The sequence below is a fragment of the Homo sapiens genome, chromosome 11 (assembly GCF_000001405.40).
Source record: "Homo sapiens chromosome 11, GRCh38.p14 Primary Assembly".
Classification (NCBI taxonomy): Eukaryota; Metazoa; Chordata; class Mammalia; order Primates; family Hominidae; genus Homo; species Homo sapiens.
The window spans coordinates 45,463,889-45,607,374 of NC_000011.10; the positions used below are offsets into that span (position 1 = coordinate 45,463,889).

The window sequence follows — 143,486 nt, forward strand, 5'->3', positions numbered from 1 at the left end:
CTGATACACAGATCTAAAGCTGAAGCAGAGGAAGGGGCCAAGAGCTGGTGTTGGAAAGAAGTAGGCTCTCCATATCCCTCCCACTGCCACAGCCCTGCAAGGGAAGGATAGATGGAGAAGATGCTGTGGGTGTTCTCAGTTAGCTCTAAGAGGCCACACAAGTGTGGGGAGGGCCCAGTGCCTCACTGCATGTCTGTAAGGGAGTTATCATCATCTCCATCTGAGGAACTCCAAGAACTGAGGCTCTCCAAGAACTCTCTAAGGTTGCTGAGGTAGAAGATGGCAAAGCTGAGACTAGAACTTGGTCTCTTGGCTCCAGTTTCCAATCCGCCAGGTAGCCCAACCCTGAGCCAGTTGAACAGTGAGACCAATGAGGATTGGAACCATGGCCTGGCCCAGCCACAGGAGCCAGAGAGAGGACAAGGCACAGTGCTGTGGAAGCGTCAGAGCTGTCTCTGCTCCCAAGGAGCTTCCGCCCAGCTAAGAAGATGAGGTTCACACTGGGAATCTGCAGGATCCCAGGCGATGCCCCCTGTGCCAACCTGGAATAAAGCTTTCACTCATCCCCACTCAGGACAAAAGGTCTGGCTGGGCTGGCTGGATCATCTTGGGTCATGGGGCCAGGTATGCGACAGCCCCTCTCCCTGGCAGTCAATGTCAGGCAGTGTTCCAGGCATGGGCTCTGGAGTCTGACAGAACAGCATTCAGCAACCCACTCTGCACCTTTCTGGCTGTGTGACCTTGGTCAGGGTGCTGTATGCCTTTGGGCCCTAATTCCATCATCGGCACAAGGGGGCTCACTGCCCCAGTTCACTGTGGGGGACAATGTGAGATACATGGAACACAGAACGAAGACCCTGGCACAAAACAGGCTCCCGATACCTGGCAGCAGCTGCTGTTTTACTATGATGAGGTGACTCAGAATGGCTTCAAACGCAGGTTTCAGTTTGCAGCAGCCAGGGTCTCCACTGGGAGACATCTGGCTCTTCCAGTATCCATGCTTGGAAAGGAAGTAGGTCAGAAGAGTTTTCCTATCACAATAGAGAGCTGCCCTTCACTTTGTGCCCCCAGATGAGAGCTTTGAGGGTCCCAGGAAAACAAGGCCCAGATGGCTTCTACTAAAACACCATGGTGAGCGGTTTAAAGATAGGGCTTTGAGCTGTCACTTGGTGGTTCACAGCCAGGCTTCATGGTCTGAGTAAGATCAGGCCTCAGTGAGGCCAGATATAGCCTGGAGAAGTGCAGGTTGAGTGGCTGGGAATGGAGTGCCCTGCTGGGACCTGGAGAAGTTTCCCAGCTCTACTCCCACCTCCCTGCAAGGCACATACACTTTCTTCTTGAGGATGATTCTCCAAGAGAACCTCCCTTGGGAACAGATCTTTGGAGAGGATGGAAGCCTCCTAAGAAGATGCCTCGTCTTCCGAATCTTCCTTACCTCCCTCCCTCTGAGACTCCCTTAGGGGTCCCACTGCTTACTCTGCCCTTCCAGTTTCACTGCACACTGGCCTTCTCATTCAGTAAGTCATTTTGAAGATATCTATTGAGTCTCTACTGTATGCCACGTTCTGTGCTGGGCCCTAGGGATGCAGCAAAGAAGACACCATGGTCGCCTGCCATTATGGAGTTTACCATCCTAGGAACAGGCAGGTTTGCTTGAGCCATCACCTGCACTCTCTCCTTGTTACTCTGTAGTCCAGACCAGGCAAAGCTGAGGCGTCTTGTCAATGTTAAGGTCATAAGGAGTGACCAGGGGTCCTGAAGCTCTGGTCACCATTGTGGGGTCACAATGTTAAGGAAACAGAGTTAGGCTGGCAAAACAAGGGAAAAGAAAAAAGAAAAAGAAAATAAGCTACACACCTGCCTTTCTTCACAATCCAGGACACATAGCCCTCCTGTGCAAATAACTCACAGTCTTCCTGTACCCAACTTACCACCAGACTCTCAGCTGATTAAAAAATGCAAGTTAGCTCACTGCAACCTTGGCATTATCAATACTACACATAGCCCTCTCCAGCACAAGCACCATCCTATGAACTCCCCAGAAAGCTTTTGTCTCCTTGCAGTCAGCTCCTCTCCTGCTAATCTACCCGTTGCTTTCTTACATCTTTTCATATCTTCTGTAATAAATCTGCCTTTCTATACCTATGACTGTCTTGATAAATTCCTTTACCACCCATGCCACCACCCCCATATAGTTGCTACCCATGACAGCCATCAGTCTGCTGTGCAACCTTGCATAAGTCGCTCCCCTGTTCTGGGCCTGGATTTCTTCCTATTTGAAGGGAGGGATACTGGACCAGATGACCCCTCAGGCCCCTCTTCTTTTGGTGGGTCCAGGAATTGACTCTCACACATGGGTTCACTCCCAGGATGTGATTATTCATGCAGCAGATCCTTGCAGAGGTCACTCTGGCCATGAAGCATGGCAGGGAGCCACCATGACCAGGCCTGGCCTTCCTTTCTCCAAGGAGACCCCAATTTAGGTTTTTTTAAAAACAAACAATGAGAAAAATCATTTGGGATACCAGCAAACTTAGGCCAAACAATTTTTCGCCTGCTCCATAATTCTCCTTCCTGAACAATATTGAGAGATCACCACCTTGGTTTCTGCCTATTTAGCCCTTATCTCCTGGGAAAAGAGCACACAGATCTTAGCATAACAGGCTTCATAGTCACTGTGTGTCTATTTCACTCCCAAGAGATAAGATAATCATCATTAATTATATGGTGAATAGTTGGGGGTGATTGTTGGCTTCAAGCCCATACAGAAAAGCCGTACCTCTTCCACTCAGGTTCTCACATTCTGGAAAGGAGAGGCAGCTGATGAAGCGAGGTGGCTAAGACCACAGACTTTGAAGCCAAGCTGCCCCTGTTCCAAGTCTGTTTGAGCTTGGGCAAGTTTCTGCACCTCTCTATGCCTCAGTTTGCTCATCTGTAAATTGGGAATGATTAGAATAGTCCCTACATATCTCAGAGGGTGATTGTGAGGATTAAATGAGCTATTGTTGAGTGTCTGGGTCCAACCAATGCCCCAGTAGTGTTTGCTGAATAAACACTAAGTAGGCCCACCCACTGCACGCCTCCAAGGCAAGGCTCAGGAATCAGACTCAGGAAACCCAATGCCATTGATCTTGTGGCCCATGCTAATCCAGTGACCTGAAAACAGCTAATTTTAATTCGTAGAGAACTCACTCTATGTCAGACACTCTTCCAAATGTTTTGTGGGTATATGTGTACATTTACCAAGTTAATCCTCACAATAATCCTAGAAGATATGTAAGCACTACTTTACCACTCCCATTTTATAGAAGGAAAAACTGAAACATGGAGAGGTTGCATAGCTGGTTGTGGGCATCAGATTTTAGTGCTACAGCTGGGCAGAAAGCAGAGCTGCAGGGGTCTCGAATCCCAGCTCTGTTAGCTCTGAGCAGCTGTGTGATGTAGGATTAGGCATTAACCTCTCTGTTTCTCATTAATTTTGAAATGGGGAAAACAGCACCTAGCCCACAAGGCCTGAGATAATGTGGGTGGCATGCCCAGCATGGTTTCTGGCATATGATGGGGCTCAGGAAATGGGAAAAGTTATAAAAAGGAAAAAGGGGGACTGAGCAGATGTCCTAACCCCAGGACAGCCCCACAGAAGCCGGGACCTGGGACCGTCTTTCAACTGCACTGAAGGTAATTGGAGTGGGGGCCCTCTCTCTTCCCACCCCCACTCAGAGCCCCACAGAATGGTCCTAGGAGTAAGGATGGAGGATGCAGACCTGGGAATCCGCCCACCCTGGCTTCCACTTCGGCTCCTCTACTTAACAAGCTACAGGTCCTTGGGCAATCACTCCCATCCGTAGCCTCACTTTTCCCATCTGTGCAAGGGGGCAGCAACCACCACTTCACAGGTGTGGTGAGGAGCAGATGAGACCATTTAGCTCACATTTATAAAGCCCTTGCCAAGTGTCAGCCACTCTTCTCTAAATGTCACACGCATCTAATCTTCCTAACATCCCTGCGGAATAGGTACTGTCATTGTCCCCTTTTACAGAAGGAGAAACTAAGGCTCACTGAGGTCAAGGGAGCGGGGTGAGGTCACGTAGGGGTAAATAAGCACCATCAGCCCAGGTAGGGCCACAGAACCCATGGCCCATGCATGACCAGAGTCAATTGCTCCTAGAGGTCCCTCCCCAGCTCCCTGGATTTGAAAGCAGGAAAACATGGGCTGTGTCCTGATTCATGCTCCAAGCTGAGATGTCCCTGGCAATTTGTAATGGGTCCCTAACTAAGTGTGGGGCTCCAGAGCACTCCAGAGTGGCCGATGGCATTCCCTGCCTCTTCTTACATTGCGGTCATCCCAGGCTGCTGGCAACACGTAGGGAGGAGCAGCCAGGCCTTCCTGCCTCCTGCCTCAGCTTTCTTCCCAGCATGGAGGTGAACATGATTTCCCCATGGCCAAGTCCTTTTCCCCAGAGCGCCTTCTTTCTGTTGTTCCAGTTTTGTGTCTCTCCTCGAGCTAAGAACAAATCGCTGTCTCGGCTCTGCTTGCAGGCGGAAGCGGAAACACGCTGCTGCAGGAAACTCTTTTGCCCCCAAGTGGCCCCTTGTTCACATTCCTGTGGCTCCAGAGGAGGACTGGCCTGGCCTGAAGTCATCTATCATGGCTGGTCAGGCTGGAGGGGCTGTTGGAATCAGCTTGTCCCACCTTCTCCTTTTCACAGACCCAGAAATGGAGGTGCAGACAGGGACAGGGCTCTGCTCAAATACACAGGAGCTCAAAGGAGGGGCAGGACAGCTACCATGGAAGAGCCTTATGACATGCAAAGAGTTTGGCTTCCATCCAATACTCAGTCCAGTCCCACAAGGTAGGTGTTATGGTTCCATTTTATAGATGAGGAAACAGCCACAGAGAGGTTAAGTTGCTAACTTAAGGTCACATAGAAAACTATGGTCAGGGGCTTTAAGCTAAGGTCTGTCTTGACTACTAAGTCAATGTTATTTTCTTACTCTCACACCATTAGTAACTATATATTGAGGTTGGGGGCCCAGGCAGGGCCTACCCACCAAAATGGCTGGATTCCTCTCACCACTGCCATCACCCAGAAAAGCTGGCAGGTAGGAGCCAGGATTTTCTTTTTTTCTTTTTTTTTTTTTTTTTTTCAGACAGAGTCTCATTCTGTCGCCCAGGCTGGAGTGCAGTAGCGTGATCTTGGCTCACTGCAACCTCCAACTCCAGGGTTCAAGTGATTCTTCTGCCTCAGCCTCCCAAGTAGTTGAGATTACAGGTGCATGCCACCACACCCAGCTAATTTTTTTGTTTTTAGTAAAGACAAGGTTTCACCATGTTGGCAAGGCTGGTCTTGAACTCCTGACCTCAGGTGATCCACCCGCCTAGGCCTCCCAAAGTGCTGGGATTACAGGAGTGAGCCTTGTGCCCAGCCAGGATTTTCTTTTTAACCTGTCAATCTGGGTTTTCTCTCCCAGCCTCCACCCCTCACCTTGTCTTTTTCCAGAAGAGTCTGCGACCATTTCAAGCTGGCAGTGATGCTGAGAGAAAGGCACCCTCCATTAAGCCCAGACCCCTTCCTCATTTTCTCCCTCTCCCCACTTGCTGTTTCTAATGGGTGCCACACTGGTCCCTCTATCCCCTTGCTGTGTCTCTGAGCCAGATGCTGCACCTGTTCCCACGTGTCAGAACCCTGCCTATTTGCAGGTAGATACAGGTTCAAATTCTTCCACATTCTCTATTGGCTGTGTGACCTTGAGCAAGTTACCCATGCTTACTCCTTTGCAAATGGAGTGATAATACCAGCTTTGGAGGGCTATTTGGAGGATTGGATGAGCTCTTGTAGGTCAAACAGTCTAGTGCCTGCACTGCAGTAGGCCCCAGGGATGGAAACTGCGGTGTGATGGTGATTTGGGTGGCATGGGTGGAACAGGGGTTGATTGCTAATAAGACAGAGGGGAGCATGGGGCCAGAGCAGTGCAGAATCAGGAAGCTGTGACTTAAATGCTAGGGAGAGGCTCCTGTGGTGACCAGGACCACGTCTAAGTGATACCAAACAGCAGGACATTCCAGCCAGCAGTAGGAGTCCCAGAGGAAGTGGCCAGGTGCCGCTCCGGGTGTATGGGGCCCATGGCAGGTAGGCAGTGGGCACCATGCCGGGCCTGGCCATCAAGCTGAAGTTCGAGGAAAAGACTCAGAACAGCCCTCTGAGGAGCATATCTGTATCCTTACTTTACAGATGAAGAAAGCAAGGCACAGACAGGGTAAGTAACTTTCCCAAGATCACCCAGAGAGTCGGTAACCAAGCCAGGATTAGAACCTATGCAGCCTGGCTCCAAATTCTGACCTGTTAACCAAATATTCTCTATGCCAGCTCACCATGGGTTTGAACTGAAATGCTGCCACATCATCATTTGCCCTGCCTTGGACCCCAGCAGAGCCAGAATGTGGACAGATTCCCAAGGGAGGCAGGAAAGCTAGGCCAAGTGCCAAGCCAGGCTTGCTTCATCCCAGGCAGACGAATTCTTCCTCCCTCTTCCCCTGACCCAACGCTACCAGAAAAAAAGTCTGGGCCCCAAAGACAATTTTTAACAGTTAAAAATTAAATGAGAGGAAACCATTTAATGAGAGCTGGAGGAGGCCGTGTTCCCTTGAACTTGCGGAGGTGGGGCTGGCTGCTGGCCCCAACTGCCCCCGTGCTCAAGCTCCCTTATGAAAAAATAGACTGTGCTGTGGCGGGCCTTGGGTGGTCTCTAAAGAGATTTGGGGCCAAATCAGCACCATCAGCCAAGAATATGCGGCAGGAGGTCCCAGAGCCCTGCCCAGGACAGTGACTCTGGACACAGTGACCTTCACTGGCTGGTGGGAGCAGCCCTGCCATAGAAGGGAAAAGGAGGGGGCACAGGAACCAAAAGGCCTCTCAGACCCCAGAGACTTCTTGGGGGCTGGCCGGATGCCTTCTCCTCCCACTCTTTGCACAACAGACCACAGCCTTCCTCTCACCCCCTGCTGGTCTTGGTAATTCTGCTCACTCTGCCATCCTCACAAGAGACCTTGAGGCTTCCCATGCCTCCTCCTAGGGTAGCTTCTAAGCCTCTTCCTCTTTGAATTACTCATTAAGCCCCCAGCTCCAGGCTCCCTTCTCAAGAGGAACAACCCTGCTGCCTCCAAAGTGAGCCTGAGGACCCATGGTGAGACAATCTCATGGGGGTGGCTTCCTCACTACCATGTGGCATCACGCAGGCCGCTTACCCCCTCTCCAGCCCTGCACACATTGTCTGATTCACATTCTGCAGGATAGGAATGATGTCCCCTGCAGTTGTGCAAGGCAGTGGTCCTGCCTCCTGAGAGCTAGAGGCCTGAATTGTCCAAAAGAGCATGGGAAGAATGGAAAGGTCAACAGGGGCAGGAAGGATGGCTCCAGGTGCCACCAGACACACTTAGGCAGCCCTTGGATGAAGGCCTTTCATTCTCTTGGGCTGGAGCAGGGCAGGGGGTGACCACCTTCCCCTCTTCCCTCCACCAGGCATTGGCGTCCATGGGTTCTAGGCTTTGCCAAGGGAACCAAGCAGCCCTGCTTCCTGGTAACCCTTTCCCCGTCTGCTGGCATGGCTGCTTGGCTGGATCGAGCCCCTCAGGTGGCAAGCATGAATCCCTCAGAGGCAGCCCCAGGGATGCCTGGGGAGGACTTTGCTTCAGAGCTGGGCCCCATCTCGACTTCAGCCCTTACAGGCCTTGTGGCCTAAGGCAAGGTGATTGGACCTCTGGCTCCAGTTTGTCTATCTGTAAATGGGGGTCACAGCTGCTATGGAAAACAGTATGGAGGTTCTTCAAAATGTTAAAAATAGAACTACCATATGATCCCGCAATCCCATGTCTGGGTATATATCCAGAAGAATTGAAACCAGGATCTCTAAGAGATACCTGTACCCCATGTTCACAGCAGCACTATTCACAGTAGACAAGACTGAAACAGCCTCAATGCCTTATGACAGATGAATGGATAAAGATAATGTGCTGGGGCCGGGCGCGGTGGCTTATGCCTGTAATCCTAGCACTTTTGGAGGCTGAGACGGGTGGATCACTTGAGGTCAGGAGTTCAAGACAAGCCTGGCCAACATGGTGAAACCCTGTCTCTACTAAAAATACAAAAATTAGCCAGACATGGTGGCAGGCACCTGTAATCCCAGCTACTCAGGAGGCTGAGGCAGGAGAATTGCTTGAACCCAGGAGGTGGAGGTTGCAGTGAGCTGATATCACGCCACTGCACTCCAGCCTGGTCAACAGGGTGACACTCTGTCTCAAAAAAAAAAAAAAAAAAAAAAAAAAAAGATAACGTGACATGTATACACAACAGAATATTATTCAGCCTTAAAAAAGAAGGGAATCCTGCCATATGCAACAGCATGGATGAGCCCGAGGAACATTATGTTCAGTGAAATCAGCCAGTCCCAGAAGGACAACTACAGCAGTTCCATTTGTGTGAAGGATACAGAAGTCAGACGCATAGAGGAGGTGTAGAATGATGGCTGCCAGAAGCTGGGAGAGGGGAAAATGGAGGGTTACTCAATGTATAACTTGAGTGTCAGTGATGCAAGATGAACCATTCCTAAAGATCTGTGCTCTAGTGCCTGGAGTTAACAGTGCCATAGTGTGTACTTAAAAACCTGTTCAGAGGGTAGACCTCATGTTAAGTATTCTCACCACAAAAACAAATCAAAAGCAGGGGGCACAAGGAAACTTCTAGACATGATGGATACGTGTGTTACCTTGATCGTGGTGATTTCTGGCATGTCTGCCTATGTCTAAACTCATCAAATTGTGTACATTAACTGTGCTGTTTAGTGGTATATCAATTATCCCTCAATAAAGCTGTAAAAAACAAAAAGAGGTGGGGAAGTTGGGACTGGCTAAAAATTGCTGAGAGGAAAGAGTTCGGTGCTGGCAGGAGGAACAAAAGCTGCATTTAACGGGCACCTTCTTAGCGCCACCCCTTGTAAGCGCCGCATGTGCATGATCTCATTTCTCATTTCATTGTCACACACACCTGTAGTGGGGGAATAATTTTCTCCACTCCACACATACCTCTGACTCTTGCCTCTCACTGATCAAGGCTGATGGGCTCTCACTCTTCCCAGGCACTACGCTGGCCAATGTGGAGAGAGACAGTTGAACTAACGCGGCTTCCACCCCTCCACCCAACCCGTGCCGGCCACCAACGGTCTCCCTCTGTGGCCCAGCCTAACACTCTGGGAACAGGAAGGCATGGCCAGTGGGGTCTGTTGCCCCCAGGGAAGCAAGCCTCTGCGCAGGGGAGGGAGAGGACGATCCATGTCCTTGGCCTCTCCACCCACTTTTGTGCCTCACCCCCCAGCCCATCCCTTCAAAGGAAGCTCTGTCTGCCCCGTCTGTGTTCCTTTTGGCCCCTTTCTCCCCTCTCCCTTGGAGGATTTATGGTTTTAATAATGCTGTCTTTCTCCACCAGCCTCACTTACTGTTTAGTCCCCTCTAAAGATCCTTAAAATTAAAACACTAATCAGGAATTTATTTTCTCATCAATTCTGCCCTTCAGGTTATGAGGCCCAGGTGTTTTCATAGCCTGCTGGTGGGCCATGGGGAGGGCCCTGCAGAGGAGAGATGATGGGCGCTGGGAATGGAGGGTTCTGGCTCCAGTCTCTTGAGAGAGAAGGGAGAGGAGATGGGGAGAGACTACAAGAGACAGAGACAGTCAGGCCTGAGGTCAGGGAGAAACAGCAACAAGCGGAGACAGTGTAAACAGTAACCAAGGGAAACAGAGAGAGCACAGCCTGCTGTTCGGGGGAGGAGAGAGAGACAGAAGGAGGGCTGGGGACAGAGACCAAGGCAGAGAGACACACAGATGGCAGGAGGTGCAGCCAACAGGGATAGAAACCAGAGAGATGCAGAGATGGAGTGGAGGAAAGGGGCAGGGAGTGGAAGAGAGAGAACAGAGAAATGGCAAGCAGAAGAGCCTGGGAAGATGGGGCAAGAGAGGCAGCAGAGAGCCAACAAGCCAAGTGCACACACTGGGGTAAGGAGAAACTCGCCCCTCTCCTCGGAGGGGCTGTACTCCTGCAAGTTGACATCTTTAGTGGGGATTGTGCAGCACATCTGCCAGACCACAAGCTCCATGAGTGCAAGGTCTCTAGGTTTTTCCCCTTTTGTGTCTGCAGCAATCAACGGGGCAGGCTGATTTCTGGCCCTGGGCTCCTTTTAGCTCTGAGATTCTACAAGGTACCTAGTGAAGCCCCTGGGAGGCCTTCTCTTTCCCCTCCCTCTAAGCCACGAAAAAGCTTGTTGGATCCTAGGCCTGCCTCCCCTGCCACCCCCTACCTTCTTTCAATACAGGCAGCTCTGAGAAGGCATCATCTCTTTCCACCAGCCTCCTGCCTACCCAGAGGGGTTGTTTGCAAAGTGCATTTCTCTTGACCCAACATTTCTGTTCCCTACATGGGAAACATTTGAGATCCATTAGGTCACTCTGAGCACTGAATGAGGAGTCTAGGCTGTGTGATCACGGGCAGGTCACTGGCCCTCCATCCCCTTCATGTGTAGAATGAGGGGCTGGGTTTCTCTCTGACAGGCCCTTCTGGCCCTGATCATCTAACCGTCTTTGACTTGACCATTTCAGAAGACCCAAACTAAATAGAGGAATGGAAAAATCTATCCTCGTTCATTTATTCCCTTGACAAAAGGTCTTAAAGAACTGCTAACATGGAAGACGCTAGGCCAGGCACTGAAGTCACCCTAAGGAGCCTGACCTGACCTTAGGTCATTATAAAGTCACAACCTCCATTTGCTCCTCTGTAAAATAGGAGGGTGTGGTGTTGAGGGCGTTTTGGTTCAGGAAAGGGCTTTGTAAACAGAAGTCAGGTATCAGAAGGGGTGGTCTAATATCAGAAGTGTGGAGAAACCTCATTAGAATAACTCATGCTGACACCTCCGAGGTCTCCCAGGACCTATATGGGCTTTCACTCTGGCTCAGGTTCTGCTGGTGCCAGGTCAGGCCTTAATCTCATGAATATTCCCATCCTGGAAGGCCTGAAAAACATCTGAGTTTGAGTCTCAGCTCCGGCACTTGCAAGGTCAATAGCCTTGGGTAAGTCACTTCCCCTCTGGTGGCTTCAGTGTCTTTCATAGGAAGATAAATAATCCTGTCTCAGCTGAAGGGAGACGTAAGGCTTAAACTGAGGTCAAAATACCAGGCACACAGTAGGTGTCTGAAAAAATGCTTGCTTGAGGCATGATTTAAGCCAAAAGAACAGCGGTAGGTAAGAGTACCAGTGTGTCATGTTACCCAAACAAGGATGTCCTGGGATTGTGGCACAGCCAACAACAGAGAGGCAGGGAGGTCCAGCCTCCCTGCTCAATATGGCCTTTGCTGGGCCAGCATTAGCATTTTGCAAGATGATTCAGCATCTTGCAAAACCAGGGGGCTTAGCCGGCCCCCACTTCGTGCTGAGAGGCTTGTTCCTGCCACAGCCCAGCTTGTCTACCTGATAGGTAATCAATGCATTTATGATCCAAGACCACTTGCACAACAGGAGGAGGGAAGAATTGCCCTTCCCAGGTCTGAATAGCAGCAGGCCCAGCCTGATTTAACTCACTGGGCACCTTTCTAACCTCAAATCTTTTCTCTCTTCAAGTCAGAGTATCTAAGAGCTATAGAACCCAGGATCATAATCAAAGGACTTTTCATACCCCTATCCCAAGGGATAGATGAGTCGTCCTGTGGGGTCCCTCTCATTGGGAATCAGTACCTGTCAAATTACATAAACTGGAAAGGAATTTGGCTGTATCCTCAAGAGGTTTGGAATCCTGAAATAATAGAGTCATGGTCTCTAACTTAGACTCGTATGAGAGAATATATGGCTTATGGGAAAAGGTAGATTTTGTTGAGAGGGACAAAATAATTGCACTATAATTATGTTTCATTTATGCTGTAACCACAGATCTAGAGTTGCACATGATGCTGCTGGTGGTATACTCCAGGATTCAGAGGCAAATTTAATACTGTGGAAGCTAATAGAATTTATTATGATGCTGATACTTACGATCAAATGTATTGGGAGAGCAAATCAATACCCCTTTTGAATGTTCTACCTGTGAAGGAGAATTGGCCTGAAGAAGATTTAGATTTGATTCATAATAGATTGATTATGGTTCTATCACTCAACAAATGTATACAATTAAGTGCAGAGAGCTATAGATCAAGGTAGCAAAAGAATTGTGCAGTTAGTACAAAAATATGAGAAAGTTTGTGCTGGTATTATTGGATGGTTCAGCTGTCTGTTTAAATCAGGACCAAGCTATTATAAAATGCGTGGAATCTGTGTGAGCATCTTAATTACAGATGGTCCCTGACTAAGGATGGTTCAACTTATGATTTTTTGACTCTGTGATGGTGTGAAAGCAATATGCATGCAGTGAAAACTGTACTTCAAATTTTGAAGTTTGATCTTTTGCCAGGGTGGAGATATGCAGTATGATACTCTCTGCCAATGCTGGGCAGCAGCGGTGAGCCTTTCTGTTTTTCACTTTCACTACAGTATTCAATAAACTCCATGAGATATTCAACACTTTATTATGCAATAGGTTTTGTGTAAGATGACATTATTCAACTATAGGCTACTGCAAGTGTTCTGAGCATGTTTAACGTAGGCTAGGCTAAGCTATGACATTTGGGAGGTTAGGTGTATTAAATGCGCTTTCAACATAAATGCATTTTCAACTTAGGGAGGGTTTATCGGGATGCAGCTCTGTCGTCAGTTGAGGAGTATCTGTACTGTTCAAGTAAGCATGATGGTTTTGTTATAAAAAGGCCTTGCCCATGGGACATGGGATGTGGATGATGCCTTGAGCTGCCTTGCTAACATGGCACAGACACGTAAGCATTTCCCTACTCAGCACTGACCCCTGGTCAGGTCAAGAAACATACTGGATCATAGTGTTGCTCTGTAATCAGGGGTCGGAGAAGTTTTGGGGCAGCTTGGACCAGCTTGTCAGCATTGTTTTTGGATAACAGTGAGATTGATGGTTTGCACTTGGTCTTGGTGAGACCCTTGAAAGGCATTGTTTAAGCTGGTTATGTAGCAGGTATCTTCCTACGTGACCAGCAAAATATGAATATGCTGAAGCTGAGAGTCTACCCTAGTTCCGAGGTGTTCCATTTGATGACAGGAGCTTGTACCTGTCTTCTCCAGCCTCCTGGCTGCAAGGTGTATCCTTACCCCAACACTGCTGCTACCTGTATCCTTTTCCTGTAATCAACTCTAGATGTGTAAGCATTGTCATTTTGGGTCCAGTGAATTTTCTTTAGTGATTGAGTCTATCTCAACCACTACTATTAAAGTTAAGCATCTATCTTCCATGTTTTATAGGTGAGCAATGAAAACCCAGAGAGGTTTTCATTGACTTATCCACAGCCACAAGCATGTTAGTGGTAGAGCCCAGACTGAAACCAAAGGCTCAATTTTCAGCCCAGAGCTATGATTCTGTTTCTTCCTCCTTACCTTGTTGTTTGGAGGTGAGTGGACACTTCCCAGGATGCCTAGAAGAACCAGGAAAGAGCATCGACCACTAGGTAGGCATCAGAGTAACCGGAGAATTAACCCAAGATGAGGTGAGTTTGGAAACCAGAAAAGAGATGGTAAAACCCAAGACTCAGTGAGAACAGATTGGGAAAGAGGCTCAGGACTGCATCTGTGAATGGTGAGTGTATCATTCAGGGTAGGATAAGTGCTGTAACAAACAACCCCCAAACCTCAGGCACTGAATACAAGGAAAGTCTTTCTTGTTCATATCATAAGTCCAAGGCAGGTCAGTGGGAGAGGGCAGTGCTGCTCCACGCAGTCACTCAGGGGACCCAGGCTCCTTCCATCTCATGGTTCTGCTCCCCTCTGGGTCCCTTTAGGCCTGCTTCATCCAGAGAAAATGTGGGGCAAGAGAGAACACTGATGTTCCAGCAGGCCAACCCAGGGAGCACCTCTGTTATGAACACCCTTGGTCTACATGTGAGTGTTAAGGGGTCAGGGAAGAGGAGGCTGACTTCCTTTCTTGCTGTTGGGTGGTGGAGAAGGGGCCTGAGCCAGTTCACAGCTTTGTGCTTCTATGTCCCCAGGAGCTCTTCAGACATCTTGACTCCAGCACATAAGCTTTGACATGAGCTGTCTCAAATCCCAAACATGCATTCAACCCAGGGTGTCCAGGCCCCTCTGGGCTCCTCCAGTGTCTGAACCCCACATCCCAAGCTCATCTAATTATACCCTTGGAGGAGCGCTTCACTGGTCTTGCAGATCACTTGTCATCCATCATAGCCTCGGGACAAATCACAGTCGGATATGAATTATGAGTTGTTCTTCCCCAGGATGGGCTGTTCTCCTACTTCAAAACACGTGTATTAATGGAAAAGACCCTGTTGGAAGTTGATTCCAGTAGCTTAAAAGCAGCAAGAAATGGACATTTGTATATAACTCAAGAGAGAACCTTTGCTGGAATTTTCCACCAGGGCTGGCAGTGGGACTCAGTGGGGCAGAGAGTAAAGGCTCAGAGTCAGCCTGGGAAGAGTTCCTGGATGAGACATCTCAGAACACAGTATCTCTGGTATGGGAGGAACACAAGCCTTGGGGCGAGACATCTCTGGCTTCTACTTCATGTGACAATGCTGTGTGACATTGGGCAAGTCAACCCACCTCTCATCTGTAAAATGGGTCTAATCACAGTACCTTTCTCAGGAATGTTGTGAGCTTTCGTCACATAACGCACTAAGGCACCATGCCTGGCACCCATGAGGCATCAGTAACTGGTCCCTCCCCTGCCCTCCCTCCCCTGCCCTTGAACCCTTTGTGATAAGGGGAGCCCAGAGCCCTTAAATCATTAAAAGGAGTCCTGCAGGAACGTGCTACTCTTCTGGGAGCTGAGGTTGTTATGTGTCTATACAAGAGTGTGAGATGAAGCTTCCACACCTTGTTCTGGAGATCTGAGGCCAGGAAGTGGGCAAGGTTTGGAAGCTTGATTTTGCAATGAGCTCCTCCATTTCTTAACTATTTTTTCACCCAGCCTGGGAAAGCTTGGGCTTGTAAAATGCACTTATTAGTCGAAATGATCTAAATCTAATCTAATTCTCCCAAGGAAACGATGTAATGATGTTCCTCACTAAAGACCTGATGCTCAACATTTTATAAAATGACCACAAACATCTTTGTTAATCACCTTTAAACGGCATACCTGTGCTTTGGGCAGCAGCAAGCTTTCAGAAGTGCTTCTAAATCAATTGAACAGGGCGACGTTAGTAAGCACTCACATAAAATACTGTTTAATATGAAACAGAGTACAAAAAGGTCCTCATCAAAGTTCTTGTTAATTTTCGCCTCATTTTCTCTGCAGTGACTAATAACACCTAACATTTATTGCGTGCTCACCATGTGCCAGGCACTGCTCCAAGCTCTTTACAGACATCATGTCATTAAGCCCAGCCCAACCACACAATGAAGACTGGGGCCCAGAGAGGTAAAGGGTCCTTCCTATAGTCACACAGGTAGGAAGTGACAGAGCCAGGCTTTGAACTCAGATGATAACAGTATAGAATATATCAGAAGGGTCATCTTTCAGAAAGACTTCTCTGGCCAGATTTGGCAGATGACTTGAGGGGATATTTGGGGACAAGGGCTCCCTAGCTGGTTGGCTTTGAAAAATATCATTCAATTATATTTGCTTAATGCCTTTCTGTTCATTTCTACATTTGATCAGCCCCATCCTAGGCACCAAGGGCATTTGAGAGCTTATCCCTTTCCCGTAGGGGAGATAGATGAATGATCCATTCCAAACCAGGAGAAAATCACAGTAGAAATACACCCCATGTTTGACATGGTATGGGGAGGAAATGATTGGTCTCGGGAAGTCTGAGAAAAAAAGTGATTTCTGGGAAGGATTTTGGAAAATCTAAGAGGAATTTTCCAGGCAAAGAGAAAAATGCATCCTAGCCAGAGGTATTCATGGAGGCACAAGAACTAGGTGGAATGAGTGTAGACCCACAAGAGGTTTGGTGTGGCTGAAGCACAAAGCGTGAATTGTCAGGGGTGGAGAAGGGGTGTACCAAGAAGTTGTCCTGAAACCCGCAGAGTTTTGCAGACCATTCAAAGACATTGGGACTCTGTCTCCCAGGGGAGGAATACTGTATCAGTCAGGACTCTTATAGTTACCAATAACAGAAATCCAATTCAAATGGTCTTGGTCTTGAAAAGTTTTGACTCATGTAACTAAAACCATCAATGTGAACTGCATTCAGGCGTGGCTGGCTCCAGGTGTTCAAATGATATCATCCGAAGTCTATCTCCCTTTATCCCTTAACTATGGTTCCTCTGGCTTAATCCTCAGGCAGTCTCTTTCAAGTGGTGACAAAGATGAGCTCCAGCAGCTCTAGGGTTACATCCAACCAACTGGGCAATCCCAGAGAAAGAAAGTGCATTGTTCTTGGTAGTTCCAACTAAAGCCCTGGGGCAGATGTCACTTAGATCTAACTGCCTACCTAAGTGGCTTATACTGCCACTGAGGAACAAACTCCAGATGTCCAGAGACCCTGGGGTCCTGGTCTACCCCTGACACAACTGAGTGGCCTTGGGTGAGTTCTTCTACTCTGTGGGTCTCGCTCTCCTCTTCTGGGGACAGGTAGACTTGAGGATCTCTAAGGCTCTTTCTGGGTCTAACCTTCCAGTCTGCCTGGAGCCTGCCAGCTCCAACTGCTGTCTGTGGGGCATGATGGTGTCTGCATAAGCATCTGAAAACCCACAGCTGTCCCCAGGGAAGGTGGTGGGCTTACCTGGCACCCTCCACACCTCCTTGCTCTTTCTCTTTGTGACCCAGTAACACAGGATGATGGGAAGGTGGTGGGCTTACCTGACACCCTCCACACCTCCTTGCTCTTTCTCTTTGTGACCCAGTAACACAGGATGATTGGAGGGTGCCTTGACTGGTTTGGGGAGGGGAAGCAGGTATAGCCACTCCTTCCCCAAGGCCCTCAGAGAATGGGCTTTAAGACCAACAGCACCATGTGTCAGCCCACTATGCTACCAGCTGCCAGCTTGGGGGTGTGCAGGTGAGACAGCCTGCCCCAATGCAGGGCAATTTAATAATCACAGGAAGATGGTTTCACCAGGAAGTATGACTGTTTAATCCTTAAATTGAATTTTATGTGATTTTTTTCTCTCCTTGAATTCCCATGGTACTTAATTCTAGTGCTAATCTCCAACCCTGACTCTAATTTATGATCTGGGTCACAGTTGCATTTTATCAGACAGCGGAAAGGCTGCTCACACATGACTTCATGGTTGTGGGCAGCCATTCTCTGCCCCAACAGGCATGTCCTTACTGGAGGCGGCTCTGTCCCTGGCTCACTAGGCCTCCTCTCTTCCCTGACTCTAATCTTTCTTGTTCTCCATTCCACCTCTGGTCAGGACAACGTCTGATGCTCATTTGTATTATCTGGCCCTTCCCAGTGCCCTTTACCTCCAGGGGGTACTGTCCTCATTTGTCACCCTTGTTCTCAGGGCAGGGAGCAGAGAGAGGCTCTCAGTTGGAGAACAACTGCTAACGAAGGGCCTCCCCCAGATGCCGCATTTGGAGAGTAAAGAAAGATATCTATCCCTCACGGTCCTCCCCGTCTCCTCTCGTACACACCTTGTGCTAGGGACAAGATGCTTGCCCATTGTCAAGGGCAGTCTGGCACCATCAAGACCTTTCTTGTGCCAAGAACTAGGCACTCTCTTGTTTTTCCTTTCTTCCCTCCCTCTCCTCCCTTCCTTCCTTCCTCCCTCCTTCCTTCCTCCCCTCCTCTCTCTTCCTTCCTTCCTCCCTTCCTCTTTCCTCTCTTCCTCTCTTCCTTCATTCCTTCCTTTCTCTGGCTCTCTTTTTCTACCCCACTTCCTTGTATTTACCCAAATATTTACTGAGCGTCTACTTTGTGCTGGTCCTTGTGTCAGGTGCTGGGGATCCCACAAGCAAGACTAGCAAGGCCTCTGCCCTCCTACAGCTGGAACGCAGGAGAGATGGGCAACAAACTTGTGAACCAGCCCTCACCTCCATGAAGGTGCCAATGGGGGACTTGTTACCCCTGAAATAGTGACATTTGAGCCATGACCTGAAGGACAGAAAGGCTCAAGAGCAGAGGGAGGGATTCTAGGCAGAGGAGTGGCCGGTGCAGGAGCTCTAAGCCAGGACAGGACTTGGCTTGTGTGAGGAGTAGAGGGAAGTCAGTGCAGCTCAGGCAGAGTGGGCAAGGGGGAAGGTGACCTGAGCAGAAGTCAGAGTAGTGGGCAGGAGACAGAGAAGAAGGAGGTCAGAGTTCACAACAAGTCAGATGACATCTATGCTGCCCTCCTTGTCCTTTCTCCTTTCTCCCAAGTGTCATCATCTGAGACCCTACGAAGTGCCCCCACCCTGGCACTTTGGGAAACTGGAAACCACGTTGGGGCTAAGGCTGGATTTCTCTCTGGAAAGCCCAGGTGAGGGCTCCACACCTAGCCTGGTGAGCAGAGAAACATTCTGCCCTTGAGCTTCCTCTCTAGAAGGACAGGGCAGAGTTCCAGAGTGGGCTGTGGGAGGCCTTACACACAGACAGAGGGAACAGCGCATGTGAAGGCCTCGAGGCGTGGGGCCTGTAAGGAGAAACTCCAGTCACTCATTCTGCTCTGGGGTGGTGCCACCAAGAAAAGCTGCTTTCTGGGTCTTTCCATTAGATGACGGCGGCAGCAGAGGGAGGAGGAGTGAGAGAAAGGTGGGGAGAAAGGGGGAAGTATTGGCAGGGTGGCTGGAGCTAGAGGTCGGGCAATGAGCCCAAGCTACTGAGAACCAAGGAGGAAACTGCCCCAGAAGCTGCCACCTGGCCCTGACCCTAAGAATACACTTGGGGCTCATTGGACCAGGGTGAAGAAGGCTGGATCACTCCTGCTCTGAGCCTCTCACCCATAGCATCACTGGTTGGTCCTGGGACTGCAGATCCAAGCTGGGTCCTGCCATGGCTGCATACAGGCTGAGTGACCTTGGACATGCCACTGGACCATGCCGTGCCTCAGTTTCTCCATATGAACACATAGGGGCATCTCTCTACTTCAGGGGACTATTGAATCCATGAGCAAATTCAGGCAAAGGGCTTAGCAAATGCTACTACCATTAGGCTGGCAGGTGAATAAGGTAACTACGGCCCCTCAGGCAAGAACGCAAAGCAATATGTGCCTGGATGGGCGGGATGAACAGAGTGGTGTAGGAGACCAGTAGCCCCTAGCTAACCTGAAGACCCCAGAGTGGGAGTTGGGAGTTAAGGGAGGCTTCTTGGAGGAAGTAATGTGGAGTAGGCCTTGAAGGCTGAGCAGAATTTCATTTGCAGAAGGTAGCAGTATGGGCCAGCCAGAGGAACAGGCACAGCTTTGTGTTTGGGGAAGAGCAAATGGTCCCACAGAATGGACAAGACAGGCTGGCAGGCAGGGTAGGACAGAGGGACAGGATGAGGTGGGATAGGTAGGTGGGGACCACATAGCGCCAGCCCAGAGTGTCATCCTAAGGAGGCTGACTTTATGCTTAGACTAGGAATAATGTTCTTTCCTCTCAAAGCTGGGAAGTGAGTGACATAATGAGATCAGATGTAAATTTGCAAGGCTCTCTTTGGCAAATGACTTGGGGGTGGGAATGAAGCTGCCGGGAGGAGGCTGGGGCTGCGGGAAGGAGGCTGGGGCTGCCTTGGGACCACAAAGAAGGGAAACCCGGAAACCCCAGTGTTCAGGCCTTGGTGAGGAGCAGATGCTTCCCTGAGAGTTGACATCCTGGTGCTAGTCCCTTATGTGCAGTTAACTTTCTGGGTGACCTTGGGCAAGTCACTTTCCCTCTCTGGGTCTCCACGCACCCTCATCTGTATAATGAGCACACTGGACTAAGTCCATGCTGCCAGTTCCTGCAGCAGCATGGGGCTCTCAAATTCAGATGGCCCCCAGGGAACCAGCAGGAAATGTAACTAAGAAAAGAGAGGCATTGGGAAAGGTGGGAGGTGTGGGTCCCTGGAGAAAACTCCAAAGAGGGGGCTATTGCCGTGGAGCAGGGTAGGATGAGTATTAGAGTTGCTGACAATTCTTCAAATATTTTTAAAGAGAAGCTGAAAAGTCAATTTTTTTCCTTAAGACATATCTGACTTTTAAACATTAGCTCAATTCTTTAAAAGAAAAAAGTCACCACTTGGGTCATCCCAGACTCATCTACTGGCCGGGGGCTACTCACAGCCTACCAGTTTGAGACCCTGTGTTGTAACGTTTCTGGAAAGGTGAGACAGCAGATAAAGAGGAGGGGGCTCTTGCAGGGGAGTCGTGGGCACCCAAGATTAAGGACAGGCTGGTGCCTCCTTGCAGCAACCGTCTCTGCCTGCTCTCAGCCCACAGTCTCTTCTGAGCTCACTCAGGAACCGGGAGTCTGTTTTCATTAGAAGCAGAACACTGAACCGGCCCTGAAGGCATGTAAACCAGCTCCCCTGTCCAGGAGGCTTTTAGATATACCTTGTAAACTTGCCTTTCAGACCTGACAAGAGGCAGCCTTGTCAGGAGAGAGGATGGCGAGCAGAAGGCTTCGGTCCTGCCTTTATCAATCAGGTGCCAGCGGCGGGAGGAAGTGGAGGGAAAGAGGAAGATTCCAGGAGGCAGGATTCAGCAGCCCCGAGGTGGTGTCAAGGGCAGAGACCTGAGATCGTAGTCACTTTTCTGGCCACTGCTGGCTGTGTCACTCTGAGTAAGTCACTTAACCCTCTGAACCTCTGCTGCTTCCATCGAAATGCAAGGATAATAAAACCACCTCGCATGGCTGGTTACACAATCACCTAGGGCTGGGTACTACCATTATTTCCACTCTATACAGGAGGGGGCTGGATTCCGGAACTTGCTCAGGGTCAATACAGTCAGTAAAGGCAGAGGTGAGACTTCAACCCAGGCACTCTGGCTCCAGGGCCCACACCTTCAACCAATACACTGAGAGGCTAGAGGAGAAATGAGAAGGAGCTTTGGACCAGGAACCACGGCTGCCTAGGAACCTGCTGGGTGGCCTTGAACAGCCCTTTCCGCTCTCTAGGCTTCAAAATGGAGGTGGCTGTTCAACCTCTGGAATCCTCCAGCTCTGAGGATCTTACTCAACACATACTCATTTATCACTTTCTCTGCATTAAGGCCTTGGAGAGAGAGACAGCAGAAAACAAGACAGACAGACAGACGAGGTCCCTGAGCTCTTGGAGTTTACATTCTGGGTCTCGATGCAGGGGTGAGGAGACAAGTGCAAAGATGAAGGATGCTTCCCAGGCAGTGATGTGTTTTGAAGCAAACAAAGCAGGGTGGTATCGGAGTGATGGGAGGTGGGCATGGCAGAGCAGGCAACTTTAGATTGGGGGGTCATAGGAAGCGTGTTCGGAAGGGGGCAGTTAAACCCCTATGTGGATGGTGAGGATGACTCAGCCTCTTACAGACTGGAATCAAGGGAATCATTCCAGACAGGGGAACAGCAGGGGCAAGCTCAGTGTTTTCAAGGACGGGAGAGAAGCTGATGCAATGTTAGGAGTCTGTGAACCCTTCCTGTCCTCCCCTGCCCCCTGCTCTGGAGGCCAAGGGGCAGGCAGCCCAAGGAAGAGAGAGATGGTGCCAGCCTTGAGTTCTCCCATAAACTTGGAGGACTGGCCCTTTAATAATCCCAGGTGGGCACTCAGCGCAATTGCAGTTTGAAGATCCCAGCTTGCTTAGCACAAGTGGAAAATTACCTTAGCATCTATTCTGTATTGCCTTTTGATCCCGATTTCATCATTCAGATGTACAGCAGTGCGTTTTCAATGGGTACAATTTAATTAGGCTCAATTTGTATAACTAAATTATTAAAGACTCATTTAGAAAGAGTTTCAAGTCCAAGGTTCACTGGGCTCCACCGTTTGCTTGAAAACACCATTTGGAATAGAGCCGCTGATGACTCTGGATTCTGGAGTGTTCCCCTCCTCCACCTCCAGCAGCCTGGGCCTGGCTTGTCATTTAATTTCCATCTCATTTAATAGGATGTCTTTTGCATATCTCTGGGTCCTGGAGCCTCTGACAGGTGTCTCCTGTAATTACATAGAGGTTCCTTTTATACTCCTTTAGTCAGTCATCAAACATTCATGGGAGGCTTGGCATGGTGGCTCAAGCCTGTAATCCCAGCACTTTGGGAGGCCAAGGTGGGTGGATCCCTGGAGGTCAGGAGTTTGAGACCAGCTTGGCCAACATGGTGAAACCCTGTCTGTAATAAAAATACACAAATTAGCTGGGTGTGGTGGCATGTGCCTGTAACCTCAGCTACTTGGGAGGCTGAGGCAGGAGAATCACTTGATCCTGGGAGGCAGAGGTCACAGTGAGCCAAGATCGTGCCACTGCACTCTAGCCTGGATGACAGACTGAGAATCTGTCTCAAAAAAAAGAAAAAAAATTCACGGGAGCAGTAGGATAGTAAGGTCCTGTGCCAGGAGCTTGGGATGGGAATTAAAAGGTAGCCAAGATGCAGGCCCTGAAGGCACACACCTTATATCCTAGAAGGGAGTGGAGAGGGAGCAAATTCAGGATCCCATTTTCATCCTCATTAAATCCTGTGAGGTGGACAAGGAATGGCCCTCAGCCCCATTAGCAGATGAGGACTGCAAGGGTTTGAACTCAGAATTCTGGGCTAGCTCTGCTTCATCGCGATCTTTCTTCCTTTGTGGATGGGATGCGAGCATACTTGCCAAGGCAGAAGTCGAGGCCAGAAAGGATTGGGTGGGGCCGGGGTCCTGAGAAAAACAGCTGGGAATAGACTGCTTGCAGATATCAGACCTGGAGGCCCAAATCCTCCGAATGATGAACTGGGGGTAGGGGATGTATTAGTCAGGGTTCTCCAGAGAAACTGAATGAAGAGCCAACACACATATACACACATTTGGAGAGAGAGAGAAAATTTTATTATAAGGAATCAGCTCACACAATTATGGAGGCTGAGAAGTCCCAAGATTCGCCGCAGTCAGCAAGCTGAAGACCTAATAGAGCCGATGGTGTAGTTCAAAGCCAGTAGGCTGAAGACCAAAGAAGAGCTGATGTTTCTGTTCAAGTCCAAAGGCAAGAAAAGACAGATGTCCCCATTCAAGGCCATCAGGCAGCAGGAGTTCCCTCTTATTCAGCCCTTTTGTTCTACTCAGGTCTTCAATTGATTGGATGAGGCCCATTCGCATTGGGGAGGACAATCTTCTCTATTCAGTCTACCCATTCAAATATTAATCTCCTCCTGAACCACCCTCGCAGACGTATCCAGAATAATGTCTGACCAAATGCCTGGGCACCCTGTGGTCCAGTCAAGTTGACACATAAAATTAACCATCACGAGGAGAGAAAGAGAGAGGCAGAGGGAGAGGAAGAGAAAGAGAAAGAGAAAGGCATTGCTAGCTATAGACCAAATGGTGGCTGGGGAGAGAAGGAAGCTCACGTTTCATTTCATTTCAGAGCCACACCATGAAATATGGGTCAGTATCCCCATTTTAGAGTTGGGGAAACTGAGGCTAAGTGATTTACCCAGGGGGGACCCACAGCTGGTGACCCCATGCCATCTTGTCCCTGGGTAAGATTTGCATCGGTGGAGAAAGGGTGAGGATGCTGCCCACGGGCCTATCCCCTAGGTTCTAACTCTTATTTTTGGTAGTATCTTATGTACTTCCAGGGCAGATCAGAATCTGACCGAATGGCTGCTAGCCTGCCTGGTACTGCAGGTGTTGAGGGAAGGTGACATTGCTGTCAGCACCACGCATAATGGAGTCTTCAAGGCCTCCCATAGTCCTCTGCTTCAAAGCTGCTGAGAGCCTTGGAGTAAGGTGCAGGACACCAGCTCTGCCTCTGAGTCCCTGTGTGGACTTGAATAACATCCCTTCCCTTCTCTGGACTCAAGTTCCTCATCATTAGAGCAGGAAGGGAGGACCAGAAGATGCCTAAGATCCAGCAGAACCTTTGGAGAGGCTCCATGACTCCAAGCTGGGTCTGTTGTTTGCCAGGGCTCCCTTTAGCCTCTGGGATCCCCAAGTCTATCAGGGCTGCTCTGACAAGGCCTCCAACCAGAAGGTTCCACTCGCCTCTCTGAAGGAAATGGACATTGGAGTCCCTGGGCCACACCAGGGCCACAGCAGAGCCATGGACAAGGAGGTATTGGCTCAGATGCTGGTGAGGAGGTGACTCACCCATGCCCTGCTCCGCTTCGCATGCCACCATCAGCCTGGGGGATGTGCCTGGTCATGGCAGCACCCATTCAAACATAAAGGCTTCTCCTCTCTTGCCTCCCACCTGAAGAACATTCCCCAGTGACCCACATCCAAGTCAGTGCCTTCAGTGCTGAGGGTTGAGGGAGAGAAGTCAGATATATCACTTGTGATCCAAGAAAGAAATTGGGAGAAGTTTGGAACTGGTAGGCCTGATGGAACCAGAGAAAGAGCTAGAAGACAGGGAATGGCCCCCAGGATCAATCCCAGTCCAGTTCCTCATTCTCTGTGTGACCTTGAACAAGTCACTGTCCTCAGATTTTTCATCTATAAAGTAGGAGGCCGGGCACGGTGGCTCATGCCTGTAATCCCAGCACTTTGGGAGGCCGAGGTGGGTGGATCACGAGGTCAGGAGATCGAGACCATCCTGGCTAACATGGTGAAACCCTGTCTCTGCTAAAAATACAAAAAATTAGCCGGGCGCAGTGGTGGGTGCCTGTAGTCCCAGCTACTTGGGAGGCTGAGGCAGGAGAATGGTGTGAACCTGGGAGGCAGAGCTTGCAGTGAGCTGAGATCACGCCACTGCACTCCAGCCTAGGCGAAAGAGCGAGACTCGTCTCAAAAAAAAAAAAAAGTAGGAAAGACAGTAGGTCAAGACAATCTTTGAGATCTCCCCAGGTTTGCCTTCCTGCCACTGGGCCTCTGCACAGTCCTTTCAGCCTGGAACCCTCACCTCCCCATCTCACATCTCATCTGGCCAGTTCCTGCTCACATTTCCAGTCTCAATGTAAATGTCACCTCCATCAGGAAGCTTTCTCAAAATCCCCAGACTAGATTAGGTTCTCTTATAAAATCTTCCCTCTGCTCCCTAATTTCTCTTCCCTTGCCCTTGTCTTGAGTGAAGGTAGGACGGCACATGTCAGGGTATTTGTTTCATCTCCACTTCTAACTGTAAACTCAGCGGGAGCAGGAGCCACCTCTGATCTCTTCACCTCTGAGTCCCCAGTGCCTAGCATACGGAAAAGACTGGGTGCACAAATACTTGAATGGTATGGGACATTGGAGATAAAAAAGAAAAGAATAAATGATGCAGAAACCACCCATGTTCTCTGAGTGTTATAAGTGCCTGGCCATTGTGCAGACTGCATCACAAAAACATTCAATCCCGATACTGAGAAAAGGGGAGAAACAGTGGGGTTGTTGCCCAGAACATCAAGGCACACACCCTTCCTGCCTCCCTCCCACCTGGCTCCCGATGCAGGGGGAGCTGGGGAAGGGCTCACACTGAGGAGGGCTCCTGTCCTCCTGATCTCCACTGTTCCCTCCCCCATACCATGCCATCCCTCGTGGTTGCTCTGGAAACCATCGTGGCATCATTGATGGGGGATGGGAATTTCAGGTGGGCTTTCAGCCCTGGGAATTGGCTTGCAGAGGTAAAAGCCTCTGCGTCATTCCTGTGTAAATACTCTTAGTGTAGAGAGTGGAAGATAAGACAATTAGTCCACACTGTCAGGAAATCCACATAAGCAGCTTCACTCCTGAAGAGGGCCTCTTTTTCCTGAGATCTCCCCTGGCTGTGGCACATCTCACACACTGTGGGAAGCTGTCAGCTCTGTGGAGCAACTGGAAGAATTAAAAATAAAAATCGACTTTCAGAGAACAAAATCAGACCTGACAACTCAAGTCATTCAAACCAGGCATGGTTAGCGGATTGCAAATGTGTTTGTCAAAAGCAGGTGGCAGGGATGGTGGAGGGGACATTGTCTCAGAAAGGAGATTTGGGAAAGCATTCCACTTGGCCAGGTCTTCCTCTGGGCCTGAGGTCTGACCTTGCCTCCTTTAGAGATGAGGTTTCCAGCCGCAGCCCCACCCCACCCTGTCTATTGCATCTCTCTTTCAACTTTTATGCTGCTCTGGGATCATGCCCAGTAAATTGCAGATGCCCCATTAAATAGAGTTGATCCTCATTACAGTAGGTTGAATATTCCTTATCCAAAATGCTTGGGACCAGACGTGTCTCGGATTTCAAATTTTTTAAGATTTGGGAGTATTTGCATTACATTTACTGTTTGAGCATCCCAAATCCAAAAATCTGAAATCGGAAATGCTCCAATCAGCATTTCCTTCAAGCATCATGTTGGCACTCAAAAACTTTCCAATTTTGGAGCATTTTGGATTTCAGATATTTGGATTAGGGATACTCAACCTGTATTAGCAATTCCACATTTATGAATTCATCTGCTCACTAAAACTTATTTGTAACCCCCACATCAATACTCAGGTCATTCACAAACGTGCAAAAAATTTGAGTCATTCCATGCACACTTTATCAGCTGAGGTTCCACAAGGCGCTCTGTCTTCTTGCTTCTGCCTCATACTGCAAACAATTATCCTTCCATGGTCCACTTAGTGCCATGGTTTTTCACATTTTTGTGCATTTTGTTGATTTTGCTGCTTAAAATGACCCCCAAGCACAGTGAAGTGCCGACCAGTATCCCCAAGCATAAGAAGAGGCGCCCTATGGAGAAAAATAACATGTGTTGGGTAAGTTTCATTCAGACATGAATTATAATACAGTGCTGTTGGCTGTGAGTTCAATGTTAGTAAATCAACGATATATGTCAAGTATGTTGTTTTTAAACAGAAACACCCATAAAACAAGGTCACATATTGATTGGCTGATGAAAATACTATGACCAAAGAGCTGCAGGAACCTAACCTTGTATTTTCAGTAGGAGCAATGGTTCAATATTTGTTAATTCAGTGTTTGCAGTGACCTTACAGAATATAATACCTCAAATAATGAAAATCGGCTAAGTCTGACCCACTGAGTTGAATTGTTTCTGTATCTGAGTCTCCCCCTCACCTCCTTCCCCTAATGTGCTGCAGGGCAGAGATGGAGCCTGACTCATTTGTGCATTTCCAGCACCCCTAGGAATATAGCAAGTTCTTAGCGTTTGCTGAATATCTTCCTTCCTATGAAGGACATTGAGACATTCCTTCATTCAGCTAATATTTAGTATCAATGCCAGGCACTGTTCCAGATCCAGGAGCTACAGAGGGCAGAAAGGGCAAAAACAGACAAAAACCCCTGCCCCCATGGTTCTTTTGCTCTCATTAGAGAAGACATGCAATAAGCAAAAGAAATACATTAAATGTATAGTATATTAGGTGGTAGTAAAGGCTAAGGATAAAAAATGAATGAGTAAAAGGGGCTAGAAAGTATCAGGAGTGGGAGAGGGATAGGAATTTTAGGCAGAGTAAGTAGGAAAGCTGCATTGAGAAGGTGGATTTGAGAAAAGGAAGTGAAGGTGCTAAATATGTAGTTGTCTAGGAGAAAGGTGATCCAGGCAGAGGAATAGCAAGTGTGATGGCTCTGAGGCAGGATCTCACCTGGGGTGTTTGCAGAACAGCAGGAGGCCTTGTGGCTGCAGTAGGGCGAACCAGTGGGGAGTGGTAGGACTTGGGGTCAGAGATGTGATAAGAGAACCTGTGGGCTGTGTAGAATTGGCCTTTCTCTAAGTTCGGGTTGATTCTAGGAATGCAAGTTTGGTTTCACATTTGCTCTTTATGGTGTGTAACATTAACAGGAAAAGAAGAAAACTACATGATCATTTTAAAGATGCATTCCAGGAATAAACCCATGTGGTTGTGATATATTATCCATTTTATGTATCGCTGGATTCAATTTTCAATGTTCTTTTGGGTTTGGGTATCAAAGTTATGCTGGCATCATAACACAAGCTGAGAAGTGCTCTCTTTTTTTCTATTCGCTGGAAGAGTTTATGAAAGACTGGTGTCACTTCTTGCTTAAATGTTTGGAAGAATTTACCAGCAAAGCCATCTGGGCCTGTAGTTTTCTTGATGAAAAGCTTTAAAATTATGGATTCAATTTTTAATAGATATGCTACTATTCAGAATTTCTGTTTCTTCTTGTGCCCATTTTGTTAAGTTATATTTTTATGGAATTGTTCATTTCTTTGAAGCTTTTACATTTATTGACATAAAATTGCTCATAATATCCTCTTATTATTTATTTTTAAGTCTGTGAGATGCGTAGTGCTGTCCCTTTTTCATTTTAGATAGTGCTAATTTGTGCCTTCTTTCTTACTGTTATTCAGTGTTGCTAGGGGCTTATCAATTTCAATAATCTTTTCAAAGAACTAACTTTTGTTGGACATTGTGTTAGGCACTGGGGATAAAAGTTGAATAACATTTGGTGTCACTGTTTCCAGAGATTTTACATTTTAGAGGAGGAAGAGAGGCAATAAACCAGCCAATATAATATTTGGTAAATAATTTCAACAAACAATAAGTTCCATGAAGAAAATAGACAGAGTGAGTGGGAGCCACTTTGAATTGTCTGCTTTCTCTAAAGTGGTAATATTTAAACAGAGACTTGTAAGGCAAGAGTTACCCATGCAGAAGTCACACGAAAGAGATCTCTAGGCAGAGAGAATAGCATGTACAAAGGCATGAGGTGGGGGTAGTATCCAATAGTATGTGAAGAGCGAAACAGAACACTGCAGTGGCTGAAACATCATGTGTAAGAAGGAGACAGTGACACGAGTTGAGATCAAAGGAGAGATGAGCAAGGTAGAGCCAGATAAGGTAGGGTCTTATAGTCCACAGTATAGAGTTTGGATTTTATTTTAAATACCACAGCAAGTGTATTAGTCAGCTATCGCTATGATAATGCTCCATAACAAACAACTCCCAAATCTCAGTGGCTCCCAATAGCAGTTAATTTTCTGTCTCGCCAGTTGCAGGCCAGCTGGGGTGGCTACGAATCACACTAATAGTTGATCTTAGATCTTCTCCATATGTTTCTCATTCTGGAACCAGTGTTTATCAAGGCATGCTCTCTTCATGGAACATGATAGATATGTAAAAGACCAAGCTAAACCACACAAATTCATTTAATGCCACTGCTTGCATCGAGTCCATTAAAATGCTCTTGACCAAAGCAAGGCACATGACCAAGACCCCGATCAACAAGACTGGAGAATACACTGTCTGCACTGGTGGGAGGCACTGAAAATTCATATTGCAAAGGGCATACAATTATTACAGGGAGGAAATGAAAGATTAGGAATAATAATCCAATTTGCCACAGTAAAATCACTCTGGCTGTTGTGTGGAGGATGAATGGGAGGGAAGAGGTGAGAGTGGAGAAGAGACTGGTTCAGGTCAGCAAGGACGGTGATTGGAATTCAGTTGATAGCACTATGGGTAGAGTGAAATGGACAGATTCTAGGTGTGTTTTAGAAGCACACCACAGAGGAACTGATGATGTATTAGACAGGGCGTAATTACTATTACATTCCCTTTACTCACTTCATTCCAGCCTCACTGGCCTTCTTGCTACTCCTCAAACATTCGAGTCACGCTGTGATTTCAGGGTCTTTGCAATTGCTGTTCCCTCTGTCAGAATGCTGTTCCCTTAGACACTGGCTTGGTCCACTTCCTCAATAAATTCAGGCCCTGCTCAAATATCAGTTCCTGAGTGAGACCATGTTGGATTGTCCTATTTACAGCAAGAATAATCTCCCTTATTCTGATCTATTTTTTCCATGGCTTTTATTGCCAACTGACAGATGCAGATTTGCTTATGAATTATTTTCTCCCACTGCAATGGAAGCTCCATGCATGCAGGGATTTTTGTCTGTTCTGCTCACTGCTGTCTACACAGCATCTTGAATGCTGCCTGGCACATAGTAGGCACTCAGTAAATCTCTGATGATTTAATAAATGGATTCCCACAGGACAGCCCCATTGGGCAGGCATATGACAACTCCGGGAGACAATTCATCCTTGATCTGGTCTTCAGTCCTCAGAGACCTGGCCCACCTGTCATTAAGAAGGCCACCCTCTCTCCAGGCAGCTAACACATAGGGAGGGGTAAGGGGCTGTTTGATGCCTGGGACTGTGGTGAGGCCGGCTTGCCTGTTGTGAGTCATTAGAATGCCCACCTGGGGAAATTCTGGAAAATCGGTTTTCATGGTTCCAATGAGCATCTGCCCAGAGGCTTGCAGTCATGTGCTTTATCTCTTCACTGCAGCTCATGTAGTGTGGGAATTCCAAGAGCTGGGCTTCCATCCCTCCCAAGCCCCAGGATCTTGAATTCAGAATCAGGGTGAGAGTGAGTGCTCCTGGGGCCTCCCACAGCCCCAAGATTAAGCTCCAAGAACAGAAGCTGACATCTGTGGGCAGATATGAGAGAAGGGGATAGAAAGGGACTCCTAGGACATTTGTTCAAGTGCAAGCCAAGGCGCTGGTTCCTTTTTCAAAAGAATAAATAGCCTCTGATTGAAATGGGAAACTAATTGATTGTACACACTGGCTTTTCAAAAGACAATGTCTGCCATGAAGGGAGTTTGTAGGGAAAACTATAGCCTATGTATGTCCATGGGGAGGTGGATGTATATAATAGGATGAACGCTCTGATGAACATGTGGGGGAAGAGGCTAGGGTACATGTCTAGGAATGTTGCTGTGTACACAGAGGGATGGATAGTAGCTAAGTGCTGTGCTGGAGGAGCCTACAAGAGACTCTTGCAGGGGAGGGCTCTGTAGAGTTCATACAATGCTGTATATTTGCCAGAAATACTGTAACCTTACCTTCATGTGCACTAGGGAAGACTGCTTGGGATGGGAACAGCTGAAGAGCTGGGAACAACCCAGGGGCTCAGCTAACCCACACCCCAGGGGATGGATAGCAGCTGGGTATATGGAGATGGAGGGCAATGGAAACCCGCTTTCACCAATGAATGATGCTCGCCCAGATAACACCACCTGGGGTTCAGGCAGGCCTGCCTCATAGCTGTGCACTGCAGGGGGACATTTGGCAGAGAGGTTATGAATGGGGGTAAAATCTGCTCCCCAGTCTGTGCATTCTGGCACCTTTTACTGATTGGCTCACACACAGGGGGCCTATTTTCCAGCTGGTCAACCCAGAGGAGATGACTTTTTCTAATCTACACAAAGGTGCCTGAAGTGCTTACAGCACCCAGTGTCTTGGACCTCTTTCTCCTCCCTGTGGGACCTACCTGGTCTCCCAGTCCCCTTCACATCTCACCCCCCAGTGCCACAGCCACACAGACCCACTTGTTGTCCTCCCTACATGCCAGCATCCCTGACACTCTTCCTGCCCCATTCATATCCCTGGCTACTTTCATTTCCTCCAAAATGAGGGTGTCAGACTATATAACTTCCAAGATCTCTGCCAGAGTCATCATCATGGGATTTTTCAAAATCAGTTTTGTTGAGGTATAGTGAGTAAATAATGAAATTCATCAATGTTGTGTCCAATTCAATGAATTTTCACAAATGTGGAGAGTCACATAACTATTAGCACCACAGCAGAGATACAGAACATTTCTATCTCCTCCAATGTCACCTCTTACTCCTCCGCAGGTCATCCCCTATCCCCACTCTAACCATAGCAATCACTGATCTAGCTCAACAGTTTTGCCTTTTTCTGAATATCATATAAATGGAATCACACAGTCTATACCCTTTTGTGATGGCTTATTTCATTTAGCATAATGCTTTTGAGATTTGTTTAAGTTGTGTGTATCAATAATTCATTCCTTTATATTGTGGAGTGGTACCTCATTTTATGGATATACCACAATTTATTTATCAATTAACAACTATTGATGGATATCTGGATTGTTCCCAGTTTAGGGACAATATGCAAATGCTGTTACATTTGCATACAAGTGTTTTTAGGAACATATGTTTTCATTTTTCTCTGGTAAATACCTAGGAGTGAGATAACTGGATCATATGGTAAGTATCTATTTAACTTTATGAAAAAAACTGCCAGCCTATTCTAAAGTGGCTGTACCATTTTTTATTCCCACCAGCAATGAATGGGTACTCTCATTGTTCCACATCTTGCCAACATTAGGTATCCTCATTATTTTTTTTCAAAACTTTTTTTAAATTAAATTTTTTATTTTGTGATAATTGTAGATGCACATGCAGTTGTAAGACATAATACAGGAGACCCCGTGTACCTTCTACCTAGTTTTTCCCAGTGATAACATCTATAGTACAATTTCACAACCAGGATATTAGCATTGATACATTCAAGATACACAACATTTTCATCACCATGGAGATCCCTCATGTTGCCCATTTATAGCCATATCTATATCCCTCCCATTCTTGCCCTCTCCTTAACCCTGGCAACCAATAAGCTATTTTCCAATTATATAATTTTGTTATTTCAAGAATGCTATATAAATGGAACATACAATATGCAATTTTGGGGGATTGTTGTGGTTTCTTAATGATATATTATCTTTTTAATGTATTTCTGGCCACAATATGATAGAATTACATATTACATATTTTTGCATCTAATTTCATGAGACATATTAGTTTGTACTTTTCATTTTTTATAACATCTTCATCCGGTTTTAGCATCAGGATAATGTCGACTTCATAAAATGACTGGGAAGGCTTCCCTCTTACTTAATTTTCTGGGAGAGTTTCTATAGAACTGATATTATCTCTTCCTTAAATGTATGGTACAATTTACCAATGAAGGCATCTAAGCCTTGATTTCTTTGTGAGAAAGTCTTTAACAACAAATTCAGTTTCTCTAATAGATTTAGGGCTGTTCCAGTTATTTACTTATTCTTGAGTGAACTTTGGTAGTTTATGCCTTTCAAGGAATTTGTCCATTTCATCTAGGTTGTCAAATATTGTTCATAATATCCTTTATTATCTTTCTAATGCCTATGTGACCTGTAGTAATACCCTAAAAAAAATTCCTAATGTTGGTACATTTTTTTTTCTTGGTCTGGCTAGCTAAAAGTTTGTTAATTTTATTGATCATCCAGCCTCAATGATTTTCTCTGTTGTCGTCTTCAATCTCATTGATTTCTGTTCATATCTTCATTATTTTATAGCATCTACCTACTTAGGCTTAGTTTGTTCTTCTTTTTCTATTTTTTCAATTGGAAGCTTATATCTTTCATTTAAGACCTTTCTTATTTTGTAATAGAAGGATTTATTACTACAAATTTTACTCTAAGCACTGCTTTAGCCAAATTCCACAATTATTGACATAATGTTTTCATTTTCATTCAATTTTAAATATTTTTAAGCTTTGCTTCTGATTTATTCTTTGATCTATGAAGTATTTTGAAGTATGCTTTATAAATTCCTAAACACTTGAGGATTCTTTCTTATATCTTTCTGTTATTGATTTCTAATTTAAATCTGTTGTAGTTGTGCTCAGGGAGAATACTTTGTACAATCTAAATACTCTTAATTTTATTGAGCTTGTTTTATGGCCCAAAATATAGTCATTCTTGGTGAATGTTCCATGGACACTTCAAAGAAATGTGTACTCTGCTGTTGTTGAGTAGAGTATTCTAGGAATGTCAATTAATTCAAGTTAGTTAATAAGTGTGATTCAGGTCTTCTATATCCTTACTATTTACTTGTTCTATCAATTACTGAGAGACAAGTATTGAAATTTCCAGGTGTAAGTGAATACTTTATTTTTTCCTCTTTCAATTCTACCAGTTTTCATTCATGTATTTTGAGGCTCTCTTATTACATACATACACAGGATCATTATGTCGTCTTAATGAATTGATCTGTTAATGTTCCTTGTTCTGAAGTCTATTTTGTCTAATATTAATATATTTGCCCCAGCTTTTTTTGATGTGTTTGCATAGTATATCTTTTTTCATTATTTTACTTTTAATCTGAGTGTTTATGCTCAAAGTGAGATTTTTGTAGACAGCATACAACTAAGTCTTGATTTTTTTAGTCAAAATGATCATCTGTTCACTTAATTGGGGTATTTAGCTCATTTACATTTAATGCAATTATCAGTATGTTTGGATTTAAATCTACCATCTTGCTAGACCACTTAATATTGTCCCATAGGTCACTACTTTTTTCATCCTCCCTCTCTCTCCCACTCTCTCTTTTTCTCTCGCTGTCCTTTAAAAATCTATGCTATATTTTGGATGGTTTGTATTGGCTTGTCTTCAAGTTCACTAATCTTTTCTTCTACAGTCGCTAATCTCCTTTTAATACCCCCAATGTATTTTTCAAATTATATACATTTTTGAAAATTTTATTTCAGTCTTTTTGTATTTTTCATGTATCTCCTTATCATAATTGTGTTTTTCTCTACCTCCTTGAACATATGAAGGATATTTGTGATAACTGTTTTAACACCATCATCTGCTAGTTTCATAATATCTGTCTTTTAGGGGTCTTGTTTCAATGGATTGGTTTTTCTCTTGGGCTGTGGATCATATTGGATGTTGAACACAGCGAATTTTATGTTCTAGGTGCTGAATTTTGTTGTATTCCTTTAAAGAATGTATTGGCATGCAGTTAAGTCATTTGAGATCAATTTGATTCTCTGAATGTTGCTATATAAGCTTTATTAGGGCAAATCCAAAGCAGCATTTAGTCTGAGGCTATTTAGCTCCATTACTAAGGACTCTGAAGGACTCTTTCTTATGCCTCACATATTTTGAGGTCTAGCCAATCTGGATAGGGGGAACATAAACCATTCCCAGACCCCTCTGAGCTCTGGGAATTACTCAGCCTACTGGTTTCCAGTGGTACTTAGGTGCTTATCCCAGCCTCATGAAGTTTCACCCCACGCATTCTTAAACCAGTATTCAGCTATTCAGCCAAATATTTGAGAGCCTCCCTCTGCAGAAAGCTGGCTCTAGCTCTTGCTCTCAATCTCTCTCTCTCTCTCTCTCTCTCTCTCTCTCTCTCTCTATCTCTGTCTCACACACACACACACACAGACACACACCTCTCTCCTCTCTGTTATGTCCTACAAGTTCCAGCTGCCCTCAGCTTCCACAAATTCCAGCCTCTGCCTCCTCAAGTCAATTAGACTGCTGTGCTCTGTTAGATTTCCCCTTTTTGCCAAGTATCACAGGGCTCACCTCATTTTTTCCCTTCTCGAGCTCACAGTCTTGCATTGCCTGGTAACCAAATTTGTAAATATATGAAACAAAGTTGTTTCATATATTTTATTGTGGCTTTTTGATGTTTTTAGCCTGAGCATAATTCTGCACTCTCTTACTCCCTCAGCTAGAAGTGGAAGTTCCCCCACCATCCCAGGTATGGTGTTATGGTATCTATTGGTTTTTGTTCATAGTTCCTGGTTCATAACTCCCATATCCCTTGTGATGGTCTTTTGTTATCATGTTGCGTATGTTAGGCCTCAGAAAACAGAATCTCTGTCCTGCGCTCCATTCGCCTGCCCCAAGGCAGGACTCTAATCTTCCCATGCCTTTCTGATGGTGGGTCTGAAGACCCTCCCAGAGAGGGTCCCACCCTATACACTCAGGGAAGGAATACTGATATCATGAAGCCTTCATAAAAACCCAAGATGACAGAGTTTGGGGAGCTTCAGTATAGCTGAACCCTGGAGGTTCCTGGAGGGTGGTGCACCCAGGGAGGGCATAGAAGTTCTGCCCTCCTTCCCCCATACCTCACCCTACACATCTCTTCACCTGTATCCTTTGCAATATCCTTTATAATAAACCAGTAAGCATAAGTGTTTCCCTAAGTTCTGTGAGCTGCTCCAGCAAATGAATTGAACCCAAAGAGGCCATCATGGGAACTCCAATGTGAAGCAGGTCAGTCAGAAGTTTTGGAAGTCCAGACTTTCAACTGATGTGGGGAGGAGCAGTATTGGGGACTGAGTCCTCCACCTGTGGGATCTGACAGTGTCTCCAAGTCAGAACTGGATTACAGCATACCCAGCTAGTGTCTGCTGCTTGGTACATGGGGAAAAACCTTCACACATTTGGTCACAGAAGTCTTCTGTGTTGATGATTGTTACTGTGATGTGAAAGTATAGGAAAAACATGGTTAGAGAGAGATTTCCCTACACACTGGGATTTTAACATAAGAAACCAAATCAACCTAAGAGGAGGCTGTCATCAGCATGAAGACTATAGTTGTTGGGGATGTAGAGAAGATGGTGTCCCCTGCTTCCCTCTGGCCCTTTCTAGGCCTGACACTGGGAAGCAAAAACAGAGCTGGTTAGACATGTGAAATTAGGGGTGCCCAGAAAGTTTCAGGGGCTCTAAGCAGGAGGAGGTTTGAATGTCAGGACATTTGAAGAAGACAGCAGGACCACAGGGCTAACAATGTATTCAACAGCATTCCTGGGCTGTGATTTGCTAAGATCTGACGCCAAGAAAAAAAACAAAACCACCAACAAGACAGGAAGAAAAGAATAAAAGAAAATATATAAACATGGTAACAAAACCTTTTTTCAGCTGGGGCTTATAGAGGTTTTATGGTGGTTTTTTTCCTAGGCAAGTGGCAGTGAAACCTTTATTGCACCTCACAGCCTCCCAGACCGTTTTTTATACTACATAATGTGTTTGCAAGTTTCTGTCCATCGCTCAGTCTCCCTGTGCTTTGTCCTGTGAAACCATCGGTTTCCATGGCAACCAGACTGCCAGATGAAGGAGCCAAATGAACGGACGGAGGTCTTTAGTGCACCTCTGGGGACCAACAGAAGCCTAGGCCACAGATAGGAAAGGGATATGGGAGTAACCACAAGGGTCCCTCCACCAGCCAGGACTTCCCCTGCCAGCTCTGCACTTCTGGGTGGCTGCCTGGTGCATCCACAGGTTGGCACTCCTGGAAAGACTCGTCCACCATTGAGCTCCTTCCATCACTGACATTTACAAAGCCCCTGGAATATACCCCAGTCTCTGTGCAGGTGGCAAGACCCAGAGATGAATAAGACTTGGTCCCTGCCCCAAATGGCAAGCAGTCTGTCTAGAGAAATAATGGTAAAAGGAGTCTAGAAGGAACATTTATTAAGTGCTGACTATAAGCAAGACACTGTTCTAGGAACTATATACCTTAAATTTTAATTTTCACACACACACACACAAAAACCCGTGATTTAGTTATTTGTACTATTTGCATCATGGAGCTTTACCCATAGCTCATCCAAGGTCACATAACTTGTCAAAGGGAAAGCCAAGATTCACATTCAGGTCTGTATCTGGCTCAGCCTCTACCGACAGGTACAACCCTATCCCACTCGGTCACTCTGTCTCCTTCCTCTAAATCTCTTTTTTCTGGTTGCTTCAGAGTTTAAAGAACTCTCAGAAAGTCTTTCTGTCTCTCTTTCTCCCCTGCCTGGATCCCTCACCACCCCTCTGTGGCCCCGTCTCTCCTCTCATTCTTGAAATAAATGTATTATTGAACTAAAGCCCCTGCAACATGAATTAAACATAGGAACAAATCCCATTGTGGCCTCTGAGCCCCATGCTGTGCTGATGACATTAATGAAGGGTCACACAGCCACATCCCTGCTTAAGTCTCTGAAATCCCACTCCCTTTGTCCAGACAGAGGGAGGAAACAGCTGACATCAGAAAACTGGGAGACCCTCAGGGAGAGAGAAGCTCTTTAAAAATAGCTCTCATAGCAGGAGGGTTCTGCCGGGCTAGCCTTCCCTGGGCTGAAAGAGAGCCAGCATGAGCCACCCCTTCGACCGGCCCCAGCTCTGCCCGATGGCTTCAGAGGCTGCTCCCAAAGGGGCTCAGTGAAGGGAAACTCAAGCTTGTAAAGCTAAACCCTGCACTGTCAACAAGGCCAGGGGACTAACAAGGCCAGCTGAGGCTGAATGACACAGAACACTGTCTGTGCCCAGACTTTGCCCTCCTGATGGGCTGCAGGCACTGACCTTCCCTCCCTAAGCCCCTTCCCCCAGGCTAAACAACCTCTGGGACCACAGAGTGTCACAAGTTCATGCGGCCCAACCTCCTTGTTTTATAAACAGGAACCCAAGGCTGAGAGAGGGACAGCAATGACCAGGGGTCACACAGCATCTCAGAACAGAGCCAGGACTCAAGCTAGGTCTGAGCAACAGACCTGGGTCCCTGGCCTGTGGGACGACCACCGCGCCAGTCTAAGACACAGGTCATCTTACTAAGAGAAGCACCTCAACTCCTCGGTGCCCTGGAGACTCCAGGAGCATGGCCTCTCTGCAGTAAATCTGGGGGTGGGGGTGGACTGCCACCCCAGGGCCTAGAAAAGGGCCCATGGGATCTGAGAAGAGTGGCCCAACACAGATGGAGGCCCAGGGGGATAGGAGGCCTCTGGACACCAGGACTATCTAGGCCCCGGCTCCTGCCGTGGACAGGAAGGGCTGGCAGGGAAGCTACTGAATGAGTCACCCAGTCCCTTGGTTGCCTTTTCTGTGATATGGAGGAGGGCTGGCATCCCCCTTTTGGGGTGGCTGTGAACACAGTACTCAATGAGGTAATTAATGAAAACTTTCTAGCCAGGTCCTGGCACCTGGCACGGCCTCGATACATAGCATAAACACACAGCCCCTGCTCACAAGTACTGCGTCCCTGCGGGCACTGGTTCATATGGAAACTCTCTGTGGCTCATGGAGCTCCTAGAAGCACCCAGACAGCTACTTTCTTCACACCTTTCCTGGCTGGCCGAGTGACTCCTGAGTCTCCCCTGACCCTAACAACAGATGTGGGGCCCTGACTCCCTCCCTTAGGGCAAGTCACTTGACCTCTCTGTGCCTCCGGGTCTCAATTTCTTCAACTGAAAATGAGAATAGCAACAGTGCCTGCTATATACATCTATATGTGCATGTGCACATGCACGCACAAACACGCAATCTTTGTTCAACTTCATTGAGATATAATTTGTACACAACCAAATGCACTCATTTTTAATAGCTTTATTGAGATATAATTTATATACCATATAATTCACCCACATGACATGTACAACTCTGTGGTTTTTTGTATACTGACATAGTTGTGCAACTATCACCCAATCTATTTCATTATCCCTCCCCACCAAAAATTCAGATCTATTAGCAGTCTCTCCCTATGTCTTCCAACCATCACCCCGCCAGCCCTAGTCAACCACTAATCTACTTTCTACCCCCATAAGATTTGCTAATTATGGGCAATATGATTTTTTGTGTCTGGCTTCTTTCACTTAACATAATGCTTTCAAGGTTCATTGGTGTTCTAGCACACATCAGTACTTCATTCCTTTTTACCGCTAGACAATATTCCATTGTATGAATATAGCACATTTTATTTAGCCATTCATTCTTTGAGTTGTTTCCATGTTTTTGCTACCATAAACAATGCTACTAGGAACATACATGTGCAAGTTTTTGTATGAACATACGTTTTCTTTTATCTTGGTTATAATACCTAGGAGTAGAATTACTGGGTCACGTGCATGTGGGACCTTTTGAGGAACTGTCTAACAGTTTTCCAAAGCAGCTGTGTCATTTTCCATTCCCACCAAAAATGTATGAGGGTTCCAATTTCTCCACATCCTCACCAACACTTGTTATTATCAGTCTTTTTAATTATTCTCACCCTAATAGACGTGAAGTGATATTTCATTGTGATTTTGATTTGCGTTTCCCTAATGGCTGATGATATTGAGCATCTTACCATGTGCTTATTGACCATTTATATATCTTCTTTGGAGAACTATTGAGATACTTTGCTCATGTTAAAATTGGGTTATTTGTTTTATCATTACTAAGTTTAATGGTTCTTTATATATTCTAGGTACAAGTCCTTTATCAGGTACATGATTTGCAGATATTTTTCCCCATTTTGTCAGTTGTCCTTTCACTTTCTTGATAACATCTTTGAAGTTTTTAGTTTTCATAAAATCCAGTTTACCTATTTTTTTGTCATTTGCATTCTTGGTTTCATACCTAAGATACTGGGGTAGGCAAAGCCTATATTTTACTCCTATATTTTCTTCTAAGAGCTTTACAGTTTTAGCTCTTACATTTAGGTATGATTCATTTTGAGTTAATTTTTGTGTAAAATGTAAGACAGAAATCCAACTTCATTCTTTCAAATGGGGGTATCTAGTTGTCCCAACACTTTTTTGTTGTTGTTGTTGAGATGGAGTCTTGCTTTGTCACCCCAGTTGAAATGCAGTGGCACAATCTCAACTCACTGCAATCTCTGCCACCCGGGTTCAAGCGATTCTTGTGCCTCAGCCTCCCAAGTAGCTGGGACTACAGACACATGCCATCACGCCCAGCTAATTCTTTGTATTTTTATTACAGACGGAGTTACACCCTTTGACCAGGCTGGTCTCAAACTCCTGACCTCAGGTGATCTGCCTGCCTCGGCCTCTCAAAGTGCTGGGATTACAGGTGTAAGCCACCTCACCTGGCCAATTTTTAAGATTACAATTTGATGAGTTTTAACAAATGTGTATACCCACAAAACCACATCTCATTTCCTCATCCCAAAAAGTCTCCTGTGCCAATTTGCAGTCCATCTTCCAACCCCAGCCCTGGGCTACCATAGCCTACTTTTGTTCACTATAGATTAGATTTGCCTTTTCTGGAAGTTCATATAAATGGAATCACACAGTTTGTACTCTGTCTTGCATCTGTCATTATATTTTTTTATCATTTAATCCTCCTGTATTAGAGTTCTCTAAAGAAACAGAGCCAGAACAAACAGGGCGTGTGTGTGTGTGTGTGTGTGTGTGTGTGTGTGTGTGTGTGTGTGTGACAGAAGGAGATTTATTTTAAGAAATGGGCTCACACAAGTCCAAAATCTGTAGGGTGGGCTGGCAGGCTAGACAGGGAAGAGTCGATATTATAGCTCAAGTTCAAAGGCAGTCTGCTAGCCAAATTCCTTCTTCCTTGGGGGAGATCAGTCATTTTTTCTATTAAGGCCTTCAATTTATTGGATGCAGCCCACTCACATTATGAAGGAGTTTTCCTCAAAGCCTACTGATTTGGATGTTAATCTCACCTTAAAAAATACCTTTACAGCAGCATCCAGGCTAGTGTTTGACCAAATATCTGGGTACCGTGGCCTAGCCAAGTTGAAATGTAAAATTAACCATCACACCTCTCATCAGCCCCATGAGGTGAACATTATTATTCCTATGTTGCAGATGAGGAAGCTGAGGCTCAGAGAGGGTAAGTGATGGATCTGGTACTCATAAGCGGCAGAGTTGAGACTGAAACCAGTGCTGTTTCAATATCCTCATGGTCACCTCTCCCTGGTTCTCATCCATTTGTAGATCAAGAAGGATTTGTGATGTCCATCTATGACTGTACCTCGTTAGACCTAAAGACCCTCCTGGGGTTCACATCCTGGGCTTCCTTCTTCCCTTGTCTTGGGACATAAGGGAGGAGGTTACATGGCCCAGTGCCCCTCAGCCCCAAAGCCCCCACCACCTGGTCCACTTGTTGTTTGTTTGTTTCAGCCCCACAGAGGTTGAGCTGGAAACTTTAAGGCCTCCAGGTTCTGAGGCTCACCAGATATTAAAAATGAAGACGATAGCAAAGCCGGGTTAGTACTTGCATGGATGATCTTAGCCTACACACCTTGTTTCTCCTTTCAAATTAATGGGTGCCCATCCAACAATTAAAGAAGGGAGCCCTTCCTGCATGTGGAGACAACCCAGGTTGACGAGTGGAGGCACACTTGTGCAGACTGGAGAAAGGCAAAGCCACGGTACAGAGCCTTGTGGCCTACATTAAGTGTTTGCTTGTAACTACCTGAGGCTTTCACCACCGCCTATGCACAATCCAGTGGCTGATATGAAACCTCATTTGGAAATAACTCTGAAAGTCTAAATGCCATGCCCACCATGAGCATGAGAGCTGTCTCTGGGACAAAGGGAGAATGAGGAGGTGGAAAAGGGAGCTCCAGCTTTCAGACTTTTTGGAAGGATTCCCCCGTGAGCTCCAGCCTTGTCTTGCAGGGATCAGCAGCTCAAGTCTTGTGGTTATAGGGTCAGTTCAGCTTTCAAGGCAGTGCCATTTTGTGTTCAAAGTCTGAGACTGTTCACTCTGGGCAGGGCATGCAGCTGTGACTGAAGCCCTAAAATCTCCCCACAAGCCTCTTCCCAGGCTTGCCATTTCCCCATCAGCAAGCCTTTGGCATGAGGTCTCTGGGGGACCTGATAATAGAGAGGAATAAGCTGGGATCCACAATGGACCCCAGAAGTCCTTGAAATTTTGGGTAGAATTCGCTCACTGAAAAAGCTTTGGGTCCTGAGCCAGGGTGAGGGATCCTCCCAGGGACCCGGATATAGCCTCTGTAGGCCCTGCTTTCTTCTTTCACCTTCCACTTCTCCCGCTATCGTCGAGTCTAACTGCTCTCCTCTCTCCTGACCCTACCACAGGCATATCTGCTGACTCTCTCCTGACCCTACCACAGGCATATTTGGCCAACTTGAGCCACACAGAGATATGCCCTTCATTCATTCATTCATTCATTCATTCATTTAACAAACATTTATTGAATGCCAACTGTATACCTAGCACTGTGCTGGGCCCTGGAGCCTCACCTGCAACAATGAACAGAGAAGATGTCTCTATCCTCACAGAGCTTTTGGTCTAATTATAAAGACCTTACAATCATAAACAACCCAATTTATTTTTATTTATTTCTTTATTTCTTTAGACAGTGTCTCATTCTGCTGCCCAGGCTGGAATGCAGTGGCATGATCATGGTTCACTGCAGCCTTGACCTCCTGGGCTCAAGCTATCCTCCCTTCTTGGCATCCCAGTGTGCTGGTATTATAGGCGTGAGCCACTGGGCCCAGCCCCAATTGCAAAAATAATAATGGGTAAAGCATTTGAACCCGTATTTCACCAAGCAAACATATGGATGGCAAACAGAAAAATGCAAAGATACTCACCATCAGTAATCATCAGGGAAATACACATTAAAACCACAGTGAGTTAATGCAGCACATCCGTTGTAACAGCTGCAATTAAAAAGACTGAACATGCCAAGCGTTGGCAAGGAAGTGGCTGAAGTGGGACTCTCATACATTGCTGGAGGGAGTGTAAAATGGTACAACCACTTTGGAAAACTGTTTATCAGTTTTTTAAAACATCAACATACAGCAACCACATATGACCCAGCCATTCTACTCTTAAGTTATTTACTCAAGAAAAATCAGAACATATAACCATACAAAGATTTATATACAGATAATTATTGCAGCTTTATTTGCAATCACCAAAAGCTGGACTCACCCCAAATATCCATCAATAGTGAATAGTTAAAAAAATTTTGCTTTATCCAGAGAATGAAATACTACTCTGCAATGAAAAGGAACTACTGACACACACAACAGTATGAATGAATCTCAAAATAATTATGTTGAGTGAAAGAAGCCAAAAAGTGTATACATCATAGAATATTTTTGTATAAAATTCTACAAAATGCCAATCAGAAATTAGATCAGTTGACTAGATCTAGGGTGGAGAGGGTTGGCGGGAGGAAGGGAGGGATTACAAGGAGTCATGAGCTAACCTTTTAGGGAAGATAAATATGTTCATTATCTTGACTGTGGTGATGTTTTAATGAGTGAGTATATTTGATTGGTGCAAAAGTAATTGTGGTTTTTGCCATTTCTTTTAATATATGTCAAAACTTATCACATTTTAAACCCTAAATATGTACAGGTCAATAATGCTATTTTTGAAATTACAACTGCACAATGAATTGTTTAATTACAGGTGAGACTAAAGAGCTACAAAGTGAGTGTTCTGGACACTGTGAGAATCTACAACTGGAGAAGCCAACATTGCCTGTGGACTGAGAGCCACATCCCAGAAAGTGATGTTCAAGTTGAGATGGGAAAGATGGGTTGGAAATGGGGGGGCAGGGGGATGAGGGAGGAGGATACTGGGGGAGAAAAGAAAAATCCTGGCCGAGGAAACTAAGTATGTCAGGCTTCTGAGGAGTGGGGAGGCAGCATGGTGGACCAGAGGGGCTTCGAGAAGCCCGAGAGGACAGAGGGAATGCTTGACACATCAAGCCTTTGTTTTCTCTCATCCAGATGTCCAGTGGTCTCAGGCAAAGGCCCAGGCAATGGAAGCTTCCCATGGGGCCCTCTACCTCTTCACTGCTCCAGGTGGGCCCAGGCTCATCAGACCACAGGCCCCCCATCGCCTTCTCAGGGGCTCCCCCATGCTAGCCGGGAAATCAAGGTCAACACAGGCTCCACACTCCCCTGAGTCCTGCACCTACCCCAGGCTTGCTGAGGGCCTCCAGAGGACAGCTTCTGTCCCTCCTACCACAGGTTGGATCTACAGCCTGACCTGGCCATTCCTCCAGTGTTTGGAGAATCATTGCCTAGCCTTCATTCAGGAGCCAGATTGCCTGGGCTAGAATCCCAGCTCCACCATTCACCAGCTGTGTAAACTCCCTGGGCCTCAGTTTTCTCACCTGTAAAATGGGATTCATTGGACTGTTATGGATTAAATGAGTTGACGTTTATAAAGAACTTAGAAGAACACCTTATTTATTTGTTATGTATAAAATGAAATTCCATCCTGCCTAATAAATATCGGGAACAGCTCTGGGTGGAGAGGTGATGTGCCAGGGAGGGGTCATCTCAAGTCTAAGAGATAGAGGGTGACCCATCTGGTAGCAGACAGCAGCGGAAGCTGCTTGCCTGGCCTCTCTGGGTTTGAGGGCAGGGATGTCTCTTCTAGCTTGAACACAGCCTACACTCCAGTTCTGTGACTTCAGGTGGGTTTGGCATCAAAAGCCTTCAGGGCTCCTCTTATGTGATCATGAGTTTCCTGTTGAGATCCTTCTGGCTGGAACAAGCTTCTTGATCCCCCAGAAGTGCCCAGTACTTTTGTCACCTGTGTCTGTGCCTTTGCTTGGGGATGCTGGGACTACAGAGCAATAGATTTTCTCTCTGTCTCACCTTCTGTTTTCTTCTTTGTTCTTCTCCATCTCAAAAAGGAAGGAGCAAAATGCCTCTGCTCAGGGGTAGATTTTTCTGTCCAAGCTGAATCAGGTTACCTCCCAATTATTTGTTAATGGGAAACAGCCAGTCCTTCCATCTGGGGGACACACAATTGTGTAATATATGCCATCCCAGTTGATCCTCAATAACCTGTACAGCAGGCAGAGCTTGGCCTATGCCACAGATGCAGAAACTGAGGCTCAAAGGGCCAAGAGAACTTGTGCTCGGCCAGAAAACCTGTTGTAAAGAATCACCATCAATTCTATGACCTGTTACATGTGCACAGTCTTTGTAATTTACAAAGCATCTTCACAGCCAGTTTCCTAAGGGAGCATCACAAAACCCCTGCAGAGTAAAACAGGGCAGCTATTATTATTCGTGATTTACAGATGGGAAAACAAGGGCTTGGAAGATCAGAGATATTCACGTTGTTCCATGGCTAACGTTGTTCCATGGTTCAGTTAAATTCAGCAAGCATTTATTGAGCACCTACTGTATGTCAGCCCCTGTCCTAGGTCCTGGGGAACTAAAGAGAATGAGAAATGGCCCCCCGCTCTTGAGGAGCTAATTTTTGAGACAATGTGATAGATGCCTTCAGGATGGGTGATCACAGGGCTCTGAGGCAGCTCACAGAGAAGCAGGTATTAGGGAGGCTTCTTGGAAAAGCTGACATCTGAGCTGAGTCTTAAAGGATGAATAGGAATTGACCAGGTAAGTAAAGGTGAGACAGACATTTGGAGCTAAGAGACAGGGCTAGGGCTAAGCACAGAGTACGGGTCCAGGTCGTGTGTGCAAAAGCCACAGGTAGTTGGTTCTTACAGAATAGACACTTTGAAGCCACATCTCCTGCTACGGCTTGATCCACTGTAACAAGCAGGAGAATGACCTCTATGTATGTGCATGCACGTGTGTGTGTGTGTGTGTGAGAGAGAGAGAGAGAGAGAGAGAAAGAGAGAGTATGTGTGTGTGTGCGCGCGCGCGTGTGTGTGTGTGCAGGCAGGCAGTGGTGGCAGCATCATACATTTAGCAGATCTTGGTAGTCAGAATATGGTCTATAAAATTTGAAGACCTGGATTTAAATCCTCCATTACTTTTAGCTATTGGACCTTGGGAACATGACAAAATGTCCCTGTGCCTCAGCTTTTCCACCTATAAGTGGGGATGATGAAAGAGCCCACTTCATGGCATCGCTGGGAGGACTATATTAGGTAATATCTCCTTCTAACAGTGTGTGGCAGGCACAAAGAGAGCTCTCAATGAACATTGCCTGTTATAATTTATTTAATGCAGACAGCACTCTCCAAACCCATTCCTCCAGGGAATTTTTGAGAATCACCACAAATCCACTGGGCTTGCGGTGCTGTCCATCATATTTGTTCTACAAATAAACCAACAGCAAGGTATAACCTCAGACTGGAAAGTGACCTTGAAGGGAGAGGGCACAGAGAGGTGAGAAAGAGCAAAGGCTCAGAGGGAGGAAAGTACATTCTGCACATAGGAATAGCAAGTCTAGAGGTCTTTATTTAGGGAACATAAAGTCCTTCATTTAAGGGTTATGATGTGAAAGGGGACCAGGTTACTGCATTTGACTCTGGCTCCAGAAGGCAGAGAAGGATGAAACGGGCTAATGGACAGAAGTTTCAGCATCAGTCAGAGCAATAGAATGGGCTGCCTTAAAGGTGGTGAACTCCCCATCACTTGTAATTCCTGTCATTGGGGGTTTCAATCTATCTTACCCTGCACTGGGTGGCTGTGATCACCTCTGAAGTTCTGATGAGCCACTGAGGTATGTGATGTGGTAGAATCAGAAATTCACAAGATGGGGAGAGGGGGAGGAGGAAAAACACATGAGTACGAGGAGATGAGGCTTTAGAAAGAGGTATGGGACTCCCTGCAGTTGGGCCAGTAAGTTTCATCCCTTTGGATTAGGAATTGTCCATTACAGAAATGTAAAGAATGACTGATAGTTGTATCAGTCATTTTCACTTTAGTATAAATTAGACACACAGATCATTTTCTCCCTAACAGCTGCCTGATGATAGAGGAGGACACACAATACCAAATGAGGAGAGAGAAGGACATGGAAAGTAAAGTGGGAAGGGCTCAGAGACAAACTTCATTCATCTCAATTTTGCCAGGGAGTATCCCTGACTGCAACTGAAAGGCAAGAAAAAGAATACTCACTCAGTGGCAAACTTTTGCCATTATTTATTCATTTTAGCACCCAACTATTAGGCATCGGCTATATACCATGTTGTGTGCAGGGCACTGGGGATGCTAGATGCAACCAGACATAGGTCTGGCCCTCTGGGGTGCCCAAGCTAGTGGAAGATGGGCTTGGAAACCGTGATCATAAGCCAGAGTGACCAGTGCCGTGATAGAAGGATCTGCTCAAGCAGTGGTTGACCTCTCCCATAAGCCACACCTCAGACCTTTTTCTGAGAGCCACCCCCACCCCAAAACTAACAGATCAACATGACACGAAAAGAGAGCAAAAGAGAGGCCCAAAGCATTTGAGTTACCTGTTCGGGAAGCTGCAGAGCCAGGACTCCAGAGCATCCCCTGACTCCAGAACGGGGCACCTTCTCCCAAACACAAGCACCTTCCTTGGGGCGGGTTTCTGGAACATCCCCCAGCCCACACTGGCCTCCCTCTCAGTGGACCAGCTCGCCAGCTGCCCTCCTCTCTCATCTGCTCCCTTTCCAGGGCAAGGAAGACAGACAATGACTGTCGCAATAAGGGCCTGTCTGGAGCTTTGGGCGGGTGGATAATTAGACTCTGAGAGAAGCCATCTGCTTTGGGCCCCTTGGGTCTCGGGCAGGCTGGGGCAGCGCAGCTCCTGACCACGCAGTCAGCTCTCACCATGGAGCCCCTACGTGCAAAGGGTTTTAATGTCTTTGGCCATAAGGAGGCCTGGCTGCCTCCCCAGCAGCAGGGCCTTAAGTGAGGAGCTAGGGCTCAGTCCGGTGTTTATTTCCTTGTCAGGTTGTTCTACTTCTTGGGGCCCTGGGGTAGAGCTGCACGGATTGGGCCAGGTGGGGTGGGGAGGGGTAGGCAAAATTTACTAGGCACAACTGTGGCACTGCAGAGTTGGGAGAGACCCACGCCAGCACCACGTGGGCCCTTCCTCTTTCCAGAAGGGACAGCTGAGGCCCAGAAAAAGGAAGGGACTGGGCCAAGGTCCTACAGTCCTTGTAAAGACACCATCTTTAAAGGTTGATGTCATCCCTTGCTGGGGACAGGAGGGATAGACTGCAGTGGGCAGGCTGAGCAGCCAAGCCCTCGGCTCATAAGGAAAAGCTACCATGTGTTGACTTCTACCCGGCCACATATAGAATTTTACCCTTGACCTTGTTTCACCTTGGCAACCTCTACAGTTGTTATTATTATCTTCAGTGTACAGATGAGACTAGAACACAGAGTAGTTAAGTAACTTGCCCAAGCCCACACAGCTGTCAAATGGAGTGAGGCTTTACACTCAGGTCTGTCTGAATTCACAGCCCCATTTTTCCCCATGCAAGAGGCAGTGCAGAGTAATGGTACTCACACAGGTGCCTGGCCTGGACTGCTGTCTGGGTTCAAACCCCAGCTCTGTCATGTACAGGCTATATGAACTTGGGAAAATTGTTTTTCTGAGTCTTCCCTCTCCTCTTTTTTAAAATGGGGATTGTAGTACCCAATTCATGGTGTCGTTGTGAAGATTCAATGAGTTGAACTGTCTAAAAGGCTTGGAGCTGTGCCCAGAACAGGGTAAGCCCTTGGTAAATGTTGACTGCTGTTATTACTACCGTCTGTTTTCAGCACAATAGCCAGGGGAATCCTTTGAAAACATAAGTCTGGTCACTTCACTCCACTGTTTCAAACCCCCCAATGGCTTCCCCTCCACCAGAACAAAGGCTCAAGTTCTAACCTGGCCTCTGTCACCTCCCTAGTGTTACCTTCCCAACTACCTACAGCCAAGACAACCCAGGCAGGCTCCTGTCACAGGGCCTTTGCACCTGCTCTTCCCTCTGCCTGAAAGGCTACTTCCCCAGATGTTAACATGGCTCCACCCCCCAGCACCTGTTCCAATGTCACCTCCCTGAGACCTACTCTGACACATTCTTCAAAATTGTCACCACCACCCGCTTCCCTGCTTGATTTTCTGTCTAGCACTCATTGCCAGTAGACACACTGGATAGTCTGCTTATTTAGTTAATTATTATTATAGTGATGGTTTGTCATTTTCTCCTCTCACTAGGAAATAGCCCATGAAGGCAGGGGTGTCTGTCCTGCTCTCTGCTATGACCCCAGCGCTGGAACATTGCCTGGCACAAAGTAGGACCCCAGGAAACATGAGTTGAAGAAATGCATGAATGAGTGACTCTATTCATCTACTCCTACAAGTGAAGCCCCATATCCAATGCCCAGCACATGTCGGGCATCCAAGAAATGCTTGTCAAAAACAGGCCAACAGGAGGAGGGAGGGGCATTTACCAAACACAGACCAGGCACTAGAAAAAAAGCCAATCCAGACTTCACTAATTCATGCGCCCACAGACTCGTGCTGGGACATACCCCTGTGCCAGGCTCTGTTTTAGGTCCCAAGGATGTTATACTCTGGAGCAGGGAGGGGTAGGGTGGGGCTCATGATCCCTGCCCTCATGGACTTCAGATCTTGTGAGCAAGAGGGACACTGCCCAGCTCTGCGTGTTACACATCGATAACACTCCCATCTCACATACAAGGAAACTGAAGTGTCTTGGCTGCTAAGCAGTAGAGCCAGGTCTAGAACCAGCTGGGTCTAAGTTCCTAAGCTCCCCCTCCTACCCCGCATGAGAGTTCCTGCTGTGGGTGCTGACAGGAGGGTGAGGCCTGCATCAGGGAGATGGCACAGGCCAAGGTGCCAAGGTAGAACATGGAAAGTCATTTTAAGATGGAGCAGAAGGAAGTGAAGGCAGAGGGAGGAAGGAGACCAATGGCAGAGCCTGCAGGTGACGGCTCCAGCTTTCTCCTGCAGGCACTGGGAAGCCAGCAAATGTTTGTGAGTGCAGGAAGCCTCAAAGAGCAGCCTGAGGCTTGTGTAGGAAAAACAGGAAGAAGCAGAACCCTGTGGGAAGGAGGAGGCCTGGCCCCAGGTCATCACATGGTTTAGGAAAGAGGTAGGGAGTAGTGTGAAGAAGAGGCATGAACGACTCTCGGGCCCACCAAAGCCTGCACGCCCCTGCATCCCCGCGTCCAGCACCTACGTCCCGCTACTGTCACCACCAAGCCCAAGTGAAAGGCTGAAGGAGATGCTAAGGGAAATGAAACCAAGGGGAGGACAAACCACAGAGAAGATCTGCAAGGTTGTCTGCTAAACCTGCTCCTCCAAAGCCAGAGCCCAGGCCTAAAAGGACCCAAGAAGGGAGAGAAGGGACCCAAAGGGAAGATGGGAGAAGCTGATGCCGGCAAGGAGGGGAATTGTCCTGCAGAAAATGCAGCTGCCAACACAGAGCAGGCACAGAAAGCTGAAGGCGCTGGGGCTGCCAAGTGGAGTATGTGCATTTGGGGTAACTGTGTACCTCTGGTGACTGCACAGTTTGAAATATTATTTTTTATCAAGTTTTATGAAAATGCAGAATTTTGTTGTACCTTTTTTTAAGCTATGTTGTTAGCACTCAGAACACTTCCTTGTTGTTTTGGGGGGAATGGAGCATATGTCACTAATAGAATGCCTCCGAAGCTGGATCGATGTAGGGAAAACATCTTTCCCTTCTAGTTTTAGGAGACTTCCTCTCGGCTCCCAGGAGTAGGGATTCCCTGACTTTGACACACATAGCCACCTTGGCACAAAAGCCTTGTTGTGTGGAAAAACTAAAATTTGTTTTTATGTCATCTTCTCCATTCCCACCTTTAGCATAGACTTAACTTCCATAAACCCAGACCCCTGTTGGGATCCAACCCCCAGTCACTGGTTACCAGTGGCTCAGGCAGCCTGGACTTTCCAGGGATGCCACTGAGACGGCGCCCCTTAAAGAAGCAGTGGTTTCATTTCTACATTGAGGATCTTCAGATAAAGTCTGCCATTTTCTTTTACTTCCTGAAAGTCAGAGTGGGCTCGTGAAACATTGTTAAACAACATGTTAAATGTGAAATGTCAACCCTCACTCTAAATTTTCCCTGTTCACAGCATCAAATGAAGACCTCGTCTAGTCTTATAGTGGCTTTCCGATTTGGGCAGCCCATTGAAGAAGGGAGTTTGAACGTTGTCGTATACCATTAATGCTTGTCTGCCCATGTCTTGCCTGAAATACGACAATTGTTTATCGAAAGTATCTTTAATCAACCTGGATACAGTTTGGCTTTGGGAAAACAGGTAGTAAGTGTGGGGTGGAGAAGGCTACAAGAAGAGGCAGGTGCAGAGGCCTTGGAGAGGAAAGAGTGAGGGGATGGGTGGCAAATGGAGCCTGGAAGGGTGAGGCCTATGGCTTCAAATGGTGTCCTTAAGGTAATGCCTCAGAAAAAAGCAGAAATCACAAATTGTTTTTCCCCAGTCATTGAAACTGTCCTGGGCCAAGGACAGTGGGATTGAGACTGACATTTGTGAAGCACCCGGGATCCGCTAAAGACTGAACCAGGTGGCCTGGGTGTCATCTCCTTTGAGTATGGCCACTGCCCTGTGCAGAAGGTGCCTTATTTATTTATTTATTTATTTATTTATTTATTTATTTGAGACAGGGTCTCACTCTGTCACCCAGGCTGGAGTGCAGTGGCATGATCTTGGCTCACTGCAACCTCTGCCTCCTGGGTTCAAGCAATTCTCCCGCCTCAACCCCCTGAGTAGCTGGGATTACAGGCACGTGCCACCACATGCTGCTAATTTTTGTATTTTAGTAGAGACGGGGGTTTCACCATGTTGGCCAGGCTGGTCTCGAACTCCTGGCCTCAAGTGATCCAACTGCCTCAGCCTCCCAAAGTGCTGGGATTACAAGCATGTGCCACTGTGCCTGGCCAAGAAGGTACTTTTTTCAACTTTATAGGGCAATGTTTCAATTTCATAAAAATCTACCCACTTCCAGTTTACAATGCAATTATTTTTAGTAAATTTACCAAGTTGTGCAGCTATCATCATCTATCACCCCAAGTTTTAGAACATTTCATCACCCCAATAAGATTCCTTCTTGCCCATTTATATCAATTCCTGTTCCCACCCCATGCCTGCCTCCAGGAAGCCACTAATTTAATTTCTGCCCTGTCATATAGAAATTGAGTCTATAATATGTGGTCTTTTGTGTCTGGCTTCTTAATGCTTTTGAGGCTCACCTGCGTTCTAGTATATATCAGTCATTCATTTCTTTTTATGGCTGAATAGTATCCCATTGTATGGTTATATCACATTCTGTTTATCTATTCACAAGTAGATGTACATTTATGCTGCTTTCAATTTGGGGCTGTTATGAATTATATAGTTTGGATATTTGTCCCCACCCAAATCTCATGTTGAATTGTAATCCCCAGTGCTGGAGGTGAGCCTGGTGGGAAGTTTTGGGTCATGGTGGTGGATCCCTCATGATTTGGTGCTCTTTGTGGTGCTGGTCATTCAAAAGTGTGTGGCATCCCCCACCACTCTCTTATGCCTGATTTCACCAGGTAAAGTGCCTGCTCCTGTTTCACCTTCCTCCATGAGTAAAAGCTCCCTGAGGCTTCCCCAGAAACAGATGCTGCCATGCTTCCTCTATGGCTTACAGAACCATCAGCCAATGAAACCTCTTTTCTTTATAAATTACCCAGTCTCAGGTATTTCTTTATAGCAATACAAGAACGGCCTAATACAATGAATAAAGCTGCCACAAAGACTTGTGGGTGCAAATTTTTGTGTGGGTGCATGTTTTCATTTCTTTTTGATAGATGTCTAGGAGGAGAATGCTAGATCATGAGGAAAGTTTATGTTTAACTTTTTAAGAAATGTGCTGAAGGTATTATTATCACCATTTTTCATACAAGGACACTGAAGCTCAAATAGGTCAGGTGACTTGTCCTGTGACACTGGGTCACAGCCAAATGCGGGACGTCAATGAACCATAACACAAATCATGGTCTGTATAAATCACTGAATAGCCCATGAGTCCCTTGGTAGGCCCTGCTTTCAAAAGGCATCTTCCTGTGGACCTATCTGCTGTTACATGCTTGATATTCCAGCATGAGCACATCTTTCCATTGAGTTAAGTATTGCTTCTCTTTGTCCACTGCAGGATGAATCCTGACATGTTCATTCCCAAAGACCTTTCTGAAAATAATCTCCAGCCAGCAAGCCTGGAGCCTGAGAAGGGACGGCAAATGGGAGACAAAAGAGGTGGGAAGAGGGCCTGGGAAAGAGGCAAAGATGGTCCTGGTCGCTGCCACGTGCGCCCAGGCCAGTCCTATGCTGGCGTGTGTTCAATGCTCTTCAATTCACATTCACGGGGTGTCCGCCCTGGGCCAGTCCCTGTGCTGAGCACGTGAAGGGAGGCAGGGCAAATCAGACCTGGTCCCTGCTCTTAGCTGATAGCCCACTGGGGCAGGTGGCTTCACCATCACACACCAGAGAGGTGCTATATAGCAGGGACACTGAGTATCCCAGAAGCCAGAGCAGGGAGGGCAAAATTCCTGCTAGGGAGATGGGAAATTCTTCCCGGATGAGGTGGCACTGAATGAAGCCTTGGAGGATACTTAAGATTCTACAGGAGGAAGGGCTTTCCAGGAAGAGGGTTCTGCATGAGCAAAGGTGTGTGAGTTGGGGTGGGAAGAGGAGTTCGAAGTGGACCTTTGGGCACTTCCCTTCGCCTAGAGATTGAAGACCTAGATCAGAGCTTGCAAAATTGAAATGCCAACAGGGAAAACACTTCTAATTATTCACAAGGCAATCCTGTGGCTTGAGCACACGAGTGACCTGCCCTCTGAAAGGCCAACAGATGAGTGAACCAGGCCAGATAGGAGATGTAATGACCTGGGGCACCCGCATCTTGTCTAAATGGTCGGCCACTATTCCACCAGAGCCAGTTGTTACTCTGTGGGAATGCAGGCCCAATATATAATTTTTGATTTTTCAAAAGAAACTAGAAAATCCAAATATTTATGTGAAATATCCAGATCTTGCAGTGCCATAAATGCATTTCAATTGTTTTTAACTCATCTGTGGGTCAGCCTTTGTCCAAGGGCCTCCAGTGTGCAACCTGAGGCCTATGTGCCTCGGCCAGATTAAAGCCCTGCTCTCCAAACCCTCTCTTGGCCTTTGAAAAAGGGCGCGTCCCAAGGCTGCCCCTCCGGCCCGAATCTTCCTCCTGCTCAAACGGGATTGGCTGGCGGCGAGGGCAAATCAGAACACAGGAGCTAGGAGGGGGCGGGACCTCATGACAAAGCAGAGGGCAGGTGAGCGAGCAGTCATCCAACCCCATCAGCAGCCCGTGTATGGGATTGACGGATTTTAATTACATGTCATTCTAATCCTTAACATTTATCTAAAAAGTGACGGGGGCGGGCATGAGGGCGGGTCACGAACATGCTCAGCCCCAGGATTGCCCTGTGTCTAATTAGAAGTTTTCTCCCTCTTGATCACCTAAAGTCAAATTCATTTACTCTGCTCGAATTGAGGGTTTAATTGGATTCTTGTTTTTCCTCCTCCTGCCCTCTCCCCCATCTCCGTAGGCCTCTCTCCGTGCAGGAAGTAGGCCACAGCATCTCATTAGGAGGGAGAGCATCCCTTGGCAGACTCGCATTTATGACTGTTCATACCAGCCTGCAGCCGCATCCTTGGCCCCAGGTCGCTAGGATTATTGAGGCCATCGTGATTTAGGACCTTGTCATGATGTCTGATGGGCACCAAGCATGGCCCCAGACAAAGGTAGGCCTCTTGGCCCAGGCAGGGCCCTCCCTCCTAGGCTGGCAGGGCCCTTCCTGCCCCTCCCTGCTAGGCCAAGAGGTCCCCAGTCCTTTCAATACGTTGTGCTCCTGAATGGGCTTGATAATCCAATTCTGGGAGAAAAGTGGTGGAGAACAGCAATTAAAGGCCGACCCAACTACATCTGGGGATGTGTGGAGTCACTAAAACCACTAATTCTGTTGCCACATAATGAGGTTTCTTCCCTTTTTTTGTCACCCTGGTCTCCCCTTGTCAATTAAGGCCAAGCACAGAAGAGATTGGTTACAGGAGGGTGAACGAGCCTGGAGGCAGCTGATAGCCCACAGGAAAATTTCCTCCTCTAGATCAGACACTCTGAGGGTTCTGGGGAAGGGACACAGACTCTGGTCAGAAAGTCTAGGCTCAAGTCCTGGCCCATGGGCTGGAGATGTGTAATGCAGAAGAGAACTGGCTTGGAATCCAACACAGTTCCATACAAACCCTGTGACCTTGGGACTGTGACCCAACCACTCTGACCATCAGCTTCCTCTTCTGTAACACAGGGTTAACCTAAGGTTGCTATGAAGAGACATATGCCTGACATGTGGCAAGAACCCAACACACAACAGATAGCAGAGTGCTGTATTATGTTTAGGCCCCTAGCAAGGCATTTGGCACGCAGTAAGTGCTCAATAAAGGGTAATCTCTAGTATTATTATGTGACCTCACGCAATTTGAGGCTTTCTTGGCCTCAGACTTTTTACCTGTAAAGTGGGGACAGAGACTGTCCCTGCCTTTCTCTTACAGTTGTTTAAGGAGTAAATGGGTTAATTCACATTTAGAGAACAGCATCTGGCTCAGAGTTAAGGCTCCCTGTAAGTTAGCAATGATTGTTCTGGTAGCTTTCTGAGCTTGAACGAGTTGCTTACCTTCTCTGAATCTCAGTTCTCTCTTCTGAAAAAAAAAAAAAAAGATTTAAAAATAACACCATCTGTCGTGTCTACCACACAGGGTTGTTGTGTGGTATTAATTAATCAGATGAGATAGTGTTGATGAGAACATTGGCGATCTGTAAGTGCTCTACAAGTATTAACTGTTAGCATCATGCCATCAAAAGGTAATTAGTTGGTAAATAAAGACAAAGAGTCAAGCATTTTTCCCATCTTTCCTATACAAACTGTACTACTGGGTACCGAAATTGCAGATGAGGGGATGTTTCTCCTTTTAGAAGTATTCCAGCTCGTAAATGAGGAAGGGATGATAGGATTGGAATCTCACCATTTTGCAACCCCTAATGGATTAATGGATCCAAGCTGTGAGCATCCATACCTCCTGACATCCCCAAGCTGGAGACAACAAGCATGATGTGCCTCCTGATGGAAACGCACAGCACTGTGAGGTTGTATGACTGAAAAAGCCAACCCTGAACCTGATCAAGCCTCAAAAATGAATTGTCGACTTACAGGAAATACAGAAGACAGAGGAGTGAAGCCACCATGGGGATGCAATCAGGAAAGCCCACATTGTGGAAACACACAGGTCAAGCATCTGGTTTCTTCAATAAATAAAATTTTTAAAAGAGAGAAATAGGGATTACAGATTGAAAAAGACTTAGACATATCAACCAACCTCATTTGGATGCCAGTTCAAACAAACTAAAAAAAATAAATAAAAGTAAGACATGTATAAAGCAACTGGAAATGTGAACAGTCACTGGACATTTGATCTTATTAAGGATTTATTGTTAATTTTTAGAGAGATAATTGTATTATGGTTATGTAAAAACAGTATAAAAGTGTACTGAGATAAACATGGATAGAATATATGGTATACAGGGTTTGCTTCAAAAACAATATGGTGTGGTGGGTGAGTATAGAAATGAAACAAGATTGATACTTTTTGAAGCTGGGTAAAAGCTGTAGGGGGTATCATTATAATACTCTCTATTTTGTACATGTTTGAAATTTTCAACAATAAAATGTTAAAAAGAACAACTGAATTAGTCAGGGACAAGCCTTCATCAGGCATCCTGAGATTGCATGTAATTCAAGCGCTACAGGGGTTATTTTCATAAGGACAAAAGGCCCCAGTGTCAGTCTTTCTGAGATGGGTGGCTCTCCCTTTCAGTTCTTGACAAATTTGTTCTTTTTGCATGCCCATAGTTACAGTCTCCAGGATAGCATACAGGTTGGCTTTACAGTCATTTTTAAATAACACTTGGAGTTTCTCACTGTATTAGTCCATATTCACACTGCTATGAAGAAATACCCAAGACTGGGTAATTTATAAAGAAAAAGAGGTTTAATGGACTCCCAGTTCCACATGGCTGGGGAGGCCTCACAATCATGGTGGAAGGCAAAGGAGGAGTAAAGGCAAGTCTTACATGGCAGCAGGCAGGAGAGTGTGTGCAGGGGAACTGCCCTTTATAAAACCATCAGACCTCATGAGACTTATTCACTGTGACGAGAACAGCACGGGAAAAACCTGCCCCATGATTTAGTTGCCTTCCATCGTGGAAGGCAACTCCAAAGACACGCGGAGATTCCCAAGACACGTGGAGATTCTGGGAGCTACAGTTCAAGATGAGATTTGGATGGGGACACAGCCAAACCCTATCACTCACCTTCTGTCTTTTTCTGAAACCATCCTCTGGGGCTTCTGAAGCAATGCTGAGATAGTCAGGGAAGACTACCTGAAGGAGGTGGCCAAAGAGGAGAAAAAGATATTCCAGCCAAAGCAAAAGCTCAGAGGCAGGCAAGCTCACAGCTTTTACAGACTAGTGAGGAGAGGGGCCTGGCTGAAGCAAGGAAGGTTTGGTGCTGGGGCAACCTTGGGTACTGAAGATTCACTCAGTACTGGAGCCCTGAGTGTCTGATGAGGTCTGGTTTCCTTGTGACACTGCACAGCTCAATAGCTCTGAATGCTCATAAAAGAAAACCAAGTGTGTTTCTGTGATTTAATAAGGTGTTGGCATTACACAAGCTGAATTAGCAGGGAAAGAAGATGAAGCAAAGAAGGGATCAGGAAGAAAGGGGAGCCTCTTACACAGGTACCAACACAGACCAGAATCTCTCAGAGTATTCAGAAAAATCCCAATCCTTCAAGATCCTACATGAAAAAGGAGGATCCCAAACTCCATGGACAAGAGTTTGGGAAATACTGCATTGGTTCCTCTTAGAGTCACAATTTTCATTAACATGTAAAGGTCCTGAGAAGTCCTATAGGAAATAAAACATTTTGATTGTGTTTTACTTAGAGTTTAACCACAAAACACCTCTATTTCTCTGTTTTGGGGAAACCCTGCCTTAGATCATAAGACACAGTTGTACAAAGCCTCCATACCTTCTGGTTCTAGACCTATTTGTTGATCTGTGACCCTAATTCCATACTTACCCCTGAGGCCCCCAGCCCACACCCCCACCTGACTTTCAGTCCCACAGCTGGGACCAGAATCTGTGCAGTGCACTGAGGATGCTCCAGAGCAAGACCCAGAAAAGACTTAGGGTCTCACCCAGCCTGTCACCATGAGTTCCCAAGCATGGATTTTAAATATGAATGAAGTAGTCATATTACATGGGGAGAAATATGGGGGAGTGAGTACCAAGACACCTTCCCCTCTGCTGTGGTTTCAATGTTTCCCCCAAAGTTAACGTGTTGGAAACTTAATCCCCAATGCAACAGTGTTGATAGGTGGGACCTTTAACAGGTGAATAGATTAATGCTATACTAGCCCGTCCTCGCATTGCTATAAAAAATACCTCAGACTGTGTCATTTATAAAGAAAATCGGCCTAATTGGCTCACAGTTCTGCAGCCTGTACAGCAAGCATGATCCTGGCATCTCCTCAACTTCTGGTGAGGCCTCAGGAAACTTACAATCATGGCAGAAGGCAAAAGGGGAGCAAGATGTCTCACCTGGTAGGAGTAGGAGCAGGTGGAGGGTGCTACACACTTTCAAACAACCAGATCTCACAAGAACTCACTCATTATCACAAGGACAGTACCAAAGGAATGATGCTAAACCATTCATGAAAAGCCACCCCCATGATCCAGTCACCTCCCACCAGGCCCCACCTTCAACACTGGGGATTATAATTTGACATGAGATTTTGACAGGGACACAGATACAAACCATATCACATATTATTGTCACAGGTGTGGGTTAGTTATCACGGGAGTGGGCTTCTGATATAAAGGATGGCTTTGGTCCCCTTCCTCTCTCATACAAGCATGCTCTCTTGCTCTTCCACCTTCTGCCTTGGGATGATGCAGCAAGAGAAGGTCCTCACCAGGCACAGTCACCTGGAACTTGGACTTCCCAGCCTCTAGAACCACGAGCCAATTAAATTTATATTTATTATAAATCACCCAGTCTCAGATATTCCATTATGGCAACATAAAATGGACTAAGACAGCCCTTCACTCTCTGAAACAGTATAAGAATTGTTGGCCTAGAAGGTCTATGGCCTGTAATGCTGGCTCAGACTCTGTGTTTCATTAAAAGTCTTTGTCCTTGATCCCGGGGGCAGGCTCTGTCCCTTTAGCTTGAGCACTGCAGGAGGACTCACCTGGTAGGCTCCACGGCCAACCTGTACAGTATTATCCAGGCTGTGCCATTCCACCCAGCTGCCAACATCCAATCTCAGTTACTGTATAGAGCATGAAAAGGATCCTCTCTTGCCCCCTTGCTGGACTGAAGCTGCTGATCTTAGAGTAGGAGGGGTCCATGAAGGGAGATGCTCCCCAACTCCCACCCTTCCTATGCATGACTCATTCAAAAGCTACATCTTGAGCAATTACCATTACCATGTGCTGTTATGGAATCTGAGGAGACAGCAGTGAACTAGCAGTGGGGGCCGGGACAGAAAGTAAAGTCTAAACATAATGAGCAAATTGGTATAGAATAATAGAATGACAAGAAAAACAAGAAAAATGAAACAGGAAAAGAAGATGAGTATCTGGGGCAGGGGTGTCTACAGTCCTAACTTTTTGCCTTAGTTTTCTCCATAGCACTTACCATCATCTGGCCAACTATATCTTTCACTCATTCATTTGTTTAGTGTTTCTCCTTCCACTCCAATGGGAGCTCTGTAGGGCCAGGAAGTTCGATCTCTCTTGTTCACAGCTGTTCCCATGTAGTAAATCCTCAATAAGTATTTGTTGGACGAACGAAGCAGTCTGTGTGTCTGGCATCCTTCCTGACATCCCCTTCCCTCTCCAGGGAGAGAGTTTATCTCAGCAGCTGATGGGAAAGAGCGGTGGAGCACCCTGGCTGCAGCCTTGACCAGTGGAGGTTCTGGCTGCAGACTTTACCTTGTGGCCCAACCTCCCCCCATCACCCCGGATCTCACTCAGCCTCTTCCCCCAGGGAGAGTGTATTAGTCTATTCTCACAATACTATAAAGAACTACCTGAGACTGGGTAATTTATGAAGAAAAGAGGTTTAATTGACTTGCTTTTCTGCAGGCTGTACAGGAAGTATGGCTAGGAGGCCTCAGGAAACTTACAATCATGGTGGAGGGCAAAGAGGAAGCAAGCACATCTTACCATGGCAGGGCAGGAGAGAGAGAAAGAGTGAAGGAGGATGTGCTACACATGTTCAAACAACCAGATCTCATGAAAACTCACTCACTATCACAAGAAGAGTAAAGGGGAATTCCTCGCCATGATCCAATCACCTCCCACCAGGTCCCTCCCCCAACATTAGGCATTACAATTCAACATGCGATTTGGGTGGGGACACAGAGCCAAACTATATCAGAGGGTGAACCCAAGCCTCACAGGCCTCCCAGCCTTCAGGAGATGGACAGCTGGGAGATGACCTGATGGCTGCAGGCCCAGAAGGCAGGTCAGTGTCCAGCTGCCATCACTGATCCCCAGGGTGGGTGCAGCAGCTTTTTCCCTGCTCCGCCCAGCCAGGGCCATCCTGCTAAACAGACATCAGGCCTCATCACTCCTCTGCTGAAAGACCTCTGGAGGCTCCCATCTCACTCAGAACAAAAACCAGTGTCTTTGATCTTCTCCCACAAGTCCAGTGTCTGGCCTCTCCCTCCACCCTCCCATAATCACATTCTGAGCCATGTCTTCCCAGCTTCACTGTCTCCCCTGGCTTGTCCTCAGATATCCATCACACTCCTGCCCCAGGACCTTTGCACTTTCTACTCCTTCAACCTGGAACTTTCTGTCCTGGTATTCACATGGCTGGCACCCTCTCAATGTTCAACTAGCTGCTCAATACTGCCACTCCTCACAGAGGTCTTCCCTGACCAGCCCACCCCAAATTGTCACCCCCTTATCCTTCTCTATCTTTTTTGGCTTTCCTTTTTACTTATGGCTCTTCTTACCACTTGACATTATATTATATATGTATTCAATTGCTCATTGTCTGTATCATAAGAATACAGGCACCACAAGGACAACAATGCTGCTACTTTATTGACTACTGTATTCTCAGCACCTGAAACAGTGGCAGGCACATAGTAGGTGCTCAGGAGATTTTTGTTGAATGAATGAACAAATGAGCCAGCCTGTCAGTGGGCACCTCGCGGAGACAAATTCCCCAGGGAACGTGGGCAATGCTTCTGTTTCCTGGTCTACCCTTACACATAGAAGCTGGGCCGGGCTGGGGCTCAGCCCCTAGTCTGGGAAAATATTCCTCACTGAGACAGGCTGAGGGTTCAGAGTTCCCAGGAAGGGGAATGGACACACCCTCCCTCCATGTATTGTGAGAGTAGCCTCTCTATCTCCCTACCTCCCTGGCAGGTGGCCAGCCAGGCTCTCCAAGCCCTGCAGGGACAGAAAGCCCCCTCCCTGTCTTACCGAAAAGAATTAATAACAGAATGGGAGGGTGATCTGATGACAAGAGCCATATGTTTCAGAAACGTGGAAACTCCAGAAAACACAATGCAGAAATAAACCACAAGCCATGTATATACCACTTTCTTTTTTCTTTTTACAAAACTGAAATCCAATGGCCCACTTTATGTTGTAACCAACTTTATTCTTAACTTTATATTGGCATTATGGTTTGGCTCTCTGTCCCCACCCAAATCTCACCTTGAATTGTAATAATCCCCATGTATTGTGGGAGGGACCCAGTGGAAAGTAACCAAATCACAGGGGCAGGTTTTCCCATGCTGTTCTCATGCTGTTCTCACTATCTCATGATAGTGCATAAGTCTCATGAGATCTGATGGTTTTACAAAGGGGAGTTCCCCTGCACATGCTCTCTTGCCTGCCGCAGTGTAAGAGGTGGCTTTGGTCCTCCTTTACCTTCCGCCATGATTGTGAGGCCTCCCCAGCCATGTGGAACTGTGAGTCCATTACACCTCTTTTTCTTTATAAATTACCCAGTCTCAGGCATGCCTTTATTAGCAGTGTGAAAACAGGCAAATACAACCGGGAACACATTCCATATGCCTTTAGACACTTATTCTATAACACTATTCTTAACGGTTGTCTTATATTCTAGAACCCGACAAAACTACAATGGCATTTTTAACCAGTCCCCTGTTGTTGGACATTTAGGTTCCTTCGGATGTTTCATTCTTGGAAACAGTGTTACAGTGAGCACCCTGCATCATACATCTCAGTGCTCACCTCTGACTGTTTCTTCAGGACCAATTCCCTCTCTGGACAAAGCTGGGAGTCAAATCCAGGCTGGTGAAGGAGGCAGCGGTCCTGTTTTGTTCCTTCTGCTCTGAGCAGTGCTTAGTGGTCCTCAAAGGTCCCCCGCACATTCCCCTCTCCTCATCACAGCCTTGCCCAAGACCTGCACTTTTCAAAAGTAGAGCATCCCATGTGGGCAAGTTTGGACATCCTCAGAAAGTCCTTTTTGTGGATTCACATGCGTTTGTCCAAAAGGAACATGTAGTGTTTCACATTTTATTCATGCATATATCAATGTGGTGTCTAGGCTGCTTGAGATCATAAGCAAGTCCATTCCCTCCTCTGAGGCTCAGTTTCCTTCTCTGTATGATGAGTGGATGAGATGGCCTCAGAGTCCCTTTCTGCCCCATCCTACCAGGGAATCTCCAGAAGTGCTGCATGAAATAGAAGGGGTCTCGGTGTGGGCTCTGCCAGCCTGGCTTTGAATACCAGCTTGCGAAATACTAACTATATGATCTTCAGCAGCTTCCTTGAGCTCTCTGTGCCTCAGTTTCCCCTTCTATGTAATGGGGTAACAATAATGTCCGCATCCCACATCACAGGCGTGTGGGGAAGAATCAACGAGATTCACCTGAGCCACCTCTTGACACAGTGCCTGGCTCAGGACATGGTGCTCAGTAAATCTACTTTTATTATGACAACAAGACTTGATCTTTCAAATCCTTTATCTCATTGACCACACTGATGTTGTCCCTGTTTTATCAATGAAGTAACAGGCTTGGAGATAGTGAGACTTGTCTCAGGTCACATGGCCAGTTCAGGGGCATAGCCAGGCTTATCCATGCTCTGACTCCCACTCCAGTGCTGTCTGCATCTGGAATGCAGACCCCCAACAGTGGCCCAGCCCCGCAGTGGTTCCAGGGACCGTGGGAGACCTTGTGGCTGAGGGTCGAGCCTGTGGTTCTTTCATTCCCCCTCCCCATACTTGACCTTCAGCCTCCGCACTGAGGCGCCTTTTTCACAGGGCAAGCATGGGCAGCTAAGAGGAGTGGGTGGCAGCACATGGCACATCAGATGGTCAGAAAACAATGCCAGGTGCTGCTGAGCTGGAAGAGCCAGAGTGGCCAATAGGCTTTTGTCAAAATTTTTTAAAAAGTGAAACTCAGAGGAACATTTTCCTCCCCAGAAGAAAAGGTGTGCAGCCCACCTGGTAGGTAGGTCCAGGCATGGACCCAGCAACAGAGGCAAGTGGAGGACCTGCCCTCCCTGGTGACTCTGGGTGAGCCTCAGCTGGTGGGTTGCAGAGCTGCCCTGGCCCCAGAAGACTCAAGGCTGCCTTAAGACTCTGCTCCAAAACACCATGGAGTCTGTGCTCCACTGGCTCAGGGAATGCTGGGGCCCTTCCACCTCCCTGAGCTTTACCCTGGGGATGGTGATACAAGTCTTCTCTGTTCCCAGGCCCTCCAGACCTCCTTGGATGAGGAGCAGAGAAGGATCCGGGCAGGTACATGGCCCATCTTCAAAGCCCACCCAGCAACAGCCCAACCCCTCACCATCACCCTGTCTTCCCCCAGCCCAGGAAATCACCCTGCGCCTTCCAAATCTTTGGGTTTTCACCTGGTTCTTTCTATCCTCCACCACCCACCACCACCTCCACCCTCCACCCACACACACACATTTGAGCTTCAGTTTTGACACTCAAAAGACAAGAACTGACTACTGACTTCCACTGAGTCATCCCTACCCTGCAGCAGTGAATTTCCTGAGCCCAACTGCCCTATAAAGAAAGAGGAAATGCCAGAGAAAGAAGAAAGATTAATATTTCAAAAAAGAAAACCATCTGGCCATATAATTTTACATTTATTCTTATGATCAGTTAATCTCTATCTCCCTTAGACCATAAATTCCATGAGGGCAGGACCCGCATCTGATTGGCTCACTGTCCTATCTCCAGTGTCTAAGACAGGGGACCTAACACACAAGGAAGAATGAAGATCAGAAGAATGAAGAGCCAGCCATCCTCCTTTCTTGGGTTCCCTAGGTGAGCTCAGAAAGGACCCCTAGAAGCACAGAATGAAGAGGTTGAACCAGACCTGTGGTTGCTGAGCTGGGCTCTATGAAGGCAGTTGTGTGAATCTTGTTTTCAAGATTTTAAAAAGTCTAACAAAGTCAATCCTCCTCACCTTCCTGGGACAGCTTACACAAGCTCACCAAGATGGCAGCCTCATTGATTTTTCCCAACTGTCCAGGGACTCTGGTTAACTATTAATGACATCACACACCCCAACCCAATTCCAGCTTATGAGCCCAGTACTGCCAGTGTCTACATGGCATTAAATGAGCATGTGACGGCCGTTGGCTTCCCTGTGAGTGTGGGTTGTGGTAGAAAAAAATGTGGCAGGGAACACAATGCAAATTGTCCCCTAAAGATCCAAATGAGCTTTGATGGAGAGAAGTTTTGGAACCCTAACTTAACAGATGCTTGGAGTTCCTCCCAGAACCAAACACCTCAGGTGGGCACTTTCTTTCCCAGATCACTTTCTTCGTCATCAAAAATACCCTGAACCCTGGTGCAGAGGTTCACACCTGTAATCCCATCACTTTGGGAAGCCCACACGGGAAGATCGCCTGAGCCCAGGAGTTCGAGACCAGCCTGGTGAAATAGTAAAACCGCATCTCTACAAAAAAAAATTTAAAAAATTAGCATGGTGGCATGCATCTGTAGTCCCAGCTACTTAAGAGGCTGAGATGAGAGAATGGCTTGAGCCCAGGGGTTCAAGGCTGCCGTGAGCTAGGATCACTCCACTCCAGCCTGGGTGATAGAGCGGGACCCTGTCACTTAACAAGATAATAATAATAAAGTCCCCTGAGCCCAGAAGGAGGGAGAGAAGGGAAGTGGAAGGAGCAAAGTCATCCCTTTGGATCCTGGGGAAGACTAGCAACAGTTCTGAAGAGATACAAAGCCCTGATTTCCATCAGGGGCTGTAATGGGGAAGACACTGGACCCCTCCCTAGGACCTGCTTTCCCTGGCACCTCCCACTTCCCCTGAGTGGAAAAGCAGGCCCAGGGCTGGCTCCTAGGGCCCACAGCCCAGAGCCTGCTGCATGGGATTTTAAATTGTCTCTCTCAAAGTCGTTGCCAATACCAATATTAACAACGGCTCACTCTTAATGAACTGCTTACTCTTCTCTGGCCATGAGTCATGGAGGGCATTTTACAGACATTTGCTCATTTCTTTTCAACCCTCACAACAAGGCCTTGAGAAAAGTATAATATTATGCTCATTTTACAGATGAGGAAACTGAGGCCCAGAGAGTTATGATAGATTATTGCAGTAATGGCCCCCAATTTGTTCATGCACTACCCTGGGCAGTGCCCTTCCACCCTGGCTCAGGACTTGACCATGGGACTTACTTTGGCCAATAAGAAAGAAGCAAGCATATTCCAGGCACAGTGGCTCACACCTGTAATCCCAGCACTTTGGGAGGCCGAGGCAAATGGATCGCTTGAGCTCAGGAGTTTGAGGCCAGCCTGGGAAACATAGCAAAACCCCATCTCTGCCAAAAATACAAAAATTATCCAGGCATGGTGGTGCACGCCTGTGGTCCCAGCTGCCCAGGAGGCTGAGGTGGAAGAGCTGCTGGAGCCTGGGAAGTCAAGGCTGCAGTGAACCATGATCATGCCACTACACTCCAACCTGGGTGACAGAGAGAGAGCCTGTCTCAAAAAATAAAAAGAAAGGAGCAAGCATAATGCCTGCAGGGGCTCGAAAAGTGCTTGCACACTGGGGCTTCTCTCTCACTGCCTCTGAAGCCCTTTTACCACTCTGTGAACAGGCGCAGGCTTGTGGAGAGAGCCCCATAGTTCATCATCCCAGAGGAAGCCAAATTAATCAGCCAGTTCCAGGGATCCACCAGCTAATGGCAGACACAAGAGTGAGCCCAGCCAAGATCATTCAAGCCTTGCCCAGACCAGGACAGCTCAGCTGATCCCAGTGGAAATTGCTGATTCCCAAATCACAAGCTACATGAATGTTTGTTGCATTAAGCCACAGAGTTGTGAGGTGTTTGCTGCATAGCAAAAGCACCTGACACAGAGGTGAAGTCATTTGTACAAGGTCACACAGCAGGGCTAGAATTCAAACCCAACCTTTCTGTGCAGTTAAGAGCATGTGCTCTTAACACTAAAGCTGTAGTGTTTACAAAGTCCATTTATTTTCATTGCAGGTCCCTAGTGAGTCTATGAATCGATCATCTCTGCGTGGAAACTCAGAGATGTCAAGGGACCTACCTTAGGTCACACAGCTGCTAAGAGCTGGCGGAGGACTTCCAGCCCAGTTCCTTTAATTCCACCTTCCTGCTGTTCCTGCCACTCCATGAAGGCTGGAACAGCCAGAGCCCAGGGTGCTGGTTTACAAATCAGCCTCTTCCTCAACCTCTGAGGTCCTCCACAGTCCTCCTTATGTCTCATGAAGGACCCAAGGTTCTACCTCCCGCCATGAGTTTCTCAGACAGAACAGGTGGCACCCTCGCTGGGGAGTCAGGACAGTGGAGCCGCCTCTTCCCAACCCTCACCCTCCCCTCCCTGTATAGTAGGAGCTGTCGGTTGTCCTGGATACAGCAGGTAATGGGAAGGATGGCAGCTGAGGTCACAGCGTGAACCAGGATGGCTGTGGGCAGGGAGAAATGGCTTCCCAGACATACTTGTGCCCTTTCACCCAGGCTGGAGTGAGAGAGGAGGGTGCAGCTGGCCTGGCCATGCCCATGCTAGCATAGGAGACCAGAGGTCCCGATGAGATTCCCGGGATGGGCTGAGAGTAGGGGGAGGTGAGTCAACCGCCCAGGCCTCCCACATCTAATTGCAAGGCAGTGGAAAGGGAATGTCATATACCCATGTGGAGTCCCATGAGGTGAAAACAGCCACTTGAGGGTCCAGCTGAGGCCCTGGCCTGATTGAGTAGCTACAGAGTAAGGACCTAGGAACGAGGTCTCCTTCCCAGAGGAGGGACTTGAAGTGATGGGGTCCCTTTACCTCCTCCAAAACCACAACATAAACAAGGAAGAGGCAGCTGTGGCCCAAGGCAAAGAAAATGTCTTAAAGCCATTCTGACCCAGATTTGACTCCCACATCCCCTCCCTACCACGCTCGACAGATTCCTCAATATCTCCGAGCCTCAGCTTCTCATCTGGCAAATGGGGGCAGTCATCACAGATCTCGTGGGTTGTTGCGAGGCCTAAGTGAGAAAATACAGTGAGAGCTTCTTGTAAACCACAAATGCTACATACATGTACATAGAGGTGATGCAGGAACGCCATTACCCCGTTGCCCATCTGGCTCCTCCAGACGCAGTGGTCCTCCAGCCCTGGATGAAACCCCATAAACTTCACTCCTTAGAGCTCAAAGGGCCCATTAGAAACCATCTGGTCCAAACGGTCTGATTTTACAGATAGGGAAATTAAGACCCAGAGAGAGAGGCTTTGCCCAGAGTCTAACAGCCAGTGAACATCGTGCTGGCCCTAGAAGCGGGTCTCCTAACTCATACTCTTTCTACTCCTTCAGGCTATCAAAGCTACCCCTACCCTCTGCGCCCCATCTCTCTCCACTGTGGTCTGCCCCCGGGTGGAACTGAATCAGGGAACCTTCTCTCTGCTCCCTTATTGGCTAACACATCCCCTGTTTTGAGTGAAGCCATGCTGCTGAACCAGAGTGAAACCATGCTGCTGAACCATTAAGAGGCTGGGCCTCCCCCAAGAGGCTCCTGGACAGTATCTGTGCTCCAAATAATTTAAAGTCCTGGGTGTAGCCCTGTGAGAGACAGCTGAGATTTTAAAGCCTTTGGGGATCCTGCCAATCATATCAGCAGCTGCCCTTGTCCTAACTGGGGTCACCAATGGCTTCACCACAGCCCTGAAGGGAACTCCCTCACCCCATCCCAGCCATCAGAGAAAGATTGAATTGTTTCACATCCTAGACATAATCCAAAGTTCACAATGGTTACCAGAGCTGAGTTATCCCTTTTAACTCTCAGAGTGCTGAAAAGTTTGTTTCCCCCTTGTGGGGTGTTGCACGTATTCCCTACTTTAGTCATAGTGCCCCCTCCTTCCTAAGCCCACTCAGCCCTCTGCTCGCCAATTGAGGAGAGTTGAGGGGACAGTCTGGCTCAAAGCCCCTCCCTGGAACTGTCTTCCAATAATACCCTCCCTGAGGTGTCTGCCACCCTCTCTCCAAACTCTTTCCAAATTAAGAACCAAGCTCCTTGCTCACCTCATCTTTCCCAGGGTCTTCCAGCTCCAGCCAGCCCACCAGATGCCCAGCTCGACACCCACACTCCAAGCTGCCAACAGGCAGGGCGGCCAGCCAGACTCAGTGGAGACAGGCCAAGCCCAGAATTCAGTCCCAGCCTCATCCTCCAGGCCAGCAGGCAAGGGTAGTTGAGATAATGATGAGGAACTCCAGCCCCATTTCTGAGCTCCAGCTCAAGCCTCAGCTTCCTCCTCTGTAAAGCAAGGGTAACTGTACCTTCCTCCCAGAGCTGCTCAAGGATGAAGTGAGACAGCATGCATAGACACCTTGCCTGAGGAGGCTTCCAAAAGGGTCTGGTCCTCACCTCTTCCCAGGGGTGGGCTTTGCAAGCCTCCTCCCTGCCTCCCTTGGGCCTGAAGATCGTCTTGGTCTTGACCTCTCCCTGCAAAGCTGGCAAATGGGGGCAGTCATCACCGATCTCATGGGTTGTTGCGAGGCCTAAGTGAGAAAATGCAGTGAGAGCTTCTTGTAAACCACAAATGCTGTGTATATGGAGATGATGTAGGGACACCATGACCCCATTGCCCATCTGGCTCGCCCAGACCCAGTGGTCCTCCAGCCCTGGATGAAACCCCATAAACTCCACTTCTTACAGCTCAAAGGGCCCATTAGAAACCATCTGGTCCAAATGGTCTGATTTTACAGATAGGGAAATTAAGACCCAGAGAAATTAAGACCCAGAGAGAAAGGTTGACCAACGATACAATGAAGAGGAGGATGATGATTTCCTCCTACCCTTTCAACTAGGACTCAGGAATCAGAGCTTCAAGGTCAGGGTTCAAAGTGTGTGGATGTGCTCTGGGAGCAGTAGAGAGGCTGGGGTACTACAGCGGTGTGATCCACAGCTGGAGAGACAGGAGATGAATAAGGAGTGGAAATCATCATTCTCAGTAAACTATCACAAGAACAAAAAACCAAACACCACATATTCTTACTCATAGGTGGGAATTGAACAATGAGATCACATGGACACAGGAAGGGGAACATCACACTCTGGGGACTGTTGTGGGGTCGCAGGAGCGGGGAGGGATAGCATTGGGAGATATACCTAATGCTAGATGACGAGTTAGTGGGTGCGGCGCACCAGCATGGCACATGTATACCTATGTAACTAACCTGCACGATGTGCACATGTACCCTAAAACTTAAAGTATAATAATAAAAAAATAAAAAATAAAAAAAATTTAAAAAAAAAGAAAGGGTAGGAGGGTCCAGAGGTGACACAGTGGGTAAATAGCAGGGGGAGGAGGCTGAGGAGGAGGCAGAAATGAATCTTTCCAAGTCCGCTGCTAGCAAATTCCAACATGACTTCCTTCTTCACAGCAACTTAGCCGAATTTCTATCTTTATTAATCAAATAACAAATTTAATTAATTACTTTAAATTGCTTTAATTGAATCTAGAACGAGAGCGTGGACAAAATCCCAAGAAGTAATGAACCCAGGCATTTCCAGCATCTGGAGTTGAAATGATCTTTAATTTCAATTTGGGAGCAAAAATAATGTGACTGCAGTCAAACCCTCCCCTCACAGCCTGCTCCCTGACAGCTTTGTTACTGCCTGCAGTGCTGACAGGGCCTCCGCACCCTGTTCTTTCACCCTCCTTAGCAGCAATGTTCTTCCTGCCTCAACTTACCTCAACTGAGAAATGGGTACAGGCCCCACCTGCAAGTGTCCTGTAAGTACTGGAGCACAGGAGCTGCTTGGAGATTGTACGGTAACAGAACAGGGAGTGGCACACATTGATCAGACAGCAGCGAAGCTCTCAGGAGCAAGGCACATCCTTGCCTCCGTGCCTCTCCCCGTGCTGTGCTCCCTTCCAGGAATGCCTTTCTTTACCCTTTTCCAGCTGTTGCATCCCTGCCTTCAGTTCTGATGGCTGGTTCAAATGTCCCTTTCAAAGGAAAGCTGCTCCCCATCCCCCACCCCAGAAAGGAGTTGGAGAGATGAAAGTGTTTTCCCTGGTTGGCAGTTGCCCTCCAAGTGGTAGCTCTGGGCCAGTAAGAGGGAAAATGGAACACAACCAACTTTTTTTTTTGGCAGGGGTCATGGTGGGAAGAATATATTCTCTGGATGTGAAGATGAGGCGAGAGAGGCTCAGAGAAGTGAAGTGATTTACCCAAGATCACACAGCTGGGTAGTGGTCAAGCCACACCTAACCCTAGGCCTGACACAGCTGCCTTTCTGTCCCTGGCTGGGTATCAGAAGAAAAAACCCAAAATCCCCCTTAAAGCTCTATCTTGCTGTCTTCTCTCCACCCTGAGCCAGTAGATCCCATCAGTCCCCTCTCTCCCTGCTCCCTAATACCCTCTCTCTCTTCTGATTCCACCCACCCTTGCCTCTCAGGCCTCTCTCCAACCGGGGCATACCTTTGTTCCAGCCTGACCTCCAGGTGCCCTGTGTTAGAAGAATGCTAAGGCAGCCAAGGTACTCCTGAGTCTTTCATTCTTATTATCATGGTTATTATTTTGTATTACTATTTTACTATTAGTCTTCCCCTCAGCTGCCAGGTCTCAATGGCATCCTTTCCATTGTGCCATGCTCCTGCTCAAACACCTACCATGGCTCCCTATTACCTGTAGCCTCAAGTTTAAACACTTCTTTGGGCTCTTAAGATCCTCCAAAACTTGGTTCCACAAATGTCAGGCAGTTGCCCCAACATACTCTATGCCCCTGGGAAATTTACTTAACTTTTTTGAACCTTCATTTTCTCCTCTGTAAAGTGGACATTGTAATCCCTAACTTATAAAACTGTGCTGAGGATACAATGAAAAGAAACCTATGAAACCCAGCGCAGTGCCTGGCATCTCAGTTGCCTTCAGGAAATGTGAGTGCTCATTCCAGCCACGTCTCCTGCCTCTCTAACCTTACTTCCCGCTGGGCTGCCACACACATTCTCAACTCTACCCAGGATGGAATCTTCACTTCTCCTGGAAAAACTTTTATTAAAAAAATTTCTACCACATCCTTCAAGCTTCAACTCAGATGGACACACCCCTAATTCATGATTCATTTGGGGACTGGGAGTAGTGCATGGTCTCTCATCCTGTCTCCAAGTAGGATTTGGTGTAAAGCCAGCCCAAGAGGCGAAGCCCAATCTCACTCTCCAGGGTTAGGGACGAGGAATTCCCCATCAGCCAGGATCTCTGAACACCAGATTCTGGCTAGAGCCCCTGCCCCATCCAGCACTCCATGACACCTATCAGGGTCCTGCCCACCCCCTCCAGGAGTGTCTCCTCACTTTCCATTCTCCCTGAAACAATCTGCTGCTTAGCAAAGTGTTTTTAGGCATTAAAGCACATCACACCCTTCTTTTCTCCCAGAAAAGCTCTTATTTTCCTGAAATCTCAGGAGCCAGTTTTTCCTGCCAAGAATATTCCACCTCAGCCCAATCCCAGGAACTGCAGAAGGATCGAGATGCTTGGAGGGACCCCCTCCCGCTCCCCTACACCCCTTTCCACTCCAGCTTCTGCATAAGGGAGCAACCCTCCCATTTACTGATGGGAAAAGTGGGCCCCTAAAGGAAAAAGAAAATTTGTGTGTCCAAAGTCAAAGAGAGAGTTGGTGCACCAGGAAACAGAATAGAAGATACTGGTAATTCACCTTCCCTAGTGGGAGATCTAAAGCAGAGGTCATCCAGAGTTGTACGAAGGATCAATGTGATCAATAACAGGCCCATTATAACATTTAGGGGCCTGGCCAGGCATCTCCTCTCTCCACAGGGCTTCCATAACAAATTACCAAAAATGGGCTTAAAACAACAGAAATGTAATCTCCCACAGCTCTGGAGGCCAAAAGTCCAAAATCAGTGTCGGTAGGGCTGCACTGTCTCTGGAGGCTCGAGGGGAGAGTCCTTCCTGGCTTCCTGCAGCTTCTAGTGGTGCTTGGTGTTCCTTTGCTTGTGGCACCCCAGTCTCTGCCCTTCATCACTCCAGTCTCTGCCCCTGTCTTCACGTGGCCTTTTCCTCTGGGTCTGTCTCAAATCTCACTCTTCTTTCTCTTATAAGGGCATCTGTCAGGATGCTCCCATCTCAAGATCCTGAACTCACTTACATCTCAAAAACACCGCTTCCAAATAGGGTCTCATTCACAGGTCCTGGGGGTCAGGACTTGGACATATCTTTTGGAAAACACAATTCAACCCATTACACCACATGAGCCCTGCCAACCATGAGGCCTCACTGCCTCTGAAACTGACCTCTTTGGGTTTGCCTGAAAGGGCTTTGGCAGCCTCAGCCTGGTAAGCTGCTCACCTGTCCCAGACCTCTGACTCTCTAGAAAATGGCTCAATATCTCTTGGACCCTCCCTGATGACCTTTATTAGAGGGGCCCTGGGAATTTTCTGCGGGTGAAGCATGATGTGATCTCAGAAGCCAGGCCCCAGTGCCAGGGAGATGAAGTTCCATTCCTGGCTCTACCACTTGTCAAACCTGTGACTTTACATAACTCCCTGTGTCTCAGTTTCTCCATCTACAAAATAAAGGCAGTATCCTCATCAGTGGCTCTTTGTATTAGAAAGACATAGTGAATGCCCCGGCAGGGCATGAAGTTGGTGTCCATAACCAGTTACTATCATGGTACTCCCACCTTTCATTTATTCCCGGGGAAGCATCTCCCCAGCCATCCCCTGCAGGGGCCTCAGCCTTCCTCTCAGTCTCCAAGGTGCTCAGGAAACTTCTTGTCCTCATAGCGTCTCCTGAAGGATACATTGTTATTCCCATTTTGCAGACAAGAAAAAGCATAAATATGGGTGGCACAGTTTGCTCCAATGACAGTCACCCATCTTTAGGGGAACACTGAGTGAAGCGCCCCATGCACGGGGATACTCATTTTTTTGAGGTCTGTTTATTTTGACTCCCTCCACTCTCCCACCGTCTGGTCACCCATGGCATGGCTGTCATTAGAACAAACACTCAAGGCAGTTTGTCTTTCCCCTACATTCCCCCATCCTGGCCTCATGACATCCAGGAGTGGGGGTCAGGCAGGGCAGATGTCATTGTCATTGTTACACCCATCTTGCAGATGAGAGGATGGAACCTAGCTAAGAGAGGAGGAACCTAGCTCCTAAGATCACAGCACTTTGTACTGGCAGTGGCAGAACTCAGATCTTCTGACTCATAATTAGCATTCCAACCATTTCACAACACAGTCCAGAACTCAGTCATTCATTAAACAGTGAAGATATAATAACAACTAATATGGAATATTTTTACAACGCTGAGAGGCAGAGATCCTTTCATCCCCATTCAAGAAATGAGAAAATTGAGGCTCAGAGAAGATCGCAGCATCAGGATTTGAACTTAGGTCTCTGTGCCTGCTCCCAAACGCTCCCAAACCAGCTCTGTACCCACTGTGCTGCACTGGCTGCTGCAAGAAGCTGTTCCACCTGAACCCTGAAAGCCAATCATGGTCTCTGCCCTCAAGACACTCCCAGTCTTGAAGGGGAGGTAAGTCTAGGTGGCCAGGGGCCAGCTCTCTAAGAGGCAAACAGACTCAGAGGGTAGCACAGCTTCCTCCCCCTCTGAGAGGAGCTGCCCTCTCCTCCCCAGAGCTGGATTGAGATCAGAGTAGGACTAGGGAGCTGCCATTCTGAGAAGAACATCCTGCCGATCCCATCCCTGAGATGTCCATTTGGGGTGGGGGCAGGGCAGAGAGGTATTGCCGGTGGGGCTCACTGGGGCTTTGGGGCTGGGGACTTTGGAGGCTCCTTCAATCAGGGAGTTGAGGCTGGGAGGCCTATGGTGAGCACCGGCCACCCCAGCAGAGGGAGCAGATGTCTCAGCCTCTCCCTGTTCCCTGGCAAACCTCATCTTTTATAAATAGTTGTACTTGCTGGGAGCCAGAGAGAGTTGAGGTTTCAGCATCTCTGACAGCCCGGCAGAGCCAGGCCCGTCTGCCTGGAGCTACGCGTGCTCACATAACACCCCCTCCCCAGCCCGCAGCCCAACCGCCACAAGGGTGTCATTGCACCCAGGACGCACGGCGTCTTGGCATGTGCTGGCTCCACGTGGCTGGTGGGTTGTGTGGGCTCTTGGGCAAAGGAACCAAGTAATCAGAAAGCACTTTAGAACAGACGGATTCTGGAGGTAGTGAGCTCCTCATCCCTGGAAGGGTTCCAGGGGAGCTGGAGGTCTATGTAACAGATATGCAATAAACGAGCTTTGGACTCTGACGGATGGTGAGGGAAGAGGGAAAAGGCTGGGCCACATGATCCCAAAGGGTCCCACTGTACATCTAGGGTGGCATAGGTGGGGACTGTCAGGGCCATTGGTGGCTTAGCAAGACTGTGACCTCCTTCCCAAGCTTTAAGATGCCCAGGAAGCTCACCTGTGTGGGTTCCTGAAACCCTCTGCTTCATGCGTGAGCCCAGCAATTTCTCTGGATTCAAGAATGCCAGGAGAGATTCTGTCCAGCATGTGGGATGCATTACTCATTAACTGCTCGTCACTGAGCATTTGTGCAGCTCCTTCAAAATACACCAGTGAGGCTGCCAGCTCCCCAGGGTTTCTGAGAAGCCCAGATGCTGGAGCAATATTCCCCAGCTCCTCTGATCTATGGGGAACCCTTGTTAGAGTAGGGAACCTGTAAGCCTCCTCAACTTTGGAAACTCTCCACTTTCTAAAGCTGAAAACTTAGGAAATCCTTGACCTTTGGGATCGGAGGTGAGTGTTCCCAATCTTAAGCCATAAGGACAGGGACCAACTCTGTCTTATTCACTGCTCCTCTTGTCCATGGTGGCATTTAAATAACTGTGAACCAAATGGATGAATGACTGAGTGAACAAATTACGTAAAAGTCACCGCATCACCTCCTTGCAGGAAGGCTGAGTCACTTGTGAAGTGTGCCCTCTGTCCTCTCTCTGAGGAGGTAGGGGACAAACATGATGCTCTAGAAAGGATATCACCTCTGGGGTCAGACTAACTGGGTCCCAGTCCTGGCTCTGCCTCTTATTGGGTGCATAACCCTGGGTGAGATCCTCAACCACTCTGCTTCATTAGCTGCAAAACAGAGATAATAATCCCTACCCCATAAAGATGCCATGAGAACATCTGAGATAACATTTTTAAATTGCCGAGCATCTAGTCAGCACTCCATAAATGATGCTGGTGGTAGTCATTAGTGCCATTCTCCAAATGTTTGCAGTTCTCTTTCCAAGCACATGGTAGAATCCTACTTCCCCACCTTCTTGAAACTGGACATGGCCGTGATTTGCTTTGGCCAAATCAATGAGACCAGAAGTGATGTGCCTCTCCTTAATGGAGGCTTTAAGAGGTCATGTGTAATTCTCCACATTCTCTTCTTCCTGCTTCAGCAATCATAGCAGCAATAAGGTGGAATCATGACCAGCCTGGGTCCTGGAACGAGGAAGACGTGGGGCAGATCTATCCAGTGGCCCTGGATGGCAAGGCACGAGGTAGGTTGTAAAGATGGCCGCAATTATTCCTCCCCTCCCTGTGTGCCTTCCCCTCTGCCAGATGGCTTTGCTATTCCTCCCATCCAGAGATGAAGTCCATTCCTACCAACCTTGAACCTGCTCAGCCATGTGATTTGCTTGGGCCAATGGCATATTTTTAAATATGATACAAGCAGAGGCTTGTGAAGTGCTTGCATATTGGAGCTCACCCTGTTTCATGGCTGGGAAGGAACTCTTCTGCCACTATGTGAAAAAGCCTCAGCTAGCCTCCTGGAGGAAGACCACATGGAGTGAGGCAAGGCCCCAAATGTCCTACCTGAAATCCCAGACATGTGAGTGAGGCCACCCTAAACCATCTAGCCCCATCTAAACTGGCACAGACCAAAATAACCACCCAGTCAACCCACAGAATCAGAAAAAAATATTAAATGTTTTTTGTTTTGAGCCACTAAGTTTCAAATGGTTTGCTACTTGGCAAAGACTAACTGACAGCATATAATATGAATGGGAAATAAACCTCAGAGTATTAAGCCACTGATCTTTGGGAATGTTTATTACTGCAGTATAGCCTTGCCCATTATTCTGATTAATATGGTATTTCCTTCCCATTTCCCTGTGGGAGAGGAAGTACATTCCACTTAGGTTTCGAGTTTTATCCTCTACGGTTCTCTTCCTGTTCACCATTGCCTTCCACTCAGCCACTCTCCTGCCTCATGGTCCAGGTAGGATCTCCTGTTATCCCCCACACCCCAAGGATGGGTTATTAACTAGGCACATCATGGAGACTTCTGCTCACCCCCCACTTCTGGGCCAAACTCTCCAGGGCTGTGTGGGCCTTAGAGACAACCTGTAAGAGGTTCCCATATTGTGACTCAGTGTTTGCTCTGGACCCTGAGGTGAGACCAGCTGGCCTCAGCCCACATTCCGCATTCCCCACCCCACTTCACTCTCTTGCATACTCTCTGGCTGCATGGCGTGGCAGAAAAAGGCACTGGCTTCAGCATCAGATGCACCTAGATTCAAATCCCAGTTCTGCTGTTTACCTTTCAATCCTGGGCCAGGTGTGGTGGCTCATGCTTGTAATCCCAGCACTTTGGGAGGCCAAGGCAGAAGAATCTTTTGAGTCCAGGAGTTCGAGACCAGCCTGGGCAACATAGGGAGACCCCATCTCTATGAAAAAAAAAAAAGGTCCCAGCTACACGGGAGGCTGAGGCAGGAGGATTGCTGAAGCCTGGGAGGTGGAGGCTTCAGTGAGCCATGATTGCACCACTGCACTCCAGCCTGGGCAACAGAGCAAGACCCCATCTTCAAAAAATACATATGTATATATGTCCCAGCTCTGTGACCTCTTATCCATGAGACCCTGGGAAAATTCTTTAACCACAGTGTCTCAGTTTCCTCCTTTGTGACTTGGGGATAAAAGCTCTCTGTTCACAAAGGTGCAAGAATGATAAATATAGTGTCTAGCACAACACCTGAAACACGGTAAGACACTAAAGAAATGGTAACTGGGCATCATTTAGAGTCAGAGTGTCTAGTTCTCAAGTTCCAGCTCTGCCACTGACTGGCAATGTGTTCCTGGGCAAGTCACTTGGCTTCCCTGAACCTTGGTTTCCTTCTCTGTAAAATGGGTGTTTAATTGTCTCTTTGACAGGTGAGGTAAGGATTTTAAAAGGAACTATATATAAAGTAGGTGGCATGTAGTAAGTTCTAAAGAGGTGGCAGTTCTTTCTCCACCCTCTAGCTTGAAAATTCTTCTGATGGCAAAGGTGGTTTCACCTCTATGCCCTTCCTCCCCTGCCACACATATACACAGCACCTGCACACATGCACACAATCAGAACTCAGTCAGAGTGGGCTTGTTGTGGGGGACAAACAGATCCCAGTCTCCTCAGATCCCTCCGGTCCAGGAATAGTTTCTGTGTCCGCTCACCCCAGAAGGAAATAGCCTGGTTCTATCATGCATCATATAAACAGGAAGAACCAACAGTGCTGAGGTGGTCAGGAGACCCCTGTGAGCATCTCATCCACCATCATCCTCATCCTCCCCCACCTTGCCTCACCCTCTCCCACAAGCATGCTCCAAGACTGCTCGAGAGCAGTTTCCATGGCGATAGCATTTTAAAGTTTTCTAGGAGCAGAACAGGAATAATTTTCCACCTTCTCCTCCTCCGTGGCAATCCGGGGAAAGGGAGCTTATTACAGATAAAGGGTGGGGTGAGGGGCAAGGAGGAGAGAAGCAGCTCTTTCTTTCTTTCATCGCGTGACTGAAGAAGGTCACACTAAAATTCCCCACACCCAGCTCCCTCTCCAGACCCCAATTTCTCCCGCGGTCTTCACCTACCTCTGCTTGGATGAAGAGATGGGATGGGTATGAGTAAAAGAAAAAAGAGAGGAAAGAGAAAAGAAAGAGAGAAAAAGTGGGCCAATGTGTGCCCAATCACATGCATGCACCACTCATAAACACAGTGGCTGCAGGAAATTTCCACTGATCTCTTCTTGGGAAGTGATGATCATTAACGGAGGAGAAAAGCTGAGTATTAGAAGCAGAGACGCTGGGTGCAGTGGCTCATGTCTGTAATCCCAGCACTTTGGGAGGCCAAGGCAGGAGGGTCACTTGAGGTCAGGAGTTCAAGACTAGCCTGGCCAACATGGTGAAATCCGGTCTCTACTGAAAATACAAAAATTAGCCAAGTGTGGTGGTGCATGCCTGTAATCCCAGCTACTTGGGAGTCTGAAGCAGGAGAATCACTTGAACCCGGGAGGCAGAGGTTGCAGTGAGCTGAGATCACACCACTGCACTCCAGCCTGGGTGACAGAGTGAAACTCCATCTCAAAAAAAAAAAAAATAAGATAGAAGCAGAGACATCTGTATACCCGGGCTGCAGCCCATGATTGAGTCAGTCTACATGTTACAACCACCTTATAGATATCTCCATAATCTACCAGCCCAAAGAGGGTCCACATACACTGCAAAGGAGTGTTGTTGTCATGATGCCCTCTAATGAGGGTGGACACCATACTGTAATGAGGTGCGAGGGACGGGGTGCTCTTCTTTCACTCTAATTCCTGCTTGCCTTCACAGCCTCCTTCCTCTCAGCCCCCAGCTACATTCCTTTATGCCTATTCTCCAACCTTTGAAGGGTTTTTGTCCCAGATTGTGGGCCTCTATCCAGTTTACATAGAATTCCTTGCCAACATCCCTGAGGCAGACACCATCCAGGAGAAGTGTAAGGTGAAAATAGACTGTGAATGGCCTGCCTCCCTTCCCTTCTTGGCATGGCTGTGAAGAAGGCACCTGCCCCAGGCCAGGTGTGCCAGAACCCCCAACAGGTGCAAGGAAGCAGGCTGAGGAATGGGATGGGAGCACAGACTCAGATGGACCCAGTAAGATTTCTTCCAGGGCTAAGCTTGGCCAAATAAGTCACATGGGGATCATGCAGAAGATGTCAGGATAAGACGCTGGAAGAAACAGATTCCAGTCCTGATTCTCCCACTCACTAGCTGGGTGGCCTTAAGAAAACCACTTAGCCTCTCTTTGAATCTCCTCTGTCTTACCTTATTTTCCATCCTATCTGTCTTGTTCGAAAAGGTTATTTTGAAAATTCAAAGTGAGAGCACTTCGAAAGTTAGCAAGTACTACACACTTGTAAGATACCTCTTTCTATGACTTTGGCAGAGTCAGTGACAAAGATAAGCTTAAAACCTGGTCTCAAATGTTGATCTAGAAATGCAGAATCCATGGACAATGAAGTAAGTGATGAGGTACTCTAGTGCCACAGGGAACTGTTATGTGGCCTTGAACAAGTCACTTGTCCTCTGGGGGCTTTGTCTTCCTCTGCCAAAAGAGGTTCTTAAGGGCCTTTTAGGGCGGGAACCCAAGCCAGACACGAGGCCAAGTCAAGCTAGAGAGTGTGGACCTGGGGTCAGCACCAGGGACAGTTCCCATGAGCCTGGGAGACCAACGTTGATCTGAGTTAGCAGAGACCTGGGTTCAAGTTCTGACCTTGCCTCAAACTTACAGTATTATTTCTAGATGGTGTCTTCTCACTGTTCAGAAGGCCAAGGAAAGGTTGAGTTCTCATTATAAAAGTTCAAAACCCTTCTAGGGAGGCAGTGTGGTGCAGTGGTCAGGAGCACATCCTACTCACAAAGAAGGTGCTGGAGCCCATGCGTACCTGGTGGGTTGCTCCTCCTTCCCCAGTCCTGCCCTAGGAAACAGTGTAGTGGAACTTCCGGGGAGCTGTTTGGGTAGAAAAGCCCAGTGAATTCTCCTTCCTCATGTATAGACCCCTGGATTTCCTATGCCTTCTAGAATTACATCCCTCTATTCATTGAGCCAGACACCTTTCAATAAACCCTCTAATCTAGTTCCCATGATAACCCCTAGCTTAGGCATAATTATTCTTACCTTTCAAATAAGAAGCTGAGCCTGAGAGAGGGGCACCAATGGGCCTATTGTCCTTTCCATTTCACAGTGCTCACTCATGAATGAGACAGCTCCAGCCCTACCCTGCCAGAAGGCACTAAGACCTTGGGCAAGTCACTTCCCCCTCTGGGTTGGACCAGAGCTCCAAGCTCCAAGCATCTTCACTTCCATCCTACAGAGGGGTCTGGGATCTTGACCTAGGAGCACAAGATGTGGAGCCAATAACCTCTCAGAGCTCACGTCTACCACAGGCTCAGATCTCTAAGGTGCCAATAAGCAGATACCCCTGCTCAGAGCTTGCTCTGAGTCAGTTCTCCCTTGGAGAGTCCTGGAAAATATGGCTCTGCTGCTTTGGCAGGAATCTTTCTTTTTTTAATAAAAAAATTATTTTGACAAAGCGTTCTTATAAGAAATGAATGTCAGCCTGACTCTGTAGAGAAGCGTCAGTGTGGAATTGATGTAAGACATGGTGTTTAATTATAGCAACACCCTTTAGCTCTGTCACCAGCCCCGCACCACCCTCCCTCCTCTCATGGTCCGGGGTAGGGAGAGGTCTGTGTGTCCTATAGCTGTTTCTCAGGGATCCAGACCAGCCTTTGACCATCAGGATGAACTGGGTCTTGACTTCCCCATGAATTTCCAAGGCCAAGGTCTCACAGCCCCAGTAGAATATAGCATTCACAAATGTCAGAGACAGAAAGCAGCTCAGATATCACCATATCTAACCCAACCATTTATAGAGAGGAAAACCTAGAAACTCTCTAATTGTAATGTATATGCCAGGCTTCTTCTGCCTTATTACATGACCAATGCTGCAGAGAAGGGGCAAGAGTGACAGTCACCTTGCCCAGGCAAAGTAGAAAGACCCAGAGACACAGATTGGGAGAGGAAGAACAAGGAAGAAGCTGATATGCACTAGGCACCTATTATGTGCCAGGCACTGGGCTCAACACTTCTATAAATTATATCATTTGGGTATCATCCCCATTTTACAGGTGTAAAAACTGAGGCTTACAAGAGATTAAGTAACTTACCCAGGGTCACGCCACCAAGATATGGATTCAGGTGTGCCAGGCCGCAAAGGTTGGGCTTTTCCTGTTGAGGGGAGCTACAGTGAGCTCCCCTCTTAAGCAGCAGAGATCTGGAGTCAAATCCACTGTGTTTCCTACACTTCCTCACTTGTTTCCCAGAATCAAGTGCTTGGTTGCCCTTTATTATCAAATAAAAGGGGCATAACTGCTTTCTGGACATAATTTGCTTTCTATTGGCTTAGGAGTCTCAAGTCTCACCTTTCCCATAGGTGACATGTACACTTTCTGTCATTTTGGTTTCCTTATGATCTACATAAATAAAATGATGCCAGCAATATCCTTACGGCAGATACACCCCAAAATGTTTCAGGACATATTGGCCAGTCATCAGAGGGAGATGAAACTATTAGGAGAGACTCAAAAGGACCAACATCTTCAACTCAGGGATGGAAGTAGCACTGGAGGGCTTGCTCCCACTGCCCCTCTTTCTAAAGCGCCTGCCACTCATCCTGGCTGTTGTGGTGATAAGGAATTAAGAAACACTGCAGTGGGAGAAGGGTTTTTTGACTTACAGAAGCCTCAGCCATAACTTTAGAGATGCTTAGGAAATTCCTCTGCCTTCAATTTGCAACACCTCTGGCCTGATCCCAAGATGCCGGCAGCATCTTTGTGTCAATCAAATTTCTACAGATTTCATGTGCTGAACCTGGCTCTGTCTATACTTCATTGCTCTGGGATCTCAAAGAATTGGCTACAAAAGTGGGGAGCAGCAGGTGGTCATTACACCTTCCATTATGCTTGATGTTGTGTGAGGGCCACCTCACTTCTAGCTAAAGCATCCCCTGCCAGGCATACAGAAATTCCAAAGGGGAAATGGCTCCTTTTACAAACTGAATTCTGTCCCCCAAAATTCGTATGTTGAAATCTCAATGCCCAGTAACTCAGAATGTGACTGTATTTGGAGATAGGGCGTTTAAAGTAGTAATTAAGGCAACATGAGGTCATTCGGGTCAGCCCTAATCCCATATGACTGCTATCCTCATAAGAAGAGGAAATTTAGACACAGACCTATAAAAGGAAGTCCATGTGGGGACACAGGGAGAAGACAGACATCTACAAGCCAAGGAGAGAGACCTCAGAAGAAACTAATCCAGCCAACACCTTGATCTTGGACTGTTGTATAAGCCACCCAGTCTGTGGGATTTCATTATGGCAGCTTCAGCGGATGGTAGCAGGTGTTCTCTCACTTTTCTTCTCTCCAATATATCCAGGATATATTGCTACCTCCTTCCTTCACTCCCACCCCTCCCCACCCTGGATAATTTACTGCCATTAAAAAGTGTATTATGGGCCCAGGCACAGTGGCTCACACATGTAATACTAGCACTTTGGGAGTTCAAGACCACCCTGGGCAACATAGCGAGACCCTGGCTCTACAAAAAATTAGCTGGGCATGGTGTCATGTGCCTGTAGTCCTGCCTCAAGAGGATGAGGTGGGAGGATCGCATGAGCCAGGAGGCTGAGGCTTCATTGAGCTGTGATCACACCACTGCACTCCAGCCTGCGTGACAGAGGAAGACCCTGTCTCAAAAAAAAAAAAGGTGCATTATGGGATGGAGAGGTTGGGGTGGGCCTTTTAATATATTTAGAGCTGAGGTGAGAAAGACTGAGGGCAGGAAGAGCCTTTCTTTTCCTCCAAGCAGCCCAACTCTCCAATGCCAAAGCTATTTTGAGATTACAAGAAGCTAAGTTTATAAGCCATGTCCACCTAGTCAGTTTTCTGGGACCCAGAATGCATCTTCCACAGAAACAATATTTGTAAAAGAAACTGGTTCCCAGGCTAGCCCACAAAAGCCTGTTTAGTCCATCACAGAGCTCTGATACCCATTCTCTCTCTCTCTCACTCTGCCCTGCAGACTAGTAGAGTGATATTGCCTCAAACCTAATCTTTAAACTCTACAGAAAAACAATCATGTCCACCATGAAGTGAGTGGGGGATGTCATTCAGGCTGGATGGCCATGCCTAGAGGAAAGTAGAAGGTGCTTGAGGAGGTCGAGGAGCCCCTGGGGCCTGGGGCAGCGGTACTAAAGGAGACTTCTGGAATTTCTCAAGGGCTTTTGAGGCTGAGCACTCTCGATCCTTATTAATCTCCTTTTACTTCAGAACTCAGGGTCCCCTTTGGATCCTCCTGTAATGGCTGGGCTGATCAATGGTGATTGGGTCATCTGTGGGGGAAGAGAGGACACGAGAGAGGAGGAGAGAAAGCAAGAGAGAGGGGAACATGATTGTGCAAGAAGAGATGGCAGCAAGAAGCTGGCTGATGAGCGTGGTGGCACGTGCCTGTGGTCCCAGCTACTCGGGAGGCTGAGGCAGGAGAATCGCTTGAACCCAGGAGGCAGAGGATGCAGAGAACCAAGATCGTGCCATTGCACTCCAGACTGGACAAAAGAGCTCCGTCTCAAAATAAATAAATAAAAAAGGCTGCTGAGGGGGTATCATGACCAGGAGAGAGGGACTGGCTGATGGATTGAGACTTGATGTGCAAACTCAGCCTTTCCTCAACATCCTGGCCAGGGCCCAATGCACAGGGAAGGGCTCAAAAATCACAGGTTCTGAAGGCTTGAATCCTGGTTTTACCACAGGCTGGTTGTTTGACTTTGAGCAGCATGACCTCTGTGCCCTGGTTGCCTCCGCTGTGAAATGGAATCATAGTAATCACCAGCTCACTGGGCTGTTGTGAAAATGCACTATCCATATAAAGCTCTTAGGAAACACCTCAGTGAGCATTAGCTGTGGTTGTTGTTAGTGCCTGCCCTTCACCAGCCCACTGCATGAGCCCTTTACCACCAGCCTAAACCCAAAGAACAGAAGTGGAAGGAGGCCAGGCGTGGTGGCTCACACCTGTAATTCCAGCACTTTGGGAGGCCGAGGTGGGCAGATCCCTTGAGCTCAGAAGTTCAAGACCAGCCCAGCACAGTGGCTCAGGCCTGTAATCCCAGCACTTTGGGAGGCCAACATGGATGGATCACCTGAGGCCAGGAGCTCAAGACCAGCCTGGTCAACATGGTGAAACCCCGTCTCTACTAAAAACACAAAAATTAGCTGGGTGTGGTGGCGGGCACCTGTAATCCGAGCTACTTGGGAGGCTGAGGCAGAAGAATTGCTTGAACCCAGGAAGTGGAGGTTGCAGTGAACTGAGATTGCACCACTGCATTTCAGCCTGAGTGACAGAGCAAGACTCTGTCTCAAAAAAAAAAAATAAATAAGAAAAAGAAGAAGAAGTTTGAGACCAGCCTTGGCAATATGGCAAAAACCTGTTCCTACAAAACAAAAAGTTAGCCAGGCGTGGTAGTGCACACCTGTAGCCTCAGCTACTCAGGAGGCTGAGGTGAGAGGTTTGCTTGAGCCTAGGAGGTGGAGGTTGCAGTGAGCCAAGATCACACCACTGTGCTACAGGCTGGGAAACAAAGTAAAACCCTGTCTCAAAAAAAAAATGCAGAAGAAGGAGATGAAGAGGATAGAGAGAGTTCAGCGGGAAGAAAAACATGTTGGCCAGGGTAGATGCCTCTACCTGTCGGAAAGGACCACTGAGTACCTGTACTGCTTGTCCCCGTGACATGGATCAGGCCACTGTCCCCATCTCCCCACATTGGTCAAGATCAGGCTTCCTCTCCTGACCTTGAAATGTCTGTGGCCTTCCATTAAGAAGATTTTAATGCCACAACCCATCACAGGCGTCCCTGGGACCTTCTCCCAGTGGGATGCAGGGTCAGGGGCATCCCTCTGCAGCTGGCATCTGAAGGAATTAGCCTGGAGTCGGGGGGGGGGAGGGGCTTGGAGGAAGACAACTGTGAATTCTCTGAGAGGAACAGATCAGAGGAGCTGGAGCTGGTGTTTTCATTCCAATTAATTATCCTTTTAGCGCAGCTCAGACTGCTGGAGAGCAAGGAGGAGAGACTCATTTATGTTAAAATCAGCCGGGCCCTTCTGGCCAAGATTCTAGCCTGCACGCAGATACAGGGTGCACCATGCAGGGGGCACGTGGTGAACCCACTGCCCAACCACCCCAAAGAGGTAGATCCCCCAGCTACCCAGTGGCCAAGGCCTGCTGAAGCCTGTCAGCTTCTCTGTAAGGCCTCTGCTCTGCACATGCTGATCAATTAGGTGCCGGTGACAGAGAATAGCGCCCAAGCTTAATGTGCTTTGCAAATATGGCTTCTTCATGGAAAGCCTGCTGGGGAAAGCTGGTGGCTCGTCCCCATTCACTGCTTCAAGGAGCCCAGGTACCTCCTGAGCCTGCCCTCCCTTGCCCACCAACATCCTGCTCTCCTCCTTCAAAGATGTGCTTCATTCCATATGCACTTCCTGAGCACCTGCCCTAGCCTTGCCCAGTGCCTGGTAATCAGGGAAGACTACCAGAAGGAGGTGGAAAGCCAAATCTTAGGGCCAGATAGGACCAGTGAGGAGGCTCCTACAATAATCTGGGTGGCTCGGACCAGTGGCTCCCCAACAGTGGAGGTGGGCAGAAGTGGTCCTATGCTGAGTATATGTAGAGACACAAGACTTCCTGATGGATTTGGATGTGACACATGGGAGGAAGAGCAGAGTCAAGGGCAGAGCTAAGGTGTTAGACCTGAGTGTCTAGAAGGATAGATTTGCCATACCTGAGATGGAGACAGCTGTGGGAGGGACAGCAAAGCCAGCTTCTCTGACTCCAAGTCTAGTGTTCCCTCTTCTTCCCTGTCTGGCATCTCCAAAGGGTCAGATGTGGGGTGGAGGTCAGTGGTCTTCAGTGCTCTTTCCTTCTGGACAGGCCCTCATTATCTCTCCAAGTCACTCGTCTGCAAGCCTGTCTTCATGATTCATCTATTGGAAGATGGTCTATCAACTAATTCATACTAAAGTGAAAATGGTTGATAAGTAGGGAACAGCCTTAGGAGGCCACTGAGTAGTAGGGGACAATCAATCATGGTAATAATAATACCTATAATAATAATAAAATAAAAATACCTAATCCCTATTTGGCACTTACACTTACTATGTGCCACTAACTTTTCTATAATAGGCACTATATGTGTGTATTATGTTATCTAATCCTACCTATAGCCCTGTGAGAAAAATGTTTATCTTTTTTTACAGATGAGGAAACTGAGGCACATACCCAGGATTACAGAGCTAGGATATGGCAGAGTCAGGATTTGAACCTAAGCAGTCTGGCTGAAGAGTCACGGTCTCAGCCACCACAATCTACTATCGGTCTATGCGTCTTACCAATTCTCATAACAACCATGTGAGGACCGCGATTTATCCCCACTTGTAAAGGAGAGAAAATTGAAGATCAGAGAGGGAAGGTGATCTGTGTGATCCAAGGTCACACAGCTGGTGCCTGGGGGCTCAGATAAAATAAAGGAGGCCCAGTTAAATTTACATTTCAGATCAACTGAATAATTCTTAGTGTAAGTGCATCCCACTCAATATTTGGGACATATTTCTACTTTAAAGTTATTTGTTCTTTATTGCAAATTTAACTAGGTATTCTGTTCTTATTCACTGAATCAGAGACCCCTAGGCCTAAAGACCCCTAGGAACCAGTTTGGTCCAGGCCAACTTTCTCAGGCTCTCAGGATAAACCTCTCTCCCCAAACCTCCAAGTCCCAAAAGACAAAGGAGCTGAGGTGTCCCCAGCCTGCTCTTCCCTGGTCCCCCTCAGCCTTGCCACCCCATGTCCCATCTCCTGCAGGTCCTCCTGATGCTGCGGCCATCACGAGGAAATCCCCGGATTAGGCTCCAATAGTGTTTCCCAGAGCCCTGACGTGAGGGGCTGGGCCCCGCTGAGCCAGGCAGCCATGTGGCCCAGAGCACCAGGCTTAAGAGCTTCCAGCCCACAGCTCCTAAGCAGGCCCATACATCACAGGCAGCTGGAAATCGAAACTCATTTCTCAGTTTGATGCACTGGCAGGTTCATTCGCCTGATTCAGGCAAAGTTGCATTCCACGTTGGGTATTTATCAACTACGTACCCACACTCAGACACACACCATGCTTTCCAAATTCATGCCACAGAGTAAAAAAGAGCCAAGTTCCCTGCAGCTGCCTGCAAGCACCTGCGGCATACAAGGCCTGTGCATACAGGGTATAGGCCACACAGACAGGTCTAACAATTACTGTTCTAACCAAAATAGTCATTGCTACCATCTTTTGAGTGGACACTTGCTATATGCCTGATGAAGTTAAGAGTTTTCCAGGCATGAGCTCATTTAATCTACAGCCCAGACCATGAGATAAAGAATGTTATCCCAATTTTGCAGATGAGAAAGCTGAGGCACAGAACGGTTAAATGGCACACTGAAGGTCACACAGCCAGGAAGTTGCTGTTGCGGGATTGAAGCCAAGCCCTTGATTCTAGGTTCAGTAGCTTTCCCTCCCTCCTTGGCCCATATTACGGAAATCGTGGTCTGAGATATCCCCAGGGGTAAGTCCTATGAGCTAATGAGGAACATCAGAGGTCACTGGTCCATCTTTCTGCTTTGGCACGAAATGCTACAGCTCAAAGGGACTTTGCCATTCTGATGGCAAAGTAGAGTCAGGAGCCACCTCCTCATGAGCAGGTCTTGGGGTGGGGCCAATATTTCTGTGTTGGGAGGGAGGAAAGGCCTAAAGAGGACCATGGACCCCAAGCGAGTGACCATTCTGCCTCCGCCTGAGGCATCCCAGGGCTACATACAACAAGTGCCCCAGGAACCTGGGCTCCAGTCTCACGTTCACTGCTGCCTTTCTCTGTGACCCTGGGAAAGCCCTTCCCCTTCTCTGAGTCTCAGTTTCCCCCTGTGTCACAGGTCTTTGACTTGTTTTGTCAGCTCTGGCATTCATGAGTGCCCCTTTCATAACTATGGTCAATCCCTCACCCTCTCCTCGGGTTCTCCCCAATCCCAGGCTTCTCCAGTCCTGCTGAAGAGCCTGGTGTGGTTAAAAGAACAGGGGCTAGGCCCAGGGCTACCTGGAACACACAATCCCCTTTGAGGCCACCAGGTCCAGGACATTTCTGAGACTCAGCTACATTTCAAACCCATTCCTACCCCCAAGATGCAGCCCACATCCTGTTACCCACCTCCAGGATGAATGAGCTGGGCTGTGTAATAGACTCCTTAGAGGAGCCGCCAGCTCCAGTCTCTTACAGGATTCTCTCAAGGCACCTTCCCCTGACTCAGGAGGAGCCAGAGACACCTGCAGGCCTTGTCAGAACCTGTGGGGTACATGTGCTTGGCCGGCTGTGTGAGCAGGTGCAGGGTGTTCTGTGCACCTGTGGTCATGTGTATCCCTGTGCTGTAGGCCTGCATGTGTGCTGTGTGCATGCAGAGAAATATATGCTGTGGATGCATTTTTAAGTAGTCCATCCGTCTTTGCTCGTGAGTCCCCACTCAAGTCACTCAGTGTCCCTAGATCAACCTGGAAACAAGATTTAGACGAGCCACCTGGAGACACACCTGGGAACCCAACACTCCATTCTGAAGGTTCTAGGATTTCTTGCACTCATGTGCACACACAAATACACCCGTACACATGGTTTCCTTCACCCCTTTGTACTGTTTAAATTAATATCTGTCATCCTCCATAGATTATAAGCATCTTGGGGATGGAGCCCAATTCAGTCCACCTTCAATTCTCCACCCCTGAGCCCTACCCAGCACTTAGCACAGGATTCGGAACAAGTGACTTGCTCAATTTTGTTAAAATGTCTTCAGTTTTAAATGCAGGTTTATGTGTGCATATTTGCACTAGGGGTATGGCTACACACATGTGAGTCTCCTTGCCTGCACTGGTGTGTGCCCACATACTCATGTGTTCAAATAAGCAAGCATGCACAGATGTGCACATCAACTAGTGTGACTAGCACACACCTGTGTGCACGTGTCTTTGAGCATATGTTTGTGTGCTGGCATACCCCTGTATGTGTATGAGCCTGACATATGCCTGTCAATGGACACTGGAGTGTCCCTCTGCATAGCCACTGACATGCACAAGTATTACCACTCATTTCATCATTCATTTAGTTATCACTTGACAAATGTTTAATTAACACCTTCTATGCACCCACCACTGTGCTAGCATTCGGTGAATGAAACGAAGTCCCTGCCTCCACACAGCGTACATCCTGGTGGATGCTTGTACACATGGTGGGTGAGCACACGTGTGGCCTAGGTGCTAACATATGTGCACGTGGCAGCATGTGTATATGCACCATGCGGAGTGGAGCTGGCACCCCTTCCTGATCCAGTTAGTAAGAAAGAGCACTCTGTCTTCCCCCTCCGTGGCTGGAACAGCTCACCTCTGGGGGAGGGGACACTAGGTGCCGGGGATCCCCCACCCCAGCCTGGACCTTGCCCCAGCTGTGACAAGGAGTCAGCCAAAGTGACTCCTCCATGCCAAGGGGCATGGAGGACTTTTAAACCAGGCTGGGGGCCGGCCTAAGAGGCCAGCAGGCCTGGCTGGAGAAGAAAGTAGAGGCAAAGGCCCAGGCATTGTTCTCTCATGTATCCTTCAAGATCACCAGCACGAAGTGGCATCAGGCGTAGCCATAGACAAAGACAGCACTCCTCCAGCAAGCTTGACCATATGGAGGAGGGGGTGGGAGGGGACAGGGGCCAGGCCTTCTGGCTTAGGATGAGCCTAGAGAGCAGCAGAAAGAAAACACAGGCAATACAAGGCCTGGCCCCTAACCTTGCCCATGATGACAGCCCCGCCTTGCTGCACAGCCTTGGAGCCTCTGCCCCATCTGAGGTAAGTGGGGCGGGAGGTCTAGGTGACTTTGAGGGCTGCCCTTCAGGCCTTTCCCTGTGATGACTCACGCTACCCCAGGATTTGGGCCACGGAGGGTGGAGTGAGGCCTGAGTCCAGGTTCTGATGGACATGAACACACAGGAGGAATAAGAAACTAGGTCAGAGGGTTCCTGTAGGGGAATGGTATGTGTCCCAGGGCCTGGCCCAAGGTGCAGCGGCTGTCGTGCCTCTGCCCTGCCTTCCACCTGGGGACCCTTCCACTCATGCATTGTGAAAATTTCCCAATTAAAGATGCTCACACCTACTAGTTAGTGGAGAATACAGAATACACAATCAGATCACCCGTCAGGTCCTGGCTCCGTGTGTCCACGTCCAGCCCTCCAGCACGTGGCTCCTCCGTCTCAGCACCACACCCATGAGCTGCCCCAAGTCTGTTTAGCTGTGCAGTATCTAATCCAAGAGGGCAGGGACTGTGTCCACTTGGTTCTCACACTGTCCCCAGTGTCCGGCACACACAGATCTGGCTGACGGGAGGCACTCAATAAACATTTGTTGAGCAAATAAATTAACTGCATGAACATGTTAACAGTGAATATTCAGGGTCGGGAAATTTCAGATCACTTTTATTTATTTCCTTATACTTTTAAGTCATCTCCATGTTTTCTAAAATGAGCATGTGTTGATTTCATAACCAGACACTTCCCCCCTCCCCAACCAAAAAAAAAGCTTCTAAAAACAGAATAAAGCAGAGCTTCTTCTCCTGCTTCAAGGCCCTACTCCCCAGACACCCTCAGTGACAGCCCGTTTGTCCTCTGGGTTTTCTCAGCACTGCCTGTGGGAATAGCCATGTCACCAAGCAAGTTAGGGACCAGCAGCAGGGCTCCCATCCCCCAGACCAGAGGCTCTCACTGCCTCATCTTCTCATGTCCACCGCTGAGTTTTGTTTTAAATGTTTGTTAAATCCCAGCTCTACCATTCACTCGCTTGGTGCTGCTGGGTGAATGACTCAACATCTTAGTGCCTCTGTTTTCTCATCTTTAAAAGGGGAATACTGCTAGTATCTACCCCATGGGGTGGGTGGGAGAACTAAGTGCACATAACGCACTTAGCACCATGTCCGCCTGAGGGTAAGCACTCAATAATTGTCTGTCTGGTTGGTTTCGATTTCTTTTATTAAGTCCTTCTCACAAGCCACAATAAGGGTTCTGCGTCTGTCATCAAGCTTAGTTCCCACAATGCTAGCAAGTCAGGCTTGTGATTGGACCCATATTGCAAAAGAGGAGCCAAAGGCTTAGACAATCAAGTCACTTTCCCCAAAGTCGCACAGCAAGGAGGCCACAGCATTGGGATTTGAATCTAGATCTGTCTGACTCCAGACCAAGTGCTCCTGAAGTTTCAAATTCCATCTATGAGGAGAGGCCAGGGTGGGATAAGTTTGAGCTATAGGACAAGGCTCTGTGTCTTGGAAGGGTAGAGGGACAAGAGAGAAGATGGCCAAGAGAGGTTAAGCCTGGAGCTCCTTCCCTACACCCAGTAGTATACACTGAATACGGAGTGGCCACTGATTTGCCAGGGACAGCAGCTGTGGGGCTGGGAAGAATCCTTGGACTTGACCTCCCTGCTTCCCTCAGCAAGACCAGCATTCAAATCCCAGCATGGGTCATTCATTCCATCCTCCCCTTTACTCATTCATTCATCCATTCATTCACTTCCCTAACAATTATTTGTTGAGTACCTGCTATGTGCTGAATAACATTCTAGGCCCTAGAGATAAGTAGTGAACAAAATAGTGGAGTTTACATTCTAATGCAGGAGACAGGCAGTACGCATCTTAACAAGGCAGCGAACAGGTCAGATGTTGATGGGATCCCTTCATTGATGGAGAAGGTAAGGGGAGAGGAAGTGCCAGCGCTGGCACTCTGTTTCCTATCAGTGGTCAGGAAGGACCTTGCTGAGCAAAGATCTGTAGGAAGTGGAGGAGTAAGCCATGGGCACCACTAGACAAGAGGGTGGTGGGCAGAGGGAGCTGTATCCACTATGCTCCTCGTCTACCCATCCATCACTGTTCTGCCATCCTGTCGTCCTCTACTAACTATTAGAGGTTATAATCTCTCATTTTCACTACACCCCTCTGATACAGGCATCATTAGGATTCACCTTTCAAACATTAAAAACAGAGGCTCAGCAAAGCCCTGTGACTCTCCCACGGGCTGGGGGAGGTAGGCAGCCCAGGTCCCTCCAGGACACCTCCCCTCCCCGGCTCTGTCCTGCTTGCTGCCCAGAAAGGCTGTGATTCAGTGACCTGCACTAAGGGGATGGAGCAGGACTTGGGGGGGCCGTAGAGCTGCAGTTCAGGGAAGATTCTGGAGCCAGACTTCCTGGGTTCACATTCAGCTCCACTAAGTTCCTGCTGCATGGTCTAGCTCTCTGTCTCCATTCCCTCCTCTGATAAATGAGGATGATCACAGAACTACTTCTACAGTTGCTGTAAGGAGTAAGTAACTTACATAAAGAGTTTACGACAGAGCCTGGTAAGTGCGATGTGAGTGTCAGCAGTTCTGTGACTGGCTGGGGTCGGGCAGGGGAGCTCTGAGACCAGCTACCCAGGGATTTGGGAGCTGGACAATGCCAAGGTCCTGCGTCAGCCCAGGGCTCTGGCTCACACTGGGCCCTCTGTCTCAGAGACTCTGATCCTTGCCTGTCCTTGGCTGACCAGAGGGGAGGTGCCAGGCGTGGGATGGGGGTACGTTCCTGAGGGCTGAGGTCTGGAGTGGGAAGGGGAGGGGCAGAGAAGGCAGAGTGGGACAGCAGGGACTCCTCTCTAACAGAAGCCCAGTGCTGTCCAGAGGTCAGGAAAGGTGGAGCCACTCCCAGCCCCAGGGAATGAATCATGATTGGTCTAAGCCAATCCCAGTAACCCCAATGACTATGCTTTGTTCGGGGAGAGAGGGCAGGTGGTGCAATTTTGGCCAGCAAAACAAAAGAAAATGTCTGCTGGGGGACTTCTGGGAAAAGTTTCTTTGCTCTTGAAAAGAAATGAGTCACAAGAAGCAAGTTGTTTTCTGCCTCTGGCTGCAGCTATAAGGCTGTGATACTTGGAGCAGTGGCAGCCACCTCATGACCATGAGGGAACAGCCCACCCTGAGGATGGAAGAGAGAGAAAAGGGAAAACAAAAACCATGGCCTCAGGGGATGTTGCTGAGTCATGGAATTAAGCAACGCTGCCTCTGGAACATCTCGTCCTATGAGATAACACATTTTCTTTATGGTTGATGCCTGCAGTGGTCGATTCTTCTATTACTTGCTGCCTAAAGCACCCTGACTCAGCATCTTAGCCTGACCTCCTCTTTCTGGCTTGGGTCCATGTGGGTGCTCAGGTGAGGAATGGGGCTGGGTCAGACCAGTGCCCTTTTCTGTACAGACAAGGGACTTCAGGCAGGTAGGAAGACCCCACCCCACCCCCCAAGATCCTGGATCCCAGGAATGAGTGTAGAGCCCAGGAAAGTTACTTACCTGAACTCAAGAGGGACTTGTATTAGTCTGTTTTCATGCTCCTGATAAAGACATACCCAAGACTCGGCAATTTACAAAAGAAAGAGGTTTATTGAACTTACAGTTCCACGTGGCTGGGGAGGCCTCATAATCATGGCAGAAGGTGAAAGTCATGTCTCACATGGTGGCAAACAAGAGAAGAGAGCTTGTGCAGGGAAAGTCCCCTTTTTAAGACCATCACATCTCATGAAACTTATTCACTATCACAAGAACAGCATGGGAAAAACCTGCCCCCATGATTCAATCACCTTCCACCCGGTCCCTCCCACAACATGTGGGAATTCAAGATGAGATTTGGGTGGGGACACAGCCAAACCATATCTGAGCTACAGGTGCCTCTTCTGCCCAGTGACCTAGAAGGTTATGTTTCTCACCCTTGAGTCTTTGGGGACTTGAGGCTTCAAGATCATGCTGGGCTTGAACTGACGGTGCCTGTTTGGGACCACATGGGCAAAGGCAGGCGGGAGGATACAAGCTGGGCTCCCCACCATCCTCGGCTGCTGTAGGAAGGAGACACAGCAAGCAGGCCTTGATTACAGGGCTGTACTTGAGGAGCTCTAGGAGCCCCTTCTGCTGAGACACAAGAATAATTAACCTACAAGGGAGTCCTTTATAAACTGTAATGTACAGTTCACATATCAAGTGCTCATATAACATGACGCTGGTACCTGACACATGACGGGCACTTCATGGATATTTGTTGGTTTCATGAATAAATGAATGAGTGGATGAGTACTGACTGATGTCATGAATGAATGAATGAGTGAATCCTAGTGTCATTACTATTATGGGATGTATTCGTCATTACTCCCAAAACTTAGAGGCTTAAAACAATACACGTTTACCATCTCACTGTTTCTGTGGTTCAGGAATCCAGACATGGCTTGACTGGGTTCTAGCTGCAGGATCTCTCACTAGGAGGGCCTTGTTGATAAATCAGGGCTGGCTCAGCCCTCCATCCCCTGCCTATAAGTTCTCCAAGGCCCAGCATGAGCCTCTCATGAGGCAGGCATCCTCGCATGTGGTAGGCATCCTCAATTGTGCTAAGCCCCAGACCCCAGGGTTCAGGCTGCCACTGGGACTTCTAGAGTATATGCCCCACCTTTGAGGGCTGGTCAGAGCTTGTTGGGAAGGCCTCTTCCTCCCCCAAGTTACTCTCCAACTGGTCAAGAGACCCTAAGTAAGACCAGATAGCGAGTTGTTTCTTGGGAGCAAGACTCGGTCTTGAAGCTGGTTGGTTCACATTGTATTTTAGCAGATGTTCAGAATCAGCCACCTGCCTTGGTTCTACCACCCTAGGACCAGGAGCCTAGGCTAGCTAGAGAGACCCTGGCCCTGACCCTGGCTCAGGGCCAGGACCAGGGCAGACAAAGTGGGGAGTCTCTCCAGGAAGCCGTAACGACTAGGGGTTTGTGCTCACACCATCACCATCTCCTCCTTTTTCAGCATTTCCAAGCCCCAATCACCCAAATGACCCCACAGTTCCCTCCACCCACCTGCCCCACCCAGAATCCACTGCTGAGGGTTATCATGCCTCCCTGGGGCCTACCAAGAACCCATGTGAAATTGGCTCTGAGCCAAGGCATCAGATGGGCACAGGGGCCTCCTGCCCCTCCACACCCCTTCTCGCCAGAGCCAGCTTCACAGACATGTGGCCCAGGCAGTTGTGTGGGGCCCATGCTTTGTTTGATGCTCTGCTGTTGCTGTCTTGAAATTCTTAATTTATTTCTCACAAAGAGTCTCTATTTTTCAGTTTGCAAGGGGCCCTGCAAATTATGTAGCTGATCCTGCCTCCAGCCATCACTCCCTGGGGTCCTCACAGCCTTTCTTTGAAGCTAGGAGAGCAGAGACTACAAGCCCTATTTGTAGATGAGAAAACTGAGGCCCGAGGAAGCCAGGACCATACCCTGGACTCTCCTTCAACCCTTGGGCACACCGCGAGGCACCAACCTCAAACCCCAGGCCTGAACCTGGGGAGGAATTGCTCACAGTAGTCCCTCCTATGTTTCCACAGGAGTGCAGGAGGGACACCCCTTACTGCTCTTGACCCCAGCTTCCTACTGCAAGAGCCTTCTTCCATCTCTTCCTTCACTTTTGTTCTGGAAATTAACTAGTGGTCAATGGGGTAGCAAATCTACTCCTGGGTTTGTAAAACATGAACATACACACACATACATACCTACACACATACACACAGTCACATACACACACACACTCACATACACACACACACACACACAGCCCCTGTAACCAGGTTATCCTTCTTGGCCCAGCCCCCAAGTGCCTTCCCAGATGGGAGATGTGTGCCCCACCCCCTCCCCAACCTGAGGCCCAACTCCCACCAACAGCTGCTCCCACACCCCAAGGACTCTGCTTTCCCTGCAGAACATCAGGAACATTCTGCCAAAATTGCCACTGGGGGACTCAGCACCTCCCTCCCCCACTTCCTGACTGGAAAAGCATGTGCAGAATTCCCTCGCCTCCCTGGAAGTCTCTCCTGCCCAAACCCCTCTCCCTTGAGGACCGTGCTTGGCTGCTGCAGGGACGACTTGTTAGCAACTGCAGCCCTTCTCTCTGGGGGCCCCTCTGCCCACCCCCTCATCGCCATCCCCTTTCCTCTCTCTCTTCCTTCACTTGTTCACCTCACTTGGCCCCTTACTCCACACGTGGGGAAAGTGAGGTTCAGGGGAAGGGTTCATCTCAGTTGCTGCCTCTGAAGACTGACCTGCTGGGCGAATGAGGCCGAGGGCCCAGAGCGCCCTGGCCTGGCACCCAGCCATGCTCAGCAGCTGTCCCTTCCTCCCTGCGACTCCTCCTTCCATCTTTGTTCCCATCTGTCCCTCTGCCACTCCCTCAATCTCCATATTAGCTGCCCGTCCACCCTGACCCCCAGCTCTCCACCTGGCTGAGCTCCAGGAAGGCCTTCTCCCTAATCCCCACCCACCTCCTGCCTTAGGAGTGCCCCTCTCTGGAGCTCCCACCCCTAAACTGGGAACACTAGGAGAGCCTCTCAGACACCTGACCTTCCTGGCTCCACAGCTCAGGCCTGGTGGCGGGCAGTGGGCAGGGAGGTACCCAGTGGCGGAGACCCTCCCTGGCCTCCAACTTCTGCTCCCCAGGCCCGGGCCACGACCAGCCCCAGCCTGTCACTTGGCAACGGTGCCTCCTGTATGAATAACAGCTCTTTAATTAGGATATTATAGGAAGTGGGGCCTGTGGCAGCTACTTGCTAGAAATGCCAGCAGCAATTCCTGAGCCGCATGGAAATGGACAGATCCTGTGTCACACCCGGTGCCACCGGCTCCCCGCCACGGAGCTCGCGTCCAAATGAGATTTCTTTCTCCCTGAAGAAAACAATTTGATCTCACTCTCTTTTCTCCCTTTTTTTTTTTTTTGTTTTTTTCAAACTCTCCTCTGATTGTCAGGACTGAAAATACTTACTGGGACCCAGTTCATTGTTTTCAGATTCAATTGGGCCCAGGGAGATGGCGGAGGTGGGGTGGCCTCCCATGGCTTGGCTGGGCATTGGTCACCTGAGAGGGCTCTGCTCTGGGATCACTTTCAGTCATGATGATGATGAGGACACTGACCATAGCTGTGTGGCTCAAATATGTACACATATTAGTTCATTTGATTCTCACACAACCCTACAAAGATACTAGCATCCCCATTCTAAAGATGAGGAAACTGAGGCCCAGAGAGGTTAGTCACATTCTAAAAGCAGCTGGCAAGTGGGGAAGCCAGGAAGAGAATCAAGGACTCTGGAGTTATTCATCTATTTTTTAGAGAGACAGGGGTCTGGCTGGCTGTTGCCCAGACTGCTAGAGTGCAGTGGTGCAATCACAGCTCGCTGCAGCCTCAAACTAGGCTCAACCCATCCTCCTGCCTCAGCCTCCTGAGTAGCTGGGATGACAGGGGTGTGCCTGGCAGATTAGTCATATATTACCACTGTATCAGTTCCAAGGAGATCAGTACATTCTGAGGAAATATAAGACCCCGGACCTCAGTTGCCTCATCTTTAAAATGGGAATAGTGACATCTTCCCTACCGATGACACAGGGCTATCATGAGCATTTCCAGAAAAGAACAGAAAGGAAAATGCTCAGAATGCAAACTTGAGGTCAGGCATATAGTCGGCAAGAAAGGAGAGAAAAATATGACCTGGGGGTAGAAAGAGGAGGCCAGAGAAGACTCCCATGTCTCCTCCTCCCATGAGCTCAGCACCCAGGGAAAGGAAAGGGAAGGGCTAGTGGGGCGGGGCGGGGCAGGGCTGAGGCTATGGCCTCCCCCACCCCCATCCGACTCCACACCACCAAGACCCCCATCCCACAGGAATTTTCCTGCCAGCCCAGGAGCAGACACAAGCATTTAGCAACATGTCTTCCTCCTCAGCTTGCTCCAGCACATATGTCCATGTACCTGCCAAGGCCCCTGCCCTGGGGTCACATTTGCACCTGCTTTCTGTACCCTGAGCTCCACCAACCCGAGCCTCTCCCTGCTTCCTGCATACACCTGCCATTGATGCTACCAGTGCTGAATCAAGCTATCTCCTCCACCTGGGATTCCCTCCCCATCAGGTCTAACTACTTATCCTTCAAGGTTCTGATTCAATGGCCACTTTCTTCCTAATAGGAAGATATGAGATAGGGAGAGAATGGGAGAGGAAGCACTGGCCAGGAGCTTGAAATCCTGGCTTCTCACTACCGGTTTGCCAGGGGGCCTGGGGCTAGCACTGATCCTCAATGGGCCTCAGTTTTCTCATCTGTAAATTGGAGCCCATGGAGCTGGTGATCTCTAAGCTCCCTCTACAGATATGGTTTCTCAGTGCAACCTCGATTCCTAGGCCTGGTCTCAGAGACTGTAAACAGATTCTTAGAGAGCTGGAAATAAAGATTGTGTTCCCATCTGTGGAATGAGGTTGACCCTGATACCCTCAAGGAAGCAGACAGACAAGCGGTCATAGTGGGAAGTGCCTAGATTCCAGTCCTGGCTCTGCCTTCAGCTTGCTGGGTGACCTCAAGCAAATCTCTCACCTTCTCTGTGTCTCAGTGTGCCAGCTGTAACATGAAGGACTTCTACAACCCTTCCTCCTGTAAAATTCTAAGATTCTGGGCTTCCAGCTCCTACCCCTGCCTACCTGGGACAGAGGGGATGGGAGGTTGGGGGAAGTATGGAAATTTCAGGGGAGGAGTCCAGAATATTATCCTTATACCTCCCCCAGACCCTGACCCACCACATCCAAAGGGCAACATCAGCTAGTCCCAAACCAGGGCTGCTGGGTTTGGAGAGCAGCTGCCTCATCACAGACCTCAACACAGTGGCTGGTCCCCAGGCATCAGACAGTGCACAGACTCATTACCATTGTGACTATGAAGCCACAGTGACATGGCTTTGAAATCTAAATGAAAGAACCACAACAGAGACCCCTTCCCTATGGCTCAACCTGACACCAGGATTTATTGCTTTCATTTTAATAGGTTAATTACTTTGACAGGTAGGTGTTTGAGAGGCTTCCTCCTCAGCACAGGGCAATTGTGGGGTGACCAGCTTTCCCCAGGCAAGCTCTCAGTGAATGCAGTGGGAGGTGGAGCCAGGCCAGCCTTAATTACCTGAGCGGGGGTGGTTGGGGGTTGTATTAATCTCAATGATGCTCCTCTCGGAGCAGAGTGCTTTGTTGGGGCTGTGAAAATACAGATCTTCGCACAGGCAGCCAGACTGGATTTATAGAAAACAACTGAACTCTGCGTCTCCAGCTACCATTAGCATTTCCCACCTTGTTCTTTACAGGTGGGGCTGATCTCCCCTGATGGACGGGCAGCTCCTGGAAGGCAGGGCTGTGCTGATTGATGCCTGGGGCCCACTCCTATTCATTCGTTCAACTGGCGTGTATGGAGCGCCCACCATACATCAGGCACTGTTCTAGGTGCTGAGATTGTAGCAGCGGACAAAACAGAAATCCCTGCTTGCCTGGAGCTTACATTCTAGCAGGAGGAGAGAGCCGATAAGCAAAAGAAAGAGGTTGCTAATTGCATTCGTTTTATCTTGCTACGTAAGCAATGACCACACACTTTGCGGCCTCAGATAAGGCCCACTAATCATCTCATCATTTCCATGTGTCAGGAATCCACACACAGCTTAGCCGGACCCTCTGCTTAGAGCCTTGTGTGGCTGAAGTCAAGTTGTTGGCCGGATTGCATTCCTTTCTGGAGTTCGGTGTTCTCTTTCGAGTTCAAGTGGTTGTTGGCAGATCCAAGTTCCTCGCTGGCTGTCAGCAGGGGCTGCTCTTAACTGCTAGAGGTTGCTTTTGGGTCCTTACCAGGCGACTCCCTCCATCTTCAAAGCCAGCAACGGAGAACTTCCCCACGTCCAGCTTTGAATCTCTCTCGCTGGATGCCCAGTCCCTTTTGAGAGCTTATCTAATAGGGCTGGGCTCCTGGAGGATAGCCTCCCTTTTTATAAAGTCAACTAATGATTTGGGACCTTAATTACATCAGCCAAATCCCTTCACGGCAGCATCTAGATGCATGATGGAATATGTTGCTGAGAGAAGGTGTGTATACACCAGGGGGCTGGAGTCTGTGGGCATCTTGAACTCTGCCTACCATGGTATGTCATATGTTAGGAGGTGCAAAGTGATCCAGAGAGAAACTAAGCAGGAAAGGGGTCACAGAGTGATGGGTGGGGGGGGTTGCAATTTTTAATATGTGCTCAGGAAAGGCACCATGAGAAGCAGCATTTGGGCAGAGGCTGCCCAATGGTGAGGGAGTTAGCCTTGGGGAGTGTGCACCCAGCCGAGGGAATGGCAAGGGCAAAGACCCCGAGGCAGCACATTGGAACAGCAAGGACCAGAGAGCCAGGGGGAGGGCCACAGGGGATGAGACCAGATGGTATAGGGCCTCTAGGCCATGGCGAGGACACCAGCTTTTCAAAAGCCGACTGCAATGCAGGATCATCAAAGGATTTTGAGGACTGGCATGATTTGACTTACATGTTTAAAAGGTCCCTTGGGCTGTGGCATTGAGAATAGACTGCAGAGGGCAAGGGCAGAGCAGGGAGATCAGTTAGGAGGCCCTTGACGTCACCCAGGGGAAGAGAGATGGTGCCTTCCACCAGGGTGGTAGCAGTGGAAGAGGTGAGAGTCAGTCAGATACTGGGCGTCTTTTGAAAGTAGAGCTGACAGGCTTCCTGGCTTAGCAGTGTGCTGTAGGGCAGAGAGAGGAGCCAAAACTCATCCCATCCCAGGCTCCATGCACAACCTCGGCCCCCAGACACCCTCGACAGGCATCTCTGGACAGCTGTATGAAAAGGAATAGGTGTCTTCTAGATTGTCTTCTTACATTAGAAGACAAGAGGCCTCCTAGGGCAAAACATTGATCCAACCTTTCAACAATACCCCAGTGTCCTAATTAAATTCTCCTATTTGCAGGCACCAAGTCAGTGCCTCACTCCATAGACCCGTCAGTGGGATCTTCAGGAGGGGTAGAAGGTCTAGATTTCAGGCTTCCCAGCCCGGCCTGCTCAGCACCCCCGGCTCCATTCACACTGCTGCAGGAATGGCCGCCCCAAAACACAAGTCACAATATGTCACTCTCTTCCTCAAAAGCGATTTCCATAGATCATCACTTCTGCAAGATGTGATCATATGGCCTCGATTCTAAGTCACCACCAATTGTCAGAGGGCCTTTGGATTAAACAACCAGCTTTCAGGGAGTTTAAAGAAACTCTACATTACATATGCATATCAATTGTATGACTACCCTATTTCATAAATATGGAAATATCCATCTTACAGTTGTAGCTGTTGTGAGGGGGAGAAAAGGGATTTTGTGGTCAACTGTGTTTGGTAAGTGCTTAGTTAACCTAAGAGTCTACCAGTGCAGGACTTGTCAGAACCTTGGATGATCACATGCACTGTGCCTCCGTTAGAGGAGTTTACAGGACTCATCTGTTTGCAAGTTTGTTTAACCCCTCATCCTCTTGATATTTTCCTTTGGCAGAGCATCTTTCAGGACTGGTGTTCCCAAGACTACACTTTGAAAATTGTTGGTTTACAGATTGAATATCAAACATCTCAGCCAGACCTTCAAGGCCCCTGTGGCCTGGCTCTACCCACCTTCCCTAATTAAGCCTCTGCTCTAGGGTTCTTATGCTTCCTCAACTGCACACTGCCTGTTCAGGCCTTGAATTTCTGCTTCTGATATAATTTCAGGCAGGATTGCCCAGCCCAATCTAATCCTCACCTATTCTTCACTCCCTCCATCAAAAAAAATACCGGCAGGGCACAGTGGCTCACACCTGTGATCCCAGCACTTTGGGAGGCCGAAGCAGGAGGATCACTTGAGGTCAGAAGTTAGAGACCAGCCTGGCCAACATGGTAAAACCCCATCTGTACTAAAAATATAAAAACTAGCTGGGCGTGAGGGTGCATACTTGTAGTCCTAGCTACTAGGGAGGCTGAGGTGGAAGGATTGCTTGAGCCCAGGAGGGGGAGGTTGCAGTGAGCCAAGATTGTGCCACTGCATTCCAAGTGAGACTGTGTTTCAAGAAATGAAAAACAAAAACCTGTTGAGCCTCTATAATGTGCCAGGAGCTCTTCCAGGCATAAGTGACAGAGTAGTGAACAAGACCAGCCTGGCTCAGGCCTCAGGGACTATACACTGCATGGAAGATGCAACATTCACACAGACGCAAGAGTATGCACAGGACTGTGAATCATGTCAGGTGTCATGAAGAATAAAAGCAGCAGGGGACTAACTGCATTTGGAACAGGGCTCTTTGAGATGGGATCTAGAGGATGAATAGGAACCCACCAGGTGTAGGGTGAGGACACAGGTCATAGTGTGTGGGAAGACTCTGCTGGACAAGATCTGGCATATTTGAAAAACTAAGAGGAAACCAGCACAGTGGATTGCAGTGAATGAGACAGAAAGAGGTGAGGCTGAGGTTGTGCTGGGACTCATGGACCATTTTTTAAATTGGGGGATTTTATGTTTATGGCAATGGGCAGGGACTAAAGGGCTTTACATACACAGTCTATGGTGTGTAAGACATTTGGGAAGGGCAGGAGAGAGTGTGGGGAGAGTCTAAGAACTACATCATTATTTCAAAACTCAACCCAAATTTATTGACAGGTGGAGCTGAAAGCTCAGGGATAGGGAAAGGATCCAGGTAAGGCTTGATCAGGGTTCAAATAATGCTGCCATGACCCTATTTCTTTCCCTCCATCTCTTGTCCCTCTTTACTCTTGGTGGCTCCATTTCCTCCCTAACCTCAGGATTATGCTGCATGGGGCAAGCGGCTGCCATAGCTCCCATCCCATATCCACTCCTGTCCAGACATAGCCAGGAAAAAGCTGATGCTGCCTCCCTGATAACATATTCAAGTCCTGGAATTGAGTCTTATTGGATCTGATTGGTCTGATTTCAGTCATGTTCCTAACCCTGAACCAATCACTGTGGCCAGAGGAATGGAAGAAATCACTGGCCTGGCCTGGGTCATAGGCCTCACCTTTGGAGCCAGGATGGAGGCAGCTTCCTTGGAACCACATGACTTGAAGGAGGAGGAGGTGCATCCCCCAGATGACAAACAGGGGCTATGATGGGAAATACAGTGACAGAAGGCTGGGTGGCCCTAAACAACAAATATCTACTAAAGAAGATACTGAGGCATCGAGGCAAGTGGTGATGGGGCCTTGGGCCAGGGCATGACAGTGGACATGAAGAGAAGGGATCAGATTTGACATATGTTTTGGTGGTAGGATCAACAGGACTTGGTGACAGGTGGATGTCAGTGATGAGTCTCTCAAGTTTCTAGCTTGGTAATCCTGAGACAATGGCAGAGCCACTTAGTTAAGATAAAGAAGATGCAAGGCGAAGCAAATTTGCAGCTTCAGAAAGGGGATTGGTTAAAAACCTTTCATCCTTCAAGGCCTTGCTCATATGTCCTGTCCTCCAGGATGCCCTCCAGGATTCTGCCCTTGCAGAATTGCTTCCCCTTTTCTCTACCCTGCCAGCCTTGCGACCTGCTTTGCACACTGCTTGTATCCAACAGCATCATTCATTGTTCCCATCCAGGGACAAGGACAGTGCCTTATTAATCTCAACCCTCTCTGCGGGCCTGGCACATAGTAGGTGCTCAGTGAATAACTACTGAATTAAATGGAAATAAACTCTTGAAAGGGAGGGGACCCTCCCTACTCCCCATGAGATCTCAAATCTTGAATTTCTCAGAAACCCATTCCCAATTTCCTGTGTGGCCCAAAACAGGTTAACCAGGCGTCTGGATTCCTCCCCCTCAGAAAGGGAGGCCACAGCTTCCCAGACAGCTTTGTGTTCCCATGGAAAGCCCTGCCCAGCCCCTCTGCAGCTGCTTTACCAGCTGCTTTGCTTTATTGGGCTGAGCAATTGTTTAAAGGAAGACATCGTAGCCTGCAGTAAAATCTATATTGTATTTCTAAACTATAAAGCAGTGATAGAATTTGCTGGGCCTCCTAATGTCTCCAGGAGTAGAAATCACTCTAACCTTCCAATGAAACGCCAACGCCCTAATTAAAGTCTCCAAGGCTGAAGTCTCCCCGCTGGAGCTTCCCTCCTCTAAGTAGCCCTTTTCTTGGTGAGACCTGGGAGACTGCCACATTCAGCTACAGACCCTGAGAACCCCCGAGAACAGAAGATTCAGATAGGATCATGCTGAACCCCATTTGATCTCCATGTAGAGCCTACAGGAACCTTCTGGGGGCCCTTTTTGGCCCTCCTACTTCTTGCCCCACCTCTGGGGGCATCTAAGGCCTATTCTGTTTGATTTGGTTTGGCTTTTCCACCACTGCTCTTGTCCTAGAGTTTAGACAGAAAGGTCTGGTTTGGGGTAAAGTGGCAAACTTCAGGAAGAATCCAGCCACGGTGGGAGGGACCCTCAGCCCTTCCCCTTCAAAGGATGGCAAACATCAGAATGAGCTTCAAGTGAGATTTTTCAGAAACAGAAAATGTCAGAGTGAAAATAGAAGTGTTGCCAGTCTCGCCTCCTGCCTCCGCTCAGTAGAGCCTGTGCTCATGCCGAGATGGGTGATGGCAGGGTGGAGGAAGAGGTTGGGCCCTTGACCTAGTTGGGTTCCCTTCAAGATGCCCCAGCAAGGACACAAGGTTGGGGCTGGGCTGGGCAAGAGGAAGAGTGAGGTGATGGCAGGATCTCCAGGTAGGATGTCAGCCTCAACTCAAGCGAAGTCACACGTACTGGCCACAGGCCTGTGTTCTCCATCCTGTCCAGGCTAGCAGATTTGGACAACCCAATAGAAAACTGTAATAGGGTATGATTAAGGGAAGGGGAGCTGGAATGGGCATAAAGCTTGGCTCAGTGGCACAAGAAACAGAAAATATCTTACAGTTTTTTATTCAACATTAAGTGCAAAATGAGTCAACAGGATTACGCAGCTACTAAAAAGCCAGTGTGACCTTAGGTTGCATTCACAGAAGTATGGGGTTCTAAAAAGGGAGGGAGGGGATTGTCTCCTCTTGCTCCTATAGGAATCAACCCGGCAGATTATATCCGGGTCTGACCTCTGTCACTTTATCGCCAAAGAGAGATTGGGCCTCCATAACCTGTCAGTCAGTCAAATGCCAGCACATGAGGATATGTGCTCACACTCATATGGATCCTGAAGAATGTTCAACTGTCCTCTCTCTTTTTCTCCTCTCTCCACTTCTTCTTGGAGGCTCTCCTGCAGTTCCTCAGTTACTCAGCCACCACTGGTTCCACTGCTGGCTGTGGGAGACAGAAGCTCCAGGTTCTGGGGAGGAGGGGAAGGGAGGGATCAAAGGTTTCCTGGTGTGACCCAGCCTCAGGAAGAAACACCAATCTAAAGCCAGTGGGTCTTACTCGCAGAGTCAGCCTCCTGCTAGTCTTCCTGTCTTCTGACTGAACGAGTATTTGCCGCCTTTTCTGCCTTTAGCTGTTTTGTTCTAGCTTCAGGATGTTCCAGGCCCCAGGAAGCGGACGGAGGTCAGGAGAAGACCAAACCCACCCCAGCTTGGAGCTCTTCAGATAAGGGTGCCTGGCGGGCAAGGGCTGTGAACCCTGTTCAGTGGAGATGGAAGGGCTGAGGCAACTGAGAGACCAGCTGGCAAATGGGGAGGCCGGGGTACGATGGCCATCTGCAGGCAGCTGCAGGTCTGTTGGGAGCATCTGGCTGTGTGGACTTAACCTGACTCTGTGGTAGGAGAGACAAGAGGAGGATTGTGGTCAGTAGAAGGAAGAATTTTCGAAGGGTCTGAGCTAATCCAAGAAGAGGCTTCCCAGGAAATACCCTGTCATGGGAGGCGTTCAAGGGACAGAGTGGCTGGTCTTTGGTGGGAACAAAAGTGAGGAGAGGTGATGCTGAACTTGACTTTGTCTCACTTCTAACAGATTCATTAAGCTGTTCTCTCACACTGAGACCTTGGGCAAGTCATCCTGCCTGTTCCTGCCCATTTCCCAAGCAGCACTATGAGGGGTCACCTCCGCTTCCAAGATTGTGGACCATCCTGGCCCAGAGTCAGCCCTGATGGCTCTTCCTGGAGGATTTGCTGGGGTCTGCTCTGGAGGTTTGGAACTCAACCCAGGGGCCCAAGCAGGCACGTATGAGTGAATGTGTATGTGTGAACACACATAGGCACATGGGTGCATGTATGCGTGGGGGTGTGTGTGCATGCAGGGGTGCGTGTGTGTGTTAATGCCTATAGACATATGGGTGCATGTATGCATGGGTGTGTGTGTGCATGCAGGGGTGCATGTGTGTGAATACACATAGGCTTATGGGTGCATGTATGCATGGGTGTGTGCGTGCATGCATGTGCGCATATGTGGGTGCCTGCGTGTATGCACAGGGGCATTGGGGGAGATAAAAGCACAAACTCAGACTACCTGGGGGTGGCACAGCTCTGTGTCTTGGGACAGGTCACTTTACCTCTCTGTGCCTCAAAAGCCACCTGCAAAATGGACGTACCAATAACACCTGCCCCATACAGGTATCTGAGGCTGAGTGAAGGAATGCTTGGAAAGTGCTGAGGACAGTGCCTGGCACCTGGGAGGTGCTTGATCAGTCTGAGCTACCATTATAGTTATAACAGTGTCCAATCTGCCTCCCTCAAATATTTAACTCCTCACCTGCTGCTCCCTGGATCACCAGGAGAACCCTGGGGGCCAGGCTGAGGTCCTACTTCACCAAGGGGAGGCTTAGGGACACGGAGTGACTCAGCTGGGGAAGGTCTGTGCCATTCGCAGAGCCGAAGGGACTGGAAGCAAACTAGTTCCTTCCAGGCTGAGATGGGCATCTCAGGTGGGTGGGCCACCTCAAGGGAGTCTGCCGGGGGCTGTGGGGATACTGGGAGGAGGAATAACTCATAGTACTATGGGGGGCAGGAAGTGTGAGCACAGGGGCTCTCCACAGGCCGCTGGGACCCCCACCTTACCCAGAGGCTTTGCTGACTTTGGCCAAACCAGGGCTTTGGGAACAACATCTGCCTCAGCATCCTCCTTAACTCACTTCAGCTGGCCCCAGACCCTGGTCAAATGGAACTGCCTTCTGCCTTTTCCACATGCTCCACCATTTTCTTCTTCTGGAACTTTGCTGAAGCTTTTCCCTTCACCTGAAATGCCAAATCCTACACACGCTGCTGGCCCAGCCATACTGACGTCGGGCAGGCCACTTAACCTTAAGATAACATCTTAAGTTAAGGTGTTATCTCTGTGCCTCTCTCTCTCCTCATCTGTAACATGGGAGAGTTGGACTTGCTGATCTTTAAGCTCCTTTCCAAGGCCTAATTTAAATCCCCTCCCCACCACCCCCAGATGAAAATAGTCACCCTGTCCTCTAAAACCCCAAAGTTTCTTGAAGGTGAGTGGTTCTGAGTTGGATTCATTTCTGTTTCCCTCTGGTGGGTGATGGATGAACAGGTGGACAGAATGAAATGAGCAGCCCTCGGGAAGCATTTGTGTTCTATTTATTTATTATTTATTTTTGAGATGGAGTCTAGCTCTATTGCCCAGGCTGGAGTGCAATGGTGCAATCTCAGCTCACTGCAACCTCCACCACCTGGGTTCAAGTGATTCTCCTGCCTCAGCCTCCCAAGTAGCTGGGACTACAGGTGCACACCACCATGCCTAGCTAATTTTTGTACTTTTAGTAGAGACGGGTTTCACCATGTTAGCCAGTATGGTCTCGAACTCCTGACCTCAGGTGATCTGCCTGCCTTGGCCTCCCAAAGTGCTGGGATTACAGATGTGAGCCACTGTGCCCAGCTGGTATTTGTGTTTTAAAACAGACCCCTGGAGTCCAGGAGAAGACACTTCCCCCATCAAAGAATGAAGTGCTGATGGCTGAACTACAGCATCCTTGGGCAGAGGGTGAGATACTAGGGCAGGGAAGAAAGAGAGGTTCCAAAGTCAAACAACCACCTAGACAGGGTCCTCCTCAGCTCTGCCCATTTCCTGGGGGCCCCAGGGACACCCTCCCCAAGGCTACTCCTCCTCTGCCCCCATCCCAGCTCAGCACTCTCCCAGGCCCACTGCCACTTCACCCTCCAGCAAAGCTCCTCTGACCTGACATCACTTGCAAGCCCCCTGCAATTGAGGCAGCTGAGTAATCTGTACACAGTTATACAGCCCAGGACTTCCAGTGCCCACTCTAGGGCTCCCTCCACAGCCATCATCACCCCTCCGGGCCCTCCAGGCCAGCGTGTCTCTGTCATCACCAACCATCTGTTGATTTGGAGGTGAGGGTGTCCAAGCTAGACAAGGGTGAGATCAACCCTCCCCTCACCTCCAACCTTCCCCAAAATCCTCCACCTTTCCCAGCACTCCCTGGGATTTCGATCTGGGACCCCAGAGGGAGAGGTTTGCTGTGACTTTGCTGTTTCAATTCTCCCCTACCCTGCATCTGCAGCACACTTTCCCCAAGCAAAACCACTAAATCACTTTTATAGGATTTGAGGTTCTTTCTACCCAGCAAGTTTCCTGCCAATATGAAATGTCTTCCAGGATCTAGGGAAGACGGGTTGGCTGGAATGGCTGTTCATTAGAGGAAGATTAATGGAGCCACTGATCCAATTAATGTGTTATTGACCCTTCCCTTAATATAACCGGCCAAACAGCTCAACCTCAGGCTCTAGGCAGTTTACTCAGAGCTCAGGTCCCGTTTGTGGGGAGAGCAGGCTCAGTAAGCTCCACCCCACCCACAGTACCCGGGGGTAACAGAGAAGCCTCTCTCCCATCAAGGAGGGGTGAGAGCCTCACCTCCAATCCCATAAGCAAGCAGTATGCCAGCTCACATGGATTGAGAGCTTCCTATGTGCCAGGCACCGTGCCAAACACTCTGTAGGCACAATTTCAATAATCCCATTAGTCCCATTTTACAGAGAGGAAAACTGAGGTTTAGAAAAGTTAACCTGCACAAGATAACCCAGGAAGCTGTAAATGTAGTACTCAAACCCAACAACTAATAATAATAACAGCAAACATGTACATCATGCCTACTAAACGCCTTGCATTGCTCTAGATCACTGTTAAGCAATGGAAATAGAATACAGGCCACATACGCACTGTAATCTGAAATTTTCCAGTAGCCACATTAAAAAAAGCAAAAAGAACCAGGTGAAGTTCATCTTAACAATATATTTCATTTAACCAAATATGCCCAAAATATTATCATTTCAACATGTTACCCATATAAAAATTATTGGAGAGATGCATTCCTATTTTTCTCATACTAAGTTTTCAAAAGCTGGTGGGTATTTTAGTCTCATGGTCCAACTCAATTTGGACAAGCCACAGTTCAAGTGCCCAAGAGCCAGAGGGGCCAAGTGGTTGCCCTATTCTACTGTGCAGGTCTAGATGCTTTGTGTATATCCATTCATTTCTTCTTGGTTAGTTCTACCAGGTGACTGTTTTTATCATCATCCCCCTTTAACAGATGAAATGCCTGAGAATCAGAGAGGTGAAGGGACTGGCGTAAGGTCACACAGCAGGTGACTGGGATTCGAACCCCGGCAGGCAGACTGTGGAGCCTGTGACCTCACCCCAGTGCTGCACTACCTGATCCTACCAAGCAAGCGAGGCAGCCGCCCTCACACTGGAAACTGTGAGGCTCCAGGAGGGTCTCCAGCTCCCAAAACAGCCCTCTGCTCTAGGATACATGGCCCTGACAGGTCTTTAAGACACAAAGGCAAAAGCTGCTGTCCCCAAAAAGCCTCAGAGACAGTCCCCAGGGTGAGTTTTTCCTCCCTCCGTGGAATTAGAAGGACAATAACTGCCACCACGTACTGGGGGCTTATGATGTGCAAAGCCAGTGCCAGGCTTTTCACATTTGTTATTTCATGGACTCTCCATGACAATCCTGTGAGGGGGGTTGGTTTTCCCTGTCATAGCCTCAGAAAGGTTAAGTAACTTATGCAATGTCACACAGCCAGTCAGTGGCAGGGCCAGGAGTAGAACCCATGGCTGCGAGACTCTAAAGCCCACACTCTGTCCTTGAATAGCTAAGCAGACCCCAACACTGATTCAAGATCACTGCTTCCCAGAACCCAGCCCCACTGTCCAAAGCTATAACCCCAGCTCTTCACCTGGACAGTGACTTTGTGCAATTTCCAGCACCTCCTGCAGACACCTTGCTCATCTCCATCACCTCCTGCACTGTCCCTGGTCCCACCCATGGCTGACAGTGGGTCCTCGCCATCTGTCCCGTCTCTGCCTGCATGGCCCTGCCTCCTCTCCATCTGTGTCTCTGTTCCCTCATACCTCAAATGTTCCAATTTGTTCACCACCTAAAGTCCCACTGTTACCCCCTTGGGTTAAGAAATCCCCTTTCTTACATAAAGCACAACAAATACCCCTGAAAGAAGCTATAAATCAAGGACTCCTCTGTGAGAATTCCTTTGACCGAACTCTGTCCCTCCCAGAGGCCCACTTGTAGGAACTGGAAGCTTAATATAAAAGGAAACAAGGAATTAACTTCAATCAGAGCTGGATGGGCCCATAGAGATCGTCCAGTCCATCCCCCTCATTTCACATACAGGGAAACTGAGACACAGAGGAGTGGATGACCCGAGATACACACTCAGGACTGTGGCTCCTACAACAGTGCCCCTCGCCCTGTTAGAGCTGGTGAAACGTTCACTAGCAAGAGTGGTACCTGCCCTGCACTCAGAACCTTGCTCCAGGGAGAGGCCCCAGTGCTCAAAAGTCTTGGCAAAGAATGTGCACTCAGCTTCAGCAGGTGGGCAGGAAGGAGAAGCGTGGAGCCCTCTGAGGGCAGATGAAATGAAAACCAGGAAGGCAGCTGACCCTGCCCTGCTTCCCATCCAGGTCTGAAGGGCTCCCCTAGCCAGGCTCACCCCTCACCCCATTATGCAGCAGAGGGTGTAGATGTGGCACCCACAGAAAAGCAGCAGTCTTTACCTCCCAGCAAGCCTGAGATGCGGGGGGGATGGCCACCCCCATTTTAGAGATAAAGTGACTGAGGCTCAGAAAGATGAATGGCCTGGCCAAGGCCACACAGCCGGGGTGTTGCCAAACCCAAAGCCTGGGTTCCTGCCCCTGCCCCAGATGAAGGACTAAGGACTCCCAGCCCAGGGCTTCCTCCACAACCCCATGCTGCCCTGAAAATCCCTACTCTATCTCTGACGTCAACTCTTTTATTGATACCAGCAGCCGCCTTTGCCCTCGCTGAGCCGAGCCGGGCAGCACAGCCAGCCCACTCCACATAATTTGGTGCCAATTAGGAATGAGTGGGAACCATCAGTGCATTCAATTCAAAGCCTAGAAACAGGCTCTGCAAAGCCAAGCCTTAACTAGCTGGGATGTCCCCCCCCAAACTATCCCAGCCACCCCTTTTCCTTATCTCAGAATCCCTTGCCACTGCCAGGAGCCCTCCACCACCCATGTGCAGAGTCCTTCCTGAGGATCCAGGAGATCCTGGTGGGAATGAGTCACTGCCCCTGCCCTCGAGGGGCTCCCAGGAACAAGCTTGGCAATGGAGCACTGAGGTAGCTCCCAAAGCCCTTGCGGCCAAAGCCTCAGTTTCCCCATTGGTAGAAGGGAGATAAGAATGATGAACACTTTATAGGATGGTGCTTTATAGCACTGGATCCACCAACCCTTCTGATCTCCTGCTCAGTGCCAGCCATGACTCTGGATACTGGGGACACAGGAAAACCATGTCGTGCCCTCAAAGTGCTCATTCTGATGGGAGAGATGGACAACAGACAAGCCTTATATATAAAAAATAACATTTTAGATACTATGAAAATAAGCAGCGTAAGCACTAGAGAGGGACCGGAAGGGTGGACAATAAATGGTAGTCATTGTATTCATTCCTATTACATTATTTGCTCATCTGGGGCTTGATCACTGAGTGGGAGTTCATTAGGCAGACAAGCTGGAAGGAAGCAAATTCCAGGTGGAGGACACAGCACAAGCAAAGAGAAGGAGGCTGGAAGGGACCTGATGAGTCCCTGCAACTGGTGGTTCAGAGGGGCTGGGGTGGGCGTGGGACATATAGGAGCCCCATGAGGCTGGTGAGGCAGGGATTCCAGCCACGAAGGGCTCTGGACATGATCCTCAGGAACTGAACCTTCTCTTTGGGGCCTGAGGGGCCATGAAAGGGATTTCCACGGGGAGTAAAATGCCACACTGGCACTTCTGTGTGTCCATTCTCGTTGCTGCAATGTGCACTGGGGTGGGAGGGAGACTGCCAACAGGCAGACCCATGGGGATGCCGAGGCCCTGACCGGGGCGGCCATGGGCAGGGAGGGAGGGAGACAGCAACAAGAGGTGTTCGGGAGGCAGATGAGACAGGGCTTGGTGACTGATAGGAAGTGGGAGGCAAGTGATAGCTTGGGGACTATGAATAGCGGTGTCTTCTGGCACACTGTGGGGTGCAGCCCCCAACACAGGCAACCCAGTCCCCTCATGGAAAGTGGGTTGCGATGCCATTAGGACACACCTGTTTTCCTGTGGTGCAGGGCAGTTGCGCCGCAGCAAGTCTCCAGCCAGCCGTGGCTGCTGGGACTCCAAGCTCTGTGCACAGCACCCCCTCTGCCAAGAGTGCCCTTTTGGGACTGGCCGCAGTTCAAATAGTGACTCCCCTGGGAAATCTTCCCCAACTTCCTTGCAGAATTAGTCACCCCTTTCCCTGGCTTGTGCCAGCATCTGATTCACAAATGTGTTAGTCCTTCACCCACAACAGGGTCCTTGTCCCTTTCTTGGCTTGTCTCCCAAATAGTCTACAAACTGCCCAAGGCCAGGAGTCCCCATCCCTTGTTATCCTGGTGCCTGGTGCAGTGCCTGACACTCGGAGGCCACTCAGTGTGTGTTTGCAGAATGCATGGGTGAAGGAGTGTGAGTCCGCTCACCAAGACATGAACTCCAAGAGGAGAAGATGATGTGTCCGTCTGGGCTCTGCTGGGTTTAGAAATCCTGAGACTCATCCACATGAATGCGCCAGGGAGCTGTGCATAAGGATCAAAGCTCAGGGAGGTGGTCTGCCAGGGGGTCTGGCCCTCCCTGCCCCTGCCCAGCTCATCCCTATCCCAGCTCTGGAGGCCTCCTTGCCAGCATTGCCCATGGGCTGCTCTGGAGAGAAGGAGCAGGAGAGCTCCGGAATTTGACACTGTCCATTTCTCCCCTTGGGGAAGCTCTTCTCAGGGGGAATTTGGGATTCAATTTTCATAAGTAAATAAGCTTTGGGGTTAATCACACCTCCATTTGCATAGGGAGGGATGGGGAGTGAATCCTTCCTTCCTCCTGGCTCATCCTCCCCAGAAAAAACGAGAGTGGATCCATTACCAGCAGCCCACCCTCCACCACTCCTGGGGGAAAAAGAAATGACATTTTCCTTTTACATTGGAAATACTTAAAAGTCCCAAGAATAGATTTATAGGAATATTTTAACCTTTCCTTTGATCCTTGAAATGTCATTGTTCTGTGGGCTGAATCGCCAAATGTGACCTTTTCCAGTAACCACAGGGCGGGGAGCCCCTGCTGGCTCTTTGAAAGGAGCTTCGTATGTTCTCCCTGCAGCTTCCCTGATACCCCACCCCCACTCCTGAAGCTCTGAGTCAGTGGAAGGATTGGTGAGGGGAGCAGCAAGCAGGGGCTAGCTGGGGAGGGCCAAGCAGCTCCTACCTTACTTACCAAATAAGGATGAGCTAAATGTGGGTCCATCACTAGTTAACTCGCTCTGTGGCCTGGGGTTAAGCACATCCTCTCTTTGGGCCTGAGTTGCCTGTGAAATGGGAAAAATCATGGCGCCCTACTTCAGAGAGCTGTTACAAGGACTAAATGAGACAATGCATGTTGTATCCATCAGTGATTGCTAAACAAGGCTGAAAAACCAACAACCCCCGAAATCAGTGCCTGACAATACCAAGTCTTTATTCTCAAACTCACAGGTCTGCAGGATGACTAAGGTTCAGTGATCCAGCCCAAGTTCAGCTGGGTGGCTTGTGCATGTGGGTTGGACTCAGACGGGGCCCACACTGAAGGGTCCTGCTCTTCTCATGGTGGAGCCACTGGAATGCAAGGGGGACAAGCAAGAACAAGCACTGCCTCTTCTGGACTCAGCTGGGAACAGGACCATTGTCACTTCCACCCACCTCCTATTGGCCAAACCAAGTCACGTGACTGAGCCCAACATAATAAGGTGGGGAAAAGGCACTGCCTCCAAGGAGAGGGGAGTGCGTATTTGCTAAACAATAATCTAATCTATCACAGCATGTAAAGCCCCTGGCACTATGCCTGGCAAGTGATAGAAACACAGAATATTAATTCCCTTTCATACCACATTGCATCATTACTATATTCCACAGCTCAGATTAATTACTTAGAATTCATTATAATAGCATGAGCCCTTTTGGCTAAGAATACATACCTTATTGTCCAGAATATGTGGGCAGTGATGTATTACACATGAGTGAATTCTTCAGATAACAGAAACTTAAACACCTTAAAGCTTTTTTATTTTAATTATGTTGATGGAAATGTTTCTAGAGGATATTTCACATCTTCCCACCTTCTTAAACAGAGACTATCAAATGCTATTTAATCCATAATATTGATGCATTGGGACCACTGCTATGAGCATCTGCCACAGCTCTCTGTCGATCTCTAGGGCCATTGAGACGTCTGGCCTGTTTGTCCCTGCACTGAGTGACCCCGTAGGGACAGTTCTTCTCCTCGTGTCCTCAACAGTAGCCACTAGATATCAGCCCTCCACAGGTCAGTTTCTCATCATCAGAAATGAAGGATAGGAGATTCAGGCTAAATCCAACACACTTCCTGAGTCGTTTTGGCTCTTACTGAAATCTTTGCTGATGGCAGCACCAGGGAAGACTCTGTTTTGATAGACTGCTACCATAGTTCTAATCAGGGTGGAGTTTCTGGAGCCTTAAGCATAATGAACAGTTGAAGAATTTCAAAAGGTGGTTCATCTACTCACTACATTCTAAAGGAAGGCAATAAGAGGGAATCCTGACAAACAGCTTGGGGCCCATGTGAATGTCAGGGTGACGGACAGAATGTAATAATACTCTAGAACTGATGGACTCTCCTTCCATACCTTTATTCCAGGCTCTCATCCCACTTCTTTCTCTCTGTCTTTCAACTTCTCTCCATCTGTGTGCTTCCATCTCTCCTCTCTGGGGCCCTATCTGTTCTTTTTCATCCTCTGATTCTCATCCTGTATCCTTCCTTCTTCTCCTCCTTCTCCTACAGGCTATAGTGTGGAGAGGAGAAGTTTTGAATGATCATTACTCAAGCTTACTCCAAAACAATTATTTCATTCTTCAAGTATTATGCTTCTTGTATTAGTCCATTTTCACACTGCTGATAAAGACATACCCGAGGCAGGGTAATTTATACAGGAAAAAGAGTTTGTTAGACTTACAGTTCCAGTGGCTGGAAAGACCTCATAATCATGGCAGCAGGCAAAGAGTTTGTGCAGTGAAACTCCCGTGTGTGTGTGTGTGTGTGTGTGTGTGTGTGTGTGTTTTGTTTTGTTTTGTTTTGTTTTGTTGAGATGGAGTCTCGCTCTGTCACCCAGGCTGGAGTGCAGTGGCACGATCTCGGCTCACTGCAACCTCTGCCTCCTGGGTCCAAGCAATTCTCCTGCCTCAGCCTCCTGAGGAGCTGGGATTACAGGCATGCGCCACCACATCTGGCTAATTTTTGTACTTTTAGTAGAGACAGGGTTTCACCATATTTGCCAGGCTTGTCTCGAACTCCTGACCTCAAGTGATCCACCCTCCTCTGCCTCCCATAGTGCTGGGATTATAGTCGTGAGCCACCACGCCAGGCCAAAAACTCCCGTTTTTAAAACCATCGGATGTTGTGAGACTCATTCACTATCATGAGAAGAGCACAGAAAAGACCCGCCCCCATAATTCAATCACCTCCCACCAGGTTTCGCCTATGATACATGGGAATTGTGGGGGTTACAATTCAAGATGAGATTTCGGTGGGGACACAGCCAAACCTTATCACTTCTCTTTATCTTAAGTTCCTAAAAATCCAAATGGCAACAAAATGCCACAAAATTAAGTCATACCTTGCTTCTGTGAACACCTCTGATTTTTCCCCCAGAAAGTCAGTGATTGTCCATCAGAGAACCCCTTGGAGGCCAGGCTTCTGATTATAAAGTTCTCCAGATCTCTGATTGCTATGGACGGGTAACGGCCCACCTCGGAACTGTCCTGAGTGCTGAAATGGTGCCTGGTTGCAGCTGACATTCCTGTTCCTTCACTTAAGTGCTCTGCCGGAGCACTAGGTACATTAGTGTTTCCCTGCGTGGATGTTCCTAGCCATTTCTATGTGGAATGCCTGATCCAAGATTCCCACAGCCTCCTTGTTATGCCAGTGATAGATGCCCGTCTGCTCAGCTGGCCAGGATTTGGGGAGAAGTGTTTAGGCCAAGAACATATCATAACACTTTTCTGTAAAAATGACCTTTAGGCTATGACAGCTAACCCTTTTGTGCTAGGCCCCAGATTGATCACACCAGAAGGCTGATTCCTGGTGGTGAACTCACCCCTCTGGGACCTGGCTTCAAGCCAAGATAGCTAGGTTCTAGCCTATGCTCACCACTTGCTAGTCACGGGGAATTGGGCAGCTAATTCTCCCTTTGGGGGCCTCAATCTTCCCATCTATGCAATGAGGCACTGGGAAATACAATCTCTAAGATTCCAACCAACTAGGACATTCTGAGATTTTACATGTATGTGGCCCAGGAGGAGATTGAGTGGAATGAAGGAGAAAGAGCCCGCAGCAAGGAGTCAGGAGTCCTAGTTCCCAGTTCTGCCATTAAAGCTGTGTCATTCTAGGTCAGCCCCTTAGCCTCCCTAAGTCTCAATCTCCTTATCTATAAGACTGGAAGGATATCACTGTCCTTCCCATTTCCTGATGTCATGGAGAGGCTCAGGTGAGATGGGGAAGCACTTGGTAAGGTACAGATAACTATATGGTACTGGGGAATGGTTTCTTACAACAAGAGAGCATCAAAAAATTATTCCCAGCCAGGCTCGGTGGCTCATGCCAGTAATCCCAGCACTTTAGGAGGCCAAGGCGGGTGGATCACTTGAGGTGAGGAGATCGAGACCAGCCTGGCCAACATGGTGGAACCCCATCTCCACTAAAAATACAAAAATTAGCTGGGCATGGTGGCAGATGACTGTAATCCTAGCTACTTGGGAGGCTGAGGCAGGAGAATCACTTGAACCTCAGAGGCAGAGGTTGCAGTGAGCCAAGATCACACGGCTGCACTCCAGCCTGGGCAACAGAGTGAGACTCAAAAAAAAAAATCAGTCCCTTCAGAGGGAACATGAGTTCAGCACCCTGTTGATCAAACAGTACCCACAGTTTAGTACCCTGTGGATCAAAGGACATAGTCTCTTTCCTATCTTCCTCCACTATTTCCCAGTGTGATGGAATCAATGAGCCAGGGTGATATCAGTCTCTACTGAGGACAAAATACCCCAAATGCCAGGTCTATTCCTTTATTCAGTAGGCAATTACTGACAGCCTTCTATTCTTGCTCTCACAAATCTTCTAATCTAGAAGAGGAGAGAGACAATAAGTTCCTAAATACCTAGGTGATACACCTTTCAAAAGTACTCACTGCTGGGAAGAAGACAAAGTGGAGGAGGAGGATGGAGAGGAACCGGGGGGGTTGTCGGTATGGGAAACCCTTAGCTCAATGCTGGGCACATGGTAACTGCCCAGTAACACAACCTGATAGGCAGGATTCTGGAGGATGCCTTGGTTGTTGAGGCAGCACACAGGAGAAGGACTTGGAGACCAAGCTGTGATAGCAGAGATAATTAGGAGTGAACCAGGAAAAGGCTGGAGGGAGAGTATTCCAGACAATGAGCCAATGGCTGGGCAGGTGGCAGCTTGGTGCTAAGCTCTGGGAAGACTGCACTGGCACAGGGGGATAAATGGGAGAGGAAAAAAACTTTGGGACAGAGAGGCCAATTAGGAAGAGGAGGCCACTGGAAGAGAGGTGACCATGCCTGAGGCAGTGACCATGGAGACAGGGAAGAGTGAGAATGTGGATGTTAACAATGAGATCAAATCTGTAAGACTTAGAGATTCCGTGAGCCATAAGAGGGAATGTGTGGGCTGAAGGCAGCAGTAGGGCGATGGAAAGCCTGGCCAAGGGCTTCTAGAACTTGAAGCTCACCATTTTTGGATGACATTCTGTGAACGAAGTGTTCTCTATGAGATACTAAGAGCAATATAGGGTAATCACTGGTGACAGAAACATCTGCTCATGCAGGTTCATGTCAAAGTCCAGGGTTGAAGGAGAACCCCTCATCCCAGGTAATTCTTGCCCCTCTGCCATCCCAGCACCTGTGAACTAGAATCTGGAGCCCAGCTGTGTGCAGCTCCCACACCAAAAAGAGGCACAGACTCCAGAGCAGGAATTTCCCACTGATGGGGCAGAGGAGGGGTAGGATAACTTCCTGCTGCCACCTTCCTCCTATTTCTGCTGGACTAGGGTCTGTCACTTTGGAATGAATGGTTCTGGTACAAGAGACCAGAAAAAGGAGTGTGTGAGAGATTGCCTTTTCCCCAAATAGCCATACAAAGAAATATCCCATCCCTCATGTTTTTCTTGCAATATGATATTGGCTTCCATCAGGATGTGGGTCTACACTCCTTCCCTTTGAACTTTGAGTGACCTTTATAACTTTCTCAATCAATAGGTGTGGCAGAATTGATGCCCTATAACTTCTGAGTGTAGGTCATAAAAGGCAATGTGGCTCCCCCAGCTCTCTCCCTCTGTCAAGATGCTTTTCCTTGGAATCCAGCTGCCATGTTGTGAGAAAGCCCAGGGCACCGCAGAGACCACATGTGGGTGTTCCAGCCAACAGCCCCAGCTAGGTCCCCATGGAGAGCCCACACCAACCACCAGATATGAGGGTTCAGACTCCAGCCCACAGTCTTCAAGTCTTCCAGCTGCAGTCCCAGACATCATGAAACCATTCTGCTGTGACCTGTCAGAATTTCTGACCCCAGAAACTGTTGGAGATAATAAATAATTACTGTTGTTTTAATCCTCTAAATTTTGGGGTGATTTGTTATGCAGCAATCGATAACTAATACAAAGGATCACTAAGGTGACCCAGTGTGCTGGGGGGGAGGTTAACCCAGGCCTTACACAGGGAAGGGCTTAGCCTCATATTATTATCATCTCTTTCTGGCTTCATCATCACTGTCACCACCTCCACCTCCACCACTACTTACAGAGCACCTACCTAGGCCAGGTTCTTGGCATTCAATTTCTATAACCTTTATACCAATCAAGTAGGTATGCTTCTCCAATTTTATAGAAGAGGAAACTGAGGCTTTGGGGCTTGTGTGGTTTGCCCAAGGACACACAGCTAGCCAGTGTTAAACCTAGAGACAGATTATTGAGATGCTCTGATAGTAGCTGACCTTCACTGAGCACTGACTATGAGCCATGCACGATGTTAAGCACTTTAGGTGCATTTGCCCACCTAACCATCCCTGCAGCCCTATGAGGTAGGTTAAGTTTTAGCCCATTTTATGGTTGAAGAAGCCGAGTCCAAAGCAGGTAGGTAACCTACCCAAGGATCCTCACCTAGATCTACCTGATCCCTCCCCCTGCTGGAAACCATTCCGCTATCTGGCTCCCTGTCCTTTAACAAGGCCCAGCAGGCAAAGGTAGGTGCTCCCTCTGCTCCCTCTCAGTGCTGGCCTCTGGTCGTTCTAGCCACGCAGCAGCAGGCAGCCCCGGGGTACCAGGATGGCAGCAAGGCGCGCCTGGGGCAGGGTGAGGAGCTGTGACCAGGACGACCTTGTAATCCCAGTGCTCCACCAGACAATAAATATCCCCACATTAAGTGTTTAAGCTCTCCCAAAAGCTGCATCAGAGGGGCTTCCACGTCTCGGGCTGGAAAGCACTCTGGGCAGATTTATCCCTCCGCGAGGTCAGACAGCCATTGTATTTCACCGTCGGGCCAACAAGGGCCCTCATCCTCTGGAATTATATTTCTATCAAATATTCATTTGTCTGGTTTATGGGCTCCTGAAGACCGGGTCCACCGGCTCCTGCCAGCTGCATGCTTGCCTGGCTGTGCCAAGGCCCATTCTTTACCCTTTGCTCACAGCCCACTGGGTAGCAGAAGGGCCACCCCTTGAGGTCCGACTCCCCCACAGGGAAAGGATGAGGTCCCCTGAGCCCTCCTGTGGCTCTTTCCCTTCTCCAGGTCAACCCAGTGCTTAAGACTGGAAGCCACGGGAGCGGGAGAAGGTTGCAACCACTTCCCCAAAGCCGAGGGGCCTGTCGCAGGTGCTGGCTGCTCCGCCCAGAGGTACTGGCTGCTCATACCTGCAGCCCTTCTCTGAAGGACTGTCCTCAGCTGACAGGAGCTGCCTCACTCAGAGAAGGCTGGGAGGTTACCTCCCTGCACCCCAGAGGCAGCCCATAGCCAATGACTGACTGTAGAACAGGGAAACCCTCTTGCCACCAGGCGGGACAAACTGTGTGATGCAATTCCTGCTCCATAGCTCTCTGTGGGACCACAGCCTTGCCTACCTTCTTCTGCCTGTCCTCTTCTGTCCCCTAAGAGTCCTCCCTCGATAAACCACGTGTGTAAGGGTCACCAGCCAGGCTTTTCTTGAGGGAACTGAGCCCAAGACAGGACCTTAAGCCCAATGGCTCTTCATCCCACAACTTGGAGCTGATCTCCCGGAAAGCTTCTCACTCACACAGGAGAAATGGGGGGTGTCACACCATGTGGACCCTAGGGAGACTCTCCCTCTAAACCTGCCAGAGGCAGCCCCCTGCCTCGTTGCCCATGTTACAGAAGTGGAAACGAAGGTGCAGTGACTTATCCAGGGTCAGGTAGTTAGTCTGGGGAAGATCTTGGAATCAAGCCCAGGGCTATTTGACTCCAATCCGTTCTACCACACCAGAGTTTTCCCTAGAAGGAGTGCCCTGAGCCCCATGCTTTACCCAGTCCACCCTTTCAGGAGCAACTAAAATGCCACCTCTTGCAGGCAGCCTTCCCTGCTTACCTGTCAGACTTCATCATGCACTCCTGTAGGCACAGCACATGTGCTTTCGTCTAGCTCTATCTTATTCCACCCTCAGTTACAGTTAGGAGTTTCTCCACTTTCTTTCATGGAAATGTCTTTATCCCCAAAACCGCAAACACTTATTTAGGGCTACAGAAGTGCCAAGAAGGCACCATCTGTGTAAGGAAATGTCATTTTCCTTAATAAAGGCAAATCCACATTCTCCAAGGTTAGACTGGAGGAAATTCTTCCCAGGGAGAGGGGGCCCCGTCTCTGACTTGCCTGGGCCCCCAGTTCGCACCTTCCCTTTGAGGCGTCTCTCTGATTACTGTTGCCATCACCATGCTGACTTCAAAGGACACTCATGAACCATGACACTTTGACCCAATCATGGACAAATGTCCTTCACATGTCCCCAGGCACCTAAGAGCTGGGACTGTTAGACCTGAGGTCAGGAATGGCACCTGCGAAATAAACACCAAGAGAATGATCACCCAGATCAGTGTTCACTGTCTTCAGGCATCCCAGCACTACCACTAGCAGAATGTTGTGTACTCATGCCGTCCACATAATTATTGACTTAATATGTTTCTTTACATCAACTGCTTTTCTTAACACAGATCAGTTTATTTAAAAAGGAAAGTTTTCTCTTTCCTGCATTAGAAAACCGGAATCACGTTGCCCAAAAACCACCATGGCCCGAGAAGGCTGTGAACCTGTGCTCTGCTTTCTTCATTAAAATGAAAGATCTCAAGGGCTCAAAAGGCCTTAAAGACATGCCAACCTCCACCAGAGACATTCTCCTACCAGGATCAGGATTGACAATGATTTCAAAAGTAAGTACCCTTCTTACTCACGATTCAGTGAGACTGATGCCAAGCCTGAGAGTGCCTGAGCTCATCTAGGGAACCCACACTTTGAGAAACACTGATCCCAATTACCTGGCTTACAGGGTCCGGGTCCAGCCTATTCAGCTTCAGCCTGTGACCCCCTAAAGCAGTCACTTCTCCCTCCTGGAGGGCAGTCATGTACCCCACTCATCCCTAATCCCTGCGTCTGGTATACAGCAGGTGCTCAGGAATGCTTGTAGAATGAGACTGAGGCTGAGGGAGATGTCAAAGAAGGCAGAGGAGAGGGGGCATTGAACAGCCTGGCATATGACTGGAATCTATGAATTTCTAGTCTGACAAAGGCTGATTTCTATTTATTTCCTTTCTTGCAGTAAGTAAAGCAGGCTTTCTTTGTGTTTGAATGGAATACACACACACTCAGCACCCTATTGTGAAAAAAATCAGGCTTTATTGTAAAAACAATTGTGCCAAATTTAAAGCAGAGATTAAAATTGAGGCCTGTTAAGTGTGGTCATTAATACATCAGGCTTTTTCTTCCAGTCAGGGAAGGAAGCTATGCCAGGCTGCCGCTGCTTGCTTTCCTGTGGGCCAAGGAGGCAGAGGCATAAGGATGCTCATAGGAGGGGCACTCAACAAGGCATCTGGGGGTCTCTGAGTCCTGGGGCTCAGAGCACCCTGGGCATAACATGGAAAACACAGGAACCCTACTTGCAAAAAAAAAAAAAAAGAGAGAGAGGAGATATGAGGATCTTTTTAGTCTTATGTATAACACATTTATAGGCAAAGCCTCACAAATTTATCCATTTCAAATCACCTATGGTTATATATTTCACAAATCCCTTCTATTTTAAATGGAATGCATAAAATTGAAGTTCACCTGGAAACAGGACTGAACAGCAGAGATTCCACCCTCCCCCTACTTCATCTGCCTTTTCTTCTCTAACCAACTATGAAGGCTGCAGCAGTCACCACCGACTTGGCCAAGCAGGGTGCAACCTTCTCTGCATCTATTGTCTTCTGTCATCCTGGCACTGGCTCTCTAAGGTTGATTCCATCATCCCTGTCTTCCAGGGGCACAGATGGTAGGTCAGCTGCCCAAGCTTCCAGAGCCTGAAGCAGTAGAGACAGGATTTGAACCCAGATCTGATTCCAAGGCCCACATTCCTCACGTGTCTTTCCCCTGCCTCCTGAGAATATGCTCCAGGAGACAAGGCCAGATCTTCAGTGACCAAGAGTGGGAAGGAAAGGGGGCTGAGTGAAGAAGGGAAGCCAAGAACACTCATGGTTTTGAGTGTGTTTTTTGTGCTCAGCCAGTGCTAAGTGCCAGGAACTTTGAAGTGAGAGATGTAGTCCTTGTCCATCAAAAACCATCTACAGAAAGACTGGGACTAATTTCTAAGCTTGTGCAAGACCACAGGTTATAGTCATGGGGGGAACTCACCCTCAGAAAGAGTAAAGGAGGGAAAGAGAGAGAGAGAGAAGGAAGAAGAGACAGAAGGAAGGAAGGGAGGGAGGGAGAGAGAGAGAGAAATGAAGGAAGGAAGGAAGGAAGGAAGGAAGGAAGGAAGGAAGGAAGGAAGGAAGGAAGGAAGGAAGGAAAGAAGGAAGGAAGGAAGGAAGAAAGAAAGAAAGAAGGAAAGAAAGAGAATGAAAGAAAGAAAGAAAGAGAAAGAAAGAAAGAAAGAAAGAAAGAAGGAAAGAAAGAAAGAGAACGAAAGAAAGAGAAAGAAAGAAAGAAAGAAAGAAAGAAAGAAAGAAAGAAAGAAAGAAAGAAAGAAAGGGGGGAGGGAGGGAGGGAAGGAAGGAAGGAGGGAGGAAGGAGAGGAACAATTGGAAAGGGCTCAGAAGTCACCCTGAAAGAGCTCCCAACAGCCAAAGTTGAAAGGACTTCAGCAACAAGATCAATAACAATATTGCTAAATTGTAACCCAAAGAATAAAAGAAATGCTCCTGAGTCCATACTGATATAAATAACTGAAGACATAAATAGGAGAGAAGACTTAACATCTTACACAAGGATTCTGAGAAATAAATGTAGAAGGAATGAGGGAAATAGAACAGCATAGTCAAAATTGCCACAGACAAGATCCATCGATGGATGCTAAAATTAGTGGGTGAAAGTTTGAGCAGAAACAAGATATGTGTGTAGTCTCAAAGTATCTCCTCCTAAATAAGGAGTAATTACAAAGGGAAGAATAGTAAGTTTATAATGGAGAATCCTAGCAGACACCACCTTAACCAAGAGAGGAAGGTTAACATCACTAGGTATGTATGACTAGTACATACCAACATCACATATCCCCAGTACGATGCAGTTGTGCTGCACATTGCTCTATGGTATCTGTCCCAGGAACACGTAACCTCAATAGAACCATGAAGAAGCTCCAGAGAGACACAAACAGAAGAATACTCCACCGAAACAAAACTGACCAGTACCTTTCAAAATTGTCAAAGTCATAAAAGACAGTGGAACACTGAGAAACTCACTGACTGGAAGATGTTAAGGAGACACTAAATGCATGCAATGTGATATCTTGGACCGGATCCTGAAACAGAAAAAGAACATTCGTGGGAAGACAAGTGAAATCTGAATAAATTCCAAAACTTAGTTAATAGTGAATAATATTGTAACAAGAGTCATTTCCTAATTTTTGATAAATGTTGTATGATTATGGAAGAGTTTAACATAAGGGGAAACTGGGTGAGGACTATATGGGAACTCTTTGACTAGCTTTGCAACTCTTCCATAAGTCTAAAATTAACTCCAAAAAAAGCCTTTTTTAATGGTGTGGTAGGCTGATAATGGCCCCCAAAAGAGATCCATGTTCTAATCCTTGAAGCCTGTGAATACATATAAGGATATGGAAAAAAAAAAAAAAGACTTTGCAGATACAATAAAAGATCTTGAGACCGGGCACAGTGGATCACATCTGTAATCCCAGCACTTTGGGAGGTCAAGGCAGGTGCATCACCTGAGGTCAGGAGTTCGAGAACAGCCTGGTCAACATGGTGAAACCTTGTCCCTACTAAAAATACAAAAAATTAGCCAGGTGTGGTGGCAGGTGCCTGTAATCCCAGCTACTTGGGAGGCTGAGGCAGGAGAACTGCTTGAATATGGCAAGTGGAGGTTGCAGTGAGCCAAGATCAAGCCATTGCACTCCAGCCTGGGCAACAAGAGCAAAACTCCATTTCAACAACAACAACAACAAAAAAATCTTGAGATGGGGACATTATACCAATTATACCAGATTATCAAGGTGGCCCTAAATGCCATCACTTGTACCCTTAAAAGATGGTGGCAGACAGAAGAGGAGAAGGCAAGATAGCCACAAAGGCAGAGGCTGGAGTGACGCAGCCACAAGCACAGGGTTGCCAGGAGCTCCTAGAGGCTAAAAGAGGCAAGGAAGGGATTCTCCCCTGCAGCCTCCAGAGAAAGCACAGCCCTGCACACACCTTGATTTCTGCCAGTGATACTGATTTTGGATCTCTGGCCTCCAAAACTATTTTAAACTTGGTAGTTTGAAATGAATTTATTCTTGTTTTAAATCACCAAGCTTGTGCTAATTTGTTACAGTGGCAATAAAAAAAAAAAAAACCCTAACACTATGCAAGTGGTCAAAAAAAAAAAAAAACCCTGATGGGATTGGCCTGGGTAGTCCCCAAAGTTCCTGCCAGCTGTGACACTCTTGATGCTTTCGTTCTTCAAGGTAGAACTGCCTGACCCTTGATCCCCAAGAGTATCCCTGGGTACCTGCCCCAGAGCTTGCTGGGAGCTGCCAGGCTAACACAGCTCTCTGTGCAGGCTACGTTTCTACTCCTCAGCTGCCTTGCTCAATAATGGCTCAAAGTTTTCTCCTTTGGACCCCTTGGATCAGTACAGCCTGCAGTCAAAGGGCAGAGGATCCATGCTCCACCCATTCTCCCAAAGATGGAAGAGCTCAGCTGTCCACCAGCTGAGGACTCCACAAGGCTAGCCCCAAAATAACAGTAATCATAATTATAGCTCTCCTTTGTCGAAAGCCTATCAAATGACAGACTCATTGTCGAGCAATGGCTCAGAGAGGTTATGGGGCTTGCTCAAGGTCACACAGTTTTCCAGCAGCTGAGGCAGAGTTCCAACCCAGGTGTCTGTGACTCAGAAAGCCCATGTCCCCAACAACAACGTCTTGCTGCCCCTCCAACAGCCTGCTCCCCACCCACCCTCCACCTCCCCTGCCATGCCCTCTCCCTGGCAAACCCCAGCTACATATGAAAATCCAAAGTTGCTCTTCCTGGGCCCCCTGACTGCAAAGCATCCAGATTTCAGTTGCCTTCACAAAAACACCGAGATTCGCTGGTGATAAAAATCCTCAGCCTTGAAACCAACTTAGGGAATTTAGAGAGCTTCTCACCTCTCACAGGTGTTTTATTTGCCCCACTCTTCCTCCCAAGCCAGGCCTTTGGAAATGGCTGGCACTGCTGCAGCCTGCAGAGAAGGGGATCAGGGACAGACTCAGGCTGCAGAGTGGGCAGAGAATGGCTTCTGGCCATTTTGGACTTCAGGAATCTGATCACGAACTCAGGCGCCCATCAGCCAAAAATTCCCCTTCCACAAGGAAGGGAGACTGGGCATTTTGCCAAAGCGGGTCTGGGAATTATGAGACACAGCTTCTGCTTTTATAGGGACTTGGCCAGGGGCACTCTGCCATCTCTGTGGCCAGCCCAGGAGCCTTAGGCCTCACAATAACACAGCTCACCAGGGCCCAGACTCTAATAACAATTTCTAGAGCTTTTAAGGTCAAATGGCCCAGACTTCACCTGGGGCTTGAATTCCCACCAAATCTTTAAGGTTCTACCTGTGGGGGTCACAAACTCCAGTGCCTCCGAGTGTCAGGCAGGCAACCTAAAAGTATAAACCGGGCCTAGTGTGATACAAGGAGTGGTTAGGATGGCGGCAAGGAAAAACACACAGGCACCCCTTAAATATCACATATTTTTAAACACTGAGCCAACAACACAGATCTCAGACCACCAGTTTGTGGCCTCCTGAAGACAAGGGGTCTTTCCTAGCCTCACTGCTTCCACTCCCTTCCTCTCCATCCTCCAGCCTTTTTCCACGCCTTGGCCCCTCCAGTGTCCATCACCTGGATCACCTTGCCTTCTCCCTGTCCACATTCTTAGAAGCTGGATCAGATCAAGTCCTGCCCCGTCCAGAGAGTCCTCCCTGACTTCCCCAGCCCCCAGAGTCTCTCTTCCCATGCTTTTGTCACGCCTTAACCACGGAATCCCACATTTGGTCCATCATTTGGGAGCATGTTGGGGCACATTTGACCTATAGCAGACGGGGCTTCCCAGCTTCATCTACCTCAAGCACCTAGAGAGGGTGGGGTCTGGGCCTTGTACCTTAGGTCAGCGAATTTCAGACCTAGAAAGACTCCCTTCAGGTCAGCTGCTCCAACTCTCTGATTTCACAGATTTGATTGCCTTTCATCCAGGACCTGGGTTTACCCCCACCACCCCTAGGACCTTCATCCACATCAGTGTTTTCTCAGTGGCAAAGGGGCTTAGCATTGGAGCCACACAGTACCCCTGAGTGCCCACTAAATGCCCTGACTTTACAACAAGCAGCCATGGAGCTCAGGAGGGCCTGCGTGTGCCCAGAGCCTGGAACCTTTGCACACATCAAGCTTGTTCCACACAACACAGAAACTGGGGCTCAGTTCAAGAAGTTTAAAGCTAAGAGGAACCCTGGAGTTCCCCCAAATAATAATAGCTACACCAACATAGTGCTACCTATGTGTCAGGTACCATTAATCCTCATGGCAACTCTAGGAGGAAGACACTGCTATTAGCCATGTTTTACAGATGGGAAAAGATACAGCAAAGAGGTAAAGAGGCTTGGCCAAGGTCATGCAGCTAATGCATGCTGGAAAGCAGCTTCTGCAAGTACAAGGTAGACCTAGGAGTAGCTGCCAGCCACTGCTCCCCACCCACAAATTTCCTAGAGCCTGCTCCTCTGTTCCCAGATGTTGCTAAACCCTGCTTGCTCACCTGCCTGTCTCTGGGGATCAGTACCTTGGGCTATGCATGGCACCTGCCATGGAACAATTGTTCATAAGCACAGCTGTCCACCCCACCAACTACCCAGACAATGAGCCTCGGGAGGGAAAAAGCAGCCATAGCCCAGGATCTGGCACATGGGAAGCAATCAGTGATTATTTTGTTGAATAAATGAAAGTCCAAGTGACTGAAGGAAGGAATCAATAAAGTGCCCCTTTCTGGGAGGGGAGGCAGCCCATCCACAGCCAGCCTCTTTGCCCTGGCTGCCCCAGGGACTCCATTTCCACCCCTAATAGGATGGCCAGCTCAGCCTGATCTGCTCCTTGCCCAGGCTCCTCCTTGGGCTTGTCTCTGCAGTGGGGATTGCAAAGTCATATTGGATTAAGACCTGCTCTGGCTGTCACCCGTGGTGCAAAGCTCGCCTATCAGGCAGCCCAGAAGGGCCACGGTATCTAATGGAGATTTGCTAATAAGATCTGAGTTGGTGAGCTTTGGATCCTATTAACACAGGAAAGTGCGGGCCTGTCTGTCTCCTAGAAAATCGCAAGCACAGTAGAAAAGTCACTTATGAATATTAATGGGACTGGAAACAATGCCAAGAGAAATTGTTGATGTGATTGGAAAGCTGGGAGGGGGCCGTGGGAGCAGGGGCAGCCTCTCTTCTCTCCCACCCTTTCCTAGCTCTCTAGAGCTGCCTGGAATGGAGAAGTCTGTGGGGCTGTCACAGCCAGATGGAGAGTGGTCACAGATGACCAGAGAAGAGAGCATTGCACCTGACTTCAGGGCCTGGACTCCCCTCCCCACATCCATGCAGGCCAGTCCAGAGTCAGTTTGTGGGAAGCACATGGTGAGGTATTTGAGAAGGAACATGAGCCCCTCTTCTTTGACTCCTGCCCTTCTTAGGTGAAACAGTCATCTCTCTTGGACTCTGTCCTGAAACCAAGACCTGTCTAGAGCACCATCCAACATGGAATTCACAGGCAGACCAGTGTGGACAGTGAGCCAGGGGAGAGCTCTCAGCACAGCCCGAAGAATGTCAACATCCAAAGGACTCATACTGGACACCCCCAGGTCCCACCAGCAGTTTCAAAGCTGTGCTCTAGGGGACCTAGCCATCAGGAGAGGGGGCTCAGGTGCCCCACTGAAGAGTGGCAAAGCCAAGGAGATTGAGCACTGGGCTGCAGATTCAAGACTGGAATTCTCCTGATCTCCAGTCCAAGACTGAGAATCCAGAGGTGAATGAGACACAGTCCCTGCTAGGAACTTACAGTCAGATGGGGAAGGCAGACAGTCACCTGTACTTATCGCAAGCCCCAAGAAAAGGGCCAGCGCTAACTGCACTGTTTTTATCCTACTTACCAATGAGATAGAGGAAAAGACCTCAATAGGAATATGGGCAATGGCCATGAGTAGCCAGTCTGCAGGAGAGGAGTGAGCAAGGTGAGAGCCTCACAGTGCCCAGGCTGCCGCCCTGATCAGTGCCAACTACAGGGCACAGCCTTTCTCCAACATCTGGGCTATGGGAGGTGAGTGACTAGCTTCTCAGAACTCCAGTTTCCTCGTCTGGAGCATGAGAGTCAAGCTCTTACCTCATGGAGATATTAAATAAGATAACGTACGTGCAGTGTGCAGACCATTCTGGCACAAAGGAGGCACGCGACACACCTCTATTTCCTTCCTTTCTTCTTTTTCCTCTTTGGGATGGAGACTACCCAGAACCCCTCCCCCTGAAGGAGGACCTGTCAGCCAGGCCCAGCCAATTAGAGTGTGATATCACTGGGCCACAGTGATTGGTTCAGGGATAGGGGTGTGCCCTGACTGAACCAATCAGAGCCAAGAGGGCTCAATTCCAGGACTTTGGTTGGTGTTTTGGGAAGGGTCTGGCTCCCTCTGAGGTTGCTGAGAAGGGCGGGCATCGCCTGTGCAGCTGGTAGCCATCTTGTCCCCATGAGGCTGGTGCCATCTGGGACAGAAACACTTATAGAGGAAAGCTGAGCAGGGAAATGAGAAAAAATAGTTTCTGAAGACATTGTTTGAGCCCCTGAATACACCTATGCCTGAACCCAGAACTACTCTCTGGGTTTTTTTTTTTTTTTTTTACAATACAGTAGCCAAAATACTACTTTTTTCTTTAAGTCAGTTGGGTTTCAGCCCCTTGCAACTGAATGAGTTTTAGCTAACGAATTTAGCTATCTAAAGTCCTGGGCCTGTGGCCACTGCCCAACTTGAACTAGAAGCTAACAGACATCCCTTCCCCTCCTTTCTCACTTCTACCACCTGCTCAACTCCAGGATGCAGAGGAGTCAGTTGCCTCCAAAGGATCGGGATTCAAGAAGCCTCACGCTCTATTTCCAAGATCCATTCATGGTCCGTCCTCTGGCCTGGGGTCGGCTCCATCTGCTTCTCTGCCTACAGGTGGAATGCAGAGGTGCACCCTCCCACCCCAGGCTCTGAGGAGGGATGCCCCTACACATCTGTCTGTACATCCCGTTCACACCTCTGATTTCCCAGCCTGAAATAGTATGGAAATGATACAGCTCTCCCCTGAGAGAGCAAAGATTAGCAGTGTGTCGGGGAGGCTAGAGTCCACGGCTTAGACCAGGGTCTCAAACTGATGGCCCACAGCCAAATCCAACCAGCAATATATTTAATTTTCCCAGTGTATGTTTAAATTTTTGTTTCACTCAAATGTTTTTAAGTGAGAAATTCTTCTTCCAGCCTGCCAAAGGCCCAGAATTCTGTTTTTTCAACACCCCTAATTCTCTGCACATTTATATTGCTTGTCTGACCCCCAAAGGCATATGATTCTGCAACTCCTGGTTGAGACCCTCCAGCTGCCTTTTCTGAAGGGCCATGCAGAGGGTTTGACTGATGTGGTCAGTAGTTTCTGGTTTACAGGGTTACATGGCAGAAGCTGGGGTAACGGCCAGTAAGAAGCATTAATATAATGGGTAGGAGGCATTACTTCTTTTGCCCCTTCCTGTGCTAACTCTCCCCAGATCCAGGCTGCAGGCCCCACAGATCTTCTTCCTGGTACTAGCCTTTGTGTGAATTCTGGGACTCTGCCCTCCTCAGACTCATCGGCTCTCATATAGGTGCCAGGCCATCCTGCCCTGCCCCAGACCCAGGGAGGTCCACTCCAGGCAGTGGGGCCCATGCAAGCCTCTCAGCTAGTTTGCATTGTATTTGTGGGATAATTACTAATGGCACCGATCATTTTTATTAGCTGAGCTGTCTGCATTAAAATAATAGATTTTTTTTTATTAAGAACATCTGAGGGAGCTGCCATCACAGCAGGAGAAGGATAATTTTCTGTTTATTTTAAGAGCAGATGGTTACTAAAATGTTCAATGTAAATAAATTGAGGACTGGCCACGGGGTAAACATATAGGAAATTTCCTGGCTTGCTTCAAGCCTCCTGCCCTGTCTTATTCTCCCAGTCCCTCCTTTGTGGGAGCTGACCAGTGAAGAATTGTCTCCCAAACCACTTGGGAGAATCCAGACCTCAGGTGTGGTGGGCTGGAAGGAGAGTAATGATCTGCTACAGTCCACCCCAGAACTGGGGGTGCTGCTGAAGATGTTACACAGGCTGGAGCTTAGGAAATCAGGAAGGAGGGCAGAGGCAAAAAATCTATCCTTGCCACAGAGCAGTGATCCAGATGGGATTAACCTACCTGGGTGCTCTAAACCTCAGCCTTCTATCTGAACAGTGAGGGTCTTGTACCAGCCACAGCTCCTAAAATAGGCTAAGAGGGAAAGAATAGTTTCATTTAAAAATAAAGTGTTGGCGGTCAAGAGATCAAGACCATCCTGGCCAACATGGTGAAACCACATCTCTACTAAAGATACAAAAAATTAGCTGGGCATTGTGGCACATGCCTGTAGTCCCAGCTACTCAAGAGGCTGAGGCAGGAGAATCGCTTGAATCCAGGAGGCGGAGGTTGCAGTGAGCCGAGATGGTGCCACTGCACTCCAGCCTGGCAACAGAGCGAGACTCGGTCTCAAAAAAATAAATAAATAAAGTGTTGGCAACCAAAGTGATCAGAAAACATCGAGTTAAACAAGTTTTTTATTGCAGGACTTCTCAGAACATTTACTATGTTCACTTAGATTGTATTTCTCCAAAGCAGGCAATCATAAAGAGTAAGTTGCAAACTTACAGTGACCGGACCCTTTTTTTTCCCAAGGTGCAGTGTACGGCTTGGGAAATGCTGGATGCTAAGTTTTTCCAAGGGCTTGCTCAGCTCCAGTGTCTCTGCTCTGTGAACCATTTTCATCTAGAGACGTTTCTTTACTCATTCAGTTATTCCACAAGTCATCACTGGCTGCTGACCATGTCCATGGCATTGGCCTGTAGACTGCAGATACAGCGCTGCATGGAATCCAGGTGCTGCCTCCCACCCACATCCACATCCCCTCGGCCTGCCCTAGAGGTCTTCCGGAGTCATTTCCACTCACATCTCCCTATTCTTGCATCACTGTGCCTGGATGCATTTTCCAGCTGCAGGAGTAGATTCCCCCCAAGCACGGGCAGGCTAGATATGCCAAGGAGTTAACATCCCTCCAGCTCTGAGCAACCCTCAACCAACAAAGGATGGGAGGTGTGAATAAACATCCTAGCTTCGAGGGGTGGGGGGGTGCGGGATTCAGAGGTGTGTCCCACAAATTATCAGAGGTTGCCCAACCATACTGAGTTCCCACTGCCCATAGCAGTATCCCCTAATAAGCACCGCATTGACTGACTTTTTTCCCTTCCCTGTTGTCTCTTCCCCACTCTCTCACAGTACATTCTGAGGTCATCTCCCAAATACAATATCCCTGTCTCAGTTTCTGTTTTGGGGAAACCCAAACCAAGACAGCTTCTGCTCACATGGATCTTACAGTCTGGTGGAAGAGACAGCAAGAAATGGATACTCAAACAAATACATGATTACAAATTGTCATGAGACGTATCAAGTGAAAAAATGGTGATATGGCACAATGTGAAGGTAGGTGAGCTAACTCAGGAAGATTCTGCTAATGCTCAGCTTGTTCCAGCCTCAGTAACTCAGTGTCGTGGAGGTGACTGACACCCAAATTGGAATGCACTGTGAAAGAAGCAATCATAGAACAAAATGGGACATGACAGAGCCGGGGACTGCCCTTCCTGGACATGAGACAGCCTGCTGCCTGGGACTTTAGCCTGTCACACTGAAGATCTGTTCTACATCCCTCATTCTCACTAACGTGTACGTGACAATATCCTTGTTTATTAACTTTCTACAAGGATGAGTGGGTTTTCCCAGCATTAGCCCTTGGGAAAGCCTGTATGTTTCTCTCCGATGGGGTCCTTCAAGTGCCTCCCCACCAAGGTGTTTTTGTGGGTAGTTGTTTAGTCCACAAATGCAGGTGTCCTGTCCTATCCCACTGACTCTGGGAATGGAACATAGTGTTGGAGGGACCTTCCCCTCTTAGCCTGGGATTTCAGGCCCAAGGTGCTATAGAAAGAGAAATAAATGAGCTCTGCCTGCCCTTGTTCTGAAACATGACAAGCAGCTCCCAGACCAGCCAAGGAGGAAACCAAGCAAACATTTTTCCCATCGGCAAATTGGGTTTCTCTCTCTCTCTCTTTAAAGAATTGAAAGGGGAAAGGGGCCAAGGGTAGAGCTGGGGTCTAAATTAAAACATAGGCTTGTAGGCCAGGCTCGGTGGCTCACACCTGTAATCCCAGCACTTTGGGAGGCCGAGGCAGATGGATAACAAGGTCAGGGGTTCAAGACCAGCCTGGCCAATAGTGTGAAACCCCGTCTCTACTAAAAATACAAAAATTAGCTGGGTGTGGTGGTGGGCGCCTATAGTCCCAGCTACTCGGGAGGCTGAGGCAGGAGAATCGCTTGAACCCAGGAGGCGGAGCTTTCAGTGAGCTGAGATCATGCCACTGCACTCCAGCCTGGGTGACAGAGTGAGACTCCATCTCAAAAAAAAACGGGGGGAAGGGGGCTTGTAGACAGAGACACATAAAGAGATAGAGACAAAGGGAGAGAGTGAAAATAATGACTCTCGCTGAAATTGCAACACTGATGAACTCTGATAGAATTATCAATGAATTTTACTTATTAGTGATTTCTATTTTCTAAGTTTTCATTTATTGAGCATGCTTCAATGTGGTTTTTTAAAAACACAAATGTGCTGTTTTAGACGAACTCCACTGGCCTAGCACAGTAGGTGCTCAATAAATGTGTGTTGATCTTTTTTTTGGAAAATGGGGACCATATTTTTCGAAAAATGACCCCAACTCTCAGCTTCTGTGATGACTCATGGGGACAGGTGGGTGGCGTTCCTGAGGTCACCTGTCCCTAGGGCTACCATTCTTTTCCAGATGCAAAGTCCTTTCTTTAAACCAAACCTTCCTCAGAAGCCCAAAGAAGGGAAGAACACTCTGGATAAAATGTTTGTAGGGGGAGGTAGGGGCACAGGCCCTGATACACTATTTCATAGGCTTCAATGTAAAAACTATGATTTTACTGTCACCATCTCCACACACATACACATATTTTTCAACAGGAGGCTCAGAGAGAATCAATGGGCCTAAGGTCACAGTGAGGTGAGTTGGTGGCCAACCCAAAACACAGCCAGAACTTGCCCCCAGATGGCATCTCCTTGGCCTTGACTGATCTGTCGTGAAGTAATCTCTGTGGACATGAGGAGGGGCTACACTAATTGTCTGAAGTTCATCAGGGCCCACTCTTAAAGCCGGGGGTCAGTGAGTCCCCGCAGACCACATAACTGAGAACATCAGGGTACTGTTGGTTATCAAGGAGTAAGAGGCACTAGAGGGAGAGGAAACAAAGCCAGGACCGCAATCCAGGAAGCCCCTGCTGGCACTGTTGACTAACATCCCTACATCTACGTGGCCTCATCTGTAATATGACATTTTTCTTCTCGGAAACAATCTCTCAAGCCCTCTCACACCCTGGGGTCAGCAGGGGGCAATGGAAAGCCAGAAGATCAGGCTCTGCTATGTGCCCTTGGGCAACTCATTTTCCCTCTCTGGGCCTCCGTTTGCTCCATCTATGGGAGTAAGATTAGATCAGGGATGGCAAAGAGGTTTACTCACCTGTCAACTGTGATCAATTGGTAGAGACTGCCTGAAGAGATTGCTGAAAAGGATACCAAGGCCACATCTGAGCTCAGTGGGAAGATGACATGATCCATCCATAATGTGGTTTTGCCTTTCCCCCGACCACGGAGTCCAATCTGGCAGATGGTTCTATGCAGGGCTCCTTGTACCACAGGAATTAGCAGCGCTGAGCCTGAGGATTCCTGCAAATGCCCTGGAACTCCAGGACCTCCCAAGGACCCTCCCTCTATTCCGCAGGGTTGTCTTCCCACTCTACTCTGCCTGGCTCAGAGCTCAGAGGCCCTCCAGGCAGAGTGTGAGAATAGTGAGCTCTTATATGGAGGGGCCTAGGACAGCCATCCCTGGACGGTCCCCCAAAGCTGCCGAGCCCCATGGGCTGAGATGCAGAAGACAGTCCGCAAGGGAGAGTGTTGCTCACAGGTTGACCTTACTCTGTAGAGTAAGTATGTGTTCCTGAGAAAATTGCACTCAAATTGAATTTTTATAAATGGAATCCTATTTCAGCAATGATTTACAACACAATTGCAGAGCTACTTTATCTTCATTTTGGAGAAATGTTCTTAACGTTTCAGCTTTAGAACTCCCCTTCCTTTTATAAGCACTAAGAATGTTCCAGTTAGATGGAGCCACAGAGACCACCAAGTCCTACCCTTTTCCTTTCCAGGTAAGGAAGTTGAGGTACAAAGAGGTGAGCACTAGCATTTGTCAAGTGTCTGCTAGGCTTTGGGTACCATTTTACTCCTTACTATGTATCATGCTGCCTGATTTTCCAACAATTCTACAAGATGGGATTGGTGTCATTCCCACTTTACAGATAAAGTGAGGTTCAGGCAGATTAAATAGCTGATACGGGGACATCCCCCCAGCTGGTAAGTGGCTGCTTCAGATCCTCCAGGGTCTTCTCATTGCCCATCCATCATGCCTGTGGGGGGGTCTATGGGACCAGGCCCCTACGCACCTATCTGATCTCATCTTCCAGTCACCCCTCACTCACACCCCTCCAACTTTATCAGCCTTCTTTTTAGTCCTCAACACAGATACCCCAAGGCCTTTGCACTTGCTGTTTCCCCTGCCTGGAATGCTCTTCCCTCTCATTGTCACCTGGCTGGAGTCCTTCATTCAGGTCTCACCACTCGGAACTCACAGCTCCACGAGGTCTCACCCTCCCAACTAACCACACACCTTCTATCATGTTACTTTGCTTTATTTTCTTCATGACACTTGTCACTATATGAAATTATTTATTTGGTTTGTTTACTTATTAGTTTTCTCCCCCACTAGAATATAAGCTCCATGAAGGCAGGGACCTATCTACTGTTTCCCACTATATCTCCAGTCCCTAGAGGATCTGGCATATAGATGCTCAGTAAAGACCTGCACAATAAATGAATGCAGTAGGTAAACTAGGATTGAAACCCAGGTCTGCACAACTCTGAAGCCCAGAGAGCTTTTGCCATTGTGCTAGAAATGCCTTTCTTCCCACATCTTTTTAACTGTTGGCAAATAATTTCTCAGTGATGAAGCCTTTTGACATTGTCTTTAAAATTTGATAGAGTTTTGTTTTTTAAGTATGTCTGGGCTATCACAGAAGAAAAAATCTTATTTAAACCCCAAATACAGGTCCATAAATAACCTTTGCTCTTGAAAACTGAGGAGACTCCACATCATCCTTTAAAGGACTTCAGGGGTGCAAATGACTTTTCCCAAAATTCTTCCTGTAATCAAGTATTCACAACCCTCGTCCACACTGCAAGCCTGGGCTCCCAATAGCTGTGGAAGAATCTTCTCATAGAGTCAGTAGTAAAGTCAACAGCCCTTTGTGATGGCGCTCAGAGGGTAATTGCTGGCATGAATAATTGTCAAGCAGCCCCAGGGGGAGCGCCTGATTAAAAAAAAGGGGGGGGTCTGTTCCCTGGGAAAGAGAGTCACAGCATCCAGGGGTCACTGATAAAAATGAGAACCATGACAACCGCCCAAAGCCAGGCACTGTACTAGGTCCTTTACACCTGATAATGTGCAAGGTTGACTCTGCAAGGTAGAAGTGTTTAGGCTTATTTTATAGAAGAGAAAAATTGAAGCTCAGAGAGGGTAATTAATTGTCTCCACCTCATCTATCTGGAAAGTAGCAGAGTTGAACATCAAATCTTTATCGTTATAAAATGGCCCATTTTTGTCCCTGATGATATTCTTTGTTCTGACATCTACTTTGTCTGATATTAATGTAGCCATTCCAGCATACTTACAATTAGTATTTTCATGATATGAGTTTTCCCATTATTTTATTTTTAACCATATTTAAAATGGAATTTTTATAGACAGCATATAATTTGGTCTTGCTTTTTTATTCAGTCTTGCAATCTCTGCCTTTTAACTGAAATGTTTAGGCCATTTATATGTCATTGTAATCATTGGTACATTTTGTTTAAATTTGCCATCTTGATATTTGTTTTCTAGTTGTATCATTTATTCTTTGTTCCTTTTTCCCCTTTTCCTGTCTTTTTTAGGGTTAATTGAATATTTTTGGTAGTCAATTTTATCTCCTCTGGCTTATTAGCTATATATCTTTGTTTTATTTTAGTGGTTGTTATAAGGTTTAAAATATGAATCTTGGCTGGGCACTGTGGCTCATGCCTGTAATCCCAGCACTTTGGGAGGCTGAGGCGGGTGGATCATGACGCCAGGAGTTCAAGACCAACCTGACCAAGATAGTGAAACCCTGTCTCTACTAAAAATACAAAAATTAGACAGGCATGGTGGTGGGCACCTGTAATCCCAGCTACTTGGGAGGCTGAGGCAGAGAATTGCTTGAACCCGGGAGGTGGAGGTTGCAGTGAACCAAAATCATGCCACTGCGCTCCAGCCTGGGTGACAGAGTGAGACTCCATCTCAAAATAATAATAATATGAATATGAATATGAATATTTAACTTGTTGAAGAAAGCCTAAAACAATATACTTACATTTCTCCCTCCTGTCCTTCATACTATTGTTATCATACGTCTTACATCTATCTCTATAATAAGTCTATCAATACAAATCATCTTTTAAAGAAATTTTAAAATGAGAAAATAAAATTCCTTAAATTTACCCATATTTTTCCCACTTCTGACACTCTTTATTCCTTTACATAGACCAGTTTTCCATCTAGTACCATTCTTGTCTTGACTGAAGAATGTCTTTTAATATTTGTGGTTGTAGAAGTCTTCTAAAGACAAACTTTGCCAGCTTTTGTATGTCTGAAAAAGCTTTTATTTGGCCTTAATTTTTGAAGGATATTTTCAATGGATAGAGAATTCTTAGTTACAGAGTTTCCATTATCTTCTGACTTGGCATAATTTCTGTTAAGTGTGTGATGGCTTTATCTGTTTTCCTGTTTTTACTCCCCAGTTGCTTTGAAGATTTTCTCTTTGTCACTGGTTATTAGAAATTTGATTATCATATGTCCTGGTGTGGTTGTGTGGTTTTGTGTGTGTAAGTGTGTATGTGTGCACTCCGTTTAGAACTCATTATACTGCTTAAATGTGTGGGTATATAGTTCTCATCAGGAAGTTTCTGGCCATTGTTTTTTCAAATGGTTTTCTCTTTCTGTTTCTCTTCATCCTCTGGAATTTGAATCATAGGTGGAGGATCCCTCTCTGCCTCATCCCCTCCCACCAACGCTTCTTGCCCATGGAGGGGTGAGTCCTGTTGGCTGGGTGCAGGGGTGGGCATCAGCGGAGTTGCCACGGAGACACTCTGCAGTAGCCCAGGCATCACTCACACGCCAACAGCACCTGCCATCACATCCCTCTGCAGACACTGGAGCAGGATGACTGACCTATGACAACAGCCAGGAATTCATTCTTTGAGTCAAACCTTGAGGCTCAGGACACATACCTGAATGGAGGCAGTTTTTTGTATAGAGCTTTAGAAGGTTGTTTTTACAAAACAACACTTTCTTTCTCTTTTGTAAATAGAAGACACCAGTTATGGTGTGCTTATCATGTGCCAGACACTGTGCTAAGCACAAAAAACAAGTTAACGCATTTCACCTTCACAAGAACCCTGAACATAGATATTAACTACATGGAATAGATGAGGAAACTGGGGCTCAGAAAGGTTAAGTAACTCCCATATGGTCACACAGCAGGCCGACAGTGAAGCCTGGACTCAAACTCAGAACTGTCTGACTCCAAAGCCCACATTGTCTATTGCCTGGCTCGTGGAAGGAAGAGTGGGGTAAAGGCTCTGCTCTCGGGTTTGCCATCTACACCAGTTCCTTACCTGCCCTAGGGGTGATTGTAGAGGGGAGAAATAGAAGCTGGCCAAGAAGGGGGAAACGAATCTTTATTAGCTTTTTACCTGATTCTAAAAGAAAACATGTTTATCTTAGATGATTGGGAAAGTACAGAATAATACAAAGAACTCCCCAGTCCCCTGTGTAGGATGACTTCAGGAGTGTGGAGCTGGCCCTGTGTCTCCAAATACCTCCCCCACCAATCTGCTACAGAGACTGCAGTTTTCCCTGAACAATCATTTCTCCACAATGAAGCCCTTTTTTTTTTTTTTTTTTTTTTGGCCTCTCTCTTAAAACACAAGTGCCTCACATTCTGGCCCAAGAACAGCTCACTGGGACCGGTGATTACGTCCCCGCCCTCGGGGAGCAAACTCCTGCTTAGGAAGCGCAGGACTCCAGAGGGAAATGGGAAATACCATAAGTGGGGCCCGGAAGTAAGGCCCTTCCTCAGGATAAGGGTGGAATCGACCCCCTTTCCAGGCTTTCTAGAGAAGGAAGGATGTCCAGTGGTGGTGTTAAGACACGGAGCCTCCCCTGAGGTCCCGTTAGCCAGTGCTGGGACAGGAATGAAAGGAGAATAAAAGCACAAAGGATCCTCAGAATGGCCTCTGGAGGTGGGGCATCTTAGGGGAGACAAAGGGGGTGATCAGTGTGCAAACAGGCGTGGGACAGCAAGGAAAGGGGCAGAGCAGAGCCGGCTCCAGGGAGGCACATCAGGACCACAGACAGGAAGAAGCACAGACTCCACACTCCTCCACCAGAGATGGCAGGCACAGCTCTGCTTCCTCAGGGACCAGGGGAGCCATGTGGCAGCAAGGAGAGGGGGCAGCCTGGAGCTTGGACCAAAGGAAGCAGTCCCTGGTCCACATAGCCCTATGTCCCTCTCCAGGAATCCCAAGCCTGTCCTCAGTGGCTTCTCCAGAGTGGCCAACAGGAGGGATGGGGAGCCCCTCCCAGCAAGACTCTAAGGTGGTCAAAGGAGAGAGGCAGGAGCAATGGGAAATCAAGGCATCCCCTCTCTGGAGGCCCCTCAGAGCGAATCCCCTTCCTCCAAGAGCTGGGAAGCTGTCTTCCTTTCTCCTCTCACCCTTATCCCTTGTCACAGATATGACTCTTGTCTCTGTTAGCCCCTAACCCCAGGGGAATGAAGATTCAGTCTATCCTCTCCCTCCCAAGTCTCAACCGTATAGGCAAACATCGTCCCATACACGTAATCCTGAAGCACACATAATTTTGCATTCTATATTTTTATGTATAATAAATTACATATAAATACTGTACATATACTTCTATATAATAAATTATATGGAAAAAGCAGAATGCAAAATTATGTGTGTCCCAGGATCATAATAAATTACTTATAACCAATTATCCCAACCATTTTGCTATTTTTCTGTATAGTCTTTGCTGTGATTTTCCAGGCTTCTTTTTTTCTTTTTCAAGGGTCCCTTTTAATCATTGCACAATTCCTCATGGAATAGGCAGACCCAATTTGCTGAACCAGTTCCCAAAGGCCAGATGTTTAAATGGTGTCTAGTTCTTCACTGGTGTAGGGAACCCAGCTGCCTAGGCATTTTGTTTTGTTTCATTTTGTTTTGCTTTCTGAAATCTGATGCACTAACGTTGTGAGAGAAGTAATTTCTCTGCCTCCCCTTCTGTCCCCAGGGAGTGCCAGACTCTGCCCATGTCACCACCTCCCCCAGGAGAAAAGCCTGCAACAGATTGTTGGGGGGCTTCTTCATTCATTCATTCATTCTTTCCTCAAATGTTATCAAGCAAGGCCACAGCTGGGGGTATCACTCCCTGAAGGAAGAAGACGTTAAGTAAGTGGGAAATTCTAACCTAAGAGGATCTGTGCTCTGGTCAGAGAATAGTGATCTGGGAATATAAAGGGGCTCATAATCCTGACATGAGCTTCCCAGGGGATACACAGCCTAGGCTAACAAAGGAAGAATGGGTAAAAGACAGCCAGGTAAGTAAACAGAGGTGTCCAGGAAGAGAGAAATAACTGAGGCCAAGGCCCAGGGAGGAGAGTGCAACCCTTCAAAAGCTCTGAAGGTTCCCAGTGTGCATGGAGCTCAGCAGGGCGAGGTGGGAAAGTGTAGGAAAGAGCCTGTAAGCCACGATAAAGGCTTTGACCATTCCCTTGAAGGCACTAGGGAGCCATTGAAGGTTCTTAAATAACAGAGTGACTTGATCAAATTTGAATTTTTTTTTTTTTTTTTTTTTTTTTGGGACGGAGTTTCTCTCTTGTTGCCCAGGCTAGAGTGCAATGGCACAATCTTGGCTCACCGGAACCTCTACCTCCCGAGTTCAAGTAATTCTCCTACCTCAGCCTCCCGAGTAGCAGAGATTACAGGCATGTGTCACCGCACAAGGCTAATTTTTTGTATTTTTAGTAGAGACGGGTTTTCCCATGTTGGTCAGACTGGTCTCGAACTCCCAACCTCAGGCCTCGGCCCGACTCGGCCTCCCAAAGTGCTGGGATTACAGGCATGAGCCACCGCGCCCGACCCAAATTTGAATTTTAATAAACTCATTCTGCCCTCTCAAGTTCTTTCCCTGGCAGCGTCTTGGCCACGACCAGGGCAGTTCAGGAGGGCATCAGGGACATCCTGAGTCAGAGTTGGTGGGAGACATAAGGAAATCAGCGTGGGGTTGAGAGGAAAGCAGGGACCCAGGTGAAGGACAGGACACAGCCAGGCTCCTGATGAGGGACCTCTGTGAAGGGCACAAACCAGGCAACGGGAAGACTCTGAGCCAAGACGCCATTTGTCCCTAGCAGCTCTGAGGGCAAAGGTCCTGGTTCTCGGGCAGGCTAGTTCATCCCTGAGCACCCTGTTCCTGCCCCACCCCACCCCTAGCAGGATCAGAACTCTGCAGCCAACCTGAGGGCCGTGCTGCCTTGGAAATTCAGGTTCCCATCCCCGAGTCAGGCTCCCCCTGCTTCTCCCGCCGCAGGGTTGCCATGGTAACCATTCGAGGCATGGAGATTCTCGCTGAGGCTGCAGAATGGCCCTAAACCTGCCTGAGCTGGGGAGGGGCAGGGAGGAATGGGGTGTTTCCTGGTATTCCCTATGGATGGCTCCTCTCCCTGGTATTCCCCATTCCCTGGCTCCTCTCACTTCCCAGGATAAAAGGTCAAGGGGCTACAGGGCTTAGGAGAGGGGGTGAGGTTGGGTGGGGAAACAAGCCCTGCTGAGTATACAGCCTTGTCCCTTCCTTGGCCCATGGGCCCAGCCCCTGACCATGGCTATTTGCTAAGAAGGGCAAGATTCATTGCACCCTTTCTCAAATGCCTGAAACGAAAACCTCAACAGCCCTCCTGCTGGGGATAGTCTTAGAGCAATAACAAAAATGCCTACGAAGTGTTGAGCACTGAGTTAGCACAGTGCTTAGAGCAGCACACACACAGTCTCATCAAGCAGTCACCACAGGGCTAGGAAGTGCACAGTACACACTTCTTTTTTCTTTTTTCTTTCTTTCTTTTATTTTATTTTATTCTATCACCCAGGCTGGAGTGCGCAGTGGCACAGTCTCAGCTCTCTGCTGCAGCCTCCACCTCCTGGGCTCAAGTCATCCTCCTACAAGCACTCGCCACCATACTTGCCTTATTTTTTAATGTTTTTTTTGTTT

At 48.0% G+C, this 143,486-nt stretch overlaps 4 long non-coding RNA genes and 1 pseudogene across 6 annotated transcripts, besides 3 other annotated features; 2 read left to right on the plus strand and 3 right to left on the minus strand.

Moving 5' to 3' along the window:
* Nucleotides 3,888–4,422: an enhancer, noted in NCBI's record as "H3K27ac-H3K4me1 hESC enhancer chr11:45489326-45489860 (GRCh37/hg19 assembly coordinates)". NCBI's record gives its function as "activates a minimal SCP1, AML or CMV promoter by ChIP-STARR-seq in primed H9 embryonic stem cells {active_cell/tissue: H9 hESC(primed)}" and the evidence as "EXISTENCE:reporter gene assay evidence [ECO:0000049][PMID:30033119]".
* Nucleotides 4,423–4,957: an enhancer, noted in NCBI's record as "H3K27ac-H3K4me1 hESC enhancer chr11:45489861-45490395 (GRCh37/hg19 assembly coordinates)". NCBI's record gives its function as "activates a minimal SCP1, AML or CMV promoter by ChIP-STARR-seq in primed H9 embryonic stem cells {active_cell/tissue: H9 hESC(primed)}" and the evidence as "EXISTENCE:reporter gene assay evidence [ECO:0000049][PMID:30033119]".
* Nucleotides 22,960–78,586, minus strand: LOC105376654 (uncharacterized). Of its 2 annotated transcripts, none has more exons than XR_931245.4 (5): nt 78,556–78,586; nt 69,535–69,644; nt 69,104–69,237; nt 67,637–67,729; nt 22,960–25,883 (listed from the first exon to the last, which is right to left on the minus strand). It is a non-coding gene; the product is annotated as an uncharacterized LOC105376654 (long non-coding RNA). The 2 variants fall into 2 exon arrangements; XR_001748204.3 differs by having other exon boundaries at nt 68,761–69,237.
* HMGN2P37 (high mobility group nucleosomal binding domain 2 pseudogene 37) lies at nt 50,197–50,763 on the plus strand (annotated as a pseudogene).
* Nucleotides 78,587–105,454: 26,868 nt separating the features above from the next.
* Nucleotides 105,455–114,246, minus strand: LOC105376655 (uncharacterized). The gene is made up of 3 exons (XR_931246.1): nt 114,162–114,246; nt 113,381–113,476; nt 105,455–106,203 (listed from the first exon to the last, which is right to left on the minus strand). It is a non-coding gene; the product is annotated as an uncharacterized LOC105376655 (long non-coding RNA).
* A 205-nt stretch (nt 114,247–114,451) lies between these two features.
* Nucleotides 114,452–118,528, minus strand: LOC105376656 (uncharacterized). Its single transcript, XR_931247.2, has 3 exons — nt 118,251–118,528; nt 115,585–115,740; nt 114,452–114,538 (listed from the first exon to the last, which is right to left on the minus strand). It is a non-coding gene; the product is annotated as an uncharacterized LOC105376656 (long non-coding RNA).
* Nucleotides 118,529–118,599: 71 nt separating this feature from the next.
* LOC124902665 (uncharacterized) lies at nt 118,600–119,587 on the plus strand. Of its 2 annotated transcripts, none has more exons than XR_007062660.1 (2): nt 118,600–118,841; nt 119,228–119,587. It is a non-coding gene; the product is annotated as an uncharacterized LOC124902665 (long non-coding RNA). The 2 variants fall into 2 exon arrangements; XR_007062661.1 differs by having other exon boundaries at nt 118,606–118,841; nt 119,294–119,587.
* Nucleotides 142,639–143,138: an enhancer, noted in NCBI's record as "H3K4me1 hESC enhancer chr11:45628077-45628576 (GRCh37/hg19 assembly coordinates)". NCBI's record gives its function as "activates a minimal SCP1, AML or CMV promoter by ChIP-STARR-seq in naive H9 embryonic stem cells {active_cell/tissue: H9 hESC(naive)}" and the evidence as "EXISTENCE:reporter gene assay evidence [ECO:0000049][PMID:30033119]".